A 140,336-nucleotide genomic window follows, 5' to 3' on the forward strand; every position below is an offset into this window, starting at 1 on the left:
TAACCTGGCGAGTGAACTAACTAAGCTCCTTGTGACTTTAATGCAGCTCTCGATCTGCTGGGCCGCATGTTGACCTTTAACCCCATCAAGCGCATCACCGTCGAGGAGGCCCTGGCTCACCCTTACCTGGAGCAGTACTACGATCCTTCAGATGAGGTAAAATACAATCTTTGTTATGTGCAAAATGCACAAAGTGTTAAATTTGTGTGGTAAAGAGTTTTACACAACATACAAGCTACATAAGGAAGCTGGGTTTAGCCATTTTTCTACCGTAAGCTAAGATTTGATTTGATTTGCAGCTATATTGGACTGTGCTGTGAAGCCTCTTAGCAGTGTTTGGATTAAGTATTAAGTTTCCTCTCAGGTTGTGTAACTATAAGAGATTCAGTGCAGTAAACACATGTTCATTGTACTGTAGACTTTATTTTACCTGTGAGATTACTGCTGCTTTGTGTAAGTGTAATAATCGTGGTTATGGTGTGTGGTGTCGCAACAGTGTGAAACTCATGCAAGCCACCACCACACTGCGCTTCTCACTTTGCAAATGCAGAGCAGCGTTTTCACGAAATGACTCGTAACATTCTGCTGCTGTCTGTGCGTGCGTGTGTGTGAAACGTGCAGCCTGTCGCAGAGGAGCCCTTCACTTTCACCATGGAACTGGACGACCTTCCCAAAGAGAGGCTGAAGGAGCTGATCTTTGAGGAAACGGCCCGTTTCCAGGACAACTACCAGCCGCCGGTTCGCTCTTGAGACACAGGTACACAAAAAAGGCTGCTTTCTTTGCACCCAAACTCAAAGCAGCAACACAAGGTTAAAAACACAAAGTATATTATGGAAGAAGACACACACTTTTCCCCACATTAGCTAGATTTAGTACTTTTTCATAACACCTCTACATTAAGTTCTTTTGGAAATCTTTCTTCCTCACCTCATTGGACTACACAGCTACAGCTTGAGCTAGTCTTTCTAGTTTGAAGTCTTTTCTGCATTATTTGAGGCTAAAATCAGTGGGGGTTTTGGTATTGCTTGAGCTAATCTCGCACCATCTTAGTGATGATTACAAACATGCCTTGCATTGAGAAATCCTTTCAGATCAGGCTGAGATAAGCCAAAGAAAATCAGGAAAGTGAGATTTTTCAGATCTAGTCAACAAGCTGTAAGAGCTCTGGATAGATTTAGTTGTGGTGTGCATCCACTAGATGTCAGTGGAGTCAAGTGCTGCTCATGCAGACACTTAGACAAGCCACAGCCTAGAGTGCAAACTTGTTACAGATCTAAAAAACTACAGTAAATGTACAGAAGCAGTTTGCTTCCAGATTGGGGAATTTTGGTATACATTGACAGGACCTCACAAAGTAGTTGCTGATTTGTCGGCTGCACATCCATGATGTGAATCTCCCGTTTGATGAAGATTTAACTTTGAGTACAGTTTGAGGTTTTTGACATTGTGCGTTACAGTATCACCACAAGCCTCAACTATGATATGAGGCAAGAAGGATCTGTGCTTTCATGTAGTTTACCTTAAATTCTTACCCTACCAAATGTCACAGCTGAACTGAAAACTGTTGTTGTTTTTTTGTTTTTTAAGCCTCAGGTTCCTCTTCTTACCAGGAAATTAAAGAGACGCTCTTCTGCATATCCGTCTTGTAAGGCGTGGTTACTTGAGTTACTGTTGCCTTCCAATCAATTTGAAGCAGTCTGGCTATTCTCCTCCGACATCAATAAGGGATATTCACCCAGAAAACTGCCGCTCATTAGACATTTTCTCTCTTTCAGACCATTCTCTGTAAACTTTAGAGATTGTTTTGTGGGAAAATCCCAGTAGCTCAGCCCTTACCTGCTGTCATGTGATTTGATGGGTAGATATTTGTGTTAATAAGCAGATGTACCTAACAACAAAGTGGCCGGTGAGTGCAAGTGTCCACTGAAAAACGTCTTTCCTTGACCGTTTTATTCTACATATTAGGTCACATTTGGTTTCAGCTGCACTACGTCCTGCATGCAATCGGTGGTCAAATGTTACTTGGCAGGATTCTAATAATAGGATTAAATGATGTCATTATTAAAGTCTTCTGTTTCTTTTTCTTTTTTTTCTTTAGTCCTGAGGAGTGACAAAGAAGCGCAGAGGCTCGGAACAACTTGCTAAAAATAAAAGAAAAACGCATCATCAAGAAACCAACAAAAAGATAAAACCAAGAAATACAAGCATTAAATTGCTAATCTTTCCATTTCTACTGCAAAGAGAGAGCTAAGTTTAAATTTGATTTCTGTGCTTGGGTGGGATGGTAGGGTCTGTCGTACTGTTTTAGTTCTTTTTTTCTTTCTTTCTCCATTTTTATGCCTCATCTACAGCAACACGCTGTCCCTTTCCTCCTCATCAAACCTTTTCTTTCATGTCGCTAACCTGTCTGAGCTTCTCCTGTTTCTCCTCTTTGTGTAGCCTCCTCTCATGTATACACACGTACTACTGTATTAACCAACACCATAACTTTCTTGTCATGATCCATGTAAATTACGACCTTGTAAAACTGAGGGCTAAAAGAACGGGGTATGTTAAATCGGGTGTGTATGTACATACAAAAAAAACTTGTTTTTTCTTTTCTTTTTTTAATTGTGCTTGTTGCAGTTTTTGTTTGTACAACATTGTTTAAGGGTTGTTGTTGTTTGTTTGTTTTTTCTGAACACTTGATTTTGAAACAAACCGATGTTTTTACTGGCATGTTGGCAGGATTTCATTTGTTATCGGTCTTTTTCTTATAAAAGTGTATGATGTTCATATGAATGCATGCATTCCTGAAAACTTACCAAAGTGGCCGAGACATGCAAGGGACTTGGCTGGCGAGCAACATGGGAATAATAAAAGAGCAGGCAGACTTTTCCCTCCTCCTTATATGTGGACAGTCGGTTGTATCCAGGAGGCCGTGCATGACTTGGGCTAAAAGCATAAAAATAGTTTCTCTTATTATGTGTTTGTGCAGTCATAGCGTTCATACTAACGCCCATGGTGCTTTGTGCTGGGTCAAAAACGCCCAAATTATCGCCACTCTAGGAGAACTGCACGTAAACCATCAGCCTAACTGAGTTGAAACGTTTTCCTTTATTAAATGTAAAACGGTGGGGTCGCTGAACACGCTCTCAGTCTTATTTTCTGTAACCATTTTGGTGAACATGCATCCTAGAAAATGGGGTCTGGTTTTGTTTGACCCGGGGTGCCTGTCATTGAGGCCTAACTGCGAGCGAAGACTCAAATCTAGCCACCCGTTAATACAGAGTGGGATCTCCTCACCTTAAGCCACCGGGGAGACGAGAGCAAGCTCATTAAAATTCCTACTAGGAAACTAGTAAAACCTGCTTTTGGTTAATGTGAGAGCTGATTGCACGTGGCAATGACTACCTGTTTTTGGGTTTCTGTTTTTTACGACTCCTGTTGAAACCAATTGTCGGCTCAGCGCACAGCCAAGCACCCATCATCGCTCTATGGTTGTGCTGTATATATTATATTTCCAGTTACTCCTTACTGGGTTGTTTTTTGTGTGTGTTTTTTGGGGGGGGGGCTGTGTGTAATTTTCCCAGCTTCCTTTTCTGGTTTCTCCAGAGTGTTTTCCCTTAGCTATGTCCTTGCATCTGTTTGGTGTCTGCTCCCTCCTGTCTTTGCTCTGGATGTGACTGTATTAACCGTTGTTTGGTAGATCACATACCTGAGAACAGTATAGGATGTCCCTCCCCCTCCAGAAACAGACCAACCCATGCACTGGGTCATCCCTCTCATGCAGAGCAGTGATGCTAACAGATGCACCTGCGCCTCGTGTTTTGTGCTTTGTTTTTTTTTGTTTTTTGCAGCAAACATCAGATTTGTGTCGCTCTCTGAAGCCATAGCCAGCACTCTGGGATCAGTGTGAGGCTTTTTGGTGCATGTGGTAATGCTCATTCTGGTTGTTCAGCCACCCGACTCTCACCGTGCTTTTCTCAAAGGGCTGCCTTCCACTCCTTGCTTTTTTTTTTTTTTTCTTTTTTTTTTGGTAAATGTACCCGCCTCTTTTCTGCTTACCCACAGCTGAATTGGTGAACACTGCGCGCCACCGCTGCCGCTTTCCGCCTCCCTTCTCTGGTAGCCATGTGTCCGTCTCACCCACATCATGGACGAGGGAGAAACTCGCTCCAATCACGCGACTCAATCAGCACGTCTGCACTTTGTCTCTCCAGCCTTGCCCCCGTTTTGTTTTCCCTTCCCCGCCCTGTCTAGCATCCTGCTTGTTGAGCTTTAAGTTTAAAGTGTTGCGTGTTTTCAGACTCATGGATGGTCTGCGGTGATTCGTCTATGTACAAGTGTTTGTGTATCTGCTCATCAGTAACGTAAAGCCAAGACTCCTCTCGTCATGTGCGTGTGTGAGAGATGGAACTTGTTTCTTTGCCGCCTGGGCCGTCTCCCTGCAGTTACCTGTAGTTTCAGATCTTTGAGATGACTGTCATGCAGATGTTTTGTTTCATATGTACATTTGGGCTGCCCCTCTTATTTTATTTAGTTTTTTGGTTTTGTTGTTGTTGCTTTGTTTTTCTTTTTTTTGTGGTTCAGCCATCAAATCAAACATCTCACTGGTTAATCATGAGAACAACCCAAGAGGTCCATGTTTTGCTATCCTCCTGACACACACAGACACTCCCCCTCACTCTCTATCTTAGGGGGTGTATCTGTGTGTTTATGAAAAGTTGCACTTAAACACACCATCTACATTCACACAAGTTTAAAGGCCCATCTGTCACAGGGCCTGTTTCCAGATATTGATTTTAAATGGGTCGTCTTATTATTGCTATTGTTGTTATATTGGTGAGATATTGTTTGGGGTAGGTTTTTTTTTGTTTTGTTTTGTTTTGTTCTTTTTAACATAAAAGGGAGTTATAGTTGGGTGTTGTTGTTTGTTTTTGTTTTGTTTTTTTTCTTTTGTTTTTTTGTTTTTGTTTGTTTTTTAATTAGTATGTTTTTAATTTGTATTTTTCTTATTTCTTTTATGGGCGTGATTATTATTGACAGTGTTTTCAGTCAGGAAACTTGGTTTGGTTTGTTTTGTTTGTGTTTTTTTTTCCCTTACAAGATCTTATAAGGAATTATTTTAAAAGAACATATAAGTAGACTGTCAAAGAGATATGAGTTGTTGAGGGTTATAGTCTGTATATTCTATGGGTATTATGAATTAAACGATTAACAAAAACACGTTATATACATACAATTGAATAAAATTTCCTGATACTGTTGAAATTGTGATGTGGTCTCGTTTTCTCTTTTTGTTTTTTTTTATTAGCTAATAAAAACATCAAAAGATACTTTATATTCAAAGGTCAATATTATTTAGTTTTATAGGTTTAATATTGAAATTCATCGCCAATATTGTAACCTTTGAGGAAGCACTTTGACAACAGTGCAAGGCAAGAAGAGATGTCGAACTACAGGGTGGGGGAAAGGTTACCAATGTCCAGTAATGGTTTATAAATAGTGGTCCGTATTTTGTGTGTGTGTGTGTGTGTATAATGTGAAAATTATGGGTTCTACCACAGAACCTTGTGGAACTCCATAATCAAGACTTTTCTTGTGCCATTTCTTGTGGATTTTTATGTGATGAATCCAAGTACACTGCTAATCAGAGTATAGCATCATGTCAGTAGAACCTGTGGGAGATTGATCTGGACATTTAAGTAGCAGAGGGGGGTTGTTAATTGGTTTCGGCTGCTTTGGTGTTAATGAAATTATCAGCAGGTGCAGCAGAGGGGCAACAATGAGACACCCTCTTAAATAGGCACTGTTTTACAGGTAGAGGCCACTGACATTTTTCCCCTCATCTGTTCTGCTTGTTGTTGTTTTTCACTAGTTTTGTTTTTTCATTTGACTTGGGTCACTACAGGTAGCATGAGGCGATACCTGGACCCTACCATGGCATGGGATGGGGATTGCATATCAAAACGTACCATTGCTAGAAGGTTAGAATGTCTCCTAGCACAGTCTCAAGAGAACGGAGGAGATCCCAGGAGACAGACAGTTACTCTGAGAGCTGGACAGGGCTGTAGAAGGTCCTTAACCAATCAGGAGTGAATAAAATTTTGGCAAAATGGACTAGCCTGCCACATCTATTTTTTTTTTTTTTTTTTTTTTTTTCCCCCCCCCCCACTTTGATTTTGGGAGTATCTTTGAATGGAGCTCTGTGTTTTCATTTCCATGTCGATATCAACATATTTTCCCCATTGAGATCTGATGTGTTTTCAAAGTGTTCCTTTAATGTTTTTGAGCAGTGTAAAAGGAGCTGTAACACTGATCTGCCTTTGAGCTTTCACATCCTCCTTCATATCATGTCTCAGCATGACTGTAAGTTTAATATGCACACATGTATGTCTCTATATATCTCTACCACGTGTGACAGCAGGAAAACAGAAAAGTGGCAAACAGTGGGGTGTGATCTGTCTTCTGTGCGATTTGCACGTCAAAACGAGACACCTGTAAATGTAGGAAAATGCTGGAAGCTCTGATTTGCCCTGCAGTGAATGGATTTCTCTGTTCTCATGAAAACCAGGCTTGTTGTAACACATCACTGCAGGCTCGGCCTGTCACACAATTGTTTGTCACATTCCAGCTTTGCCATTCAAGTTGAACAATATGCTGCTGCTTATCCTGCTGACTTTGGACTGTACGTGGCATGTTGTGGTGAGCACTGCTTGCAGATAGATGGTTTTCATATTTCTGGCCTGGTCAAAGCAAAGTTTACCTACTCTACATTCCACATCCCCTTTGTCAAATACAAGATAAGAAACTTGCCATGCTGCCTGCGATGCATTTGTTTCCTAAGTTATCAGCTTGTGTTTAAGCCCAGCAGCACATTACATCTGGAAAAAGCAATAGATGGCTAATTGCACTCATCTGGCAGGTAATTTGTAGTCATATGCTGTTTTAGGATATTCTGTATTATATTAGCAATACTCCAGCTGTGTAGCAGAATAAAAGTAATCATTAGAAAGGTGTTGCAAGACAGAGGTACAGGTATGATATAAACCTGAACAAAAGCATAAAAACAGCATTACCACTGGAAGGGGAGAGGCCAGAGCGAGAGCCCTGTGGGGTTGTGAGCTGGTGCTTCATTAACTGACTTTTACAGCTCTGAGGGTTCAGCTGTACCTGCTAAGAGTAAGACTGAAATTCAGGGGTGGGACTTTTTTCTCTGTCGTACCAGTCTGTCTGGATTTTTTTCTTATCTTCCCACAACAAGCTGCTGGTTCTTCAGAAAAGTTTTTGGGTCTGGCCACTTGTGATTGGAGGGAGAAATCGAGTTGTCATTTTGAGATTGTCTTGCTGAGCAAGTTTTTTTCTTTTGCTGGTGCTTCTGGTCAACCTGAACTGTGAGATCTTGCAGAGACTCTCTCAGGGACTCGCTGAATGTGCATGCAGGAAAGGATGATCAACTTTTTATATTTTTTCCTCCCAGTGTTGGGAGGATACACCCTCACCTCGGTTTACCTGCTAAAGAACCCACAGATTCTCCACAGGAAGAAACGCCCTGCTTTCTACTGCAAAAAGATCGCACACAGAGGAGGTAAGGATCTGCAGTCAATGTGTGGGACTCAAAGAACATGATGTGTGGAAGTGCTCACCGGACTGGGCTTGGCATGCAGTCTCGGTGCCCTGAGGTCTGAGTTTTAATCTGCCTCAAGTCCATCTGTAAAGCAGCTGCATGTCAGTCAGTAATTTAACTGGAGAGAAGCCCAAAACACTGATGCTATTGAATGTTATAGAATGCTTTTGCTTCACTTTCCAACATTTTAAATGCTAATTTCTTTCAGCAGCTGCAGATTTTAGTCCTGTGGGTTAAAGCCTTATGTATGAAGCTTTCCCATGGGGTGCCCCTGATTTTTCTTACTGCTTTAAAGATGAAGTCTTTGAACAAAAGGCCTGTTTTTTATATCTAAATCTTATTTTACTGTGCAGATACTTTTTTCTGTTCTACCACGAAGCTCAAGCTGAAAAGTTAATGTGCAATTCTAACTGATGATGTGATTTGCTGTAATGTTTAGTAGGACCAGTTTAGCAGCTCTCTATCTGAGACATTTTGAGTACTTCGTATTTTCTGACTACTGGCATAATTTCTATGAATTTTAGCATCTGGAGAGAGGATAGAGAGCACCATGGAGGCATTCACACAGTAAGTACCACACTGCCCTCTTTGAAGTGCTGTGAAAGAAGAATGCATCAATTTTTACATGATGGCAGACTTTTTAGACACCACACCCCGACCCTCCCCATTCCCAAAAAAGGTGTATTGCTAAAAATGTGAAAGTGACGCACACACCCCTGACAAACGGTGGAGTCATCATTTTAATTATTCGTATCTTTTCTCTGTTGTCAGTGCGGCGGAGCAGGGCACTGAGATGCTGGAGATGGATTGTCATTTGACACATGATGGCTTTGTGGTGGTATCACATGATGAGAATTTGCTGAGGCAGACTGGCCATGATGTCACAATCTCCTCGCTCAATCTGCAGGTAAGAAGCCGGATCCTGCTGGACTGGGGCAAAGGTCACAAGGCCGTACTGAGACAAGAAGTGGTAATCTTTCAGAGACACCTGCTCTGTTTCTGTTTCATAGATGAGCTTTGTTACATTCATTGTTACACATGAGACTATGTGAGTTTTATCTTGAGCACTACGTCTCAAATATACAATTTTTTGTGGCACAGATTCAACAAGGTGCTGGATACAGTACTCAGGGATTTTAGTTCATGTTGACATGATGACATGAGACAGTTACTGCAGATTTGTTGCCTGTATATAAATGAACCTCCTGTTCCACCACATCCCAAATGTGCTCGATTGGATTGGGATCTAGCGAGGCCATTTGAGTACAGGGAACTCAATTTTTGTTTTCTAGATGTTTGAGCTTTGTGACATGGTGTGCTATCCTGCTGGAATCAGTTATGAAAAGATAGGTACACAGTTCATAAAGGGATGGACATGTCAGCAACAATACACGGGTAAGATATTTTCTTGGCCCCAAAGTGTGCTAAGAAAATGTCTGACACTTGCACAAGATGGGATCATGTTATTTACACCATAATTCTGATCCTAACATTCAAATGGCACAGAAAAACATCAAGATTCACACCAGACAACATTTTTTCCAGTCTTCTATTGTCCAATTTTATTGAACTTGTGCAATATTAGTCTCAGTTTCCTTTTCTTAGCTAACAGAAGTGGTACTTGATGTGGTCTTCTACTGCTAAAGACCACCTGCTTCAAGTTTTGACATGTTTAGAAATGCTGTTCTTCATAATTTGGTTGTTACACGGGGATATTTCACTTATTGTTGCCTCATCTTGAAGCAGCTATGCTATTCTCCTCTGATTTCTGACATTAACAAGGTACTTTTACCTACTTAAACCCCCCCCACCCTGATGCTCAGTTTGAACTTCAACAGGACGTCTTGGCCATGTCCGCATACCTAAATGTAATTGCTGCCATGTGATTGGCCGATTAGATATTTGCATTTATGGGAAGCTGAACAAGTGTGAGTGTATAATACTCTAGAGCAGCGGTCTCCAACCTTTTTTGCGCCACGGACCGGTTTATGCCCGACAATATTTTCACGGACCGGCCTTTAAGGTGTCGCGGATAATAAAACAAAATAAAACTAACGGTACCGAAAAAAGATTTATTCATAACACACGTGAAAAGACCCAGGAAAACCGAGTTAACGATAAAAACGATAACAAAATAACGCTGAAAACCGATAAAAACCCTGAAAACCATACATTTCACATCAGAGCCTCAACTCTCGCGGCCCGGTACCAAACGACTCACAGACCGGTACCGGTCCGAGGCCCGGGGGTTGGGGACCGCTGCTCTAGAGTTCAATTTAGTTTTATTGTAAAATGCAGAATAACTGCTTAAAAGTCAGTTTTCACTTCCAAACAATCTGGTAGTTCCTTAAGCTCACATGAGACTGCCAGATTTGGTTGTAATGCTACTGTGAGCTACGGGGCTTTACATGGGGGTTTACATGTTATTACATGTTTTTCCATCCAGATTTAACAGCACACTTATTTACTGTAGCAACATTACTTACAGAGCTGCATGGAGGCATCTTTTAATTCTTTTAAATTCACCATAATCTTCAAAAAGGGCACGCTGCTTGCATTACTCTTGAGGTTTCCTCGGAAACAAAGCTGTAATTTCTCAGTAAGAGTTTGTTCAAGCATCAGATTACCATCAAGTGAATGTTTGCATCCGGCTTTGTTGCATGTACCAACTCAGCTGGGACAACAATACTAAGAATATCCGATGGCGTACACAAATTCTTTTCACCTTAATCACATCATAGTAAATTCACCTTATATCTCTCTGTTCAACTCTGTTTTAAAACTTTTAGGATTTGCCTTTGTATAAGGAGAGACTGGAGGTAACATTTTATGAAGGTGAGTTCCTCCTGTTATATCTAATTGTTCATTTTTAATGAAAAGACATTTGAAGAAGAAATGCATCTATAACAATAATCATCATCATAATCATAAATCAAACACTGTATGTTGAAAAATGTATAGACAAAACAATCAAACAACTACTGTTTAAAAGTGACAGAATAAAAAAAAATGAGCTTCCCCAATTTCCTCCAGCAGGACATCAGTATTAATACTCTGGATCAGAGTTGGCTAGTGATACTGAATTCATATCCAAGAGAGGGGAGCAAAATTAGAGGGACTCTGAGGAGTAACCTTAAAGCCTGAATCATTAAATAATTGCCAGACTATGAAACTTCTAATTAAAAATAAAATTAATATTACTTTGTATCATATGTGCTACATCCAGCAATTTTCTTGCAATTTATTGTTTAATTCACTGTAAAAGTTATTGCCATAAGGAGAAATACAATTATCTGCAAAGAAATCATAGCTCACACTGTATTTGTTAATTACATAGCCAAATCATAAGCGATCGGTTAGAAACAGCAGGAGGCCAACAATGAAACCTTGTGGAACACCGTTTCTTAGCATCACTATAGCTGACTGCACAGATTATCAGAACACGTGTAGACACAGATGAAACTAATATAAAAGCAAACCTGAAACGCAGGTACTATATTAAAAGAGTGATAAAAGCAGCAGACAGATCCCAGATGAGTAAAGCAGTGTGGTGCACCACAGTCAACTGCCATAACAAGTTAATTTCTTTCTGATATGCTCATGCATCTAATGTGACTTTACTTTTCACCCCTCCTTTTCTTTAGGCCGTTACAGCACTGGCAAGGACAGGAAGTTTGCTCTGCTGGAGGATGTGTTCAAGAAGTTCCCTGAGATGCCGATCAGCATTGAGATCAAAGAGAACAACCACGAGCTCATTAAAAGGGTACACGTTAATCGCCCCGAAAAACCAACACCAAACTTCTACCACAATTTCCTGATATATGAAAAAGCTTCAGCTTTTCAGGATTGAATCAGGCCTCTTTGAGGTGGATACATTGTCTAAATTCCAGTCAAGGTGGACAAATTATGAGTGATTTTCTAACTACAAGGCTAGGGAGCTTTTCCTGTGCAATTCTAAATATGTTGTCCACCTTATAAACAGTGTCCACAGTTTACTGCCCAAGTCTAGCACAGCAGCCTCTGTGATTGCTGTGTCTGCTGCACCACTTGCACTCTTACACCTTCGTGTCATCATGTCCTGAATGCTAATATTTGTTTCCCACTTGATTTTATGTTTTTAGGTGTCTGATCTGGTTAAACGCTACAACAGGGAGGGGATCACTGTGTGGGCTTCCGCAGACTCCACGATCATGAAGCAATGCTGGAAAATGGTACATTAACCAGCTGGAGGAGATGAGTTACCTGTATAGCATTAACACACTTTACTCATTATAACATTTTAATTGCATGCAGGAAATGCATGAAATGAAGCTATATGATGGCGTTACAGGGTTTCCTTAGCTTTTCAGTATGGTTTTCAGCATGATTCATAAACACCGCCTCTGTACCAGTGTTGTCACCCAGCATGTCTGTGTCTCTTTTCTCTCCTTCCACGTAGAACGGCTCCATGCCGTACAGTTTCACTATGAGCCGAGGCCTGCTGCTTCTACTTCTCTTCTACACGGGGCTGCTGCCCTTTGTGCCAATAGGAGAGAGTTTGCTGCAGTTCTACCTAATGCGCATCTTCAACAGGTGTGACTGCAGGAGTGTGTTCAGTGCATGCTGAGTAAACTGTGTCCATTCATGTGCATGCACAGTCCTTTTTCTGTTAAGACGGTGACGCTTCATGTTCTTGCTATCTATGCTCACTGTGTCTGGACTGCCTAACTGAGCCCATTAACATTTTTCCTGGTTCAAAATGAGAATTTGAATGATGATGGTGAATAACAGCTAAGCATGACTGGTTTAAGTATGGTACAGGCTCTGGGTCTGTGTTGCCTTATTTGGGGGAAAAACCAGCAATTTTCCCTTTGGTTTTAAATTCTGACCGTTTACTTTGGGGGGGGGGTTGTAGTTGTGAATGTTTATGTTCTGCTTGTTCAGCTGTGGTTCATACATTTCTGTTAAACACATTCGGATTTATGATTTACTTTTATTTATAAAACTCTGGGAGCACTGAAAGTTTCTCTGTGCAATGACAATTTAATCATGTGGTTGTAAGCCTTTTTCTGCGACCTCTTGGTTTTTATTCTCTCAGATACTTTTATTTCATAAAAGTGTAACTGTGTCTTACTCTGTCTCTGTGTGCGCTGAAGGACATTCATTCCCGATGAAGCTCTCCTGAGGAACAAGCTCGTTGTGTGTTTGATAGAAAAGTAAGAGAAGTATTAAAAAGGACTATGGTAGTTGTTCCTACTCACTTATTTATTGGTCTTGAAATCTAAATTATAAATGCCAAAAATCGACAAAACATTCAGTCCTCACTACACTGAAAGATTGTTTACACTGCTAGCTTAAATCTAGCATTTTAAGCACAGTGTGCAGTTTGTGTTTTATTTTAAATTTGCTTCTTTCATGCTGTCATTGCAGAATAACTATGAGGAAGAGTCTTTTTAGGCACCTCGCTGCCCGTGGAATTCAGGTACGAAATCACATTTCTAAGTGTTTACAGCACTGTGCTTGAAAGAAGAGTTAAAGAAATGCAAAGAAAGCCAGAACTGTGGAATATAAACATATCAGAGTAAAATAAAACGCTAAATACTGAGAGGCAAATGTGAAAAATATCACAAATGTTTGTTTACCTTGTCAAAGGCTCTTTGTCTTATCAGAGTTTTGTTTGCTCATTCTCATTTAGATAGAAACAGTGCAGGGACCACAAGTGTGCTCAGAAACTTTCCTGGAACAGTTTTGCTTCACCTTTTACTTTGCTCTTGTGTCTTCCATGAAAAGATGAACAGGGAATCCCCAAAATATAATTCCTGTTAAAGTCAATGGATTTGATTTTTCTCCTACTAGTCACTGCATGGTCAGCTGCATGATGCTATTCAAACTCAACAGGTTATGATCTAACACCGAAAGCACTTCAGCATGACAAATAGTTGACCTCACACAACCACTATGAGTGTCCTGAATGCATCATCTCTATCCTGATGTGATGAGATCAACCCTGTTGTCAGGACATGACTCCACTCAATAGCTGGAGAAAGTAACACTCTTTAAGCTATGTGATATTTATATTTTGTCCTTGTTGTATTTCAACACTTTTTTAAATAATGCCAAAGTAGCAACCAGGAAATGTTTCTTTCTATATCATCTACATGTTGTTTTTTAGTGTTTTGGGGAGAATTTGTGGGCATGTTAAAATCCAAGTATTTTAATCAGTGATTCAGTAACATGTCCACACGATTTACAGCTTATCAGTCCACTGAATGTCCTAATCAGTCCTACTGATATTCCCTCACTAGACTCTTTAGTAGGTAATTGGTGCCGACTACCAGGTTTGTGTCCTTTTGCCTTCAAAACTGCCTTAATTCTTCATGGCACAGATTCAACAAGGTGCTGAAAACATTCTCCAGATATTTTGGTCCATATTGACATGATGGCATCACACAGTTGCCGCAGATTTGTCAGCTGCACATCAGTAATGTGAATCACCTGTTCCACCACATCCCAAAGGTGCTCTGTTGGATTGAGATCTGTTAACCTTGGAGTCTATTTAAGTACAATGAACTCATTGTCGTGTTAAAGAAACCAGTTTAAGATGAGTTGAGCTTTGTGACTTGGTGTATTATCCTGCTGGAAAGAACTAGTGAACCAAAGGATGGGTACGCTGGTCATAAAGGGATGGACATGGTCAGCAACAATACTTGGGTAGACTGTGGTGTTTATCTGATGGTCAGTTGGTACTAAAATGCCTAAAGTGTGCCAAAAAATATCCCCCTCACCATGACCAAACCGTTGATACAAGGTGGGCTCATTTTCATGATGTTTATACCAAATTCATCATCTAAATCTTGCAAATCTTGCAGAATTCAATATTCATAAGACCAGGTAACGTCTTCTGTTGTCAAATTTTGGTGAGTCTGTGGGAACTGTAGCTTCAGTTTCCTGGTTGTAGCTGACATGAATGGCACCCAGTGTGGTCCTCTGCTTCTGTAGCCCATCTGCTTCAAGGTTCAACATTTTTTATTTGTATTCACAAATGCTCCTCTGCATGCCTTGGTTTTAAGGAATGGTTGAGTTACAGTTACCTTCCTGTCAGCAAAGCAGCCTGGCCACTCTCCTCTGACCAGAGAACTACAGCTCACTGGGTATTTTCTTCCTTGGACCATCCTTTGTAAAGCCTGGATATGGTTCTGTGGGAAAATCCCAGTAGATCAGCAGTTTATTCTTTTTTTTTTTTTTTAAGACTCATACCAGCCGTTTGGCACCAACAGCCACTTTCAAAGTCATTTCAATCACATTTCTTCCCCACTCTGAAGCTCGGTTTGAACTTCTGCAGGTCATTTTGACCACGTCTACAGGCAGCCATTCGACTGGCTGATAAGATATTTGTGTCCACGAGCAGCTGAACAGGTGTCCCTAACAAAATAGCCAGTGAGTCTCGGTGCTCACCTGTTAACCGGCTCGTTCGGCTAATAAGATTAGCTTTGCAACATGCTCCATGAAAATTTTTTCCCTTGTTTTCTCTGTTTCCTAGGATACATATTATTCTAATCAAGATGAATGTGACACTTTTGTTGCCATTGCATTGATTATCAATATCATTTTGTAATGGTTATTTATCTACACTGTAGCCTGAACAACTGTCCCATGGTGCTTCAGATTTTCTGCTGCCATACAAGGAAAAACAAAGCAGTGAAATGTCAGTTTTTAACTGAAGATAACTGTTGCAATTGCAGGTGCATTTATTTGTTTGCAACACAGAAGAAGACATAGAGGCGGCATTAGAAGTAGGAGCCACTGGAGTGATGAGTGACTATCCAACTCTTCTGTCCAGCTACTTCTGCAAAAACAGAAGTCAGGACTGAATCCAAGCACACCATCACATGATGGCAACAATGACACTGATAAAAACGGCTAATGCAACATTTGTTGAAGAATCTTTGGTCTACATAATAATCGCCATGCAGTGGGAACACAACTATCATTAATCTCTTCGGTGCTGACCTTTAATCGCTGCTGACGGAATGACTTGTTTGTCATGGGATCGTCTCTACAGCCTCCACCCACAAACAAACCACGGCATTGATTTGGTCTGCAGCACATCTAACGAGTGAATATTTAACTAGCTGGACTGTATATCTGATTAAATGTGACTTTATTTTGAATGTCTCTAATGTTACTTTCTGCCACTTTTAAGATAGGGCTTGAGAAATAAATGATTATGAATAAATCACTTGCATTTTGGCTTTTATATTCTTTTGGGCCATTAGAAGATTACAAGGTAATTACTGGCAGTACAAACATGAATACAGTACAGTGTGTTACGGAGCAATCTAGGCAGCATAGTGCGAATCTCTTTGACCGATTTTCTTGACCTAAAAGAGACTGTAGAGAGTGTACACATGCTGTAAACCTCACCTGTGTCCTTGTTTTCCCAAGCAACTATGGTCAAAGTCCAGCCACCCGGCCGTGATAATAATCAACCAGTTTGTTGGTGAAACAAAGAGGGTATTTTTCTGTGTAGGTTGGCGACGATCAAGTTAATGGGATATACCTGGATTTATGCAAAAAAATAATAACAGTAGGCACCGAGAGCAAAGTAGCAATAAAATAAGATGTCTTGGTAGTATTGAGACACTTGAGACAATTTCCCATATTTTGACTGGTTCGGGAGGACATGCAAATCAACTCAGTTTTATTTATATAGCATCAAATCACAACGAAAGTTGCCTCAAGGAACTTTACATGTAAGGTAGAGACCCTACAACAATACAGAGAAAGCCGCAACAATCAAGCAACCCAGTATGAGCAAGCACTTGGTGAGAGTGGGAAGGAAAAACTCCCTTTTAACAGGAAAAAACCTCAAAACAGAACCAGACTCAAGGAGGGGCAGTCATCCACCATGGCTGGTTGGAAGTGATGGTAGGGACACGGGACTAAAACACTGTGCACTTTGCACTTTTCTAAACTCTGGTTTTAACCCAGTGCGAACGGTAGGCCTTTTATTATAGTGAGAAGAAGCTTAGCCAGTTTAACGCCATAATCATCAGGGAAAGCTACAAGTCAACAAGTTGCACACTTGAAGAAGAAAATGAAGTTCCAGTATATTCTGAATAATGTGGTGTGAAGTGACACAATATATGTGTTATAATTAAATAAAATTGCTGAACTTTTCAGATGTGGCAAAAGAAAGCTATGCAAATCTATGGATAGATTCAAACTGAAGGCCCCAAAATGCAGAAATCACAGTGAAAGTACATAAAGACTTTCCATATGCATGACTATAAGAACAAACTTCAGTTTCCCTTTATCTTTACTGTATTTGCTTAGCAAGACAGTTTGAAATATTGTTCAATTAGCCTGTACGTGCCTAGTTTATTGTTTGTTTGTTTTTATTTTTAAGTCATCATTGCTGACATGTCCCACTTTCTCCCACACAAATGCCACATATGCCCTACATTTAGTTTGTTGGGATCTGCTCACCCTAGGCCTAGGTCATTGATCAACATTTAATGTTACATGTTGCTGTACCACAAAGCAAGGAAACTGCAGGAATTATAACCAAACGTTTCAAAACTAAACTAGAGATCAGTGTAATAGACCGCCTGCCTGTGTGTCATAAAAATACACACACACACACACACGAAAGGCAAAGGACATGCAAAGGAGCAGTCAAGAAACCACAACAAATAAAACCCTTCCCTCAGGCTCATATTCCAAGAACTCCTGGAAACTGTCACAGTAGCAGGTTAGCATGTTGTTCTTGCTCTTATTGGTCTGATCTCTACAGAAGCACTATGCTCGTTTTTGAAATTATTTTTAATCCCAGTCCGACAGGCCGGAGATAATAACACACTTTCAGCATTTATGAAACGCTACCAAACAGCAATCAAATCGATAGCCATAAAAGGCCCCGGTAAGATGGAATCTGATTGGTTGACCCACATTCTAACGTCACTCGGAGGCTCTGATTGGTCAGCGGGGATTTGTTTTGCACTACCCAGACTTCCTCCTATGCGTGTTTTCATAAACAAATCGCATTTTCCCTCCCGCCGAGGTCGCTGCTTTCGCTCCTTGTCAGCCTGCCAGCTTTGTCGGCGTCCAGCTCCACTTTTAAAGAAGGTCGTTTCGGAACTTTGAGCGCTGGTTCTGGTTCAAAAAACAAAAGAGAGACGCGGGTAAACGGGCTCCGCTTCAACAGCCAGAGCTGTCTGTCCTTTTTTGTGTGTCCGAACCGCCAACGCGTGGTCGATCGTTTCTCACCAAACTGACCGTTTTTCTGCCTTTTACCTGAAGTTTTTCAGCTGCCGGCCACACCAGTCCGCTGTCTAGACTGTGGGGAGCTTCGGTGTTTTTAGGTGAGTGGACGGACACCGAGAAATGTCCTGCAATGCGCATCTGCGCTGCTGCCGCTGCTGTTGTGTGTTGACAGTGCGGAGCTAGCGGGCTAGCTAACACACTAAGCTAGGTCAAAGCAGAGCTAGTGGCCCGATATACTCCTGCAGCTGGCAGATGCACCATCAGTCCGTTTACGTTGACTGGTAGACTGACAGTGCCTGTACAGTCCTTGAATTTGGGTTAACTGCTGCATTTATCTAAGCAAGGGTTATTTGTGCCAACTATTAGAAACCAGGAAGCAAGCTGCCTGGTTAACTAACCTGTTATTTTTGACTAGTCTCAGCTAACAATGCATCCATACCTTGTAAAGTCACCCTCTGCCATCATACATTTAATCATTGAAAAGAAGATGCATGATTGAAGCTGACAAAGAGTCCAACCCAGATAGCTTTCATTCATTAAGGATGAATGACCTTAAAACCTTGATGTTAGATAGCTCAAACTGTTAGTTACAAACTCCAAATTGTTAAATACTAATGCAAAGGCTTGAGGGAGTAAGTCACACCTTTATAGTGCTGACTTTCAATTTTCACTTGGTGTATAATAGTAGGACTTTGGTCATAGATTTTTCTGGACCACATCTGATCAGGTGATTAACAGATTTTCTCTGGGTCCAGCCTCATTGCAGTTTGACAGTGCTCAATTTTAGTTTAGTTTTCTTTGTAGTTATTATAATACTGGGGCTACTTATCAGGGGCCTGGTTGAAGAGATTACAGTAGTAGCACTTTGTGAAGGCAGTTGAAAGTCATGTAGGCATCCTAAGTCTTAATACAAAACACCTCATCAGGCTGGTTGTGTTGACAATGGGCTTTTTATAAGATAGACTTTTACCCCCAACTGAAAAATTCACGTTATTACATTATTATAGCAGCAAAATGAATAGAACAGGAACAAAATAAGTAGATTCAGCATTATAACATAACCTTTATTAATAATACTCTACAACAATAGAGAAAAATGTGCACTGTGCATATAGAAATATATATGGCATGGGACATTGCATAGTGCAGTGGTTAACAGCAAGATGGAATATAGACTATTGCACACAGTCTGACAGAAGATGGAAGGAACGTCCTGCTTTTGGTTTTTAGTTTGGCTTAACTTTAATAACCTTTGTGTCACATTGCGTTAGGGTGAAGCTTTATAGTCTTGTGATGGGGCTAAGGTTAATTCAAATGAGAAAGAAATCATCCTGTTTATGGTTAGTCAGATGGAAGAACTGTGTGCCAAGATCGCTAACCCATCATACAAACAATAATAAAAAAAACCTCGTCTCTCTCTGTGTTTGGTCCTGCTCAGACATGGTGAAGCTGACAAAAGCCAAGACGTTCCAGGCGTATCTGGACTCCTGCCACCGCCGTTACAGCTGTGTGCACTGTCGCGCCCATCTGGCCAATCATGACGATCTTATCTCCAAGGTCTGTATGCCGCTTGTCTTTTTTGTTGATAATCATGTCAGATGCCATGCACATTTGCTTCATGGTTATTTTAGAAAGTTGCATCTGAGACATATCAGAGTTGGGTTTGCAGTCTGTCTCTAATTTATATTTTTCCTCCCTGTCTCCTAGTCTTTCCAAGGCAGCCAGGGCCGAGCCTACCTCTTCAACTCTGTGTAAGTATCAACTATTAAAAAGCAGGTTTTTCCTGTTTTCGGTTTCCAGTCTCACTTCTCCTGTAGACAGAAGAGGGAACTGTTGTTGTTTTTCACATCTCACTTGTATTCACAACAACTTTAAAGCCACTTTGTGCAAAAATGTTATTTTTTCACGCAAATCGTTTTATAAAAAGTCTATTTCTCGGTGAAAACACATTTCTAGTATCGCGCTTGCTTGATCAAACCACACTGAACGGACTTGATTTGCTCTAGTTTGGATTTTGAAGGTGTGTGAGCTCACGTTCTTCCGGGGTTAGTGGGTCAGGAGTACACACTGTTTGCGTCTTAAATATTAACCTACTAGCTCCACTCAGTTTAAATCTTAATTTGTTCAGGTGCAGCCCTTTTTGAATAGTAGGGTTTCATTAACATTTTCTCCTAAAGGAGGTTGTAGCTGTGCAGGAGAGGCTGTCCTTGAGTGATTACTGAAGAGAACAGTTTAATCACAGTGTGTCCATGCTTTTGTCTTCAGGGTCAATGTCGGCTGCGGCCCTGCTGAGGAGAGACTGCTGCTCACGGGACTTCATGCTGTGGCCGACATCTACTGCGAAAACTGTCACACCACGTTGGGCTGGAAATATGTACGTATATGTCCTCCAGCAAATACAGTGCAGGATTATTCATCTTTAAATCACTTAAAGGCTTTTTGTTTTTTAATTCACTGAGACGTCCACACACACTTTTCTGGTGCCATGACGAATTTTATACATATCGCACAAATCAATTGGGACATTTTTGTAAGACGCAGAATGTGCACAAAAACAACAAAGAAATGATGTAATCAAGAACATCTGGACTTTCCAGTGATTGTTATGTGAATGTCACTGTCTGCATTAATGCATGAACTGCAAAAATTGTAAAGAAATACATGAGAAAATGACCCGTTTTCTCTCTTGATTTATTACTTCTGTAAACTTTTCCCTGATGACTTTATGGTCTCTGTCGCTGTTTTAAAGCCTTCATTAAGACAACATGCTGTTCATTTAGTGAATTATTATCTCCATTAGGAGTAAACGGCAAAGTGGGGTATGTTTCGGGGTGTGGCTTCACTCTGATTGACAAACTCTTACTGTTTGTTTGTGCAGTGTTTTCACTTGGGGTTGGGCTTTGCTAAAAGTCACTCTAAGAAGTAGCAAGATGTCAGATTAGTTGTCCACTAACCAGACATCATGTCAGCTACAGCTTTCTTTCATCTGTCATCTAACTTTTTCTCTCTTTCTAACAACTCCTTTCACCTTCCTCCTGCAGGAACAGGCCTTTGAACTGAGTCAGAAGTACAAGGAGGGGAAGTACATCATCGAGCTGTCCCACATGATAAAGGACAACGGTTGGGACTGAGAGGGAAATCTTCGTCTTTCGTCATGACTTTTTCACAAGTTGCGAAAACGGTTCCAGTGTAGCTTCTTCATCCCACGTTCGAGCCATCGCTGTGCCACACTTTCACTTCATACAGCTTTGCCAAGAATAGCATGTGATGCCATATCTTTATCTGTTCTTCGTGTTTTGTTTCCTTTTTTTTCCAGCAAGCACGACAACACATTTGCTGATAATGCTGTCCTAAGTGCTAGTTGTGCAGGAGGACATGGATTGAATGAGTGCGGGGTTTGCGCGTGAGAACTTGGAGATGTAGTCACACGGGGCACCAGTTGGTGTTACATTTTGAGCACGCCTATTAGCGATTAAACCACTGAAACGGCCTCGCCCCGTGGTGGGCAGGCCGGTGCAAGTCAAATTATCTGATCTTAAACACTGGATGCAGGTATTTGGGTTTTCCTTTTGACTTTAAGGTGCATATTTAGATGTAAATGACCCAAACTGAGTGAATTATTTAGGCTTGTTTAATCCAGAGATCCCTTCTTTTTTGATGTGAGGGTATGGGAACGCTTAGAGAAGCGGGATGGGCTTTTTTTTATGAGTTAATGTTTTTAAGATTAGTAAAACTTGTTCATATTTTGCCTAAAAAGCCCACAAACATCTTGTAATTCATAATCTGGGGTAAGTCTTCCGCTTGAAGGTCTACCTTTTAGTGTGCGTTTGGGTGGGAATGTGTATGAGTGCAGTGTTTGCTCATAAGTCTTAAGCTGGATAGTGTTGAGAAGCATTGATCTGGAGTTGATTCACATTTAGATTTTCCACTGCACATTCGGGATATCTTCACTCTTAATGCGGATCCTTCATATGTTTGTGACCTAACACTAAAGCAGCCCTTAGATTTCCTAGATTGTGCTAGAGCAGAGTGTGATTTGGGTAATGTAGCATATTTATGGTGATTTTTTTTTTTTTTAATGTCTGCTTCTTTCATTAAAGTGTTTTTTATTTTAACCTGATATTTCATTAAAATACAGTATGCCAGTAAGACTTTTGTTTGTGCTGTGGTGTTTCATCTTATCTCGCTTCTGATTTTCTCATCAAGCTTATTTCTTCTTTGTGGTCAAATCCAGACAAAACACAGCCTGAGAAAGTTTCTGTTCAAAGTGCTGAGACAACACAAAAGTGTGAGGGCCAAATTCATAAAACAGCTAAAGGTAAAAGTAGCTTTTGATTGTCTGTTTTGGTGGGAAACTAATAAAAAGGAAGAATTAAAGTACTCACTTAGGCATATTCTGTAGGTCACACATCTTGTATCGGTGTCATTTTATATTATTGATGGTAGCGAGAGACAGATCAGTCCTTTTTTTAATCACCAGGGATTAGTTTACACTGAGTAGCTCGTGACTCTTTGATCCATCTCTAGTGCCTCCCTGTGGCTTTAAGAACAAACCTGATTTATTTATCATCTCCATAAGTGGTTCTTTACAAACTTTGGCATAAAAAGTAAGTAAATTTGTGTTTGCTCCATTATTTCTTTGTTGTAACAATGCTCTGCAATAAATCTTATATTGTTTGCAAGCCTGTTTATTGCCCCTTAAATGGTGCCACATTTGTGAGTTGTTCCCATTATAAAACAGTCAAATCTTCTCGTCAAAGCCAAACAGCTTTTTCTGCTATTGAGCTTCTGGTACTGCAGGTGGCTCATTGCTGTTTGATTAGGAGCAACTGTGAGCGGGGACCCTGCTACAGCAGTCAGTTGGTGTCTGCTCCAACCATGGCATGTTTGACTGATCTGGATAGAGCTATGCTATAGGACAACTTCAAGCAGGTGTCCAGTCAAGGTTTGCAAAATGATCTGGCCGATGGCTGTTTACCCAGACAACCTGGAACAGACTGCACACAGCCAATCTAAGGTCTGGTCTGGCACAACCACACTGGCTGACTTCTGACGAATGCTGCTTGAAGAATGGGATGCCATCCCACAGCAGTTTGTGACCAGCATGGGGAGGAGGTGCCAGACTCTTTTGCCAATTAATACTTCTTCCCCCGCTTGTTAAATTAATAAATTGCTAACATGTTTTGTTCCTTCAGACTTCAATCATCCAATCCAATAAATAACACCAAACCAGAGTCAGTAGCAGAATGAGCTGTTTGGCAGAGAAGATTTGGCAGGCTTTTTATTGGTCCAGCTCACATACTCATCTCTGCTGCTTAACCCACAAACAAATGTTGCACCATTTATGGACAGGAGAATAGGTTTTCCAGCAGGCTTATTATCAAAGCAGATCACTTTAAATCTGATTTATTTGCATAAAAACAGGTAGGACTCAGATTGGCCTGCATAGCTTTAAAACTACATTTTTGTAAATAATAAGTCAACAGTTTTCATTACTTTAATTTCATAAATAGTGATATTAAAATGAAAATGCAAATTTAAAAGACTTTAAATAGTTGCACCTACACTGAAAAAAATATGTTGTTGGATTTACTTAATTCAATGGTGGACATTTGTTGCACACAGATGTTTTGCTTTGGCAGCAACTTAAACCATTGAGTTAAATTAACACAATTTATTCATGTTCAATAAACCTGTGCAATTTGTGTTGATAAAATGTGACTTAAACATGTTTTGATGAAGTAATTTGAGCTCTTGGAATATTTTAATCCTTCACAATTTTCTCACGTTATCCCAACACGATTCAATAACTTTTACCCAATACTACTTGGTCACTTAAATACTACATGTTATCTTCAAATTACATTTTGCTATTATATTCTAGTATCAAATACACAATTTTCAAATGGAGGCCTTATAACAGATTGTATTGTTCTCTTCCAAGATGGTTGCTGGCATCCACCAGTAACCTTTCAAAACAACATGTCTAATTTCACTGCAGTAGGTAAAGAATTAAACTGACATTACTCCTCTACTGAATCTATATAAATCAACAGTTAAATAATGTCAGTTCTTCCGTGTTCTCTGGAATCAATCGCAGCAAAGAAATTAGACTGTTTCTTTTGAAAAATGTTGGGAAAGAACAATACAAAACATTCTATTTAAGGCCTCTGACATCAAGATTCAGTTAAACAACAATTATAACTAAACAATTTGAGGTAATGTTAGTTTCCATTAACATTAAATTAGGTTACTGAATTGGCAAACACCTTCCTATTAACACTACCCATTTTACCCCAATAACTAAAGAAATTAGCACTTGCAGGTCAAAAACTTTATTCAAGAGACGCAAAAATAACATTGATACAGTGACTGTCAAAAATTACAGCACTGATCATACTGTGACATCTTGGTTCAAAACAGCACACTTAGAAATATTCAACGTTCTTTACTTCAACTGAATGAAACTGAAAATACCATTTCACACGACCCATATGGGATATTTAGACTGTATAACTGTTCACGCTACATCTCTTCACTAGTAAAAGAAAGAAAAAATACAAAGAGAAATTTAAAAATGCTGCCAAACAGACAGAGAACTTGTACAGAGCAAAAGGAAAAACAAACAACAACAAAAAACAGCTCGTCCTCATGGCAGTTGCAGAGTATATAAAAATGAACCCTGCGATCCGTTCCTGGAATTGAGCTTCAAAAATGCAGCAGAACAAGTGTGAGATTTAAATGTCCTCTCACCTAGAGCTGGTCACCTCACATGCATAACAGTGAGCTTCGTTGCAGGAGCAGTTTTGTCTTAGTTGTGAGCTTTTCTTGAGAGCTGAGTTGCTTCCAACTCCATTACCACCCATTGAATCACCTCAAAAGTGTAGCAGAGTTGTGATGGGTAACTCATGTTGAAGGAATAAAAAAGGTCCAAACAGCATGGCTACTGCAAAGGTCACGTTATCCAGATCTTGAAGAACAACATCAGAAAAGTCATTGCCTGGCGCATCTCTGGAGACAGATGTTCATTGTGGTTTTCTCAATCTGTGCAGTGGCCTCAGTCAAGTCCTGGTTAAACACAAAACATTTCTTTAAGATTCCTTTTTAAACTCATCTCTTTTGAATCTACCAGTTCTAATGTTAGAGTAATTTAAACCAATGCAAGCAACATAGTAAATAGCTATAGCCAAAGAGTGGCCTGCCATGCTGCCATTCATGGTCTAACAGAGTTTCTAAGAGAGGGTGAAAAACATAATAATTTCAAATGCTTTACATTAGTTTTTGTTAGAAAGACACCGGCCCATCAGAAATCCAGGTTATGTCACTCAGAAGATGTTAGAATTTAGACTTTCAGCCCCACAATTTGGTTAGCTGTTGGTCAGTTGGTCTTTTTTTTTTTTTTTTTTTTCTCAAACAAAAGCTAATGTAAATACTGGTGGGATTTTCCTTTGTTCATTAGAATGACAAATTTAAAGTTTTTTCACACTGATGTGACCCCTAATACAGGGGTGGGGGTGGGGCCTCAAGGGCCGGCGGCCGAGTTCACTACCAGGCCTCATGTGAACTTCAAATTATTAAAGAGGACTACTGGTCCTAACCAGTCCAATGAGGATCAAGTGGATAACTAAATGCATTTTTAAAGGTTGCAAATCCACAATCTACTCATAAAACACTCACCATGAACTCCTGCACCAAGATGTTGCAATTGTCTTTCACACAGATGCGGAGCACTTTGATGAGGGACTCCGAGCATTAATGTCATCCTTGACTATTATAACAAAGAAAACAGAGATTTGTGAACTTTTCAGTAGCACAGAAGAAAATGATCCCAGACAAAAACTCTTGACTTTTTAAACCAGTCAACATGCAACACCAGCATCTACAAAGCAATATCAAAAGTTCCTGTTTGACATCAACTTTATGGATATATAGTTTCCAGAACATTTATTTTTAAAAAAAGATAAATTTTTCTCAGTGGTCCAGTAAATGCATGACGAAAATTATGGCATCCTTTTAGTGGAATCATTACTCACAGGTAATAGTTGACTGTTTCAATGGATGTAGCATAAAAATTTTACTGACCTAATGCAATACATATACACTTTGTAGTTAAAGAATTTTAAAGTTCTTACTGTCATAATGGCAGCTACATCCTTTAGCTTTGTGCCCTGTTCCCCCGATCACTTTGCAAACACTTTCAGCAGACTGTCAGAGAGAAACTCAGCTCCGTCAGAAACCTTGACTGTAAAGGCATGGTTGGGATGCACTGGAATGCTGCATTTTATCTGAAATGACATAAAATTATTTTGAAATAACAGCAGGCACTGTGCTTGGTTAATCAGTAATGTTTTGTTGAATAAAAACTGTGTTTCCAGATCTTATGGGATTAAAAAAAATCCAAAGATGTTTGTTTCTGATTTGCAACCCAACAACCCACAAGTTACAACCTCATTTCAGTTCAAGTGTGCATTAATGCGAGTCCAGTAATCACCTTTCTGGCAATACATACAGGTATAAGTTAAACCTATGGCAGATTTTGGATTTCTCAGTTGTATTAATAGGGTGAGTATGCATGCACCTAATAATTATAAAAAACCCATTATAATTAAGTTACAGAAACGAAAATAGAATATACTTTCTTACCATAACACCTTGAACCCACAATCCATCAGCTGACTCCTGGTGAAATGCAGAATAGAGGTCGTCTCTCAATGTGCAGCAAAAAAAAAACAAAAACAAAAGGACAGCAGGTGAGGCCAGGAGGGGTAGGGATGTAAGCTAGCATAATGCCGCTGATGATATTAGCTAAAGCTGTTCAATGTCCAAAATCTCACTAACACCATGGTGCAGTAAATACACAATGTAACTGAAGAGTCAGTTGGCAAATCTATTCACACAGAAAACCAAATTATGTTATGAGTGCCTCGTAATTAGGTTTAATGTGATATTACGGCTCTTGTGCCAAAGACAAATTCAAATGAAAAAGCGCCAATTCTTTGACAACAGATAAAACAGCAAATAAGCTAACGGCTCTTTTTTAGCATGTTACATGGCGACACTCTAGACGTTTAACTACATTTGTCTGAAATATGGTAAATATTAATTCAAAAAATCAAGACATACCAAAAACGTAGAGTTGGCTGCTCGACTTGACTGAGATGGATGCCTTTTTTAAACCACGATCCAAAGCCCGCGAGATGAAATCACGCGTGGTTTCACGAGATTTAACGTTGCTATCTTATTGACTTACTTCACCTGAACATGATATGAACAATTTAATACACCCTTTCTGCATATCATGTAGTTTTTACACTATATAGTTACATTTAACTTTAAAACATGAGGCAATTGTGTTAAATACATGCAAGATGCTTACATAAATCCAAGAGATGGCCAGTCCCTTTTTTTCAGTGTATTAGTGATGCTGATAATAGTTGTGTTGCCTTTATTTACGGCTCAAATTCCTTTGTGTTCAGAAAACGTTCAGATGTGGCTGCATTTTTATGACATAACAGCAGCTTTTTAAGAAAATGTCTTTTTACGCATGTCAGCGGAGCTCTCGCCGTCTGTGTAACAAATCCGACTCTGTGCCAACAGATGGTGCTGGAAGTCAGCCAGCAGGTGGTGCTGTAGTGTAGTTATGTTTAGACACCAGTGCTGTGCAGAGATTTTATCACCTTTAATTCTTACCGCTCTCATTTCAGTGCCATCCGATCAGACCCAGATTTATTTTACAGCATGACAGCGAGTCCAAAAATACAGCCAGAGGCATAAAGCACTGTGTTCAGCTGTGAGGAGGAACAAGTAGCTTCATCCAGCAACAGATGGCTTGGCCTCCACAGAGCCCTGATCTCTGGGATTACATGAAGACACAGAAGACGCGGATACAGTAAATCCACAGCAGAACTGTGGCGAGCTCACAGAGGTGTTTGGAACAACCTGCGCCTGTCTCAAAAAACCAAAAATATACCTCTATGAGAGCTGGTGACATAAAATATCAGCTGGATTTATTCACTAACCTTTGTGCAAGGGGGATTCATAAAGAAACACAATGATACGAAGTATTTCTAAGAGCATCATCACTGTATTTAAGTGCCTTTAACTTCTAACCTTTAAGGCATGTTATAACTCTGCAATAAATCAATTTGTGGACACAACTGGTTTTGTAGTTTAAAAATTTTAAATTTGAATTGTTTTGCTGCAGAATTCAGACATCTATTCCATAAAGGATGTAGAATACCTAAAAATATTTGTAGACATTTACACATGTCTGTGGGCTAATTAAGTGGAGTAATTGCTGCGGTAACACACTGTTTACCTGCACATCTCAAAATAGAATACAAATGAGCAGATGAACTCAATTTAAGACACAAACTGTGTGATTAATGATTGTGTACAAAAGCCCTGATGGACTACACAAATAAGCATTAAAATGAAATCTACTCTATCAGTGAGCTAGCATTGGACCTGCCAGGGAGATCACATTTCCCTAAAGAGAATAAAAATGTAAAGAGGCGGTGATCATATGTTAAACACACACGTGTCACATGAATGGGCTCCAACAGCTAATCCTTTGCTGGAGAGGCTGCTGACAGTCATGTGTGTGCAGTACAATTTCAGCTGCTATGTGTTCACCTTTTCATGCCTGTGAGTGTTTTGTAATTTGATTCATGTGAGAAAAGTGAACAAATTCACGGATCTCCTGAATTTTCAGTTATACTGCATCATACAAGTTTCCATAAAGAAAAGCTGTGCAGTGGGAGGTAAGCCCACATATGAATCCACTCGCCTATCTGGAAATAATACAGGAAATAAAATACATCCTTTGGGAGACTAAATACGTTAAATCTACCTAGCAAAGTCGGGGTGGAGCTGGAAGGTGCTGGATTGACAGCTTTACAAGATGTGCACTACTCCTTTTATTTTTTTTTCTATTTATTTGTTTGTTTTAGCAAATTAACTTACAAACGGTATCTAAAAGGAATTTTAGCTGGTGCTGAATGCTGCTTGAGTCATACATCTCTTTTAGATGAGAAGGAAATCAAAATGTAACACCATGAGTTAAAAATGTTCCACCATTTAAACCGATGAATGTGTTTTTATAAAAAGGTTGAACCAAAAGTGTCAGAAGAGAATTTTAATGCCTTGCTTTTAAGACACTTATGGCTTTCAAGAGAATGAAATTCATGAGGATTTAAACTCAGCTTCAAATATGTGAACATTTACTAGTGATCGACACAGATTCATCTCTGACCCTTCAGTGGAATACAGCAGTAAAATCAGTAAAACAAGCTACTGTGATTAAGCTGATTTGATTTGGCTCAAACTTTATTATTCATCATGGCAAAGTAACAAAATATTTTGCAGAACAATCTCTCTTTAATCACAGCAAACATACATTTAATCAGGATCTGATCAAATTTAAAGATGACTAAAATCAAAGTTTGAGTAAGTCTATATTTTGGGGTGGAAGACCCCTTTAGCTGATATAAGAAACACCCATTTTCATGTTGGTGTCACCTTGAAATGACGACTCCGGGGTGCATCTTTAAGCTTTGCTTAGTTTCTTGAGTAGTTATTTGATATTTGGTCTTCCAAAGAGTTTCTGCTCTTATTTTAAATCCAAATGTCCCTGAAAGGTATTGCCCTGCAGAAAACAGCACACCACAGACATGCCCTGTAGGCTCCTGTGCTGGAGGATGGATGGATGGCGTTAATGGTTAATATGGACTCAGGGTTACTGTGTTTTCTCGCTGTGTCCACATTAAGCTGTTTATTTGTTGTTGTATTTTTAAATTATAGGGTGCAGACGCCGCTTTTGGTGGAGTCTGCTGTTTATTTTAAACCTAATAGTTAATACGCCAGCTTGCAGTGACGACTAGCGTTTCAACCGCAGTCAGTGCAGCTTGCAGCAGCAGCAGCAGAGCGTACCATATTTCATGGACGGGGCAAAAAAACTCATATAGCATGTTGTAGTAATAAATGCATTATGTGACATACAATCAATTTGAAATTCACTTTCAATTGCCTTGAATTTACAAACGATATTTTATTATGTAATATGTTTCAATGTGTATGTATTAATCAGCAGTTGTATTATTGGTTATATTATATTAGTGTCTGTTTGTGTCGAGCACCCCACTCCCTTACCCCCCGGGAAAATCTCTAAATGGAACCTTCCTGGGTGGTTGGCCACGTGACTTTTTCCGTTTCGCCATTTTCCCCTCTTCTACACCGGTCCTTTTGCTGTCCGCTACGTTGTCGCCCCCTCCTAGTGTTCTAAGTTGCCCGGAAGCCCAAGGTGGGATAGGGGAAACCCTGACGAGAAGTCCGTCTGCTCCGTAGCCGTATCGCCCTGAGGAAAAAGTGCGAGAATGTCTTCTGAGGAGAGCCCCGAGTACTCGCCTTTCTTCGCCGTGATGGGTGCCTCTGCGGCCATGGTCTTCAGCGGTAACTACACCAGCTTCTTCATCTTGGCATCCTCGTTTTCGCTGTCATAACGCTAACGGCTGGTTAGCTCGGCCAGGTGTTGAGTTCGTGGGTGATGTTAGAGATCAACCAGCGGCAGGGTTTGAGCGTAGAGAATCCCCGGCGCTTTCTCGACTCGCACACCTGCCAGGGGATGCGTTGCGAAGGAGAGGCGAGGGCAAGGGGGAGGGATTCCATCGACATCAAGCCGCTGTCCTCACCTTGCTCTTGCAGGCTGCCTCCCTCTGCGTGAGCCAGGCTGTAACTATGTGTCCCGGTTGCTGCTGGTTGGTGACGCACACCCATCAACGGAGGTGGCAGCTGACCTGGTCAGGCCATCTGTAATCTGCCATAATGGGGTTATTTCACGGAAACGGGAAGGCCAGAGATCTTGATGGAGGAAACATGGCATCCTCGCTAAAGGTTGCCGAGGTTTTATTGGTTTAAATGAGCTCCTGTGTTACAGGAGGGGAGGCAGCATCGGAGGCCTAAAGATCAACTGGAGAAATTAAAAGGGGGAAACCCACCCATTCATTTGCACCGCCTGTCGTGCAGTGTGGAGCACACCCACCGAAAGGTTCACAGTGTGCTCTTGGTGGGAGACATTTTTTTGGCCAAGTTAAGCCAATCAAGTGATGGTAATTCTTGCTGATGCAAGCGACTGTGTTCGTGACAGACTGGTTTTTGCACTGATGAAACAGCAACATATATTTAACATTAGCCCAGAAATGGCTGTAGCATTCAAACTGTGTTGTTTGGCCCTGGATGTGTGGACGTATTTAAAAAAAAAAAAAAAAAAAAAAAAATCTCACCCACCAAATAGGGTTTTCGGGACTCTGATTTTTAAATTGGGGGGGTTGTTATATCCAAAAATAGCAGGAGAAAGGATACACCCCTGTTATGTATAGTAACACTCTCTTTACCTTAACTGTATGCAAACAAATCCTGCTTATGTTCATAATCACCCCACCAAAAGGATCATTTTAAGCATGATCAGCCTGTTTTAATTCCTGATGTAAGCATTGAATTTTACATTGACATTCAGAAGGCAACAACATGAATGTGGACTGGTGAAGTCGTGGCCAACACCTAATCTAAATTAGTTTACAGACTTCCTCACACATTGAGGTGTGCCTGCTGCTTAAGTTGTGCATGCCTGTGTGACCTTTGCTCTCTTTTAGGCTTTCACGTTTTCTGCAGGCTGCGTAAAGACAACTTGGAGCAGTATGGGGAAAATTATTAATTAAATAATATTTCTTATAAATATTAGCTCTTCAACCTTTGCTTTTTGGCCTGCTTTTAATCACAACTCGGTTTAATGAGCCTGACATCAAGTTTAATATTAGCTCTTTCTCAGTGACCCTTAAAATATTTAAAAGTGTTTTGGGAGGAAAAAATAACCTTGGGTGTCCTCTAACTTCAGCACAAACTGTGCATTGGTTGCACTTCAGTAACCCATCATTTTACACACCACAGGCATTTAGGAGCCCCTTCATACAGCTTCATTATTTGAGTTTGATTACTGTCACACTCAGTAAAATGCCAACTTGAGATGTATGATTGTTCTTTGTTTATCCAGTCCACGATTTATAGACACGAAGCCCCGGTGTTACTTTTAAGAAAATGGTTCACCTGTGTAGCTGAACACCCTCGTCATATCCAACACATCTCACTGCAAAAGGCGTGTGGATATTACAGAGAGGTCCATTGCCTGTAAATGTGACTGCACAGCCAAGCAAGTGGGAAGTGAGGAAAGCTGTGTGCTATTGTACCATTATTATTTATTCATCCACCCCACTGAGCGAGTCGTCTTTGCAGACATGCCGTGTTCACAGCTGCTCACTGCTCGCAGCCAGCAAAGTCACATGTAATGATGAGGAATTGCCCAGCACCGATCTGCGCACTCCAGGTGTTGAAGAACAGCGCCTGAATGCACTGGATTAAAAACATTTGAAATGTGAACGCCACCGCTCTGTGGCAGAACCTCTGCCGCCTTCTGATCAGAGGGGCTGACCTGCAAGTCACCCACTCTGTATTTAATAATAATGTTCATGCAGCTGTTTAAGTGCATGTGATGGGATTGTAAAAATCATACTGAGCACAGAATAAATATACGCATAAATCCCCTTTAGTTTAAAGATACAACCTATTAAAATACAGAACAGCTCTGTCAATAGTTACAGCCCATTTATCACCTCTCAATCATCACAAGTAAGCATAATTTTTAGATGATGCTGCTCACTTTTCTGGTCTTCATTTGCACTGTGCAAATGAACGTTTACTGTGTTCACAGTAATATTTTGGTGTGTGCAGCATTCATGGCAGTGTGACGAGCCGAGCGGGCATCAGTGAAATGCGAGGTGACAGCAGAGCGGAGGGCAAAATTGCTGGACGAGCGCCCATCGGTGGCATTATTAGTCATGAACAGAGTCATAACGTAGTGAAGTGGGCGGTGTTGTGTTGCGTAGCGAGACTTCACAGTCTAACAACTTATAACATTTTCCATGCAGTTTTTCTGAGATGGTTTGTGAGGAAAGCTAAAAAGTAGGTGAAATGCAAGAGAGAACTGTCAGTCGAATTTCTCATCCTCTCTGCAACGTGCCTCAGAAGATAAAGCTCAGAGCTTTGCTTCATTAACGCAGATTTATCGTCTCTCTTTCTCAGCGTTAGGAGCAGCGTATGGGACGGCAAAGAGCGGCACAGGCATCGCTGCCATGTCTGTGATGCGGCCAGAGCTCATCATGAAGTCTATCATTCCTGTAGTCATGGCAGGTATCATTGCCATCTACGGGCTGGTGGTGGCTGTGCTGATAGCGAACAACATATCTGAGAGAGTCTCTCTTTACAAGTAAGCTAAACTTCTCATACATAAGGATCTTTGTTTGTTTGTCATATAGTGATGCTACAGTAAAATAACAATCTGAATTTCATTGTCTGTGTCTAACGTGTCATTCAAGTCCTTAACATGCCACTTTCTGTGAAGACTTGTTGAGCAATTTGATGTAGTCCAGTTATTAATAATGCATAGAAAGATTGCAGATTTGAAACTGGGCTTGTTCTTTTCAGAATTCAGCGCTTTTATTCAGACCTTTGGTTAGAATTGCTAAAAAGCAGCAAATACAACAACAAAAACATGTAGAGTGAAACTGCTCATCTCTGCACCCTCTTTCATATTTTTTCATGCAAGTTTAAAAGGAGGAACAAGAGAGAGGAGTGAACATAGTTTCAGTGCACAACTTGATGCTACATATAAAACTCACTGAGTATTTCTAACCTATGGACAAAAAAGATGTTTCAGTTCAATTCTATAGCACCAAATCACAAAACAGTCGCCTCAAGGCCCTTTATATTCTAAGGTGAAGACCCTACAATAATACAGAGAAAACCCCAACAATCAAACTGCCACGAGCAAGCACTTGGCAACAGAGGGAAGGGGAAAAACTCCCTTTTAACAGAAGAAACCTGTGGCAGAACCAGGCTGTGAATGCTCCTAACTTCACAAAACAAGTATTTTCTACTGCTTCTCTTCAACAGGAGTTTCCTGCATCTCGGTGCCGGTCTGAGCGTTGGCCTGAGCGGCCTGGCGGCCGGGTTCGCCATCGGCATCGTGGGTGACGCCGGCGTGAGAGGGACCGCTCAGCAGCCTCGGCTGTTCGTGGGCATGATCCTGATCCTGATCTTTGCCGAGGTGCTGGGTCTTTACGGGCTCATTGTGGCCCTCATCCTATCTACAAAATAAGTGTCTCCATCATGCCACCATCTCATTCATTCCACATCAGAGCAGCAAGAACAAATAGGAGATTTTCACCTACTTCCATTACAGCCGGTGGGTCTGACAGGACGGGATGGCGACAGAAACACATTGGCGTTCGACTTTGATAGCTCTGTCCTCAGATAGGTTTCTATCCATATTGTTTAAAGCCATCCAGTTGTGTCAGGTCTTGTGCGTACAGAACGGGCATGAACATGTACTGTGTGTTGTGGGATGATGTGTGGACAGTCTGCCTGATTTATTGTCTGATCTTAAACTGTACAGTGATCCAGAGCCCCCCTGCCCCCCAGTAAATGTAGTAACCAGTCTGTGCTGTGAGTGTGAGTATCAACATTTACCCCCCTCTGCCCATTCCCCTCCTTTGGTTTATTTATGTATTCATTTATTTATTTATTTGTTTCTTTGTTTTTTGTTGTGGTTTATATTGTCAACCTCTGTTTAAGACTGCTGAAGATATCGTGAACACCAGTATTTTATTTTTTCATGTTCTTTTCTGGGACCATTTTTGAAACTTTTTTTTTTCACTATTTATGGACAGTTATGAAGATTTTGAAGCTATCTAAATGGAGTACTGTTTATTGAATACCCTATATACATAAAAAATATATAAATTATCTGTGTATAGTTAGATTAATTGCACTGTGGGTAATTGTTATAAGTGCTTGGAATTCCTCTGGATGTAGTGTGAATATTAATGGAGGATGTCCACATGTTCATATGGAGTTGACTGTGCGTGTGCGTGAATGATCTGAGTACATAATGTATGCAAGTGGATTTATGTTTAATATGACGTCCTCAGACACTTGTATCGTTTACCTGTAGTGCTGCTGTCTTGATTTGTTTGTTTTATTTTGTTGAAGGTGAGCGCTCACTGTTCAGCCATGCCTGTCAGATTTCCAAATAAAACTCAACCTCCTCCAGAATCTCACTGTCCAGTATTTATTTTTAAAGTGTATCTGTTAATGAAATGTCCAAACACTGCAAAAGGAAAGCAGACAGCGGATACCTAAACATTTAAATGCAATCTAAAACTGGCCAATATGTTGGGTATTTTTACCCCAAACAGTTTCAGCTACACGTTCTTATATTGATAAAAGTAGTTATTTACTTTTGGTCTTTAGAAAGAATGTCTGTCTGGTCCGTAACATTACCTGGTCTCATGAGTCTTGACATTCAGGTGGTAATATCAGAATTTGGCATAAATAACATGAATGCATGGATCTATCCTGCATTGTATCAACAATTCAGGCTGCTGCTAATGGTGTAATGATGTGGGCGATATTTTATTGGCACACTTCAGGCCTTTGGTAATAACTGAGCATCATGTAAAACACCTACCTGAGCACTGCTGAGACTCCAGCAGGATGTTATGTCACTAAGCTCAAATAATCTCAAACTGTTTTGTTTTTTTTGTGGGGGTTTTTTTTTGTGGTTTTTTACGTGATACTGAAATAATTATATTCAAATGAACTCCACAGTCACCTCAATCATATAGAGCACTTTTGGGAGGTGGTGGAATAGAAGATTCACAACAAATCTGCAAACAACTCTGTGATATTGCCAAGTCAATATGGGATATATGGAGGACTGTTGACAAAATCTATGCCATGAACAATTAAGTCTGTTCTGCAGGTGACAGGGGGTTTCTAATAAAGTGTCCAGTGAGTCAGCCGGACACTTTATTAGTCCAGTGGATTTGCTAAGCAGCTGAGATGAGGCCCAACATTAAATAAATAAGGATTATGTTCAACTTCTATCATGCAAAGCTAATTTAATGAAGTCCGAGAATAAATAGTGATCCTATTGACTGTATCAATACCAGCACTGATATTGGTATTGATCAATACTAGCAGATTAGATCAATAGTTTGTTTCTATCCTCTAAGTTCAGTATGTAGCACATGTCTCAAGCATGCACCATGAAAAATGTCAGAACCTTTTTGTATTGACTGTCACATCTATTTAATTTATAACCTATAAAGTCCATTAACAGAGGCTGACCCAGAGTCCTTTAAGCGGGCACATTTACACTCAGAGTCTCCAAAAAACCCAGTTTCAAAATATGTGAAAACCTGAAATGTGTGTTTTGTTGTGTCAAATAAGTAAATAAGTTGTAGAAAGTTAAAAACTTGTGATTTATTGTTCAAAATGTGCAAATCAGTGATAATTCATCCAATAAATCATGACACAATGCATTCGCCTTCAGCTGGCTTTATGGGCGTTATTGGTATCGGCAATAAGGGCCTTCTATTTACTTGGTGTCGGATCGATACCAAAATTTGCAGTATTTTACCACGTTAATGCCCTAAATGTTCTCCACTGCGGTGGATAGCTGTTTTTACGGCTGAGTATAATGACTCCAGTCACTCCTGGCTGCTGAGATGATGACAGGAGTCTGTCATGTGTGCAGAAAACTTCCTGCGCCGCAGCTCCTCCTCAGCCTGCCTGTTATTGTTTACGGTCGCACTCATGAAAAGTAGGTCATGGAAAACAGAAGCCCGGCGCGCTGTCTTGTCTGAACTAGCTTGTAATACGAGACACTCAAGGGGCGACGTCTTTGCGGGTTTAGCGGTTTTTATGTAGAAACTGAATGTGACCAACAGTCAGGTAATAAGAACGTCTCGCTTTTATTTTTCAGCAATGGTAGAAGCGTTAGCTAACGAAAGCTAACTAGCTAGCCTAAACAGGTTTGACCGATTTCTTGATGCATGTCATCAGATAAATTGCGACCTTATGTGCCTTAGATGTATTTCCCGTGTTGCAATGTAAATACGTATCGATAATAACCAGTAAAGTGCTTCTGACCTTGTTATTACCAGCTAACATGTTCATACATGCGCGGCTCTGCTGGCTAGCCACGTAGCTAGCTTTAGCTGTTTGTGTTAGTTAGTTTAAAAAAATTGCTATTTGTGAAAAATAGTCTCCTACATAAACAAGGGGGTAATAATTTTTACTTGTGATATAATTTATTTGTGGACAAAGTTAGCCTATGCTAATGGTGATGTGTGTAAGCGTTAGCCGATACAGAGGGGATGTTTCAGTGGGATACGGCTAATGCTGCTCTGAAAATGCTTTCTGAAATGTCTTAAATAACATATATTAAACATGAGATTCGAGGTCGGGTTGCAGGATTAATTTAAAATATAGTACTACAAATGCGTGGTGTAGGAAATGTTGCCATACAGACAAGCCAGGATATATGAATAATACACATTATACGTCACACGGGGTCTGCAGACAGATGCACGCCTCTGTCGTTCAGTACTAAAAGCAGCTCAGTTAATGTGAGTTCTTGTTTTTTTGTTTTTTTCAAGATAATCATATTGCATTGTTGTCTTTCAGCAGCTGGACTGATGCTGTTCTTCCAACATCTGGACTAAACCTCAGCAGACTGGCAGGTTCTTCCTACAGTGAGACTCTGCTGCCATGTCCAGGAGAAGCAGGAACAGTCGTGCATGGAGATATGTGTGGGGAGGCATACGGAGGGATGCTGATGCCCGGGCCCTTGTGTTGGCTTCTGAGAGTGAAGAATGGAACTATGATCGCCTTGAGGTTAGGGCTGGGCGATATGGCCTAAAATCCATATTACGGTATAATTTGAAACATGTGTGGTAACGATATATATCGCGATATATTCTTTTCTTCTGTATAACGTATTTTGTACACTATGAGGCACACTTAAAATCCTTTAATTTTCTCAAAAATCGACAGTGCGCCTTTTGTATGAATTCTGGTTGCGCTTACTGACCTCGAAACGATTTTATGTGGTACATGGCGCAGAAATCTGTCAAAAATGTTTTAGTACGACTTTGGTAGGCTTGATGGATTGCTGGAGCATTACGGCTACCTTGCGGAGTAATCTGGCTCCAAAACTCCATCTTCTTCAGGTCCCAAAGTCAAACGAACACTGCAACATCACTGAGAGTTAAAAACTGTCTAAATTCTTTAATAATCTTTAATAAAATGATCAGTGTTGCTGCTTTACCAGGTGTAACAATTAAGTTTAACATCCAGGCATCCATGAAAACTTAAAATTTATTAAATTCAACTGAGTTAGAAGTTAGCAGGAAGTTAGCTCGCTAGTTTCCACCTAAACATGATATGCCATGTTCTGACTGAGAGATTTCTGAAAAAATTAAGATGTACAGCTCTGCTATCACTTCCAACATAAATGAAGACCGAAAACTAAACAGCAGTGACGTTTGTAGGGTTACTGAAGTTGAGCTAGCTGGTATATAATGATATGCTACGTGATTGCTAGCAAAACAGCTATGTTAGCATAACATTAGCACAGTGAAGCTGAAGGACTAACTTTTTTCCGCTCGATAAAAGTTAACATGAGGGTTTCTGCTGGTTAGGGACAAATGCAATTGCATGGCAGGATGCTATAAACGGACCAAACTTCAGTCAGGAGAACAACTGAGATAATCCATCCACAAGGTTAGTCATTAATATACTGCAACAACATGGGAATAGAGCAGCTGCGAGAGAATTCAGCATTAATGAATCAATGGTACGGAAAGTGCTTCATCTCTTTGCTATTACTATCACCCAGCATAATTTGCAGATGATGTTGTTTGCAGCCGCTGCAATGCTTTCGACCAAAACAGGTGCAGCTTGATGACACCATCAACATGCGCTATCACGGTAGAGCGGTATAGTCAAAATCTCTACCGTTGGCCAAATTTATATAGTTTCTACCGTATACCGTTTATACCGCCCACCCCTACTCTAGATGTTTCTATGCTGAAAGGATATTGATGGAAAGCATTGTTTGCCTCCTCCAATGCAGCATCCCCATTTAGCATTTTTTCGTAGGCTGACAGTGAAGTCTGTGCATAAATAACACTGCAGACAGTTCATTTTGCTCTTTTTATTTCTTCATTGTTGCTCCAAAGTACGCAAGTGATTCAGACTCTGAGGGAGACTTTTCAGCAGTGATGGTCCCACCGGTCCCCAGCGCAGTACCCGTCACCGGAGAGTCCTACTGTGGTTGTGATTCCCAGGCAGAGACCAGCTACAACCCTCGTCTGCGAGGCTTTCTCCAGGTTAAAGACTGCCACTGTGGAGAGGATGACCAAGGTACATGACAGCTGGGGCAGGACACAGTACATCATCTTTTTTTATGCTCATTATTATTTAATAAATGACTCGTTATGTTTCAGATTTTGATTGGGTTTGGGATGCCAACAGCCGATCAACGGCAACATTACTGAGCTGCGAAAATCGCAAAGTGAACTTCCACTCTGAATACAGCTGTGGTACAGCTGCAATCCGCGGCTCCAAGGAGCTTGCAGACGGGCAGCACTTCTGGGAAATTAAGATGACGTCCCCAGTGTATGGAACAGACATGGTAAAGCTCGACTTCGTATTTTCCTTACAGTCACCAAAAATTGTCCTAGAAGCAGAAGAAATGTTTATTTGTGCCTAAATGTTTATTTCTGCGCAGATGGTTGGTATCGGTACATCTGATGTCAATCTGGACAAATACAGACATACCTTCTGCAGCCTGCTGGGAAAAGATGCAGACAGCTGGGGGCTTTCTTACACTGGTAACTTAAACACAAGTGCCCCTGATATAACGGTAGTTGCTCAAAAGGGTTTTTATATTTTAGACATCATTGGTTTTGTTCATTTTCCAGGGTTGTTGCATCATAAAGGAGACAAAATGAACTTCTCCTCACGTTTTGGTCAAGGTTCCATCATTGGAGTTCATTTGGACACGTGGCACGGCACACTTACATTCTTCAAAAATCGAAAGTGCATAGGTTTGTGGAAAATTTTCTACTGATTAGATTACATAAATACTAATTTATTTCTGATTTGTCCCTGGTCACACAGGTCTACAAAATGAGCAGCAAACGGCTTGGAACCACAAACATCCTTGCAATTGCTTTATTTGATAGCAGATTGCTTCCTTTGCCTGTAGTTTGCACAGACGATGCAGATTTATCTGCAAAAACTCACCAACTACTTTCCAAGAGGTAGTGAAAGTGTGAAAAGTTGAAAATGCTAGAAACCAAAGCAATTATAAGGAGGTTTTTGGTGACCAATCTTTGCAGCCAGTTTCACCTAGCAACTGGTGGCAACCTCCAGCAACCACTATAAGTTCATAAGCCTTTTTCCATTTTAACTGCAGGTTCCCAGTGTGTTGTGGACCAGCTTGTAAGCCTGTGTGACTCAGCCCTAATAGGTCAACTGTATGCAAAGGCGAAAGAGTTTTTATAATCATAAGAAACAGATGCTGTTTAGTGGAGACCTTGTAATATCTTACAAGAATGTGAACTGCAGTGTGCTCCTGAAACTCAATAATACAGGTTTCTCGCCTGTCTTGATCCAGGAGTTGCTGCTACAGAGCTGCAGAATAAGAAGTTTTATCCAATGGCGTGCTCCACAGCGGCAAAGAGCAGCATGAAGGTCATCAGATCCTGCTCTGCACCCACCTCCCTGCTGTACCTGTGCTGTGCTCGTCTTCGCCAGCTGGTGCCAGACTGTATAGACATCCTAGATGTGTTGCCCCTACCACCTGGCCTGCGTCATTTGCTCCACAACAAACTGGGTTGGGTGCTCAGTCTTAACTGCGGCACAATGGAAGAAACCCCAGATGGGGCTGAGCAGTCCTCACGTTTGCCTGTCCCCGCCTTGGCAGGACCGTCCTCCTCTGAGAGCGACTCAGAGGGTTGTTCGTCCGATCCGGAGGCCTGTCAGAGGAAGAGATGCCGCTGGACATGACTGGGCGACTCGCATCATACCTCCCTGGCAGACATTAGTGTCCTTTGGCATCTGATGTAGTGTTACTGAACTGCCTCAAGCTTTCTTTATTAGTGTCGTCTGGAGAAAGTAACGAGGGCGGTCGAGCGGAGGGAACTAAACGTCGGTGGAAAACTGTGATCTTCTCTCATGCCATTCTTCATGCTCATCACATGTCGAGTATTAAAGCCAGCTTCAGTAAAAGGTGAAAATATACCATGTTATTTTGTTATGGGTGGATGTGGTGGTCATCAATATGGGGAGGGTTAAAAAAAACAGATACTGTATAGAAATTTTCTGTATTTTCATCCCGTATCCTGCATTTAATGTCTGTTTTTCTCATTTTAAATGTTGTCAGTGAGTTATCAGAGGACTTTGTTACTTGTTTCAATGGCATCTGCAAGTTTCTCCTATGTTGCTCAGAATCAGCTGATATTCTATATTTTGTAACTACTGTTCGCTCCTTAAATGCTAAAAGTTAACAGTAAATGAACCTGAGTGCACTTTGCAGCTTTTAGCCTTAAAAAAAAGCGATAACGTTTGAGCAAAGCATGCACCTCTCACGACACATCAGATAATCGTCATTTCTTGAAAAATATCTGTTATATGCTACATTCACGGAGACATCATCCATCTAGCTTCCAGCTTTTTTTTTCCTTCTAAAAAGCTGTGTGCATTATTTAGTGTAGCCTTTTAATGCTGATATTTTAACTTTTTCATTGCTGTTACTTTTTATGTTTTAAAAGTCAAAGTTTCTTTCTTTCTAGATCCATCATCAAGCTATTATTTTGGTATGTCTGTTTAAAAAAAAGTCTTTGTCAAAGCAGCTTTTCTGGCCCCGAATTAAGTTCAAGCTCTGTGTTTTAAATCCACTCAGTGCAGTGGATGAGCAGAAAATAGGAAATATGAAATTGTGTACAGAAAGATATCCATCCTCCTGCTGTGTAATCGGCTCCCACACTATGTGTTTAATATGAATACGGTTCACTTTGTCCAAATATGGGTTTATATGGCTAAAGGTGTCATCATTGTGACAGACTCAGTGCTACTACTGCTACAATGACCATTGAGACTGAGACCATGCACAGTGAGGTCGAGGAGTCTGTGAAAAGGATTGTTTTGGCTCTGTTCACCACCACAGTCGATCTGAAGTGAAGCAGTCAAGCTGTGACTGAAGTGTAGACGTATCAAGAGACTTAATATCCTTTTTTTCTCTCATTTTCAATGGCGATCGTGGCTCAAGAGTTGGCAGTTCGTCTTGTAATTGGAAGGTTGCCGGTTCGAGCTCCGACAGTCTCGGTCGTTGTGTCCTTGGGCGAGACACTTCACCCGTTGCCTACTGGTGGTGGTCAGAGGGCCCGGTGGCGCCAGTGTCTGGCAGCCTCGCCTCAGTCAGTGCGCCCCAGGGTGGCTGTGGCTACAATGTAGCTGGCATCACCAGTGTGTGAATGGGTGGATGACTGAATGTGTAAATCGCTTTGGGGTCCTTAGGGACTAGTAAAGCGCTATACAAATACAGGCCATTTACCATTTAAAAGTAACACGGATGGGCCTGAGATGTCTTCGCCTACATCTTATTTTCCACTCAGGCAGTGGACGGAGCAACATCACCTAAACTGCATCACTGCCCAAAAACCTGACTGTAGCCATGTTTTGATTGATTCATCGATTATTGGGACATTATACCTTTTAGAAAAGGTTATGTTTCAATAATCTCCTGGGACCATAAATGGTAAAAAAAAAAAAAAGATGGACATAGCGTCACCAAGAATTTCTGCTGTTGCCGTCTTGGCATTTTGGTATCCAGTGCAATGAGAAGGAGGTGGAGTTGACTATAAAAGCGCATGTGAGCATGTCCACCTTTCTTACACATGCAGTGCTTAACAAATTTACCAGACCACCAGTCATAAAAAAGTCAACCATAATATTCAACCACTAAAGCTTAAATAACTGTAATTTGGCATATTGTTAAAAATTAATTATGTGCTTTGCTATTTTTTTCTGATTTTTTAAAAATAAAACAGTAAATATTCTAAAAAAATCCAATCATTAGGATTTTGGTAATCCTGAGTACTGATAATTTAGGGCAGCTGTGGCGTAAACCTTTCACTGGGAGGTGATCTGAGAAATTTGCTAAGCACTGTGGAAGGAGTCAAATTTACAAAATAGATTTAATGCTCTTTAGAACATTAAATCTATTGCAGCAAAGTGTTTACAGATCTCTCAGCAGGGGGCGCATTTCCCCAGAGATTACTATGGGACCAGAAGTCTTTTAGGAACCACAGGTATCGCCCCCTGGTGGCTTCTGTTCAGACCTGAGACACTTAGTCCATCTTTTATACTGTTGATGGCTGGGACGTACCATAAAAGAGTAAACATGCATGCTGCAGCTGTGTTTTGCAGCTTGCCCTAATATATACAAACACTTTTGTATATAAATGTTTTTCAGTATAGAGAAGCTGAGAGTACTTGATGAGTATTTGAGTGTTCATGAATGACAGCCTGGGGTACGGTGAGACATGTGGGTCAGATATGTAAATAGATTCTCTGTAGTCGCAAACCATAATAATGAAACATTAGTGTTTTGCCCAGAGGTCAGACACCCGTTTCTGATGTCCTCAAAGTTCCTGGTTTCAGTACAGTGATACAAATACCTAAGGTACTATGCAACACAAGCATTCTCTGAGGCAGTGGGTGAGGTTAGGGAGTCATTATGGAGCAGCAGGGATAGTACCAGAGGACCATGCTCATCACTCACGAGCCACAGATCATCTAGTTGAGTCTTTCAGCCGCCTCGTCCTCCATATAGAGTAATGTAACCACCAGGAAGTTAATTGTGGTCCAGCAGATGAATTTGTCTTCACATCGATGCATCAAAGCACTTTTTTCTTACTGTTTTACTGTAAATTCTAAGTGTTTCTTCTATACTGTGTCATATTATTAATACTGTATGTGAGGGCCTTCACTTGCCTTTCTCTGTATCAGCATGATTTTCAGCTGAAAATAAAATGAATGCTAAATATGCAGCATGGGCTCCATTCGTTCATTTAGTAGCAGCAAATTCGTTTTTTGCTGGCCAATTGGGCGCTTGTTAAAGAGGTCGGGTTTTTGTTGTGAATGTTTCTGCAGCTGACAGCGACTCGTTGCTGTTTGTGTCTCATTTCTCACAGCACACTCATCTTCCCCATCCTCCTGTGTTCTTTAGTAATGACGATAAGTCCTTTGTTTACTGTCTGGTGTTAATCTGCACTCACAGACACTTTGTTAGGTACACCTTAGTGGTCCCAAGTTTGGCCCTCTGTTGCCTGCAGAACTACTTAGTTCATTGTGGCGTAGATTCAACATTTAACATCCTAAAGGTGCTCTGTGGTGACTGGAGAAATCTCAGCAGACGAGCATTTTCTGAAATGTTCAAAGCTCCCCCCTCTGACACTAAGAACCAAAGTTCAGAGTCGCTTAAATCACCTTTGTTGATGCTCACTTTAAACTTGAGCAGGTCTCTGTCTACATGCCTAAATGCATTTGCATTTCAGAATATTGATTATTGATTATTATAAATGCACATTAAAGAAAGCTTAACAATTAATATTACATATAGTTGAAAAGAAGTTTCTTTTCTTTTGGGGGGTTTAATTTTGAAAATGACTCACAAAATATGTTTTCGCCTGTCATTCATTTCAACTGCCTGTAAGTTTTCTTTGCGTTTGGTTTAAGGAAAAGGACATACAGCAAGCAAAATTGGACTAAGACAGACGGGCTAGTGGCTCTTGTGGTCCTCCATAGAGGGGGACTAAACGGTGAATTATTGAGATAAGAAGGAAGGAATATCGATATTTATAACAAATAAATTAATACATAAAGTTATTTAAATGAAACGGATTTGTTTGGAAACTGAGTAAACACACTGCATCTTAAAAACACATTAATTGGTGGTTTTGCTTTTAAAATACTTTGTATTTACTGTGTTCGTGTGTGATTGCCTGGCATACGTTTTATTGGCTAATCTAAGCTCTCTTATAAAATGATAATTTTTCATTTCTTAATTTTTTTTTAAATTATTTTTTATGAAGACGGAACTTCTCCTTACACGGAACAAAAGCACGCTGGCTGTTCCCACGGACCATTTTATGCTCGGACCAAGAGCGCGTCGGAAGCTCTGCACCTTGCTTGCGGAGGTCAAGTAGCGGCAGTTCTCTTCTGGGGAGTTTTCAGGTATTTAATGTAGATATTTAATGATTTTAAACACTTTCGATAGTAGCTCACTGCTATGGGTAACAAATGTTTGGAACGACTTATAACTGGTGTTATTTAGCACGGAGCCGGGAACACCGGCTAACAGGATGCTCTCCATTTGATTGCATTTTTATTTAGTTACTCTAACAGGTCAAAGACATAATTCAAGATCAGCTATGACATGATTTATTTTTATTTTTCAGGATAATCGCTGACCCGTGTCTATCGTAGCTGTGAGGAAGACACCGCAGTTATGGTGAAGAAAAAGAGACTTCGCCTCATCGCGGAGATGGCTCGGAAGATTCGGGCGTACAGAGAGCTCAAGTCCCGGCCCCGGGAGTCCCAGAAGTACGCCTTGGACTACGAGACAATGAAACGGCCCTTCACGGGGAAGATGCTGCCGGTGTTAGCATGGCAGGACGTCCGCAGGGAGAGCCGCCTCTTCTCCTTGCTGGCCGGGATGAGGCTGTTCGGAGTGGGCCGACTCTTCACCCGCAAATCCTGGCTGGAGGACCACTCCGAGCCCAGCTACTGGCAGATCACCAAGGTCAAGGTGGACTACACATCCGAGGTGAGAGCATGGAGCCTGCACACTGTTATGCTAGATAAAAGGGAGATTCCTGTTACTAAAGGAATGGAAACTATTCCTTGTGTTTTGTAGAACATGGATCACGGCAAAGCGTGGGGCATCCTCACTTATAAAGGTAAGATTAGTTTTATCTATTAATAATAATAATAATATCACTGTTTATGGTCATTGTAGCCTGTGTTGTCTTATTTGTTTTTACTGTAACAGCCATTTTTAATCAGTATTTTATGAATACCCGTGTTGCCTGAAATGTGTGATTTGGTAAATATTCTTCAAACAAACTATCGTTTGCAGGGAAAAAGGAGAGCGAGGTCAAAGAGATGGACAAGGTGATGTACCATGACTGGCGCCTGATTCCCAAACACATGGAGCAGCAGTTTAAGGACTTTGAGCCTCTGCCCGAGCCGCCCGTCCGATACGTCGCCTACCCTCCCCTGCTCCGCGCAATGCTGCTGGCACAACAGAAGAAAGCAGGAGGCAGCAGAGCGGCAGAGGAGCCCGTCCTGCCTTTAAAGAGGGATGTTCTACTTAACAAAGACTATTTCCACACGCAGGAACAAGAGCGACAGAGGAAAGAGGGGACTGCGGTGTAATGGCCTCACTTGAATGTTTACCGATCCTGGATATTTTTGGACTAGATCATTGTTGACAAATGCTTCTCAATATCTGGCTGAATCTTCCACTCAGAATACTTCTCTGTGGGTCTGATGCAGGCCCTTGTGCGTGTGTGTGTTATTGTTGTATGCTGAATATTAAATTTGAGATGAAATGTAGCCCCTTTTAAGTTATTTCTGTTGTTTCTATGTGCAGGTAATTACAGCTGCATCACATCACAGTCCACTGCAAACTTGTAACTTTGACTTGGATATATTCTGGTTAAGATCTGAGAACTTAAAAAAAAAAAGCCCAGCTGCTTTATCAGAGTATAAAAGTAAACAGTAGCCTTTAGTCATTTTCTTGTATAATAATACAATTAAAATGACTGAAGGGGACATGTGCATGATGTTGCAGTTCATACAGTGTTTTTCAACATTTGACCCCAAAGCTGCATGTGCTACCAAGCTAACCTACATAGTCACTTCGCAAATTATGTTAAACATGGAGTCACTGGTAGTTTTTAGTATACTGCTGCCATTCTGCTGGTTTATTGCATTTCCTATGATTTGTGTTTTAAGAAGGCAAACCTTTGCCAGGATATTAAAAGTACATTTTAATGAAAAGGATCTTAATCCAGTGTAGAGTGTCGTACCACTGGTCAGATTCAGACATAAATAATAAATGAAGGCATCTGTTCATCAACTATCTCAACAACTATTCATCTGATCTGCTTAAAACTGTGCATATCTATTGCTGGGGACCAAAGTGAGAACAATGTGGAGATTGGGGTCAGTACAGCTCCTGGGTGTGAAAAGTCACATCAGTGTCTTACATGAGTATAATGGCCAGCTGGCGGCACACTCCTCTAGTTAGAAAAACAATTTCAACAAAGAAAGTTGAAATGCTGAGATACCTAATTTAAAATTTCAAGATAATCTGAAAATTTGAATCATAATTGTGCAACACAATTTTTCCATAAGCTACCCATCTGTCATCACACCTGTTTGCAAAACACCTTAAAGAGCCGTAAAAATGCACAGCTTAAAAAAATAGGTGATATTAAGGTGGTGTCCATCTTCCATATACAGTCTGTGTTTCTCCCCGTTATTGGGTAAATAGGTGAAGCCTGTCAATCAGGCAGCAAGCTGACCCCCACCCCAGCCTGTTGCCTCACCATGGGCAACTCCATCAATGTGTGTTGCTGTTCTGTTTAATTACATTTTATATACAAATGAGGACAGAAATATTAGTCCCCCTATTAAATTTCATTTACAAAAAGAAAGAAAAAAGTATCTCCCAAATAATGTTAAACTATACAAATTTTTTAACACAGATTTTCTAAACATCACAGTCTTATTTTGGATGCTTATATTATTCTATTTTGCACACAGAAACAAAATTATTTTGCAAAAAGGCCAAAAAAGGTAATTTTTTTTAAATTAAAATGATAACAACACACCATTATGAATTACTGCTCCATACATAATTCATTTCTTTTTACATATCTCAAACATATTATTCATAACCCTGTTATCATCATATTTTCACTTCAGAATATTGCAAAAAAAAATAAATTATAGGTTAGCTTTCCCCAAATGTTTCTTCCTTTATCTTTGCCCATGGATCGTTTGTGCGTCTGCATTTATGTTGGAATGAATGTCTGACTGTGTGGTCGATTATGTGTCTCTTTGTTTGAACATGTATATTTATCATGTGGTTTTTAAAACTGTGAAGCACTCTGTAACTTTGTGTTTTTAATAGTGTTGTACAAACAAAGTTAACATTTCCAGTTTAAGAACAACAGACGTCGTTCACAGAAAATAACATTATAGGAAAGCACAACCTTTGCATACACAGATACTGACAAAGTGCTTGTTTCTACTTCAATGCAGAACAACTGAATTTCGTGTGAAGCGCAAACTGGCAAACACAAAATTAACGTGGACTACTGCACATATGGTGTAGTAAAGCGATGGCTTTGATGTCTTTTTGTTTCGTGCTAATACTGTGGACTATCACTCTTCAGAAATTAATGTAAGATGCAGTGATGTGTAGTAAAAAACATTAACCACACCATAATCATTCAACAACTATCTTATTGTACAATTTGGCCATTTACAACACCTGTGACATAAACAGACAGAAGATTTTGTGCTGTCAGGACATCTTGTAGTTGTAGCTTGTAGACATCAGCTGGGTGATGCAGCCTGATGGAAACGTTTTCCACATGCCTGACAAGAAACAGGATGATGAGATATAAACAAATATTTTGATTTTCCACCTCACTCTGTACTGCATTTATTTGCATGTTGCTGTAGAGCTTTAGCTGGGGATGCTATACATGAACCCCTTAGGGATTTTTTCATATAGATTATGTCAGCTCAAAATGTATATGCTAATACTGAATTTAGTTCCATTTGACACATTTTTATGTTTATGTTAATGTCAGCATGTATCTGTTGTGTTTGGCACCACATATAAAACACCAGGACACAACCACAAAGTAATGAACACATAATTTACCTGCACAAGCATAAATGCTAAGAATGACGTCAGCTGCTTGTTTAGGTTAAACTCTACAAAGATCCACAGCAGAAGTCTAAACCAGTCATGATGCTGCTGGTTCAGTATTAACATGAATGAAAGAATCAATTTGTGGAATCACCACTTTAAATGTCAGAAATAATTTATATTTGTGATTTGATTTTTGAATTAATTTACTTATTTTCCTTTTTTAAACAAGGGTAAAAAAAAAGGTTTTCTGAATCTGAAAATGTTTTATTCATTCATTCATTCATTCTTCTTCTTATTGCCCATTAAATTATCTAATAATGAATTGTTATATTAATTTCTATATAAATAATGTAAATGAATGTACTAATATGCATTTTATTGCACAATTAAAGATTAAATCCCTAAATGCTTTGATGTTCTTGATGTGCCTGACTATCCTTGTCCTCCACACTTTTTACACTCAAACTCTTATCGCATTCACAAAGTTACAATAAAGAAGTCATTTGATGTAAAACCAACATTTAACAACTCAAAACTCACCTTTTAAAATTGCTTTTGGTTAATTTTTGCCTGTTTTATGACTTGTTATCCTATGTGCAGCACTTGTGATTCTCTGTCTAGAAAGGTGCTATATAAATAAAATTTTACTTACTTACTTATTTGTATTTATTCTACATCTCACTCTGGCAAAATTGATAGTATGGATAACAACTTTGGCACTGGTATCATCAGGGCTGGGAGCAGAACATGTGAACTGCCTGTCAGTTTATAAAGGAATGTAGCTACAGTTATAAAAGCGCACAAATATTTGTCTTAGACTGCAAATGCCAAACAGGAGAGACTCTCTGTGCATGATCAATGAACTTGTCACACACAAGAACAGCTCATGGTGAGCACACAATACCCTCAAACACATTACCATTCTGTTTGTTTGGCAAGGGCTGTGGCCCTTTTCAAGCAGGGCCATGCTTTCAAACCAGCTGCACAAACTGATGATGTATTTCGTTTTTAACAGACAGGAGGGATACTTCCCATAGTCTGACCCGTGCATGCCCATCTGTTCAGTGTCATCCTGGACTGCTGCAGCAACACTAAACTACTTTGAACTGATTAATTACATTGAGCTTGCACTGCAATGCCTTATTAGATTTTTGCTACCAAACTGCATGAATTACTGCAACTTATATTTAGAGTATATCAGTAGAATTCAGCTAACAGTATACTATGAAGGGATACTTTTTAACAGTGGAAAGCAAAAATCACATCATTTCGTTGTCATTAAAAGTATTCAGATTAAGCACAGCGATGTTGCAGTCATGATATGCTGCTCTCCCCTCCATAAGCTACCTTCATTGGTTGAAAGTATCGGCACTTGGTATCAGATGGAGCAAATTTTGGGAGCGGCATACCATTGGTCGTTTGCGCCACATGATTTGCAGTTTCAGCCGCTCCTCGTGAGCCCGCGTTTAAGCTACGTGCACGCGCATCCTTCTTTCCTCCTCTTTATCGTACCCGACATTGATCCCCGTCCGCTGACGACAATGATCTGCTTATTTCTGTCCATATTTGCTCAGATCTTTCAGTCAGGTTGGTAATAAACGTGCTTGTATCTGCTCCTCTGTCACTCACGGGCCTCCAGTCTGACTTTCACAGGATCATTTTCTCCCAGGAAACCCTCCGGACAGATGCCTCGGCTAGCTGCAGGCAGCGGCACAGTTAACCGGTACAGCAGTGGTGTTGTGTTGCCTTTACTAACTTTAGTTTGACAGAAGAAACTCGGACTGACTAGTGGTTAGTTTTTCTGTGACCGTGGGTGATACTGCAGTGTGGCCAGCTTGTTAACTAATCTATGCTGAGAGCCGCGTGGTCCATGTGTCCTCCTCAGCGTGAGAAAAGTTGATTCATCATCCTATTAATAGCGCGTGTGTGCGCTGATTGGCTGCTGCAGGAAGAGCTTTGCAATGGGGCCGAGAAAGAGGGGACAGCCAGACCGGTCCGAGCTCGAGGATTTGGTGGCTAAACACGCGAGAATCGAAGAATTTTGTGAGGAACACCCAGAAAGTTGTAAGCGCGAGGTTTGTGGCACGAGCAGCTGAGCGTTAGGGGCGTTAGGTTTGATCCTCCACAGGCCTCCACGGTGTGGGAAATGTAGTGTGGATGAGTGACGAAACGTCTCTCCCACTGACAACGCTACGCGCAGATGAACAGAATCAACCTTTTGGCATTTACTTATCTGGATGATTGAGCATGCATCAAGACGTAGTGTGGTTAAAACAGCAAATGCACCTAGTGCTTTCAGACGTGTGCACTTTTGCTTGCGAAGTTTTAAAAGGGGCTTTCTGTGCTTATTTTCAACTCTGTATTTCTATTGTTGGGCTCTGCACGATTAACAGTTCCAAATATTCATTGTAGACGTTTTACTGATCTGGGTGTAGCCATTCAGTTCATCCCTGTGGAAACAAGAGGTTTAAACCAGGGGTGCCAAACATAAGGCTCCAGGGACCAGAATCACCCGGCAATAAATAAACATAAATTTGGGGCTCTTAACTGTATTTAAGACCTCCCCCACAAACCCCCCCAGAAATATTTCTGGTTTTTTGTTTCCACAGTAAAATAAGTGGTAGCACTTTATAATAATGTCCCACTATTAAGCATTAGTAAAGTTTAATTCATCATTTATATCTTTACTCCTCTTTAGCATGTGTTTTATAAATACAGATGTTTATTCAGCTGTTACTGTTTCACCTTGTATTACTATCACTGCTAACAATAATCATAATCATGGTCATAATAATAAAATGTCTGTATTTAAAAATTGCATACTGAGGAGGAGTAATGCTTTGTAAATGATGAGTTCAGCACTTGCTAATACCTTAATAATGCCAATCTGTGTAACATCATTATATAGTGCTACCAAATAAATGCACAAAATACTGTATTTACTGTGAATTAACAAAAAGTTTCCTCCTTATATTTACAGGACAGTTCGGCCAACAAGCTATGAGAACCTTTTCCGTAATTTTACACATTAACTTCTTCCAGTTTAAGCCCAAAGAGTTGTGCTGACAGCTTTCTTTCATTAACTACAACAGTGAGAAAACTGGGCTGTACTGTTGCCATCACACTTCCTTTTCTTATATTGAGAGATCTCTGGGACAAATGTGGCCCACGCTGATGTCATTCTTTGATATTTTGACCGGCTTTGATGTGAGCAGCCAACACTGTAACGGTACATATGTGACATAAAATAAGGAAATGCACAACAGGCCCCCTTTAATGTGTCTATGCGCAGAGTGCAGTGGCTACAAGCAGAATAATTGTAATTGTATTGCTCATTTAAGCTCAAGTGTAAGCAAGTTTTATTCAACTCTAGGCTGGACTGGGGTGAATGAACGCACCTTCGTTGCCGTAAAACCAGATGGCGTGCAGCGGAGACTGGTGGGCGAAATCGTGCGTCGTTTTGAGAAGAAAGGCTTCAAACTGGTGGGGCTGAAACTTGTGCAGGTATGCCTGGAGCAGCTGCGTGTTTCCAAAATATTTTGATCTGTGACCCATGAACCACGGTATTATCCATTAATCTGTCGTGTGTGTGTGTTTGTATACCAGGCCTCAGAGGAGCTTCTTAGGGAACACTACTGGGACCTGAGGAGCAGGCCCTTCTTCGGTGGACTCGTAACCTACATGAGCTCGGGACCAGTTGTTGCGATGGTGAGACTCCTCGACGTGATGCGCACATTGTTCCACGCTGAGGTTTTCGCAGTAGCTTGTGGGGTCACTCAGATTACAGATGTGCTGTAGTGTACCTCTCTGTGCTCCTCCAGGTGTGGCAGGGCTTGGATGTGGTCAAGACTGCACGGAAGATGTTGGGAGAGACCAACCCTGCAGACTCGCTGCCTGGAACCATCCGGGGAGATTTGAGTGTGGAGGTGGGCAGGTGAGCGATTTCACTCTACTTAAAGGAGAATTAGATTTTTATGCCATGCATTTTTATTTATTTCAATTCAAGCTGAATGTCTCAATTGATTTGTATCATTGTGATGGTACACAGAGGCAAAAACTGTCACTGACAGTTTGCTGATATTAATTGCAGAGTTCAAATGATTAGTTAATCAATATACATGGTAATTATTGAAATTTTAAGCTTTCATGCTTTTTTTGGAGCTAACAATCTTAGAAACATGTTCTGCATGGCCTCTAGTAAGTCTGTGAGGAACCTTTGAGTCTTTTTTGATCAAGATAGGTGCTGCCATTCACATTTTAAACATGCTGTCTCAGAGTGATATTCAAAAACTACTTGTTACAGCTAGACTGTTGTAATTTCTTACCATCAGGATGTCCTAAAAGCTCCCTGAAAAGCCTGCAGTTGATCCCGAATGTGGCATTGAGAGCACTGGCAGAGACTAGAAAGCCTCTATATAGCCTTTCATTTTACATGAGTCCTTAATTACACCTTCCTCTGTCTCTTTCTCCCTCTGTTGTTGGGACTGCTGTCCCTCCTCCTGCACTTCTGCACTGCTGGTGCTAGCAACAACAGCCTCCTGTGACTGCGAGAGCTTGTTATTAGTTGTTGCTGGTACTACTGTTGACTGTGCAGCTGCAGCAGCTGCCCCGACAGCTAACATGTCAAAGGACCTTATTATCCTAAGGGTGCCAGTAGAGCTGGGCGATATAAGATTTTTTCATATCACGATATGTTTTTTTCATTTCAGGCGATAACGATATCTATCACGATATAAGCCAAATAACTATATTTGTAAGATTTAAATGTGCCGTTGCTCACAAGTAAAATGTGAAATAATCAGCAGCTTGTTTTTATTTAAATATTTATTTCCCATAATAAGTTCAACAGGGTAGATGTACTTAAGGAACATGAGACTTTTTCAGATAAATAAAGGCAAATATTGCAAACTACACAAAAGGCAGCCGCTAAAGCGTTTAAGTTTCAAAATAGAACAAACGAAACAGACTAAATTGTCAATTCCACTTAGAAACAAAATATTAATTCTAAAAATAAATCTTAGTTTGTTTTACAGAAGAACAGACAAAACTGACTAACTTTTGTCAATATCAAATAAACTGAGAACTAAAAGGAAATTCTCAATCTCTCCTTTTCTAGTCCACACGTAAATGCAAAAACTGAGTTTTCAAAAATATCCACCCTGGCCGGAGTTTTTAAAAATCTTCGTTTTCAGTGACCAAAAACGCCGTTTACGTGTGGACGAAAGGTGCAAACGCATAGAAAAATCTGTGTTTTCAAAAATACCCGGGTACGTGTGGACGTAGCCTGAGCATGCACCAGTTTATTGTATTTCCAGACTTGCTTTCGGCACAATTTACAGTGCACGCTACTCTGTTTTTTGTCAGACTTGAAATAGCCGAAATACCTTCACACTACGGAACTTCTATGGCTCTTCCGTTCGACAATCTCTCCGGCATTGGAACCATCATCTGTTTTCTCTTTGGTCACGCTCGGTTGATTTTTCTAGTCGGCACACTCATTTCCTCCATTACCCGGGCGGTACGGTGGCTGGCTGCTTCCCAAACAAATACACATGTGCGGCTTGGCACTTGTGCTGTACGTAACAAGTCACGTGACGTGACGCTGCGGCTGTGATTGGTTCGGCTCTGCGCTACTTAATTTGGATTGGCTGTTCTTTTTTTTTTTTTTTTAAGAGGACAAGAGCGGCGAGGTCTATCGCAATAGTTTAATTTTTCTATCGAGAAAAAGTTATATCGCGATACATATCGTTATCGTTCTATCGCCCAGCTCTAGGTGCCAGTATACCTTCCTCATTGGTGGCTTGCTTACTGACACAACATCATCACACGGTCACTTCTATTCATGCTCAGAAAGATAGTCGCCACTCAGACAATGCCGACGCATAAGCGCTGATATAACATCAGGCTTTAAGCCTTCCTTTTTGTTAAAATTATAGTTCACGCTGGATCAGGTGACCCTGAATCCTCCCTTGTTATAGGCTCAGACTTCTGCAGGACTTCCCATAATGCACTGAGAACTTCTTCTCCACTCACCTCTTTTCACTACTGCATGTCCAGTGTTGGGAAGGTTACTTTTAAAATGTATTCCATTACAGAATACAGAACACATGCCCCAAAATGTATTCTGTAACGTATTCCGTTACGTTACTCAATGACAGTAACGTATTCTGAATACTTTGGATTACTTAATATATTATCATGCTTTTTACAACAACGTGAATGTACTATTGCTGTGTGATTTATTACTATTACTGAAGGTCCGCGACTCCGAACTGTAGTAAAGGGACCTCTGACTAATACGGCGGGGTCCCTGTCGGCTCGTAGCCGAAAAATAGCTTTACTTTGTTGTGTGGGTCAACTTTTCTGGCGAGAGACAGAGACAGGCGTTGAAAGACTGCTCCAACGGAACTTATTGTTTTCGGAGGAAAACACGAACACTGTGTAGAGTCGAGTCTTAATAGCTTACTTACAACTGGGCTCGTCAGGCACTCTTCTTGGCTGAAGTGGTTATTATTATATTTACATGCTTCCAGCTCCCGTTTTTCCTCGATGACAACTCGTACCTTTCCACTCCCCTTTTTCTCCCTCCTCGCACTCACAGACCCATAATGTGTATGGCAGTCCATTCTCCCTGCAGCACGGACTACACTGCCCATGATGCTACATTCTTTAGAGCTATGTGTGACAAAGTGGAGAAGCAGTTGTAATTCTCTCCATTTGTCCCAGATGTGTTTACCTTTTTTTTTTGCACATTGTACACGTTATTCTGTTTCTATGTATTTGCTATGATTTGCTATTTGTCAAGTAACATTGCTTCACTCACTATCCCGGGTTTGTTTGTGTAAGCGTTTTGTTGCCGGCAAATCAAACATTCTGCAAATTAAGACAAATACTAAGTTATGTTTCTTTATACTTTATTATGTTACAGATTAAGTCATTTGTTCATACTTACTCTGTTTGTCTTTTCAGTCATCATGAGTGTCAGGTGTGGGGAAACGCCCGCTTGGCATTTCCTCATTTTAAAGTCCTGATCATGTCACACATGACATCATCAGGTCAAACCATGTGGAGGGGTTTCTTTTTCCAGAGAGATGCTTCCTTTTGTTTGTGTTAATGTTTAAAGGGATTTGTTGAATGTTTTTCCTTTTGTTAATACTGCCATTTAGTTGTGTAAATGTGCATATTAGAAGTGTGTAGAGGTTTTGTGTTTTTAGATAACCTGAGTAGAGTTTTAGATCCCTCAGTTGAGTGAGTGGTACTGGCTGGGCAATTGGAGGGAAATTGAGGGCCCTATTTAAAGCCAGTCTCTACCAGATGCAGGAGAGAGGAGAGGTGAGCTGTGTCACCAGAGCCATGGTATGTTGAGTTTTGTTAAATGAATTGATTTGGGGAAAGTTTTGTTAAGTTATACATTAAATTAAGTTCACTGCAAATAAATTGCTCACCTTGGAAACCCAAAATGTCTGCATAGTCTGCTTCCCTACCACCTTCCTTGACGTTCGAGTGTGACTACTTCACACTATGCTTGTAGCATTCTGCCTGTTAGCTTAGCACAACAACAACAACAACAACGAAAAGGCGCTCTCTCACCCAGGAAACACACAGTCGCAGAGAGAGAGAGAGCATCACCCTGTAACCATGGCAACCGTAACCCTGCCGCCTGGAACAACAGAACGTAGCTGTCAAACAAAACCCAAACAGTCCTGACCCGCGACAAAATGAAACAGGAAAGTACCGCAGTGTAATCCATTTATTTCAACAAAGTAACTGTATTCTGAATACCACATTTTTAAACGGTAACTGTAACGGAATACAGTTACTCATATTTTGTATTTTAAATACGTAACGGCGGTACATGTATTCCGTTACTCCCCAACACTGTGCATGTCATAGTTTTGTCGTCCCTCTCACAAAGCTCCTGTTTTGTCCTTGTTTCCCTGTGCGCTCCGTTTCCCTTTTCTCTCGTTTTCATAAGGGAACATGTGATTGTTGGGCCTTTGCTTTGCAAAATAAAATGACCTGTTGTTGTCAATTGGTCCTATATAAATAAAGCTGAATTGAATTACTGTAAACATCTTAAATCAGACTTTTTGAGATGTCATCAACTTCAAAAAGTCTTTATTTGGAAAAATAAAGTCAATGATGAGGACAAACAGGTGAATTGTCCCTCAGACCCCTGCTTATTATTAATGAATGACTCAGTTTGTGTTTGGGGCAGATGGTATTTCGAGTCTCAGTGTTCTTTAAATGTTTGTTGGCAGAAACGTGATCCACGGCAGCGACTCTGTGGAGAGCGCGCAGAAGGAAATCTCTCTGTGGTTTCGTCAGAGCGAGCTTCACCGCTGGGAGAGCAGCAGCAGCCGCTGGCTCTACAACTGACTTTCTGCACGAACACTGTCCGATCGTAAACGTTTTTTTGTTTTTATCATATAAGGTGGATCACGTCATACCTCAGATGAACTGTTTGGCTTTAGTAGTTTGTAGATACTTGAAAGCTCATCTCTGCCGTCCTGTATTTCATCTTTTTCATACATTATTTTATATCTTAAGGGAGGTGAGACGACACTACCAAGCAAAATGCACTAAGTGAGCAATAACCTGGCTTCTGCTTTCTTTCCAGCTTTTGCTTGTTTTTTCAGTCCACAATATTAAAAAGTAAAACTCAGAACGAGTTTGAGAGGCACTGATGTAAGCAGTTCATGTATGGTACAAACATGTAATGTTTATATGAAGCGTGTCCCATAGATGAATGTTTTTTTATATTTTATTTTGGCACTTCTAACTAAACGGGAGCAGTTTACCAACACATTGTCTTTGCCTTGCACACATGTTCAGCTTCTTGTACTTTCCAAGTACAAAGATCATGTAAAAGTACTTGAATGTAAACTTTCCAGCTCCCCAAATGCATATAGCCTGTTAAAGTGATGCTGCACTAAATAATGTTTACCTGATTGGTCACGTTTATGCTTTTATTGGCTGTTAAGAAGCTTTATTTTACCACTGTCCAAAAAAAAAAAGAATAAACCTAACATACTTTTTAAAATGTTCTTCTTGTTGTGAAGTGAGACACACACACACAGACGACACAAACCCGGGTTAATTGTTCTGAGCACACATATGTTTAATATTTAATACACAGAGATGGAGATCAATGCGAGAATTTCCATACTGAACAAAGAGGATGGGTTTCAGTGGAGATTTACACAACTCCCTGTACATACGATGACAACACGCCACTGTTCACCGTCCCATCAACAGCCAGGCAGAGAAATGAGAGAGATGAGATCTGGACTGAACCCTCGACACAGTGGAACTCCTTTTGTATGTGGACACAATCTGACCTTAGAGCCCCATCAGGACTCTTATGGAGGCGACTCATTGTGACATGTGAAGCAACATGTTTTAATCAGCAGCTGGGAGAACCCAGGCTTCTGCAGGGGGTTGGAAATTAAGTAATTTGACTTCCTATTTGTTCCGTGTATGCTCATCCTGACTTGAACGCCACACTTTTGTGTGAACTTTGACCTTAAACCGAGGCCTCAGCTTTCTGCTTCCTCGCACACCGTCTAAGAATATGTAGATGCATAAAGCAGAGTCCCTGATTGTTAATGGTCTGCCAGATGGCCGTTGGTAGGACTGATGTCTACATGCCGGTGTTGCCTTTCCTGCTGCTGCTGTTCTTTTTCCTTATTTTTGTGCATTTTGGGGCTTTGCTTTAAAATGAGGTGGAGTTTTCACTGATGATTAACTAAATGGAGGAAGATGAGGAATAACTCTGGGGCAGATGCAGGACAATTGAGGTAAATATAGGAAGAGATACAGTGTGCTTACAGGGTGAATATAAGGTTGATACAGAGAAGGGAGGTAGTTATGAGGCTGGGTTACAAAGCTCATGAATCATTACAATGCCCTGCGTGGGACAGAAACAGGATGGCAGGCAGGTTTCTAGGTTTTAAGGTCTGGGACAGGAGGGGGTATAATAGTTACAAGGGACGATACACGGCTTTAATGGTCGTTTTAGAGCCAAAGGGGGGACTTTTACATGACCGGGGGAAAATTACAAGGTTTGGGTGGCTGAAAGCTTCTGGGCAGGAGAAGAGATCTCGTTAAGGAGATGGGTGGATGCGTGAGGTGTTAAAGCAGATCTCAGGTGTCACTCGGGTACATAAGACACCTGCCAGACGATGATGTGGCTCCGCTCAGCTTTGCACAAAGTAGGTTTGTTCTGCGAAGCCCCACCACCACCATTTTCTCCTTCCTCCGTCTCATCATCCTCTCCATCGCCTGAGAAGAAAGAAAAAACAAAGCAGAGCCATGAAAACATGAAAGCAAACTTTGTGCTCAAATAGTTACAAGCATTTTGTGTACTTTTTGAAACTGTTTCATTCATCATAATTTGATGTGATACTATTGTACTTTTCATGAGTCTAAATACACTCACGTTGCTCTTTCAGACAGCTAATCAGCTTTGCTGTTCAAGCAAAAACAAAGACCGTCTGCTGTTATTTACACTTAACCAACTTACCTGGATGCTGTGGTAAAGAAGCAGGCATGAGAAAGTACATAACTATGCTGGTGACATGGATTATAAAAGGCATGTCCTATTCCAGTAGGTTTCTTTAACCTTTAATTAACTAATTACTCATTACTTGCTAATGAACCATCCAAGTCCAAGACCATTACAGGACCAAACGGAAAAAGTTCCAACTTCTCAAATTAAAAAACCATGGCTGCTAGGGGTGAGTGGTTCAATCCAGGTATCAGAAACACAAGTACCAATGCTTTTATTGGTATTGGACCGATACTAGTGCCACAGGATCGATAATTTAGTTTGTGAAAATGGAAAAAAACATAAAACGTGTGTTTTGTTGTGTTAATTATTACTGTGGAAAGTAAAAACCACAGTGATTTATTAGCCCTCTCCTACATAAGCTGGCTTTAAAAGTTGTACCTTTATTAGTGTTGGGTACTTACCTTACAATATAAAGTGCCTTGAGGAAACTGTTGTTGTGATTTGGTGCTAAGTAAATAAAACTGAATTGAACTGAATAAGTTAAAAGTATGAATATCGGTATTAGTATCGGCAATACTGTATTTACTCGATATCAGATCGATACCAAAATATGCAGTATCGGATATACGCACTGGTTTCAGGACAGGTTTGAATGCTCACCTATGCGGAAGTCGATGTAACCCTCGCCTCCACTCAGCACCAACACGTTCTGAACACTCTGCGCCTCCGTCTCTGTGGGAGCGGTGGAGCCCTGTCCTTCTGATGGACTGTCCAACACACTGCCATTTAGGGTAGCCAGGACATTGCCTGTCACCAAAAGAAAAAGAAAAACAGGAAAGAAAGATGTTACTGAAAATGACATTTACGTATTGAAAGTGTCACTGATGACACCTTCACAAAGTAACAAAACACAATCTTTCTTTAACGTCAGATTAATATATCAGAAAGGTTTGGAAAGAAGCAGAGCTTAGATAATAAATAGTCACTAACATTTTGGGAGCGATGGAACAGTATTATCACAGATTTGTGATGTCTACATATGTGTCTTTTAACATTTAAGGCAAGACGTGTAAATTTAAACATGCCTATTAGTGCACAGTCCATTTAAAATTCAGAATTAAAGGGAGCAGAGATTCAGGCAGAGATTCAGGCCTACCCGGCACAGAGACGAAGAACTTGACAGCATCACGGTGTCCATGGAAACAGAGTTGGGCCTGTGCCATTGAGCAGTAGGGGATGAAGCTGCCGCTGCTCTTCTCAGAGCCATCGTCGCCGTACACATGGATCACCCCGCCAGAAGATGTAGGTGACACCTTATTGGCTGATAGAGAGAGCGTAAAGGGTAAGAGTACACGAGTAACACGTGTTTGTGAACAAATCACATTCGGTAGCATGACATCATCAAATAAAAATTAATTTTCCACAGATCAACTGAAAACAAAGGATTTTTGAAAAAAAAATCTCAGCTCGCTAAAAGACGCCCGCTGCATGCAATGGATTTGTTACGCATAAAAATAAACAAATCATAGACATGCAAAACAAATCCCAAGTAAAAAGCTGCTTTTAAAGTTCAGCAAACTGTGAAATCCTTGCACACAGTGTACTCTGTGACCTTCAGCTAAACTGTTGCACTGCTCAAAGAGCTGGACACGTACCCAGAACAAGCACATAGCAGACAAAGTTTAACAGCAAGTGACATGTTGTATCAGGAGACACGGAGGCTCGACTGGGTGAAAAGGAGGTTAGGAGCGCTCCCACTTACCCCTCAAACCCAGGAGCTGTCCTCGGTGAAGGACCACCGCTACGGGAGGCGGAGGAGAGTGGAGGGAGAGCGGGAGAAAGAGCACAGCAACAGTAACAGTTACGACGGAGAGTTTGTGAAAGGGGTGAAACCACAGAGGGAAGCAAAGAAAAACAGAAGGTGGAGAAAGTTGGGGAGCTGATGGGGAGAAGAAGAAGGAAACTAAAGAGACTGATAGAGAGTGCTGCGGTAGCGGAGAGTGTTTGTGTGGACAAATGAGCCAAATTCGGCCACCTAATGAATTTCCTTTACGGAGGACATTTGACAAGATTGGGTTCATGTTAAGTTTACTGTAGTCCTACCTGCTGAGCTTCAGATTCAGCACACATTCAGTTTGTTTGTCTTCGTTCACTGTCATCTAAATTTCATTTACACTCTTTTTTCCTCTGTCTTTTGCGTAACCTCTGTGCTGCTCCAGTCCTGCCTGTTTATTACAAAAAGAACTAGCTGAGACCAGAAACTGCATTTCCTCTAGGAGCCACTTACCACCAATCGTAGCAGCATGATTGAAAAGGACACAGATTGTGGAGCGCATGCAAGTCAGACTTTAGGAATTCTGCTACTTAAAATCATCATCTCACGAGGCTGTCCTTAACTTAAAACTTGCAAAATCAATTTCATTATAAAGTAAATAAAGTATATTTTGATGATTATGATCATGGTGTTATGTGTGATTGATTGGGAAGTGTCCCTTTCTAATGGATTATTGAACTCATGTCTGTGTGGTTCAGATCATTGCAGAGGTTTTGGTGAGTTAAAGTCCTAGTGTTTAATTATCCAGTATGGGTGTCTGTGTTACACCATGGGGAAGCTGATAAATTAGGACTCCATCACTTCAACCTCATCAGGTTAAAAAAAAAAAAAAAAAAAAAAAACTTTAAAAGTTGAATTTTAAAAATGCAGTTTAAAAGCAGTGGGTGAGGTCACAGTGACTACATAAATATTTGATACTGCTTATAGCTGAGGGTGGAGCTGGTTTGCATGGAGATGCCTAACAAGTGCATTAAACATCTGCTTTGATAGCTTGGGCAGGGTTTCTTTGTAGTGAGTGTGGTTATTACCTCCCTTTGTGTTTATAATGGCTTGCTCCATGAGTAATATAAGTCAAGTTGTGCCCATTTGGTCAGTTTATAAGTTCTTCTTTTATTTTGTAAAGTGCTGTTGTGTTTTTGATTTACCTTTTAACATTTTGGAGGGTAAAATAAAGCCAACTTTATGAACTGTACACCTGTATCTGTATCCTTTGGGAGCCTGGTCCCGTGCATCAAATGTAACAAACATTTGCTGACAGGTTATCCAGATATTCTGCTGTGTAAACCACCTAAAACTTCAAGTATTTATGACAAATAATCACCTTTGATCCTTTAGGCACCAAAAAATAAAGAAAAAAGACTCATACTCTCTGTCAGTGGGATGGAGATGATGACACCGTTTCCAGTCCCGACCCAAAGACGATTTCCACCAATCAGAAGCGCTGTGATTCGCACAAAAGAGAATCCCAGCTTGCCGGTACCTACAAGACACAACCAGAGTGAGTGGGATGCTGCACAGATCGCATGCAACTCCAAAAGTGAAACGTCACACTTCACAAAATAAACTAAGATAAACTCACCCAGCATCTTGCTGACGTATGGCTCTATGTCTACATCCTGGAGGTGCTGGTGCGTGTGCGCATGATAGAGACGCAAGGTTGAATCCAGTCGGATCGACACCCAGACTCCATCACCGATCCAGGCTAGCTGCCGTACCTGACTCTCCCTCCGAGGGTGGGCATCGAAGGACTTCTGCCAAACAGAAAGGATTTAGTGGTGTTTATTATATTATTACAACTAAAAACAACACGTTTGCAGCACTGAAGCTGCAGACGTTTCTTCAGCACAGCGATGCGACAGCGGGCTCGTGCCTCACCTCTATCTGCATGCTCTTTGGCTGAATGACGTGGATCTTGTTCTTGTAGCCGCACCACACTTTATCGTGGACGACGGCCATGCAGCGGATGGAGTGATGAGGTCGGCCGAGGTCCATGAGGTGGTAGTTGGACAAATCCCACTGGCCATCTGATGACAGAAACACACACATTAGCTAAATGTGTTTCTGTGAGTTTTTGCACATCTCTGCTTCATTAAATGAGGTAAATAAAGGTACTGTCCCTGTAACTGTCCTCTGGAAACACTTTGAATCACAGCCTGTTAGACAACTGATGAATCTCAGACAAGAGATTTCTCAAGACCTGAGCTGCCGAGCTAACCTAGCTAACAATAATACTGTGGGTTGAGGCTATTTATTTATATAAAATCAATATATGGAAGAATTAATACAAAGGTAAATAAACATACATATAAATGAAATCATCCCTACATTCCTTTCTAATGTGCATTTTTGTGCCTTTTGTGTCATATTACTGGAGTCATTTATCGACTGCTTTCTCTATCTTTGATTTTGACTGTGCACGCACATTGAACTGGTGGCAACGCTCCAATTCCACCTGCAACCATAACTTCCCCTAACAGACTAACGTCTGGTGTCTCTGTTAAAGTTCGATTACCCTCCGATCTGTGGAATATCGCGAGTGTCCCATCGGCGAGGGCAACCAGCACGCGGCCTTTCACATGCCTGCAATTACAAGGATGGAGATCACTGGACAAACTGAAACTCATAAAAATAAAATCCTCGACTCTGCTTAAAACTATATATAAAAATAAGAGATGCATTGATGTCTTTTTCTTCTTCTTACACCAGACTGAGCACTGAGTCTTTAAGTTTGATGGAGTGGAGACACTTCTTCCAGTTTCCCACAGCTGAGTGGACATAAAGCCTGGAAGGAAAAACAGAATCAGGTTACTCCCGAGCTCACAGAAACTATAAGATGCACAAGATTTATGTGTGTTTTAGCTGGAAGGCACAAGGATAAGGATAAAGTAACTGTAAAGCTGTTATGTTTATCAAAAAGCATCCATCAAATGTTGATTTAAGCTTTAACTTACTCTAGTTGACTCTAATGACTCTAATGACTCAGGGTTAAAAATGCTGAAAAACGCCATAAACTGCTGTGATAGTGGACACTGTGAGGCTTCAGCAGACGTTGTGAGTGACTCACCAGCCATTCTGGGCCCCGAGCCACATGGTGGGGGCCACGCTGGTGTAGTTTTTGGTCTCATCACCTCCATCCTCTGACTCTGGAGGGTGTGATGTTTCCTCCTTGGACTGGCCTGAGCTCCTGTGTGGAAAATTCAGAGTTTCAGGTTCCAAACAGGGAAGTTGATCCACTTTTGATGGCATGCTTACAGTAACTGTTTCCTTCCCTTGTCTGATAACGTGCTATTTAATTTATCCTAGACAATCCTGAGGACTTGTCAGACTTTGACCTCCTACCTATCAGAGGCATCTGCTGGACGAGGCTGAGGATCAGTGAAGACGTGCTCAGTAAACGGTCCCGGAGGTCCAGATCTCATTTCTGTGTTGCTGGCCGTTGACTCGGGAACTTCTGTGGCCTCCGTGGCTTCCTCGGCTGATTGGGCTGGGTGAATCTTCCCATTCATCGGTGGAGCAATGGGAGCTAAAGCAAAATGACACTATGACATCCACACCTCTCACTTTCCTTAAAAGTACATGAGTGAAGGAGTATCTATCATGCGCCCACCTTGTCCTTTGTCCATAATTGGCGTATCTGTGCGAGAGGAACAGTTGCTACGTGCAACGCTGCAGTTGGTGGCGCAGCCGACTAGAGTGATGCCGGCCAACATGCCCTCCACGCTGCCGGTGTCCTCTCCTCCCCCTGCTCCACCTTCACCTGGATCCAACACGATCTCTCCGGCTGGATAGTCGTTCTCGCTGGCAGCTGTGCACAGGCACACACCCACAGACAGACACACAGACGCACTTTAACATATGAAAATGCAAGAAACCCAACATTTACCGCAAAGCAACAAGAAGTTGAAGGCAGTCACATGTTCGAACATCTAACAAAGCAGCACTTCCACTCTCACCTGGCACGCTGGAGATGCAGAGTACATGGGCATTGCAGACATTGAACTGGTCAACCAGTGAGCCGGGCTGGTTGGCATCGATGATGACCACCTTGCTGGCAGAGTGGGTGCTGGTGAGGATCCACACTCGACTGCTCATTGTGTCTGTTTCCTGGAGCTCCTTTGACTGAGGGAGCAAAGGAAAGAGGAGACAAAGATGACAAAGAGAAAGAGCACAGATGTCTTTAAATGATCACTGCTCCCTGATTATTGTGGAAAACGTGACGAGGAAATCTCACAGAAGTGAGATGTGGATAATGTGGACCTGCTGTTGTTAAACTACGTCTCAATACCTGACAACAAAAATGGCATCTTAGACACTTTCCTTCTCTACTCTGCACATTAGATAAACATGGAAAACCCAGCAGAAAATATCACTTCATTGCCGACCAGCTGCGTTACACATTTTCCTAGAGTAGCAACATGAAACAACAAGCTCTGGTTTAACTCTCGTAAAGACGACATGTGACGACCGCCCCTGGACCCTTAATGATAATTAGAACAGATTTGGATTCTTCAAATACAGCAGAGATGAAATATGATAGAAATCACTCAGTTACACCAAGTAGGTGTTCAAAGGGGGAAAGTCCTCTCCACCCCGAAGAGGAGGTGTGGCTTGTTTCCAAACAGCAGCACATGTGCCCATTGTCTCAGTGCTCTAAGAAGCCCTTAGGACAGGGATGTGAGTCGCATACACCACCCTTTTTTTAACTTATTGTAAAAAACACAAATATTTCTATAGCATGCGGTGAAAAAATAGGAACTTTTCTGTCATTTAACTGTTTTTGTATTACTTAAGTACTTATGGTCTCAGGTCTGTATCAGTAGAAAAAGATGTAAAACAGTTAAAAGACCCAAGTTAAATAGTTTTCCACATTTTCCAAAGCTGAGCAGTGGGCCAGATCTGAGGCTTTGAGATGCTTTTATTTCTTTTTGTTTCATAATCGATGGGTCAGTAAAGGAAGCACCGAAGCACCATTCATTAGTATTTGGATAACTCCGCCTGCTCCTACAATGGCTCCTGGACAGATCTTCACTTAATCCTTCTAAGCAGAATTAAATTTGCACACAGCCATGACTCGTGTATGCTATCTAGAATCGTTTTGAGCCGTTAAATGCATCTAAAGATTTTTTTTTAGACAAGAAGACAGGAAACGTGGCGAAAGACATCCAGTAAATGGCCTCACTGCACATTTGCACCCTTGTCTACTCGGTGAGTGAAACCAGCACCAGCAGAAGTATTTTTAGACATACTCTAATCGACTGAGGATAATTCTTGCACATATTAACTTATAGTGTTCTGCGTTAGCCAACATGAATGCCTGTTTTGAAAGCGAGCTGTAATCACCTTCCTCTTCTCGGGAGACGTGTGGTTCTTCTTCTTATCAGCTCCGTCCTCCTCAGCGTGCAGAGGGTCGGTGCTGCACGCTGGTGCTTTCTCTGATGTCTCCTGGCTGCTGACTCTCCATCCTGTCAAATCCACTCCTGCTGCACACCACAGCTACACACATGTGCACACACAGACACACAGGCATAATAAATACATATATACATATTATATTAATATATGTGTTTTCTAAAAGCAAGCAGATGCCTGCAATAGTGACCTTTTTAAAAATGATTTGGAGGCTTAATGTGGCTCCCGGTGCAAGAGTCATAATTTGGGTCTTATAATGTCGCCTTCAGATAGAATAATTATTTATAGCTAAATAACAGAGTTTAGCACAGAGACATTCAGCTCAAGTGCTTTATGATGACTCTGTGAGTGTGGGCTGATCATATTTGATTAGCAGTGACTGAACACCAGCTGTCACCAGATCCTCATGAAAATGTCGCTTGCAGTGAGATAGCAGAAAAGAAACACAAACAAATGTTTTCAGGGCAAAATAATCTGTATAGTCATGTGACTTTGGGTCATGAGCCAGGCTTTTGAGTGATGTGGAGTTCATGATGTGTTCTTTTGAGTCTTAGATGTCTATTATGTACAATATTATTTCCTAGTTCTGTTATATTCTTTCTTAGTTCTCGGTTCTTCCTTAGATGATGTCTGTTTAATGCTCATATGTCCTATTCTGAGTGTCAGTGTTTATGTTTCCTGTTTAGTTTTGCTAGTCTCTCATCTCCTTAGTTAGATTCTGTTCACCTGTGTTTTATTTCCCCCCGGCTGTTTCCGCTCTCTCTTTTACCTCGTGTGTATTTAAGTCCTCAGTTTTCCTCAGCTCTTTGTCGTGTCCTCCACCATAGCTGTGTGTCTCTCTGCCTTCTGTTCAACTCAAATACTTACCTAGTTTCTGAAGTTTTTTGTTATTCCTCTGAATGATCAGCATTAAAAGTTGATTTTAAGTTCACATTATGTCTCTGGAGTCCACTTTCTGCTTTTGCACAGCTAGACTTTGACATTTGAAGTTTTTTTCCCCCCAGTATTGATCATTACAAACGGTTAATTACGGGATACAACATGTCTCGAGATCTCCTTTACTGAAAAGTCTATTCTTGGTTTGTGTGACCTGTGTGCTTCATGGGCAAGTCACTAGAAAATAACTTTCCCCAAGAATGCCATCAACCTCCAGCAACCAACAATCATTGTTCCTTTACAAATGGTTGCCAGATGGTCACAGAGCAGTCTCAGGGCCCGTGTGACTGGGGTCTTATTCACCATGGTTGCCATATGTCCGAAATGGCAGGCAAGTTAATGTCACATGGTTAGTGGTAATAATTCTACAAAACCTAAACAAAAAGACATTTAACGACAGATCTGAGGTGTTTTTGTTTTTTCACAGAAAACCCTCATCCCTCCTGATTTTCTCCCACCTTCCTGTTGGGATCCTTCTCCACCAGAGGGCGACAGTAAACTGGGACGGGGACATTCTTCATGCGGTTATCCTCTTTCTCGTTGGTTGTCTAAAAGCACAGGTGGGAATTTGTCAGCAGAAAAGCAAAAGCAGTGAATTATCATCTGGTCTCCAGTTTTACTGGACACTGAAGAAAATGAAAACATTCCCAGTATGTGAATGTGCTGTAAACAGCACATACACAGCAAGCATTAAAGGAAAACTCCACTGCTTCTCTCCTATCTGCAACCCTGTAAAGCCTGAACCATGAAATAATTGCCAGACAATTTACATTTTTTAAAAATGGGAGGTTTTTTTTAACCTATAGAATTTTTTTTAAAAGATATGAAATATCAGTTTGCATACATGACTTTTAAGTTGTATAAATCTTGCTACATCTGGCATTTTTGTGCAATTTATTTCTCAAAGTTTGTTAAAAAAAATCACAATGATGATGTAGATGTCTAAAAAATCTAATGTATAAAATAAAACACTTGGCATTACAGGGGGCTAACACAATCTCAACTCCTTTTTCAGTTCCCTGTTTTTCCCAGGATGCCGCAGGGCTGTCCCCAGAGAGCGTGTGCATTATGCATGAGGTGAGACACATAATTTTAGGGTAAAAGCATTTTACCACTTAGTTAAAGCACCTTTATAAGGAGGTGAAATGACTGGCACAGTAAATATACACAGGTGCAAAACAGTGCAGCTCTCTAACCGAAGTATAATCTTTACACGGCTGCTAACATTTGTAGCTCTACTTGAAAAATCGTAATATATTGATAGAATTCTGTTAGCAAAAGGAGTAAAATGAGACATCTAAACATCTCGGGTTGACAAAACTCTGCCTAATGACTTGGTGACTGTGAGTATTTTTCCAAGTGGATTTTTCCTTTAAGATATTGAGATAATGCACAGGAGTAACATCCATATGTTAAGTAGGGCAGGTTGAGACAGACAGAGGTTAGAGGTTAAAAGGTTGCAACACCACTAGCAGAGGGAGAGGAGATCAGATGGAATAAACTCCACAGGAAGGCCTTCATCAAAGAGCAAGGTGTGTTACACATGTATGTTTTCGAAATACAGCCTTTTCTGATTTGCATCATGCTGAAAAACAAAACTATTCATGCATTTCCAGAGGAACAGTGAATGTACTGTACAGTGGCAACCTTTTCCTCACAGAATAGTCTTTTTGTTAAAAGCCTTCACTTGAAGTGCTCAAAATAAAAGTCTTCCTTAAGCATCTGCACGTCTTTCCTCTGCTATTAGCTGTCCGCTGCTGTCTAGGGGTCAGAGCTTTGGTTGGAAGGTTAAAAGGGAGAGGGAGCCATAAAGGCGCATGCTGGCACTCTGTCGGTCTCACTTGCCTGCTGCCTCTTCAGCGGGCTGTCCTGAGCGCTGTCCGTCTGACCACCAGTCTGTGGGAGACCAGAGTTAGAGCCACCTGCCTACCAGCACCTTCTGCACTCTGGCCTTCAAGCTGCACAGAGCCAACCTTAAAGTCCGCTGGCCGAAATTGAAAGCACGCTTCCATGCTGCGAGCTTAAAATCAAACACTGAGGGTTGTCGGCTCGTCTCCGTGCTGATCAGTTTTAAAATCAGCAAACCTCATAAAAGCCAGAACCCAGAATAAACGGATTCCTCTAACAATTATGTATATCCTGATACTCTCACTGGCCACTTTATTAGGTGCACCTGTTTCCACATGGCGGGATCTTTGTACATTTATGCATTTAGACAGACGAGCTGATCTGAGTGTTTCACAAATTGATGATCTACTGGGATTTTCCCACACAACCAACTCTAAGGTTTACAGAGTGTGGCCCTAAAAAGAGGAAATATCCAGTGATCAGATATTTTTCCATCATGTCAGTAAACAGGAAGTTTGTTAGCTAGTTCAGAGTCAGTCATGCTGTCCAGCATGTCAAGCAAATGCTCACTAAAGTACCAAATGCGTTTAAACCACAGCTGAAAATATTTCCAACCGTCTCGTTTACTTCTGTTGGGTAACTTTAAACAGCTCTGCATGCATTAGCAGACAAACTTCAAAAAGACCACATGTTCTCACTGGCTTTTGCGTACTTTTATTTCCTGTTTATACAAATGCCCCGCAGGGCCAACTAGTGATAATTTCACTTTGAAGCTTGGGTAAGCAAATTTAAAATCACTGAATGAAATCTTCTCTCACTGACAGTGTGCTGCAGAATAATGCTCAATGCCCTCAACTTTCACATATAAGAATTAGCATTAAAAAAAGAGGCATGTATAGTTTTAAATAAGATCCAGTAGCTGTTCAAAGGTTCAGAAATGACTTCATAGACTGTCTTGATGCATGCTCAGTCATCAGTCATCCAGGTAAGGATCCCAGAAAGTTGATTCTGTTCACACATCCAAGTGACAAAACGTTTCTCCGACTAAAGACGCTGCGTCCAGATGAACAGAATCAAACTTCTGGGACTTTGAATATTGGTTTTACTGAACTTTTAGTAGCAAACGTAATTGAGAACTACTAAGAAATTCATTCAAACCCAAGTAATTGGCACTCTCATTTAATATGGAGATAATGTGGAACCTGGAGTTTTTCACAACTTTACAAAAGATTTTTAAAAATTATTTTGAACGCACTTAAGTATTCACCCTCTTGCCAGTCAATGCTTTGTTAAAATCTTATGTTTCTCCTCATGTGTGTTTTCTTGTTCGCACAGGCAGCACTCTGGGTACCTGTTTGAATCGAGATGGCACGCTCCAGCCGCAGGTCTGCATGATGCCGTCATCACGGCGCACGTGCTCACGAACCTGCCGGTACTGTTCACGGCGTTGCTCTCGGCGGGCCAACATCGCCGAGTCACTGAGGAGAGACGCAACACCGTTACTGGCCAGTCTGGAAGAAGCGGGAGGCAGGGAAGGGAAGAGAAGAAAAAAGCGAAGCGTTAGCAGCCTGGCCAGCCAGCAGCAGGAGACAAAGAGAAGAGAGATGAAGAAGAGAAGGCAAGTAAAAGCAAGTGCAATAACTACCGCCAAGCAATCTTCTAAAATGACTAAAAGTAACGTGCAGTTTAGTGTTTTAAGACATAAAAGAAGAAAATTGGAGGCCTCTGTGTCTGTGTGATTGGGAGGTTGGTGTTTTTGTGGCTTTTGTGTCTTTACCAGACAAACATTTGTGGTCAAAAAACTGCGTTTAAGGGGAAATAAAAGAGGTCTGAGTGGCCACAAGCGAGCGAGCAGCGAGCTGTTTAGCAGATAAGTGTGGGGGTTTAGAGTGATGCGTGATGTGGGGAAGTTCAGCCGCCGCTCACTCTTCAGGGAAGAACTCCAGGGTACGGTTGGAGGTGGAGATCTGACACATGGTGTGGCTGCGTCTCTGAGGGAAACCGGCCGGTGAGGGAGATTTGTAATGGATGTTGACGTTGCAGAACGGCCGCTTGACGGGCGGCGGGCTGGATGATGAGCTGAAGAGACGTGCGAAGCTAGAAGATGGACAGAAAGAGAAATTTGCTTAGGATATTTCTTTTTCTTTTATATCACTATAGAAAGCTGATTAAAAGCAGAATCTCACAATTGCCAGATGGTAGACTTCTTCTTCTCTTGGATGGGAGGATTCTCACGGGATGCTCTGAGGGGGAAAGAGAGATGAAATTAAAATAATAAGACTACTTATAAAAGTTATTTATAGTACTATAATATAACACTTTTAACATTATAAATAGGGCACATGAAGTGAAAACAACTGGAAAGTATAAGAAAATGACAAAAATTGAATAAAAACAGTTAAAAATGCCGTAAAAAATATGATGCCACTCAGAAAAACCACCTCAGAACAACAAGATACTGACACAGAATATGGGTTCACATTTAAGGAAAACTCTGTGTTGACTTTAAGCCCAGAAGCATTTCACTTCCTGTTCTCTCAAGTCTACCTGATCATCTCTGTCCACCGTACGGCCTCCTGCAGCTCCATCAGTCTCTCTTTGTACTGGTTTCTCTCCATCAGCACCCGGGCCATCTCCATCCGGGTAAATCGCCGCCGCTGGGTCATTGTCATGTCGCCGTCTTGCATCGGCGATGAAAACTGGTCACATGAAAGAACAGAGACCTGGTGTTAATTTGGAAATCCCTCTCTACATCAGCCTAAAACTAGCCTGTGGCATATGCATGCACTGGCCACTTTATTAGGTACACCCAATCAACTGGTTGTTAACACAAATATCTATTCAACCAATCGCGTTGCTGTATTTGAGAAAGCGGTGATCTACTGGGATTTTCTCACATGATCATCTCCAAGTTTTACAGAGAATGGTCCAAAAAAGAGAAGGTGATAGGAACAGTACTTCAAAAAGTGCTTGTATATATGGGTGAATGAGGATTGTTGTACAGAGTACTCGAGTACAGCAGAAAAGCCTACGTGTGCTACTATTGGAAAAACTTTGACTGGTCCACTGTGTCAATTTGTCCTGAAACATTTGGATGGTGGGGTTAGAATTTGGTGTAAACAACATGAAAGCATGGATCCATCCTGGGTAACGCTGGTGCTGGTGGTGCAGCCGACAAATCTGCAGCAACTGTGTGATGTTGTCACTTCAATATGGAGCAAAATCTCTAAGGAATGTTTCCAGCACTTTGGTGAATCTGTGCCACAAAGTAATGAGACAGATCTGAGAGGATAAGATGTCCAAACCAATACTAGACATTTCAGTCTGAAAGCTAACTGAAGACTTTCTATTCTGCTTCTCATATTTGTATAGAGACATGAACGCATCAGTAGTTCAGCCTGAGGCAGGCACAGTTCTACTCACATCATCACCAACTTCATCCTTGGAGTCCCGAGAAGCCCCCAGAGCCTCTGCTCGCAACCTGCAGCCAACAAACAAAAACACAGATTACATACTCCTCCAAAGCAACTACTAAACAATAACATTTGAACTCAATAAAGTGCTAAAGATGCTTATTAGCTAACAGAAATAGAACAGTTAGATGTCGGCATGTCTCATTAAGATCATTTTAATCATTTATGTTGCTGCGGGTTGATTTGATTGTTTTACTGATGATCTTAAAGGTGGGTGTCATGTGAAAAAACCTATTAAAGTCTAAATTACACAAAAGCAAGCACAGCATCCTGCGTCTGTGCAAGGACTCAAACATTCGTTGCTATTTTTTACCTCTTGAGTTCTTCTTCGAGTTCCTTGATTCTGGCATCCACCTTGTTCTTTGACTGTCTCACCGCCTCCAGCTCCTCCCTCAGTACCTCCCTCTCCCCCGACAGCTCGTCCACTTTGGCAATAAGGTCATTTTTGACAATATTTAGAGCATTTCTGCCAAGCAAAGGACAGAAAGGGGATATAGTGGGAAACTACCAGCTGCAATTTCACATTCACATGTAGGGTTTTGGTCTAAGAACATGTTGTATAAGAAAACAGGAGGTAACCATGATCAAGTGTCTCAATACTAAAAACAAATCTTTCAGCGTTTCCTTTGAATGAAATGCAGAAAGGGTGTGACGTTAGCATCATCAGGCGCATATTAGGCTTCACCGAGTCTCTTACTTGGTCTGTAAGAGCTGTTTGTTCTCTGCCAGCATGTTCTCCCACTCCTTGCTCATCCCTGAAACAATCACATTCACATCACTGTTACTCCCCCACAACAAAAATCATAATTTATTTATAAGCCGATCTATTCAATCGACTGATTGATGAGAAAACCATTTATGTGTTAACGCTGCTTTCAAGGCAAACCAAAGTAAGTGTGGGACAAAGGATGAGTTTTCATATAAGAGGTTTAATAAGTTATTAATGATTGAAGTTCTACTATTCACAACAAGGAGAAGTCAAGCTAACAAAGGACTTATCTGTAAAATGTTGGAAACATACTGAGAAATCTTAAAAATAACTCATTGCTCTTATCATTTATGTCTTGAATGTAGACAGAGTAAAGTAGGTTATTTTCACCTTAAACACAAAATCCAAACTAGTTGCAAAATTTTTAAAATTCAGGGTTCATCTTTTAATGATTATAGTATTAGCGTTATCATGCATAAACATGTCATCGTGTTGAAAATTCAATTCTATTTATCGACGTTATTGCCCAAACTGAACTGAAACCCCCCCCCCCCCAAAAAAAACCCAAACATGGAAGCAAAAGCAAAAGCAAAGCTCACATCGACTCAGAGAAACTCTGAGACATGAGAACGCATCAAAAACAAGCAAAACAAAAACGCCAATGGGTCTTTATAGGTGTTACATTTAGTGGATTATATTATACGCTGGATTAAAAGTGTAAGTTTATGTTGTGGTGTGTGATGTCACTGCAGGGATGGAAAAATAACTCCTCAGTATCAGGATGTCATGTTTTAACACTTCTGACAGCAAATTTAAAATGAGCTCAAATTAATTAAAGAATTTCATCCTGAAGAAATAAAAAGAAAGTTTTCACATCATTCGATGCAGACCTGTGAAAAAACTAAGCAGACCCCATGATTCAGTAGAAAAACCTTTAACAGCAATAACTTGAATTAATTGGTTTCTGTATGACAGTCTGGCCTACTCTTTTTTACAATGTTGCTTCAGGTCATCGAAATTTGTGAGCATTTGTTTATGCACAGCTCTCTTATGGTCCCACCACAGCATTTCAGTCAAAACCTTGAGTCTGGACTGGACTGGTTCATTGCAACACCTTCATTCTTTACTTTTTCAGCCATTCTGTTATAGATTTGCTGCTGCGCTTGGAATCACTGTGCCATGACCCAGTTTGAGCCGTCTGACAGATGCTTCACACTTGACTGTAGAATATTTTGGTTGACTCAATGACTTTAAGGTGTCCAGGCTGAGAAACAAGCCCAAAACATCACCCCTCCACCACCGTGCTTGACAGCTGGTATGAGTTGTTGGTGCTGTGCAATATGAGAAAGTATCTCCATACTTGTTCAGTCTTTTTCTAATTGTACTGTCATTATCAGTAACATTTAACATGCCTATAGACGCCTATAGAATTTCCTGAGACATTCACTCATGGGAAGATTGGCATCTGTCTTGAATGTTTTCATCTTTCTCACTGTAGAATTAAGTTGTTTGGAAATGACCTTTTAACCTTTCCCAGATTGTTGGGCATCAACATTTACTCCTCGAAGATCATCGCTGATGTCTTTCCTCCTTAGCGTTCCTCCAGACCAGCAAACTGCCAAAACCTCTGCTTTGATGGAGGTGCTCACATTCGCCGATGATCAGTTAGTCAAGTGCATTTGCTTGGCAGCTACTGACCCTCTTAATTCCCACTGAATCACAGGGTGATTGAATCACATAGTTCTTGAACTGCACACAGTCATATGAAAACTTTCTTTATCACATGACCGCTTTTGAGCTCATGCATTTCTTAATTTGTTATCATTGCCTGACTCTCTTTTGTTATTATATCTTCCACTATATATACATTTAGTATTTGTTTGAATAAGAGCTCTGCAACATCTCTTTAACACTGGATTATTTTAATGTTCTATAATGTCCGAAAGATTTACTGCAATTACCGAAGGATGATAACATTTCAGGCATATGAGGAATAAAAAAAATGACAGAAAATATAAATAAGAAGCCACATAACATAAACAAACAGAGGGATGTGAAAGCTAAAGCAAATGTGAGCGCAGGCATGGGGCGCCTTACCTAAGAAATCATCAGGGACTGGAAGCAAAACAAGGAGAGAAGAAAAGGAGACGAGAGAAAAGAGGAAAGGGTGAAGATTAGAGATGGAAAAAAGAAAAGGAAGAACGGGAAGAGAGGAGAGAAGACGCTGATAAGCATTTATTGATTTGGTTTTTAGGCATGGCTACAGAACCAAAGGACAATCTGACCTTTATATCATCAAATCTATTAGAAAGACCCACTGAAAGGACCCACCACTGAAATCCTCACTGAAAATTAAACAGGGATGGCTTCTAGTAATAAAATATTATAAAAATAAAATATTAACTGCTACTTCACCGCTACCTCAAAGGACTGGAACTAAACCACTGCACTGCTTGCTAATTGACACTTGTCATCTACTAGCATAGCATCACAATAACTCCAAAGTTACTTTGTTATCAATTATATCCACTGATTAGCATCTACTTTTAAAAGTGGATTTTGGAAAGTAGAGAGGAGTTGAGAGAGTTAAGAGAAAACAATACCAACCAACGTGTGTTCAGATACACACCTGAGAACTCGCCTATGGGTGTCACCGGCAGAAGCACATAAAAGGGGAAAAAAGGAAATGGGTGAGAGGTTAACAGATGGACAAGGAGACGGGGTCAGAGTGCGCTTCCTGCTTCTGTAACATAAAACTCAGGGATAGTGAGTCAATACTGATACACAAAATCTCCCAGAATCTCCCAGTGTGAATAAGCCCAAAACGGGGTGTGTGCGATAGTGGGCATCTAAACTGAGTAATGTGAACATAAGTGACAAAAACATCTGTTCAAATCTGCTCCATTTACTGTTCCTCTGCCCCTAAAACTGCTGTAAAAACAAGAGCAAAGTATAACAAAGACAAACAATGAAAGAAAAAGTGCATGGATGTGTGAGATTGTGTGTTTTTTAGGATGACTGTGTGGTGATGCAGACGTGCGCTGCAGCGCCCCATGCAAGACAAAGAATGTAAAGTTAGTGCAGCGGCAGATTCGCACAGCCTCGCATGGAGCTCGGAGCCTGCAGTGCAAAGAAAATACAAATGCTGGCTCTGTGTAACACGCGCACACAGCACATGCATCTGCCCTTATTTTCTCTATTTAGAGTGCAATAACATGGCATATTGGCCTGTTAGCTTATAGTAAAAGTCACCCTGGGAGGACGAGGTAAAGATGGCGCTTTTATTTGTTTTCAAGTATCTCCTCTGAAGTAAATCATGTGCTGCTGACCAGCATTGCACTTTCATGGGAAAATGATTTATCTTTCAGGCTTTGGGGCTCTTGGATTAGGGTGTCAATAATGAATACATCAAAACATACTGAAACCAGAATCCTGTTCTTACCCAGCAGCTCAGCACCTGCATCCACATCCCCAATGATGTCCGACTTGGCGTCTTTGATCTCGTGGTAGAGAGAGTCTGTGTTGATGCCGAAGGCCTCGTTAACTATGCCCTGGGAGGGGCTGAAACACATGAAAACACATTTATTTTTCATATATTTATTTATTTAATAAATATATAATATAATGCTGTTGACACGCAGGACTAATCCATCAAAGCTCTGACCACCTAAAGGATTTCTAGACCTGTTTCTGTCTTTGTTTTGACAGGAAAACATGGATGTTGATATCCTTTTACACTGTGTGCTTAAAGCAGCTACACTGTTGCTTGTACCTGTTTCCTCCTCCATAAATACGGGGGTCCAGACACATATCCAGCTCTGGTGTAGAATCGATGAGCTCCTGAAACTCCGACCACTCGTCGCTGCTTCCCATACCTGGAAGAGCAGAGTACCGAGTGTGGCTGTCTGAACGTTTTGTGAGCAACTCTGCAATCTACTGACATTTTATGCAGCGTAACTTCAAACCTCTGAAGTGAGGACACGCTCAGTGACATCCTCTTACCGATGCTGACATTCCTGGTTTCCTGGGAAACCTGCACCTCCATATTCCGGCTGAGACGCTTAGCGCTTTTCCTGCGGTTTCCAGGCCGCGTGACGTCAAAGTCGTGCCCGTGGAAGCTCTCGTTGATGGGGGTGACTGTGGCGGACGGGACAGAGGAGGTGGGTGTGTTGGACTTACTTCCTGTGCTGCTGGGTGTGGCCGCCACCGAGTCCGACTCTGATCCGTCCTCCTTGGTGAGACACAAATGACATTATATGAGCATCGTGCAATGAAAGAAGGCCGGGGATGTCTCTTACTTTGCTCACTGATTGTAAAGTTGGGAATTTTCTGCTGTTTTATTTTGGGAATGGGTTTAAACATTTATCTTAGATAACAAATAGGTAAAGTGACGGGGCTAAATATGTAAGGCAAAACACATTAGACTCTTGTGGATAAAAAAAATTATGCTGAGTCATTTAAATTGTATTGAGTATATTAAAATTCTAAATTGTGTGTTTCAGACTGAGTTCAAGGAAATGGGGTTTCCTTGGATAACATATGAAGCACTGTATGCTGTCAGTTTATATGAACATTAATAAACATGAGCTTAAACTTTGCGTAAAAGCGTAAACTAAAACACGACACAAAAAGCAGCTTCACAACGCCACAGTAAAATAAGGACACAAGAAAAAACTGCATGAAGCCAAAAACAAACATCTAACGGCGGTCCCTGCTTGCTTGGGTCAACATATCGTTTATACCTAACTAATTAGATTAAAAAACAACAACTGAGATTTCCAATGCAAAATTAATTTCCTCAAAAGTGACACAAGCAGGCGTGGGAGGGGAGGTGGTCCGTGTGGGTGTGGCCGGCAGCAGTAATGCCAGCCTCTCCCCCTTTCCACTCCCCAGGCTGCTGTTATGGCCGAGGGAGGAGGACAGGGCCATTTTCTGTCCCACCTGGTAGGCAGAGCTGAAGGTAGAGTGGCCGAGCTCGCTGACCTGCCAGATGTCTTTCCCGGGAATCATCCTAGCCCCCCCGAGTCCCCCACGTACCATGCCATCAGGGTACAGGCTCAACGATGGTGGGCGCTCTGCTTTGCTGCTGGAGGAGGAGACACAGAGGTGGTGGAGATTAGGTGAGACTGCCTCTTGGTTATTTCAGTGTATCATATTCAGTGCCCTTCCCCCCCGGGGTGCTGGAGCTCACTCTGGCAGGCATATAATGCAAAGCAAAACCAGTTTTTTAAGTCTGTGCCTGGGTTAAACTATAGCCCAAGAATGTCAAACTCACTTTACACCGTGGCCACATGCAATTCACTTTGATCATACTATTGAAAACTCAACCCTTTGTCAATTTAAAGCCTTTTTACTGCACCTTTAAAAATCCAGAGATATCTTAAATATAGGAAAAAGAAGTGCACTTCAACAGTTCAATTCAGTTTTTCTACAGGATGAAATGCTAAAATGCCTAAACATAAATGCTTTTCTATCATTAACATTGAAAAAAACAAAAAACTAGTGCTGTCAGCGTTAATCTCTTTAAAATGGCGTTAACGCCATGACTGCATTAACGCGGCAAATCTCCGTTAACGAGTTACCGCGGATCGCCCCGTGCATGGGGCTGGACAGCGTCAACGCATTAACAAGCTAACCGCGCTAACACGTTTCTGTCTTTTAATAGCTTAACTCTTACTTGTCTGCTTTAGAATAGTATGAATGGCATTTGGGGAGGTCTTTATCAGTAGGAAAAGCCCTACAAAAAGCTCTATGAATGTATAGTTAGTCCAAAATCTTTCCCCCCTCCACAGTTTGTATCCAATGGGCCAGACTGGAGTTTTTGTTGGGCCGATTCTGGCCCCGGTATCTTATGTTTGACACCCCCGCTATAGACAGTCACTCACACTCTCATTCATGACTCTTTGTTGCTGTCTCTGTACAATAAAGGTGAAGCTGTCAGTTAGCTTAGCTTAGAGTGCTATTTTGTTTCAGTCCACAGGCAAAAAGATCCACCAACTGTTTTAGCTAGCAGCAGAGGCTCCACATCATGACCTCCAAAAACTGCTAAAACAACAGACTGATGGTTTAACACTTGGCTTTTTTATAGATTTAACCCCGTACATGTAAACTAATGAGTTTTAGATGTGCTATGGCTTTGTTGCTGCCTTTGGAAATGTCCAGACTAGCTGCACCATGTGTTTGTGTGAAGCTACACTAACCTTTGGTTTAAACATCACAATTACTGCCCAGACATGACAGCATTGATCTCACTAATCCCAACAAAAAGCATCCAAAGAAAAAACAACCTCAGATCCTGATGTTTAAAATTATATATAACAAAGCAAAAGACAAGCAGGACAGGCAGACAGACAGACGGGGGACAAACTGACTGGCAGAAACACATGAGGGAGAAAGAGGAGAAGGTAGGGGGAGATATCGGGAAAATATGCTTAACATGACCCTTGATCCATTCCTTAGTCCTTAATTTAAGATTGAAGTACAACATCACTGATGCATCCAACATAATAAATAGATGTTTAAAGCATCGGTAACTAGCAAATTAAGTGCATTAGGGAATACTTTCATCCATAAAGTGTGGAAGCGCAGCAAATATAAGGGGAGGGATATTTTTAATTCAGACTCGAGGGAAGCGGAGCGAGGCAGTCGAGGAATCATGTTGGATTTACCTTTTCCTCCATGTGTGTCGTTGACTGTGCAAACAGCAGCACAGAGAGCAAGCCAGCAAGACAGACAAGACAGACACTGATTAGAGAAGGACAGGAGACAGGAACATGCCATGACGCATAACACCGCACAAACAAACACGCACTTTTACACATTTAGTTAAACTACAGTTTGTTTCGTTTTTTCTGCACATCTTCACTGTCTTGTCTTTAAAACTGCTTCGGATAATCAAATGTTCACTTTATTAATTCTGAACACCCCAGCAGGACTCCCATAACCACCTATAACACTGTCCTCATGCATTCTCCAGTAATAAGCACAGTTGATGAAGACTTGCAGGATTGAGATGCATTTCATTAGACGCTGTAGCCGAATTGACTTTAGAGATACACGATACACAGTGGCATGGAAAGCTTTGAGCACGACTGGTCAAAAGTTCTGTAACTGCATTACTTAGTGAGGAAAAAATGAGCTGAGGTGAAGATGAAATATTCTCTTTAACGTTTAAAATCTGGTGTTTTAACTTTTTGGTGTTTAACTTTTTCTAGTGTCTCAGTTTTTTGGGGCTCTGGCTTGTTCACAGTCATGGTTAAGAAAGGCCAGCGGAAGCAAAGTCCTGTCCCAGCAGCTTAATGGCAGCAAGACGATTAAAGTAATTGATGTCCAAAAAGGAGGAAAAGTCAACAAAAATACAGCAAACTCAATCAGAGCCTCGGAGAAATGGCAGCTAGTGACAATACTGGAGGTTTTGTTTAGTTCAGAAAGAAAAAGAAAACTTTCTGGAACAATTACAAATCAAACCCTTCTCTCACTTCAACCCTTCAACAAGATTTAGGAGACTCTGGAGCACAGATATAATCATCACAGGGAAGTTATTGAAGGGAAATCTTTCCTGCATACTTAACACAAAGTTGCATCAAAACTTTGCAAATGCCAAAAAAGGAAAGGGGGAAAAAAGGGTGCAGATTATCACCATGAGACCATCTCTGCAACTGTTCGGGGTTGAATCAATAATGTTTTGGATTCATTTTGCAGCCACTGACATTGGACATCCACTCGTAGAAGGACAAATGGATTCAATTAAAAACCTGCAAATATATCACTGTTTAAAAAAAAAAGAAGAAAAACCGCAAGCTGAAGGTTTTGCTACGACTTTTATGGTCATCTGTAACCTAAACATAGTCGGTCACAGTCTTTCGGTAGACTTCAAGAGAACCTGCATGCAAGAATCTCACAGTTTGACACCTTTTACAGGAAAAATAGGCTAAAAAATCGAAACTAAAACTAAAAGATAGGTACTGCTGAAAGCATGCTCATCATTTACTCAATTGATTATTTACAGTATCAGAAGTCTGGAGCAAACTTCTTGCATGCCTTTCACTGTGGGTATTTTATGAGTTAGTGGACATATTGCTAAAAGTGACTAATCTGGAGCCTAGGTAGGCAGCTACACCAGATGTCCCGCTCCTCTTCTAGCTGTCGAGCCCATGGGATTGGCCCTGGCTCAACACAACAAGCTGGCACATTAAAGTCAAACTTCCTTCGTTTTTCTAATTATTTTCCACAGAGGTTTATAATGACTGTTGTGTCTGTTTGCACATCGCCTCTCCTCTCTGTTAGCGGGACACGGCAGCTGTTCAGTGTGGCTGATGACAAACGGCGCCGGCTTCAACACAAGAAATGTGCTGCAACACGAAAAGCCTGATAGATCTGTGCAAAACATGATAGTTCAGATCCACAGAAACAGACAATTACACACACACAGAATATAAATGAAAGAAAAAACAAAACACTCACGATCGTCCACAGCCGGTGCCTTCTGATTGGCTGTTACTCCCCGCCTGCTGCATTTTGGACCGCTCTATGTGCTCGACGTACGTCTGGATCATCTGTGATCCAAGAAATCAAGAACAAAAAATCGTTTTGAGAACAACCGGAGAGCAGGGCAATATCTATCTTTCTTACACTATATTTTACACTATTTATTTATTTATTGTACTTTTGCTTATAGTATCTTGTGGTGTTATGTAACTGAATGTTGTGCATTATGAATGTAAAAGCCCAGCAAGGAATAAGAGTTAAAAATTAGCAATAGCTATAAATGTCAGTTTCATGCTCCATATTGGTAGCATGCTATAGTGCTAATGCTAAGTATTCAGTCAACCTTCCAGACTGTTGAATTCAGGTGTTCCAATCACTTCCATGTTCACAGGTGTATAAAAATCAAGCACCCAGGCATGCAGGCTGCTTCTACAAATATTTGTGAAAGAATCTGTCGTTCTCACGGGCTCAGTAAAATCCAGCGTGGTACTGTGATAGGATGCCACCTGTTCACACATGAAATTTCCTCACTACTAAATATTCCACAGTCAGCTGTTAGTGGTATTATAACAAAGTGGAAGCGATTGGGAATGACAGGAACTGAGAGCAGGGTCAGCCGATGCAGAGGCGGATAGTGTGCAGAGGTCGCCAACTTTCTGCAGATTCAATCGTTAAAGAACTCCAGACTTCATGTGGCCTTCAGATTAGCTCAGAGCAATGTGTGGAGAGTTTAACAGTTCCATGAAAACAGCTGCATCCAAGCCGAAGTGACGAATCACGCTTCACTGTCTGACAATTCAATGGATGAGTCTTGGTTTGGTGGTTGCCAGGACAACGGTACTTGTCTGACTGCACTGTACCAAGCGTAAACCTTGGTGGAGTGAGGATAAAGGTGTGGGGATGTTTTTCAGGAGTTGGGCTCAGGCCCTTAGTTCCAGTGAAACGAACTCTTAATGCTTCAGCATACCAAGACATTTTGGCCAACTTCATGCTAACGACTTTAAGGGAACAGTTTTGGGTCCCAGATGGTCCAACATGACTGTGCACCATTGCACAAAGCAAGCTCCATAAAGTTGTAGATGAGGAAGTTAGGTGTGGAAGAACTCAACTAGGATGCACAGAGTCCTGACCTCAACTCAACAGAAAATCTTTGGGATGAATTAGAGCGGAGATTGTGAGCCAGACCTCGTCAGTGTCTGAACTCACAAATGTGCTTCGGGAACAATGGTCAAAAATTCCCATAAACACTCCTAAACTTGTGGAAGTCTTCTTCCCAGAAGAGGTGAACCTGTTATAGCTGCAAAGGGTGGGCCAACATCATATTAAACCCTATTGATTAAGAACAGGATGTTACTCAAGTTCAAATGCGTGCGAAGACAGATGAGCAAATACTTTGGGCAATATAGTGTATGTTGAACCACATCGTCCTCTTTAAATAAATACATTGACAATATAAAAGATTAGAGTTATTTCATGATTGACCTATAATCTACTACACACTGTGTTTTGTGAATTAATGGATAACCAGACTGATGGGGGTCAAAAGTGCTTTGAATACTTCACATATATCACACATATTTAGATACTCTGAGTTGTAGAAAACAAAAAAACACCATTCTGCTTCTTTTACTGAAACATCGCTCATGATGGCTGTATCATTCAAGCTTAGTATCATGAATATTTGAAATGACTGTGAGCATGTTTGGTGGATTATGCCGATATGGGGCCTAATGTGTAATAAATCCTAGCTAGAAATCAAAAAGAAAAGAGTAGGTGTTCAGCAGAATATCTAACTCTTGTGATTTCACAGGAGGGCCCAAGGTTTGCTCACCTCAGTGTGGCGCTGATGCAGAGCGTTGTACTCTTTCTTCATGTCTGACTCTCGCTCTTCCAGCCGAGTGACTGTGAAGCAGACGGACACAACATCAACTTCAGCAGCAACAAGAACAAAAGTACATTTAAACAGCAGTGACGTCCAGCTCACTTTATAACCTTTCACCAATTAAATGGACATGAAGTATCATTTTGGATTGCATAGTAGGAGTGCAAAGTTATGAAATTGAAATGATTGCAAATTTATGTTTGCCTGCTTGTATTTAAATTGCTGCACTATTTAATATAGTAATCATTGGGGGAGAAACAAAGAAACATTAAGGGTACAGTGGATCCCCGCAAACATACAAATAAATAAATCCCAAAGCTAACTGGATGCCTGTATTTATAATGTACAGCAAAGAAAATCAGTGTTTCATTTCAAAATCAACCAAAGTCTAAAAATACATCCTGAGCGTGTCTACTTCTCTTTCTGCCTTCCCTTCAAAACTACAGTGCTGTCCTCCTTCTTACACACACACACACACACACACACACACACACACACACACACACACACACACACACACACACACACACACAGCTGTTAAACACTATTTCCAGTGTTTTGAATGAGCCTCAGCAGCCACATGTACAGCATATTCTATTAGACAGGACAGTGTAGTGTAGACAGGAAGGCAGTGGAGAAAAGCGGGAGCACGATGACCTTCAGAGGACAGCCTGGGGCGGACTCAAACCCAGGACCCTGCAGTAAGCAGTACAACCTTCGGTATAAGGGTCACCCTTTGAGCCAGGTGTCCTACATGCACTGCATATAACATGACATCTATGCACTCACTCTGGTCAGAATAGTTCTTTGCCTTCAGCTCCAGCTGTTTCCCCTGTAGCTCCAAAAACTCCACCTGTATCTGCAGGTCCTTCTTCTCGGCCTCCAGCGAATCCTCAAATTCAATAAATTTCTGATAAAAGGCAAACAAGAGAAAAAAATAGACTGAGAAATTAATTTACAGACTCTAAAAGCGAAAGGTCACATAAAATTTGCATTTTTGTTATAATTCATATGAAGGGAAACAGCATATCATTTTACTTCATATTGTCTATGAATTACATAATTGTTCATATCAGCTTCAGAGCAGTGTGTTTTCAGGATACATCGGGGCTTTTGTGCACATGTCAAAAAATGAAAACTGAACTCACTTTACATGTGGTTATATGTGCCAGTAGTATCTGTGTATTATGGTAAAAGTATTTCACAGTTTGTCTGTAATAGATTTATCTCACAATACAGGCAGAAACACAGAGCTGCCTACTCCCCCCGCCATGCTGCCTGTTCCATTTTTTTAAATAAAGCTGCTCACAATGACGTCCTTTTTTCCGCAAGTCCACAAAGTCTTAATACGGTAATCCTCTGACTGCAGACAGACCTTGGAAACACCAACGTGCAGCAGATACACGCCACACAAAATAGCAAGCACTGCAACACAACAGCACTCTGAAAATACAACCAGTGCTGATGCTGTACCTAAAGCATTAATTGCAGGGAATGAACAACACTTGTCATTGACACATGTAGAAATATCTCCACGGCTACAGGGAAAAGGTCACTAAAGAATTTAACCAAGTTTAATGAGTTACCGAAAATGTGGCAAAACACACCCTGACCCATGCAGCACAGTAAACAACACTAATGCTGTGGTCTCCTTGCAGCTTTAGCAGAAGGAGAATGTGAAATTCTTGGAGAAATTGCAGAGTGATTGCTGCAGCATTCTTGTAGCTGCTGCAGTTTTTGCACTGTACTCATGGTGCAGGAAGAGCGAACCTCCAGCCTTGTCACTGCTGAACATCCACAGCATTAACATACTATAGATTCAATGATAAACGACCGAGTTTACGCATCAAAACACTGTCTTTGTGACACACTAGATGTCTTTGTTTTTCGCTGAAACAAAACACAGCAATATCTTTCGTCCTGCCCCCCTCAGACTGGGAAGGTGCCCTTCAAGTCCATCCCTCTATCCCCCATGCCTTTATCTGCACGAGGCTCCTAAACCCGTGCAAGTAAAGGCACATCGCTTTCCATTAAAATGCAGTGTTAGTGAGGCACAGCTTGCAGTGTGCACTGGTGTAACTACAGAAGCAAGAAAAACACGGTGCATTCTCATAAATAACTTTAAACTGTGCGAACAGCACTCAGACAGGTAACGTGACACAGCGTAGGAATGAACGTTTGCGCGGTCCAGTCGGAATAATTCTCATTAAGCAATCCTGCGATGTGTGACAAGTGAAACTAAGGAGCTTTCCTGACAAACTGACTCTAAGTGTGACTGCAGTGTGGTCACACGCTCAACTGTGACCACACTGATATCTGAGGAGTTATATCTGAGTGATATCTGAGGAGGGTGTGAAGTCACAACAGCATTAGGAGGAGCAGAGGAAAATCTGAAATCTTTGAAATTATTATAAAATCTAGAGGTTAAGATAACATGTGGAGCATAGCTCGTTAATCCTTTGTATGTAAATCACATTAAGAGAGATGGGGAAAAGATGGCTGGAGACAAACACAGGATGTTTTAGCAGGAGATGCTACAAAATGGTTAAATTTGTGCTTGTGGGTATCTCGGTCGAACGCTTCATGAGTAAAAAGATGCGGCTGTTGTCTTTGTTTACCATTAGCTCTAATAACTTTGTAATGTGAGCTGCCTTTTCTGCTTGTTGTTGTCCATGTCTTGCAGGAGGAGGCATTATTGTTTTCCTCAGACTCTGTTTGCTTCTTTTTCCTCTTATTATCCTTAGACTCTTTCCGATCTGGCCTGGGCTGCCTCGCCTCTGCCGTAGCTTCATAAAACCCTCAGTCTGTTTCTTTCTCTCTGCTTTTGTTATTCTCACTCTCTCTCTGCTTCTCATGAGCACAAATCAGATTACAGTCCCAGACTCCCCCAGTGAGCTCTGTGTGCTATTGATTTCCTGTGACTTCTACCCATTTGCACATCATCCCATCCCCCTCTGCACCCCAGTGATGGAGAAAACTGTCTGTTTATTTGTCATCTAAGGTCATCAAACAAGTACAAGTTTGTGCAAAAGTGTGGGCAGCCCTGCACAAAACTTCAAATCTTAAATATGCAATGTCTTCGAGACAGCTTGTGCCAGAAGTGCAAAGAGAGATTTGCATGTGCGTGACAAAAATCTAGGCAAGAAAAGAGTCCCTGCTGACGACAAAGAGAAGATCTGAGTTCTATACAGTGTTTTGGGGGTTTTTGGCACACATATAAATAGCATGTAAAGGCATGCATTGTTGTTACAGTTTTCCTTTTCAGTTTCTGCAGAGGCACGACTGATGGCTCAGCACCTACTTTAACCTGCAGCACATGTTCATTTTCAAGTACTGGCCCTACAAAATCTCATTTTCACAATAAGCATTTTCAGTCTGTAATGATATTAAACCGAAGCTTAAATACAAGGCAGCTTAAAGTGAAAACAAACTAGATAACTAACAGAGGGGACGGCGCTGGGGAGAGCAGATGACAAAGTGGGCTAAAAGCTGAGCTAAGCTGACACCAGCAAGGCTGCCAGTGATACTCTGAGGCCTCTTTGGATGGGAGGAGGATTAAAGTTGCTTTATGATGTCTGCCTGCAGGATCTCACTGCTGTTATGACACCACTCAGGTAAAAACAGAGGAGATAAAAGTGGCTGCAGGTGGAGTTCAGTCTGTAATTTAATAGCCCCGTATTGAAACACACTTTTTGTTGTTTGTGTTCCTGTTCTTTCACTGTTTTCGAGTGCAAACGCCCACACAGAGAGTCACGCTGACTGTGCCTTTATCTTCATGCATGTCCTGCTAACATGTCCTCCCTCACTTTGTGTTTGCATACTGTGTTTGTGTTATATTTGCATATACTTCTGCTGTGTTGTGTTAAAGTTTAAGGAAGGAGCACTTAAAATTCCATGTGTGATGATGGTGGTAGCAGCACTGTTAATGGTTAGCTGGAGTACTGGCAGGAAAAAAGTGATAATAAAAATCTGTAATAGTGACAAAGCTATTAACTTTAACTTTAAAGTTAAACAGCAATATTTGGAAAACTTGTAGTAACAGAATTAATCGATGTTAGATTTTAACTTCATTTCATAAAGAATCTGATGTTGATAAACAGACAACGAGGGTAAAACTGTAAGATGTCTTTTGTTTCAATGCATGTGCTTAACTTCAAAGGTCAGAAGGGGGGCACAGGGTGGCACTGCCCACCCCCAGAAATATGATTGTCTCAGACAGTTCTTACAGTACAGATGCGAGCTGGAGTATAATGAGTGATGGTGTATTACTTGTAGCACATTTACTCAAGTATGTTACTGAAGTTTTCCTGGTTTCTATTTCCACTTCACTATATTTTCAGTACAGTTATTATCCTTGTACTCCATACCATTTAATTTACTCTAATTTAGCAGATTTTAAAATTTAAATCTATGGATCTAAAAATCTATATTATTATTATTATTAACATTATTCATAAAACTCCCCGTAGCAACATGATTAACATGATTAAAATTGTCTCCAGTCGTAAGATTAAAGTGATAAAGACATAAATGGACCAATAACTATGATCCGGTAATGCAATGCTTAGGATTCTGCCATAAACCCATATTTGGATGCAGGATTACAACTTTTACTCACCTAAAGTATCTAAATACTTATTTAACATGTTGCAAAAACATTGTTTTAAACCAAAACAATGGTTTACCTTTATAATAACACCATCTGCATGTGGACTCCTAATTGATAATTATGATAATTGTGCCTAGTGTTTTCAACATTGCTGTGCACTCCTGCCTTGGTCTGCCCATCCCTGGGCCCCCTGATTTCAGAAATCCCGGAAACGTCCCTGTTGTTTACCTGGTTGACCCTCTTTAAAAGAAAAAGAAACTTCCAGTGGTGTCTCTATACTGATTTAAATATCCCTAAGTAATGTAAGCAGTGTGTTTACGAGTGACTGCAGTGCATTGACACTAATAATACGTTTAGCAATCCCTGTCACGGGCCTAAACATGAGTCACATGTGCCTACAGAACAGGACGGCTGGAAGTGATGATAATGACGGGCCTGCGGTGGCCGGTGGTGCTGTGTGGGGAGCTCTTTTAACGCACCTCCTCCGCCTGCTTGCGCAGCGCTTTCTCCCTCTCATACTGGGTGATGAGCTGCTCGTTGTCCTCCTTCAGCAGCTCCAGCTCCACCTCGTGCTCCTGGTTCTCCGTCAGCACCGCGTCGAGGTTTTCCAGGACGTTTACCACAAGCGGCATCAGCTCCTTCACCACCTCCTCATCGTAGCTGTGTATCAGCCGCTCGAACTCCCGGTAGATGCTGTTTGCCAGGCCCGACACCCGCTCCGACATCACGGAGCCGGAGCCGTAGTCGTCCTGGTAGACCACCTCGTCTATCTGCAGCTCCATCATCTTGGCAGCTGTGGTCCAGATGAAGCTGCGCCTCCTCTCAACAGTTTTTCAGGCCCTCCTAAAAGGCGAGGGTGTCACCGCTTTTGAATGCGCTCAGCACGGGGGAAGGGGCACATTCAATCACAGTCTGCCTTCAAAAAGGAGAACAGTCATGCCATTTTGCAGCAGGTTTACAGAACGGAGGCAGACTGTTGTGTGCGCATAACCTTGATTCCCCTGCTGAAAATATCGGTTCTAATAAACTGATATGAATAGACCCCCTCCTCCTCCTCCTCCTCCTCCCGCTCCTCCAGCCAGTTACGGGCTATCTCCTCCAGTCGCGGCCCTGTTATCCCTGTCCTCCGGCAGAAAGCATCAGATCCTGGGCGCTGTGGATGGGCACTGGGCCAGCCTGTAGATCGTCCATGCCGAGAAGCGAAACGCCTTCGTCGATGGTATTGCACCTGCCTCTCAGCAGCCGCAGCCATGGACCCCAGCCATTGCTGGCAGGGAAAATAAATAATTAATAAATAGGTAAATAAATATTCTAGTTAGTCTTCCCGATAATCGCCGATGGCCGATCCCCCACTATAGTCTCGTTTTATCCATATCTTTTCCTCTTCCGGCAGGCCGCCGATGCTGCTGGCCAGACTCGGGCGTTTTTTGGTGATGTCTCCCTGTGGGAGAGGCTCTCTGTGCTGCTCAGATGGAGGAGCCAGCTGACCGACTCTGGCTGACGTCACACCGTCTGCATAGAGCAAGCAGAGGCAGTGCGTCAAGTCAGCGAGGCAAAACCGGAAGTTGGCTGCAAAATTTCACAATAAGCTGCATAGGTTAGAGCAGAGTGCTAGCATATAATGGGCAGGTTTTTGACAGGGCTTCCACACAAACGCAAAGCAGAAGATGAAGCAAATATGTTTCCAAACTAACTTCCTTCCAAGCCAAATACTAGAAAATATGATGAGGCATATCTTATCTTGCTTTTGGCTTCACCTGCACAAGTGCCAAGGTAGGTCTCCCCAACAGAATTAGTCCCCCCTGCGTCGGGAGCACGCGCTGGGCTGTCCAAATCACGTACAAACAGTATCCCACATTCTTGATTTTTAGTTCACAAATACTTCTTATAAACTACTCCTGACCAATGACTACAGTCATTGCTGCTGACATTTTGGAGATCTTAGCTCTTTATACAGTAAAGTTACAGTGGGACACAAATAATATCAGGCTGATCCTGCCACAAATCACGGACAAACAGTATACCACAGTTGTTTATGTTTTTGAACCCATTTTGCACAGAGAGACATGAAACATGTTACTTTGTGTCTCTGTGCAGGCCAGGGCCAATTATATGCCGCAGCCTAAAGGCAGCTGAGTTGCAGAGGCCAGAGTGATCACCTGGCTTTGTGGCATAGCTGGCTCTGGCCTTGGACTGTGTGTTTTTACTTCACAGGCAAATTGGACACTGGACTGTTTTATCTTTTACTTTTTGATCATTGTGTTAATAAATTACCTTTTAGAATTTTATTGACTGTCATCTTTTTACCTATGGCTGCGACATTGGTCAGACCTAGAATCTTTTTGTGTGTGTACAACTGTGGCAAAAGTGTTCCCTCAATGGCAGTGGCCTTCTGCAGCAGCTCAAAACAGCTGGAGGAGCTCGAGGAACGAGCCAATAGGATGAGCCGAAAGCGGGCAACATATGACAGACGCTCACATCCTATGTCAGTACCTCACTGGATCCGAGCTCATCTCAGGGAGCTGATCGGTCTGTATGAAATGATGAATAACTGTGAGTTATTGTGCCAAGACCTGCAGTTCCTCTAATGGCCACTTGAGTCTGTCTCTCCATAGACTCTCATGTTAAAATGTGCAACTGTAAAGCAGAAATAAACACGTTTACAGCTTGACACAGGGACCTTTTTGGTTTTGTGTGACTACTTTTCTCCTTCCCAAAACCTCTACCCTGTTTATATTTTATATACAAGTGAATTTATAATGTCAGTGCCTTTCCCAAGAGTCTTGGGGATCATCAAGATGTTTTTGGTAAATGTGAGAGGGCCTTTGGGACCTTGGTTTTCTCCTTGAACTCTCCCATGGATGCCATTTTTGCCCAGTCTCTACCTGATTGTTGAATCATGAACACTGACCTGCAGTTCTTTAGATGTTGTTCTGGTTCTTTTGTGGCCTCCTGGATGAGTCATTGCTGCACTCTTGGAGTAATTTTAGTAGGCTGGACACTCCTGGGAAGGTTCTAACCCTTTAATATGATCTATGGTTTCATAATTGGATCAATACAAACACAACTGGATTGATACTTTGTTTCTATCCTCAAAGTTCAGCATGTATCCCATTGTCCATCCATCCATACATTTATTCTGCAATTGCACAATGACAGACCGCCAGTCTGTCGCAGGACTACAGATTACACCGAGACACAGCCAATCTAATCCCACTATATCCCACCGAACTGTGCATTTTTAAAAGCTTGTTTTTATTAAAAATATTTTCATTCCAAGTCTTTATAGCCTATAACAAACTTACACAACAGAAGCTGACCCAAACTCCTTTAAAGACAGCACATTTACATTTCAGGTCTCTAAAAATCCACAGTATCAATACACAAGAAAACTGTGTTAACTAGTATATTACTGTGGGTTGTTAATCTTACAACATTGTTGTGTTGGTGTTCATGAAAATGTGTTCTGAACTTGGCAAATGTACGATGATTCAGCTCATAAATAATAACACACTGCTCTCCCCTACATAAGCTCCCTTTATAGGTTAAAAGTATCGGTATCTGCAATACTGCTCTTAATTTACTCGATAACGAAATTTGCAGGATGCACAGCACTGCTGCTGATAAGTAGCAAAATAACTGAATATGTCAGGAAATAGTTCACTAGATATATAAATAAGTAATTAAAATATACATTTACTTAGTTTAAAATGCTCTGTATTTCTATTTTTAAATAATTAATTACACATTTTTAATTAATTCTAGTTTTATTCCAGACCCCAATATACTGAGGGTGGGCTTGCACTTTGGGGTCCCCCAGTTGCTGCCCTATGTATTTGCATAATGATCTTAACTGCTTTCATAGAGAAACACCTTTAAAAAAGCCTTATAATTTAACTTATAACTTTCTTACAAGTGTGGTGTGTATTCTCAACATAGGAATGTACCGCATTAGGATTTAATGCCGCATTTGACCTCCGACCTTTTGTTCTGACTTGTCATACAGACTATAGTGAGGGTCAAAAAGATGATAATGTTATTTAGAGCTATGTTCCTTACTGCTTTTGGCAACATTTAGGAGATTATATACCAATATATGTGGATTCTAATATCACATATCCTGTCGTCCTGTATCTCTGTGAGGTCAGAGGTCAAATTTACAAATAAATACCTCTTATCTGTGACCTACTCCTACATAAAGTTTGTGTAATCAGAGTAAAACATCTGCCATATTTTAATACAATGGTTGCTACTAAAATGTTTGATTTTGAATAGAAGACAAGCACACATGTTCAGTCTAGGCTGAAAATGTACACATTTGTGTGACAATGAAAACATGCAATATTCACAATATAATTTTTTTTAGGACTTTATTAATGAATTAAAAAAATCAATTTGGAATGCCCAATAAGATTGCAGGGCTCGCAAAATCGCCCGTCGGGTTATCATAAAGCCCGACGGGCGATTTTGCGAGCTCGATTTTGGTCGCCCGACCGAAGATATCGCTAGCTCCGGGACGTCGGGCTAGCGATTTTGCGAGCCCTGAGTTGTGTATTAGTTGACAAAAATAAAACCCCAATAATCTGACAATTCCCTCTGAGCAAGCACTCGGCGACAGTGGGGAGGAAAAACTTTCTGCAAGCTGCACTACATGAGAGACATCTTCATTAGGAGGCAAGATAAAGATCACTATTTTACATGTTTATAGTGAAATAAATTTATATTAAAAAATACTTGTATGTGCATGAATATGTTAAGAAGCATATTTGATTGTTTGTTCTACTTTTTAAAATTTATTTATACTGTAAAACTGTTCATTTTCATTTGTTGCCTCAAGGCAACACTGCGCAGTTAGCCCAATTTTTTTCAGGCAATATAATGCATTTGGATATGTGTGTAGAGATGTGTTTGTGTGCATTTATATGATCATAGTCAATGTTTTTTACTTTAGAATCTACTCATAATTACAGGACATGGATGTAAAAACTTTTTATGCAAGGAAACCAAAGGAATGTGCACTTTCTGTCCTCAGAAAGTGAGGACAGTGAGTTTTCAGGGAGTGACAGTGAAGTAGAGGAGTGGATCCCTGAATGAGGTTTGAGGGACACTTAGGAGCTCAGGGGTCAGGGGTCAGTTGGTAAAGTAACTGTGTCTGTGTGTGTGTTAGTGCCCACATACCAAGCAGGTCTGGCCAGGATCTGGTATCAAGCCGGGACTTTGAGTAATCTGGGAGAGTAGAAAAGCGCTACATAAAAATCAGTCCATTCACTGTCTGAACAGAGTTTCAGCATGTTACTTTTGCACTGTTTTGCATGTTCTGGCACATGTTGTTATTGCATGGCTTGATTAAGGTACACATTATGCTGACATCTGGGGCCAGAGCTGAAACCGTTCTGGGCCAGCACAGGGCCAGAAGTGTGTCTACAACTGGCCCGTGGCTGCACACCACCTACAGATGGCCCACATACCGCAATGAATAACGGCCCTTTGGTGGCCCAGATCATGTTTGCCAGAGGTAATCTACACATGGGCCAGCACAGGACGACCAGGGTGTCTGAAACTGGCCTTGTGCTGGCCCATGTGTGGGCCACCTCTGGCAAACCAGGTCTGGGCCACCAAAGGGCCGTCATTCTTTGCGGTATGTGGGCCATGTGTAAGCACATTGTGTGGGCCTGATCCCTGCCATACCAATATTGCTGTGTGGGTGTCAGTGTGTGTGGTCATGTATTACTTATTGTTGTGGGGACACAAATTTGTTTACACACTCATATTATGAGGTCTCGCCTACTTTATGGGGACAAATTGCAAGGTAAATCATTCAATTTTAGGGTGAAGGCTTGAGTCAGGGTTAGGGTAAGGTTCAGGCAGGGACTTGTGATGGGTAGAGTCAGGATAAGTCTCCAGGAAATTAATGTAAGTTAATGTAATGTCCCCAAAATTTTTTGTGCGTGTGCGTGTGCGAACCCTACAGCTCGACCCACAGAGGAAAAGAAGCTTCTGATGAAAGGTTCACTTTCTAATATGGTTACAGCATGCTCTTTGTAGACCCTAATAATGAGCTCGTAAACATATCTGTGGTCTAATGCCATGAATGTCAGTATTACATCTGGGTCTTTCCACTTCTCTATGAGAGAATTGTACATCATATTACTGAGGAATATCACATGTACAGCGGGGATTGGAATCCTTTTGATTCGAGGCCAGACTTTACTGAACAACTGTTTGGCGATAGTATCAGCTTTTTCAGAAGAGCAGGGTGAGTCTGCATTTTCGACAATCTGCTTCACCAAGTCCTCAATACACATTTCCACAGAAGACTTGTATTTTTGAACCTCTCCAGCTGCCCTAAGGGCAGGATTCTGCAACGATTTGATCAAGTGATTTTTAATTGTATGAACCGTCACCCTGCGCATTAAGGGGTTCCTGTCATTCAGTAACTTTAACAAAGGTTTTTCTTTGCAAAGTGTTTGGAGCTCTTGGTAAATGGCCTTATCGAGACCTTTTAATTTTTTTTCATCTACATACAGGTCTTTGATGTTGACATCAGACACCACATTGTCAAAGAGCAGCTTGTGTAGTTTAGCTGAAGGTTTGTAGCGGGACGTTTTTTCAGCATGTGAGAGTACACCATGAATAAGTGCGCTCACGTGCTCATTTTTGCCAGCATCATAAGTAACTCCAGATGATGATTTTTCTCCCGGTATTGGAAATATAATATCTTTAAATTCGTTCAAAAGTGTCTGGGAGATATTGTCAGTTTCTGGTAGCTGGTCTTCATCATCCTCTGTTTTTCCACACCATGCGAAAAACCTTGTAAGTAGGTTTCGCTTCTTTCGAAACAGGTGGTCTTTGAATATCGAAATCACCACTTGTTGGTACGGCGAAGGTACAGCCAACGCAATGATAACAAGGTTAGGTGTAATACCCAGTACCTTTGTAATGTCTTTGAAAATTGCCTTTGCAAGACTTTTGATCCTCTTTTTTTATATTTAGAGTTTCTTCTTTAAGTTGCGCCCACAGAGCTATGAAGAGACCCTGCTGAATCTCATCGGATGGCGACACATTGGCCTCTCTTGAGGCATGTGTGATTACTGCCTTTATGAGCTCTTTAACAAGCAACTGTTCCCCTGACAGTGGAGCTTCCACTGTCACATCATTACAAGGTGCAGAGGGCTCAGCCTCGCACACGTCACACTCCTTTGTGGAGTCCTTGGTGGGCTCAGGCACTGGTGCATCTTTTGGCCCCTCATGATTCAGTTGCTGGGTGCATGAATTGTGGCAACATGCACAGTGCTCTGATTTCTCCCCCAAGTTGACACCCGGCCCTTGGCCGAAACCACCCTCACAGTCCTTGATCATTGCCATGAGTTCCGTTAAGCAGATGTGAATCACCGATGATGTAATGCTGCCAAGTGAACGCATGGTGTTTTCATGTGGGCACCCTGTTTTCAGTGCACCCTACTGTTCGTCTGTCATAGTAATAAAGAAGTCCCTAATTTTGTCTTTTATATTATCCCTGGAAGAATTCATGTTTATATTTTCAGGCGTTTTCTGCAAACTATTGTGTTTGGCTGTGAAACACTAATGCTTCTTACTAAACTGAACGGGTAACTAACAGTTTCACTCAGTAGGTGGCAGCAAACTACAAACAATGGTTGCATTTTACACTCATCCGTTTTCATTAGAGGCAGAACCCAGAAGCACATCCAGGTTTAGGTCTACTGCTTGGTGCTACACGAAGGCTCAACAGACCAAAACTTACATACATTTGGATAAATCCAAGTAAGAAGAAACCATGTCAGTGAACATCCATAACCAGACATGGATTAGCCTACATCTAAACCTACTGATATGTTCACTGACTTTTTCTCTTAGTCTGGAAATGGACTTAATCAACCCATTACTCAATTGAATTGATTATCATGACCCTCACTAATATCCACTTAATAAGTTAAAAGTGATGTGCAAAACCCATCAGCCAAAGTAGTATAAATATTTTAACTTTTAGCAAACCCAGCAGGTTATTTAAGTGATTTCACATCATATTTTCAAACGGCTTGTCCATTGTTAATATATCCCACATAAGAGAAGAGCAGTCATGGAGTTGTTGCTCCTCATGATTTCTAACTAGTCAAGCTATTTAATATTTTTGTCCAGCCAGTCACTCAGAACCCATTTTTGTCATGTTTGAGTCACTTATAGCCACCACCTTCAGCTCAGGAGGACGCTAACAAGTCGAATGACCTGATAGATGTTTGCTGAACATGGTGGTTAACATCAGCACCTACATTAAAACCAACACAAAGACCCTGTTTTGTGTGGGCTGCTCGATACCATGAAGGAAGACCTCTGAACATCTCAGTTTTTATACATCTTAATACATTCTCAATCATCCAGGTAAGTAAATCTCCAAAAGTTGATTCTGTTCATCTGGACGTAGCGTTTTCAGTGGGAGAAAGTTTTCGTCACTTAAACAAGTGACTGCTTCGGTCTCAGCTGACTGCAGCTTTCCCCAGTCTTATACAGTACATTTGCAAAATGACTGAAACCAGCTCACTGAAGGAATAATGGGCTGGGAGGTCAGTTCCTTAATCTTAATTATGCAAATTCTCATGACCACTGATCAAAGACCACTGATCAATGGCCATGAGTACCATTCTCAGAGAGTTGGGGAATGGCTGCAATCACAGCTTTGTAAGATGGCGAAAGATGTACCCTTAGGCCCCCTCCTCGATTCAGAGATGACCTCCTTGACTCCGCTTAAACCAGCGTTCCTCCCTATCCAGGATGTTACATCCTCATCATTGAAACAGTGTCCACTGCCCTGTAGGTGTAAATAGACTGCAGAGTCCTGGCCTGATGAGGTAACTCTTCTATTTATAAGATTGAGGAAACCTGCAGTCAGCTGAGACTGAAGAAGTCACTTGTATGAGTGACGAAACGTTTCTCCCACTGAAAATGATACGTCCAGATGAACAGAATCAACTTTTGGACAGTTTTTATACACAAACACACAAGCAAACAGTGTTTTATGTGCTGTCATCTGTACCGTTGCTTCAAATAGAAATGTTTAAAAATTCTATACAGATTCTGTGGCTGCGAAGCAAAAATAAACTCCCTCCGGGCAGAAGTGGCCATTTTTGTATGTGGGGAGAAAAAAAGAAGCGGCTTCCAGAGAGTGCTGCCCGAGGACAAATTCAGACAAAAGCACCACTGTCAGTGATTCAAAATGGGACAGACAACACTGGATTGTATGTCAGATTTACACAAATCCTCATAAGCATCAACGGGAGAGACGAATTCCAGTTTAACAAAATGTACATGTTTAAATTAATCACCCCTGAGTGTTTCTCAGTTTTTAGTAGATGATGAATGCAGACACAGTAAACAAACTCTTACTGCAAAACAACCATTTTATTGCAATACACAGGATTTCTTTCTTCTGCTGCGCTCGCTGCCTACCAGGCACATCGACACGGAGGAGACAGGCTGGCACCAGAACACCACAGGTCTGCCCCGAGATGAGTGTGAAAATGTGATTATCATCGAGCCCACCTGGACTTCAGGTAGGCCGCACGCTTGTCCAGAGTTCACTTTGTCTTCAAGCCGTTTTAATTTAAAACATAAACTGAGGCCTACCCCAAGCTAAAAGAAGGCAGATTATGTTCTCAGATAAAGCAAGCAATGAGGGCGAAGCAGAGAAAGTACCTGCACAATACATTCACATAAATCAAAATGGAATTTCTTTGAGGACACAGAAACATCTGGGGAGTAAACAGCTGTTTCAATTCCTAATCACAGATTGTGCTCTGTTGTACACGTTTTTAGTAAGGCATAATTAACAAAAAGGCTAGAGAGATGAAAGGATGCCAAGCTTATATCAGGCCTCAGTCACATGGATTGTTTCTTAAATTCTGAAATTAAGTGGTCATCCAATAAAGATCTGGCACTTCATAAATTAAACTGATGAGAGGCTGTGTTCACCCCAGAAAGCTCCCAAAAATTTGGGCAAATGTCTGCTGTGAAGTTTTTAGCCAAACCAAATTGCAGGTCAGTTTTAAATCTGAAAATTGTGCAAGTATGCCAAACTCTAAACCGTTCTTGAGATGCAGAAAAATTACACACAAAAATTAGATGATTGTGCCTCCAGACAAATTACTCTTACAAATGCTTGTAACACAAACGATGAAAACAGTAACTGCAAAGTTGAAACCAAACTGTGTTACAGTTAAAGTGATAAGGTGACAGCTAACCATTCAGCTGACTCATTGGTGATTGTAATGATTGCAGGTTTCATTATAGAAGAATATCAAGGAGAAGACAGATGGCAGGAAGTCAAAAACGAGGGATGAAAGTGCAAGATGTTGAGGACAACTTAGGAGCCCAGGCGTCAGGTGTGAACAACAACAATAACTGGGCTGTATTTAGGTGTACAGATCACATTCCATCAAAAGAGCAGTGTAGGAATGAGAGAAGATTAACAGGGGAGCACACAAAGAGGTTTATGGACACAAATTCGGAGAGGTGGCACGCTCAGCTGATCAGTAGAACACCACACTAGATTTTCCTCCAGGAGGGTTGAGGACCCTGTTGTGGGAGCGAGGCTTGGGTCCCAGGTGAGGCTCGTGGTTCTTCGGTGAAGTGTCATCAGGAAATGAGGAAGGTGTGGGTTCAGGCTCCGAGGGTGCCGAGACAGCAGCGGCAATGGCAGCGGGTGGCTCTTCCTTAGCTGGTGCATCGGCTGGGGGTGCAATTTCTTCTTTCGCCTCAGGCTGGCTGGCTTTGGCTTCAGGAGCTTGAGGAACTGAAACAAACACACTGACATGTGATATCAAATTGGACACAGCCACCGTGACCCGACCCCCTGGTTTTTGCACTGTATGTGTTGTGTGTAGTGTGATGGACACCACCATGTTGATTTTTTGGATTCAGAAGTGATGATCATTAGACGAGAGCATGGAGTACCAAATTATAATCTAAAGCCAGAAAGCTTGAGTTCATGTAAGACACCACAAGCCCTGCCGTTTTCAAGTGTAGTTCACTAACTAACAGAGGAGGGGGAAATCACATATTTGTTACATTTGAGATCTAAGTGAAACTAGTAAGCTTTTAAAAAAAAAAAAAAAAAAAAAAAAAAAAAAAAAAAAGAATTGCAGAGATTGAGGATAGTTTATTGAGACTATCACATATTTTTATTGTTTGCATGAAGCTATATGCAGTTAAGCAGTGGAAATGCACAGATGAGAGCATAAATAGACTCAATTTATTTTTCTCTCTCATTAACTGAAGACTGATTAAAAGTTTAGGGTGTAAAACTTAGAAAACGGTACAATATGATTAAATCTGATCTGTCTGAACAGCAAGGCTTAGCAGAGGTAGTTTAATAGTATAATGCAAAGAAATTATACACAAAGAACATGTACAGTACTCACCTGGTGATTCAGGTTCAGGTCCCACACTTAGGTTGTCCTGTATTAAAAAAAACAAAACAGTAAAGATAAGGAAGAAAGAAAAAAAACCCACAGGTGTTCTTGTTTCACTGCACACAGTTAAAATTGAAATTAATAATGTTAATGGGTTAATGTCAAATGGACATGAGAACAGGACAAGAAAGTGCAATTATTATACATGACTGCATACATTTCTTTAGTTTTAAAGGTCATAATGGTTATGTTTGCCACATTTTTTTTTTACTTTTGCAAATAATCTGAATGACCCTCAGTACCTACAACTCAAAGGTTACCAATATCAGGACCTTTGTTGAGTCATTAAACAATGTGCTAAAGCTAGAGGTGGCTTCAGGCTTTCGTGCTGACTTAAACACACCTTTGCTGATTAGTAATCACAGACATCTACAATAACAGGCTGACATCAGCCAGGTTTGCAGTCACTATCTATGCAAATTAGAGATCATCTCTGAGGTTACCGTACCACCGGTCTCACTGGAGGCACAGACAGGTAGGTGTTAGGGTGGGGCTCAGTTAGTGTGTATTTATTAGAGATTATTATTGAAGTGCTGCCTGTCGCAAACCTATGTATTCCTCACTAAAGAGACTTTTTTTTTTGCACAGGCTTGGAATAAAAATGTTCTGCAACTCATAAAATACAAGTCAAAAAGTACCTTTGGCTTATTTGGGTGGCTTCGGCTTGGACTTTGGGCAGGTCCCGTGCCTGCAGGCCCAAATATGTTGCTGGTTGGTCCACCTGGTGGCATGGGTCTCTGTGGTTGAGCAGCAGGCTCAGATTCACCAAATATTCCACTACTCTTTCCACCTATAAAAGATTAACCAACATACCATATAGTGACACGATCTTCAGCAATGGTAAAAAAATAAAATGCAATTTCTGTGTCCATTTCATAAAGAGTCACTCTTCTGTACCAGATGTAGCACATACCCAGTTTAGTTTTGCATACTGTGTGCACTTGCTAAATGGCAAGAATGTTCTGACCATTTCAGAGAAAAATATTTATGACCATCAGGGCAATCAAGTACCCTGAACTGTAAATAAACCCAGCTATACCAGAGTAATATGAGCAGGTGTATTATGTGCAGGCACAGAGAACAGCCAACATGTTTACAGTGGAAATTTAACATTGTAGTAATAGTTTTCACACTCTGAACATGGATTTGCAGAGACAGAAAAGCCAAAGCATCAGCCACCAGCAGGTTAATCTCACCTGGAGGATTGGAGCGTTTCGGTGCACTCTGGGCTTCCTCTGGTGGAGCAAAAACTTTGGAGGCCATCTTATTGGGTCTTTTTGATGCTGCAGAGTCCTCTTCATAGCCACCAAACAGATTGCTGGAGCCACCTCCAGGAGGCTGCAACACCCTACAGATTAACATACAAGTTAAATCTTTAAATAAACAGAATGCGGATTCATGTTTACAGTCTACTGTTACTGTCATGTCTTACATTCAAAGACTTGTAGGAAACGTTAAGTGACCGGGCTATAAATATGTTAGCTGGGCCAACTGAGCTAAATAACAGGTTACTTGATTATAGACTCGGGAATGGCGCCATATACGCATGGAAACCATTGTCTGCTATAGATTATATCAGACAGACGCTTTACTTTCTTTCGTTATTGAAAGTTTGATCATTCTACTTGGGGGAGCTGATCCGGAAACTGGTGCTTTCGAGATTTAAAAAAAAAAAAAAAAAAAAAAGCACCCGAACCTCTTGCTATAAGGAAAGTGTGACCATAACGCCTCTGTTGGCGGATACAAAGAAGAGCCTTCCGAGGAGCATTTCACACTTCCGCAGGCGCAGTAGACAACGCCTGAATGGCTAGCTCGAAAGCTATCATGACTAACAAGTTTGCTAACTCAAACCACTGCAGCTCCACTTAAGCGTCCACCCAGACATTTAAGCTTTCTGGGAGCACTGCGTGTTCGAGATATGCTTAAAGAAATTAGTGGAAGGAAAAAAAAAAACCTACGAAGTTCTGACAGGCAACGTTATACTAAATTCTGGGCTGCTAACTGTCCGAGCTCCTGGCTGCAGTCGGAATAAAACGTTACTGGCGGCTCTTATTCGCACATAACCAAGCCGCGCAGCTGTTGTCTTTACCTTGAACTCGGTTTCGAACCACTATCCAACCCTTGAAACATGTTAGTCGAAGTCATGGTGGCTCTGTTTTGACCCTTCAAGTTTCCGAAGACAACTTCTTCGTCAGTTTGCCAACTGGACGACGAGCGAGTTCCCCCCTCTGCCTGCGCGTGCCCGGCTCAACTCCGTAGTGAAGAATTTCGAGCCCACCCAACTATGACACAGAGGATTATAACTGGTCCTCTGCCAAGCTGAGGTGCGCTCGTTTCACTGCACCCAGACTCCCATTACGAGTGAAAGACTTTGGAGAAGCAACTGTGCATTGTTCCCGGAACAGCACTGAGGCTATAGTTTTCTTATTTAAATATGATTTACACGGCTGTTTAATTATGGCAATAGGTTATACACATCTTCTACAAAAGCAGGAAAGTTTCGCCTTGTGAGTCTCAAAAACGCTTTAAACAGTAGTAGACATGGACTAATTTCCACGTGTGCGCTTGTTTTATTCTTAAACAGATAAGTCTGAGATGATGATATCAACTCAAAACGTAGTGCTCAACACAGTTAGTGTTTTGTTTCAGTTCTTCTTAGACATGTGGGGTTTTTTTATACTCCAATACAAATTCAAGCGCATCCTCTGAGTTCCGCCTACTGAATTGTTCGTCAAAATGTCAATCATTTTTTGGGCGGAACTTGTCTTACAGGACCAGAAATGTTAATTGCAGTGATAAACTATTGTTAAAACAAACAAAAAAAATTAATAGCTAAAAAAAAGGTTAGATTATATATCACCCAGAGTCGCTTAAAATGTTTAGTGTACTAGTCGGTAAACTTGGCGAGGCGTGACAGGAAGAGAATGACAATTGGTCTTTCGTTGTTAACTCTTCCACTAACAGTTGGCGGAGGTTTCTGTCAATCAAACTTTAACCGCCGACCTCGTGTTTTTTTAGCCAATCACAGTCTTTGTTTTTGTATAGTAATGGGCGTGTCTGCGCGCGCTGACAACGGGGCAGCTGGAGCTGTCATCGGTAGCAAGCTGGAGGTCTACAGTCAGCTAGCAATGCTAAATTGTGTCTCGTTTGGGAATACTACCAGCAATCTTCTGCTTTAGGTAAGCTCAGTAATATTTACCAATTCAACAACCTGTTTTGGACTCTGTACAAAATAGCCGTTATGCTAGGAGCAGTTTTATAACGTAAAATCTTGTTTGACTTGTTATACTGTTAATGTTAGCTAGCCAACAACAGCAGCCATGCTGGACATAGTAGCGGGCTATCCACGGAAGAAATATTTGACTACATTTAATATATTTTGCTACATCTACTTACTAGCAACTGCTTGTAAACACCTCAAATTATTACACCACCGCACTTCCAAATACACGTGAAGCTTCCGATATAATATTATACTCGTGATGAGACTATTACAGCTGCTAAGTAGTTTTTAATGTAACACTGCTGTGGGACGCGAGTAATGTCATTTAGTGAAGTAAAAAGAGAACCGCGGTGTCAACTCAGATTGCACTGAAAGAAAATGATAAAACAGAATAAGTACAGCTATAGCTGTCCATCACTTGAAGTTTAAAGATCTTATTAAGCTCAATTGAAACATTAAATAGCTGAATCAATTATCTAAGGCTTTCATAAATTATTAATTCGTCTCAATTTGTGCCAGAATTGCCTGATAATCAGCTGTATGCTGACACGAACTGAGAGATTTAAATGCTGTGTGGCAAAAGAAGACATTCGTGATGTTTCCCCATACTAAAGCTGCCCAGGTCTGATTTTTTTTTTTTTTGTCGTCCTTAAGCACTGGACATCCCCTCTCCTGATTATTCAGCAAGCATAAAATTAAGTTGTGGGAAAACAGTAGAGCACATAGGATAAGAAACTCTGCAGTGTTTACACATTTTAACACAAGTGCAGCACCCCTTCTACTCCTTCAGCTCCTTCTACTCAACGTGTACTTAAAGCCACGTCCTGATTTTCCTCACGTGCCATCGTGTGTATTTATGAGGGGCTGTAGTATTGCTGGCAATTAATAACATTATCATGGCAAAGGTTTGAGCATAAAATGATTTCTTTTGCAGGCACAATTTCTGCTTATGATGACGTAGTGTGAAGCGAAGTCCACTCACAGCCTAATAAAACTATACCTGCTTATATCAATTCAAATGAGCTCAACCGACACGGGCTTTTTGTAAATTATTATCCATCAAAATGCAGTTAAATATCTCGTATTTGCGGCTGGTTTTGTGTCATTTATGTCTCGTTGCATGGAAAGCATTGAGTAATGTTGTTGCTGATAGAAGAGACAGTTGAACTGCGCAGAGAGTTCAGCTCAGTCGAATCAGGAGCAAGGAGAGGGCATAAAAGCGGAGCGATCGCTCTCGGCTTTATTATGCTCAATTTGACCACTAATTGCCAGTCTAACCGCTCGGACCCATGGTGAAGAGAAAGAAGACATCGTCTACTACAGAGGAGCACCAAAATGGGTAAAATTAGGTTTGAAATAAACACTTTATTTAGAGGTCGAAGGCACCGAGGGGGTTTTCGTTGTCGTTTCTGCAGGGCGCTAAACTGAAAAGCGGTCGCTTTTGAATTCAGTTTAAATTAAATCGTCATTATTGGCCATTAGAGCGGAAAGCTACTCGGAAAAGCATCGCTGCCAGTCTTCTAACTGCTTCAGTTGTTAAATCTAATTTATCTCAAGGCATGAAATGCATATATTTGGTGTTGTTTTGACGGGACTGAAGAGGGGATTTGAAACAAACAGCGGCGGCCATGTTGAGAGACAGTGAACGTCGTCTTTAGAAGTTAATTTTGCACATCGCTTTGCTCCTAATGTGACGAATTTTGTGTAATTGTGTTGTGGCAGCATGACACCGGGCTCCAGGGAGGGGATCGGTGTCGATGGGAGGAGGAATCCGTCCAGAAAGCCCGACGGTTGCGACGAAGAAGAGAACGGAGAGCAGGCGAGCGAGGAGCGCAGTACAAAGGGAGAGGACGGAGTGGAAATTCTTAATCCATCAACCACGGGTCTCGGCTCCGGTTCAGCCCCGGTCCTTCCTGCTTCTGCTCCGAACCGAACCGGACCAGGCTCGACCCAGCTTCCCCAAATATCAGCTGAGCCCGGCCCTCCGGGCCCCGACCAGCATCATTTTCTCCGATCAAGCGTTCGACCTCCGAGCAAACGGATACGGAAGGATTCAATCGGCTCCTCCATCAATGGACATGGCGGGGCAAAATCGAAAGGTAAGTGAGTGACCAGCTCGGGAAAGAGTGTGTACAGGTGGGATCAGGAGAGATTGGGGGCTGCGCTGTCAGTTTTAGTTTTCTCTGTCGGTGCTTGCAGTGTGCTTGTCTGTGATGCCGTTGTGTTGCCGTGTATCCCCTGTGGGCCACTTGCTGGGTTGTACTCTGGGTACATTTTTTGGCTGCTCCAGCCCATGTTGCAACACCATCCTGTACACCACTTATGCGGGGAAAAAAGAAGCAAAAATCAGGAGAGGCCAGAAGTTAGATTTTAATTAAGATGTCACTTGATTGTTTTTGCAGTTTCTTGGAAACTGGCAGCAATAACAATAAAGGCACGGTGTTGTTATCAGCAGGAGGAATAAATCACAGGCTTAAAATGGACCTGATATCAGGACAGGAAAGGGACATTACTGAACAGGGTTGCTTACAGTTCTTTTGTCTTTTTTCTTATTATTTTCTTTTGGGACTATATAGGAAATTGGACTAGAATGGTGTTGCAGTTTTCAGCCAATCATTTCATTGACCCACAGATTTAGCCTAGGCTACCTTTGTTTTGTTTTTTTTATCACCCCCCTTTTACAACAAATACCAGTAAAGCAGAGATTGTAATTTATTTGCCATTATTCAGTTTTGGTTTTGCAAATAATCTGAATGAGCCTCTGTAGTAACTCAGAGGGTGACTGATATCAGGAACTTTCTAAACAATGAATCAAAGCTAGAGATGACTTAAGGCTTTCAGGATGACTTTTAAACACAATGAAGGATTCCCCTGTAGGCTACCAATCACTAATAGTATTGTATTTGCTAAGTGTGAGCTGGTTGGTGTCAGTTTATCTATGCAGACGAGGCATTACCTCCTGGGTTTCCACACTACCTGTCCCTCTGGAGGCACAGACAGCTTTGGGTGGGGCTGAGACTTAGTAAGGTGGTGGTGGTTTTTGAGTTTGTTAATGAGGCTATGCCACCCAGTAATCTGTGTGTTCCTCATTGAAAAGTGGAATTTATTTGGAAAAATATTTCAGTACATTATACATCTGTGATTTTAATTTGTACATTTTTCCTTTTAAACTTGCTTTGTCCACAAAACAGCAGCCATTGATCAGATCAGAAACAATATTATTTACTTGTGTATCCTTTGACAGGTATGACTGGTGGATTTTTGTTGTTTGAAACAGAAAAGCTCTGATTGTCTCAGAAACTATATTTAGATTGAGCACAAACGTTTGACTGTCTGACTAAGAAAGCCTCACTTATTTTTATGTGATGCTATATCGGTGCACTTCTATTTTGAAGGCGACACATCTAGGTTATTGTCTGTGAGCCAGTCACATGCTTGTGTTTGCAAATTAACACCCATTTGGGCTAAAAAACAAAACAAAAAAAAAACAACACTTTTTTTTCTTTATTTTTTTTTTATAATGTAGCACAGTACTGCAACAGCAACTCTCTGGGTGCTCCTGCTAATGTCTCCTGGTGTTGTGCACAATGCTGGGCCAGAAAACTTGGCCAGTGGAGCCCACCATGAGTTGGTTTTGGAACTGTGTAATGTAGACCTGACCATAGGGACTGATTGCTTTTCCTGTCTCCTTGCCAGAGCTTAACCACAGAGAGGGAAGCTCTGCAGGTTCTGTGCGCTGTAATGGCAGTGGGTGGCTTTGTGTGCATGTATTTTAACATCTCGCAAATCACACACCTCAGATCAACCTTTTTTCGTTATGACATACAAAACAGCCAGGGTGGTGAGCTGATATTTAAGTTGTGCCTTTCCTCTGAATGTTTCTGTGTTAAAACAGGGGCAGAGAATGGCTCCTCTTCCCAGGGTGTGGTGGGACAGACCGGGCCTGTGGTCAGCTCCACGGGGGGAGTATCCAAGACCTCCAAGGGCCAAGGGTCTACAGAGAAGGAAGAACAAGCTGGTAACCAGAAAAGAGCCCGTCGGCAGTGGGAATCCTGGAGCGCCGAGGACAAAAACAGCTTTTTTGAGGGTCTTTATGAGGTAAAGCTTGCAACAACCTTTTACCAAGTTAAAAGTTTACCATGTGTAGATCTTTTGACGTCGTAGATTCACGGCTGCCCTCCTTTGTTCCCAGCACGGGAAGGATTTTGAGGCCATCCAGAACAACATTGCAATGAAGTACAAGAAGAGAGGCAAGCCAGCAAATATGGTGAAGAACAAGGAACAGGTCCGCCACTTTTACTACCGAACTTGGCACAAGATCTCCAAACACATCGACTTCGCTAACGGTGAGTTGCTTTTTTTCTCTCTCTCTTAATTCACCTTGGAATTTTTGATCCCCAAATATGAAGTTTGTACACTGTAATGACTTTATCGAATGACGCCTCATAAAAATGTGTACAACTCATACAACAAGGTGATGTCTTAGGCTGATCTTAATTGGTTTATTTTAGGTTTGTGTTTAGTTGTTTCAGTTATGCTACTTACTGCAGACACTGTGAATGAGAAGTAAAGAAGAGATGCTGTTAAACAGCCACATATATTATTATTTTTTCCTACAACAGAACTCACACTGACATTTTTGTTTTTTAGCAAGCAAAACATATGTTAAAGAAGTTCACCAGATAAGCTGGAGCTCTTTTCCCCTACAAAAAGCACCCAGTGTTACTCTCATGTTATCTTTATGTAGCACGCACAGGCCTCCACCAGTGTTGTGACTTGTGCTTCCTTTCCTTCTCAGTGTACTCCAGGGTGTTAAAGAAATCTTCCCAAGAACTGTACGGCCTCATCTGCTACGCCGAGCTTCGCAAAAAAGTTGGAGGATGTAAGTGAGGGCTGTGAAAGTGCTTGGATGCAATGTAGACTGCGTGTGTTTTGCTGTTTGTTCTGCTGGTTGTGGACACAGGGGATGTGATTAAACTCCAGATGATCCCTGTGGCTCGGGGCAGTTGCCCCTGAGGAGCATGTCTTAACTAGCTGTCTTGTGTTTTGTCTTTGACAGTGATGGATGATAAGAATGTGGCAAAGCTGAACGAACTCATCCAGCAAGGGTAAGTCTGTGGCAGAAGCTTTGGCTAGTGGGTTTACGTACACATCTGGGATTGTGATACTTTAAACTGATGCACTAGATCACATTTGGAAAGATACAGATTAGCACTTTGCTAGTATGAAAAACAAATCTGAGGGCTGAGTTGACAGTATGTAGTCAGATGCTTTCTCTGTGGCACGGCAAGGTTTAGAGCTTACAACATATATGAATAAAGATTCTTCTGTTCCACCAGGGCCACCACCGTGCGCTCTAAGGGGAGGAACCTGCGGATCAAAGCTCCAATGTGCCGAGCGTTGAAGAAACTTTGTGATCCAGATGGTGAGTATGAGCCTGCAGAAACCCAGCACACGCGTTACAGAACAAGCACTGAAAACCTCACTGATGGTGAGACTGGGGGGTTCACGGGGGCGGGGCTTTTTTACAAAAACCATGGCATCAAGTGGGCTGGTGGTGTTTCCATGGTAACTTTGGGTGCAAAGTGAGGAGGATGAAGGAGATGACTGTTCTGACCAGCTGTCATCAACCCCTCTGCTCAATAACACCCACTCATCACACTTACTGAAAATATTTGCTTTCATCAAGGGTAGAAAAAGACTGTCTCTTGTCATTGTTGTATGTAAATCTGTGAATGGATCCCACTGAGATTGATGGCTGCCTTTTCATTTTGTCGTGGTTGATTAAGTGAGAGAGCATAGTTGAGTTTATAGGTTTTGGGCTTTTCTTATAGTGGCTGAATCTGTAATTTTGTGTCCTGCAGGAGTGAGTGATGAAGAGGACCAGAAGCCGGTGCGTCTGCCCTTGAAGGTGGCAGTGGAGCTCCAGCCACGCAGTAACCATTCCTGGGCCCGAGTTCAGAGTCTTGCCCACAACCCTCGCCTCAGGTCTGACATGGATAAGAACCACAATATATTTTCAAAAGCATAACATCCAAGAGTCGGAGAGATGTCATACCTTCATTAATTCATTTTCTATTATTATTTTATTTATTTATTTTATTAGTTCAAGCCATGGTGATGCAACAAAGCCTGAGCTAATTTAAGAACCTCTTCTTGGCTTCAGACTGCTTATTTCAGTTTGATGGTTTGCATGTTTTCCACCGTTTTCTGGGTCAGCTCTTGAGAAATGAAAGTAATAAAATTTCTGTTTTTTGTTTTTGTTTTTTTTGTGCAAATTAAATATGTGTGTATATGGTTTTTTTTTTTAAGCTAACTCGTGAAATTTGAAAAGTGTAAACACCCTCAGACATGATGCTGTTCAAAGTTTAAACTCTATTTCTTTCATTTTTAATTTTTGTTCTCAGTTCAGTTTTCAGTTAGTGTTCAGACTGGGTTTGCTTCTTTTGAGGTTCAGTTTCGTTTTTACTGGTTTCAGTGTTAGGGTTTTTTTTTTTTTTTTTTTTTTTTTTTTAAATTATTATGATAATAAGGGTTATTTATCATGGGTAGGTTGAAGAAGGGTAAAGACTTTGTGAAAATGGCTGAATTACAGCAATGTCAGTATGCATTTGTTTGCAAACGTGACAAAACAAATATAGTAAAACTATACATTAATGAACATTTCTGTTTCATTTTAGTTATTTTTGGAGCACGTAGTTGGCGTTTTGATTTTTCCCACACAGGATTATTTCGGTTTTAGAAAACTCTATTAAATTTGATCCACAGTAGTCTAAGTGTAAAATGTAGAAGTAGTTTATGTCAGACGTATTCGACCTGGTAATGTTGTATTTTGCAAAGTTGACATCAAATGTTTTTTCTGTTTTCTCAGGATGGTGGTGGAGCTCCACAGGAAAGTTTCCAGCCTCATAGAGTATCTGAAACAGAAGTGGGCTTATCATGACCAGCGGATTGTATCCTTTTTTTAAAAAAAACATTACAGTGCAATATGTATGCAAAACTCTTCAGAGTGTTTTTCATTCCTAGTGTACATATTAGAAATGTACTGCTCTAACATGCTGCTTTCTGGGGCATATACCAGCTTGTGTCGAATATAAACTGGTCCTTAACGTTGAAAACTCAGCTTAAGAGTCTCATGGAGAGAGAGGCTCTAGAAGGCAACCAGACCAGCACAGCCTCTCCCAGCATAACTCAGAAGGAAGAACTTTTTCTTTTTCCAGCTGAGAGCTGCACATTGACTACACTGCCTGGGGTGGCACGTGTGGTTCACTCCAAAGCCTCCTGCACTGTCCATTGGATCGAGAGTGGCAAGAGCCGGCCTAATGCCAAGGAGTTGCCAGCTGCCCAGATCCTGGGCATCCATGCAGCTCCACAACCTCGAACTGGCAGCAAATCTGGGCGGGGAAGCGCTGCTGTTGCTGGTGCTTCACTGACTATAACGGGTGATGCTCGTCGAACTGAAACCCCCAACCCTGATCCATCAGCAGACAGTTCTGCAAAGGTAGAGGAGAAGAGACTTCAGTCCCCTTGTGTCCCAGTTTCCTCTCAGCAGACTGTCAGAGAAGAGGGAGATGGGATGGGATCTTCTGATCCAGGAAAGGCCTGCACTGGCGTTGAGGTCAGTGGTGGTTTAGCCATGACCAGAAGCACGGACAGGTCATGTAGTGGTGCCGATGGCTCCGCTGAGCAGTACAAAGAGGAGCAGAGCACCAGCGCGTCTTCCTCGGAGGCAAATCAGCCTCCTTCAGTCAAACCTTCAGTGACTGGCTCAGACGAAGCCGTGTCGCAAGCTTCCCCACCAGCGACCAAAGAACGGGTCGTTGAGCAAATCAGAGAGGAAGGCTGGAGCGCCCGTGACGCAGAGAACGTCACCCTGGCCGAGCTGTACCTGATGTTTGGGAAGCCAGGCAAGCTGCAGCTGGAGTACGAGTGGCAGCCGGTCACAGCTCCACCCAGCAACTCAGAAGAGGGACAAGCCTCAGTGCAGCCAAAGCCCGACAGGACAAATCGAGTTTTGCGCTGCTTACTCAAGCTGGTTTCCACTGAAGTCAACCCCAAACCTCTGGTAAGTTTTCCCTTTTCTGTCTTCCAAGATTGTGGCCTGGTGTGTTGTTTAAATTACAAGTTGAAAAGATGAAAAATGTGTAATTATCAGTGGCATTAAGGCTTAAAATTAAACATTTTTAAGATGCAGCAGTGTGAAGAGTTTATATTCCGTACAAAGCCAGCTGATGAAAAACATGTTACTAGTTATGTACTATGAACACCACAGGTTTTTTTTTTTTTTTTTTTTTTTTTTTTTTTGTCTTTTTCAATGAAAGTGCTATTTCGAGATAGGAGCATATCATGTGCCTTTTCCTTCAGGCTCCAGAGCTGTGCTCCACAGCCACATCACCCCTCAAGACCTATCAGGAGGAGCAAAACCAGGTCCTCACACCTCCGGCGAAGGGTCCTGTTGCAGGCGCCCGTAGCCCTAGCTGTGGGCGGCCGCAGGCGTCTTTGCGCATGCCCAAGTTACAGCTGCCAAGTGCTGGAGGTATTTATGTCTCTCTCCTGCTGGCTTTTGTGATAAAGTCTTTTCTGTACTTACAGTGCTGTAGTTATTAAACAGCGAGAAGTAATTATGCAGCACCGATGCTTCCTCTTTAGAAGTTGTCTTCAAATAGCTGCCTTTCCTGATGTGGCACCACATCTGTTTCAATCCTGTTCAGGTGGGCGCAACCTTCCCCGCTCTCTGCTGGGTTCTACTGCAGTTGGCGAATCAGAAAGCAGCGTGTTCGCAGTACCCACCACGCTGCCACCCAACAGCTCACGGCACAACCGAATGTTCTCCCCTAACAAAGAGGCAGAGCTAGCCTTCAGACAGCAGCTCGACTCGATCAGTGTAAGCCAGAATAATGCATCATTTTTTGTTTATGCCAACTGTACAAAGACATAATTCATGTATTAACGAGCATTAATATGTGCTTTTTTCTTTTCTTTTTCTCACAGATGCAGTCAGATCTTTTCCTTTCTAGACAGCGAAAACCTCGGAACAGACAACTTCGCAAACCACTTGTAGTTCAGGTGAGAGCAAGATCATTATCCATTCATCAGTTCTGGGCTTGGTTGGGTGGAAGGCGGGTTTTCCTAAGTGTGTTTTTGTTTGGCCACTTCTTTCTCGTTCACAGCGAACACTGCTGCCCAGAACTACAGGAGACACTCCTCAACACGTCTGCTCCTTCTCCATCCTCTCCAACTCCTCTGCCACAGGTACTCCTCAGATGGCAGGACAGAACGATAGAATATGTCGTCAGCTGAGGCTGGAAATGTTTAGGGCGTAGTTTTACAGTATGCATTAATGAAATCACAGCTAAAAACGATTTCTCTTTCTCAGCAAGACCCTCTGGTAATTGTCTGCTCTCTCACTTCCTGTTTCTTCCTTCAGGAACTGGATCTTTCCGGCCGATCCATCCCCGACTAGCTCCTTCCTCTCGCTCTGTCCAAACTAAAACAACCCCAGCAACATCCAGCTCTGCGGGGGCCAGCCAGCTCTCTAGTATGGACTTCTTCTGTTATCTACTACATTTTTCTGTTTTATTGAAATATTGATAAACTCTACACCAAATATACTGCAAAAAAATTACATATTGTTGTTTTTATGGGGTCAACAACTTTGCTTTTATAAGCACCCAGTTTCACACCTTGGCTCAGGCGATTAGAGGATCATCAGGGGTCCTTTTGTCCCTCTGTGGGGGGATACTCCCACTAGGTTTAAATCTGGGACTCCCCACCATTTGACCTTAGAACTGAAGAAGCTTCTCGGATGAGAGGTGAAACGTCTTCAAGTAACTTAAAGAAGTCCAGATGCTTTTCTTTGTAAGCTCCTTTGACTACGATGACCTGGATGACTGAGAACCTTCACAGACATATTTTATAAAATTGCTTAAAAACATATTTAAGGTCCAAGTTGTATTTGTGTAAGATTCCTGTGTCAAAATCTAGAACTCTGAGAAGGTCAGTGACAGACAGTATTTCTGTGCAGACGACAGAAGCAAAAACATTTTTCCAGAAGACCTTGGACCATCCTTTTTTTTTTTTTTTTTTCTTCCTGCTCTGCTCTTCACATGCTGTTGCTGTTGATGCTTATCAGGAGCGATATGACAAATCTCTCGTTTGCCTGAACTGTTAATACTTTCAGGTGCCATTGACCTGGCAGCTAAGTCTGCAGGCATCATCCCAGGCAGTCCCTGTCGGGAGGTGGATTCTTCCACTGTGGATAACAGCGCTCTTCTCGCCACCACTCCCATTGCTGATGCTGAGCCAGACTCTCAACTCCACCAGCAAAATGTTCCAGAGGTCAGAGACAGACACACACACACACACACACACACACACACACACACACACACACACGGACTAGAACCCTCCTTCATTTGATGTCTCCTCCTTGCCTGTGGCATTAGAATAAATGCTATTGCCCATTACCATCTTGGTGTTACATTTAAAACTGTCAGTTTTTGATTTATCTTACTTTAATGAAAGTTATTGCTCACTCTAATGATTTTCTGTTTATCTGTGCGGTGTAGGCCAGGTTTTGCATAATGTTTTTCTTTTTACTGTGCATCTGTCGTACAAGACTTCACAAATGATTTAGTAATTTTTATAGATTTTCTTTGTAGACATTATTCTTGCATACAGTTGTCATATTCATGATCACCTGTTTATTTGTCTGTTACGGTTTAAAAACAAGCTGCTCCAAACAGTTTGCCCTGATGGGATTAATAAAGCTATTTGTATCGCCATCAGGGCGTTTCCTTGCTCACAGTGGACCTTTGTGAGGGAACACTTGGCTTAGTTAAAGGCAGTGAGTCTGCGTAACCTCATTTGTTTTCCAATCGTAGCTGATCACCATTTGGTAAAGAAAATTGTCAGCTATGCTTGAATAAATGGTTTAAAAAAATGTGATGTGCTAAGTTAAATCGCTCTTTCCATAGAATGGCGTACCACCTCCGTCTCCTGGAGTCACCGGCGGGGGAGACTCACTCCTCTCTCCCCCAAGCGTTGCCTCGCTCCTTGATATCTCACTCCCAGGCCCTCCTGAAGAGGCTCTAACCCCCGGAGAACCTCAAACGCAGATCAGCGACTCCATCATCGAGCTTGCCATCAACTCCACACATTACGGTGCGTGCACGTGCAGACGTCTTACCCGAGCCATATTGACAAGAAACTGCTAAATAAAGCTTGATGATGTTTGTTTAGTGAAATGGAAAGTGAGAGTAGGTTAGAAAGGTTTTGTAATTACCACTGAGGTCAGCTTTGTGGCTCCACAGCATTAATTCCTCTGCAGGTTGTGGAAAAGAGTGCACGTTGACATCCAAGCAGCTAAACATCTGAGCCTGCTGAGTTTAATCGCTGATGTCTCATTTCTGTTTGCCTGCTGCACTGCAGGTGAGGAGGCTGCTCTCTCTCCAGCCAAGCTGGGCAACAGCGACGGCTCCAAACTGCTGGCCTCGTCTCCCTCGCTCAGCCCATCCAGAGGCTGGATCCCTTCACCCAGCCACGACCCTCAGTGGTACCCCAGCGACTCGTCTGACTCCACACTGGGATGCCTCCTTTGTAAGAGTTTTTTTGCTTCCTTTCTCAAGAGTGTGTCAGAAGTTACATTTTAGGCCAAGAAGAACAGAATATTAAGTGGATGTATTTTTATCATTACTTCCCACTAAAAATGCTGCATACAGCAGCACGTGCAGTCAACATTTACAAAGATTTGTTTGTAAAATCCCCAATATTACTAACACAGCTGTATGATGAAAGGCCATTTACTCAGTCTTTTGCTCTTATTTTCCTTGCAGCCAGCATGGTCTCTCCTGATAAGGGCAGACGGACCACCCTAACCCCCACTGGCCCCTCCAGTGGCACAGCTCTACTCGGTCCTAGCCTCCTGGACTGCAATTCTCATGATTCCTTTCAATCCCGTGGCCTTCCTGATGTGGCAGAGGTAAGTAAATGCTTGTTGATTAAATGAAAGAAAGTTGTGACTGAGAAGCAACACTTGCCACAAACACAACACAGTCTGAATCTCAGCAACCAACATGTTATATGTTATTAATTAGTCTCTAAAATGTAAATGTAAAAACATCACTTCCCATTTTAAAAATAACCTGCATTTATATCCACTCTGAAAATGTGGTTCTTATCCCCTTTTGGATCTGTCCTGCTGTGCAAGTGGACTCTGACCCAGAGCCGGTTGTGTTAGGGACCACATGGTACCTTTTGGATAGATCAGCTTCTGGGCTGATCCACCAAATTTTAGGTGATTTTTAATGAAAAACTTGTTGAGTCACACCCTGAGATTCAGACACCATACCTTTTGAAATGCTGACAGCATTTAATATCTGAATCTCAGTCTGTGAACACGTTTCCATTTTTAGTGCTCTCTCTCGCTCTCTTGCGTGCTTTGATAGCGACTTTATGAAGAAATGAATCGGGAGTGTCAGTTAGCTGGTTCAGGTGTGGCAGGAGGGGATGAGGCAGAGAGAAGCTCTAAGTTTGTTAAAGAAAACCTGCCAGTGAGCAGGTTTAGTTCAGATTGTGTTAAGTGATTCATCTCAGGGTTAACAAACGCAGACTTGTTAGCTTAAACCTGTTTCCTGGGATGGGGCCCAAACCTGCCTGGGAGGTGAATAGAGCCCGGTGACTGTTGCCTCCTGTGTTTGGACTAACACATCTGCTTTTTCAGTAAATAATTTAATTTCATTGACAGATATTGATGTGATGAACTTTCCCCCCCTGCACTCTTGACCTAAAGCATGAAACTGTTCGAGGGATGTCTGGAAAAATCTTGTTTTTTGGGTTTTTTTCTCCTTCTTGGATTTGCCCTTGTTGTCAGTCTGAAAGCTCTTTGGTGTTGCTTGCAGATGGATTCTCAGCTTGCTTGTATGATGAGTGAGAGCAGCATAGACTACATCGCTCGCTTCAATGATCTGGCTCAGGAGCTCGCCGTAACTGAGCCCTCCATTCCACCTCCCTGAGGAAGACTCCACCAAGCCATGGTCATCTGTACCTCTAATCTACAGCCAGTTCCAGGCATTTCCACAGTTCCAGGAGAGAGAGACACAAACTTCTGGGCCCACACTTGGAAGCAGTGACTACTGCTAGAAATTCAAAACCGATTTGCAGCCAGCAGCTGCAAATTACCCCAACTTTTACCACGTCTGGTTCTCACACCTGTCGATAAGCAGGCCGGTCCTAAAAAGAGACCAAGGCAGAACTTTGCTCATGTTGTTGGTGACAAGAGGTACTGTAAGTGAGGAGAGGAGAGGTTTCCTCTCTGTCTTCTCCCTGTTTGGAGAAAGAAGACTGGGGAGAAAGGCCAACCCCATCCCCCCTCAAAGCCATCCATGGCCTGTTTGTAAAAGTGCAATAATAGGTGGTCAACCGTGACCATTGTTCAAAAGCGAGTTGCGTTGGTTTCACTGAACTGTTCTCTAAGGAACAATTCCCTTTAAATACAAACACTTTAGATAAAACAAATGAGTTTACAAAGATACAACCTCATGTACAGGAAAATACTATGCCATATCCGAACAAAATATCTGATCTTTCATGTCTCTTCCTGCTCTCGGTGTGTGAGTGCATGAATGTATCTGTGTGTGCGTGTGTATTAAAGGCTGTAAGGCTGACCGCTCAAAATGTGCAGTTCAGATCATCAGCTGGTGGCAAACAGCCACTGGACTGTGATTTTTATTAAAAGTAATGTCGGTGAGAAAGAGATACTTGGCATAGTTCAGTAGCAAAAGTGGAACAAAACAAAGTGATGTGTAGAAGTTCATTTTTCCTGTTGGCCTCCTTTTTTCTTTTCTTTTTGTTCCTCATCTCTTATGAGTTCAGGTGTTACAGATTGTGTCGTAGTCACACGTGTTTGGAATCGGGTTCTTCATTTCTCAAACCCACATTTAAAAAAAAACAAACAAAAAAAACAAACAAATAAAAAATGGCAGCTTGTTGGTTGACTCCACTTGGGTAGCTCCACAGATGCTGAAAATGTTATTGGAATTATTTTATTGTTGCATTCATTTCTCATTAGTTTTGTGTGCAGAGATGCAAGTTCAAATATTGGATTTTGTTGCATAAACAAGAATACCTTTTTAGATATTTAAGCCCTCTTCACACGTGTGGTATTTGGAGACTGAATCAGAATGTTTTAAAGAGTCTGTGCTGACAGTGCTTATAGCCACAAACAGCATAATGTGCGTAATGTACTGTTCTTCATGGTTGTTGCGTCTGAATGAAAGCCTTGAGGAACGTTCACATTAAAACGTTTCCTTTGACTCGGCGCTTTCCCAGCTCCTCATTCGCAAGCTGCAATAGGGAGAATTTCCCTCCTGTATTGTAGATGTGAGCGTGAATTGCACAGGAAGGTTTTAATGAAGGGAGATGAACAACTCAAAAAGATGCGCGTGAGCGGCAGCACTCTGATGCGTGCCTGTCTGTTAACATACATTCAGGCTTGCGCTGTTTTAAAAGGTGACCTATCCAGACCTGAAGCTGCCAGATCAACAGCAAGGAGGGCGTGTCTTTGTTTACTTTTGCTGTCGTTTTCAGTAACGCTGACACAACAGGTGGGCGCTCTCTTGCCGACGCCATCGATTACAAGGAAATCTAACAATGTTGCTCATTTACTTTCCTTAGTTCTGTTGCTTTCTTGCCGTCCTAATTAGTTCAAACAAATGAGCTGGCTGCAGCCACACATTCATTTTGTTTGACAAACTAGAATTATGAATGTCCTGGCTACTATTGAGTTCCCAGTAGAAATACACTCCATAAGAGCGAGCGGTTAATTTAATGAAACACTAAAGCCATAGTTGACTCCATTTATTTTAATTTTTGTTTTTTATTATATGCCCCCAAATTACTTTCCTCTTGACTAGTGGATGCTAACAAAACACTATGACTAAAGAGTGGCTCTTGCATGTTACAGAAGCAGACATCGTTTCTCTGAATTTTTCATGCAGTACAGACTCATTGCCTTCACATTTAATTTGATCAACCAGCATCATCTCTATGCAGCTGTGTGAACCCGTTTGGTGTAAACTGTTAGACCTCTTTGTCATTCCACAAACGAGATTGTAAGACGATCTAACAAATGTAAGCGCTCCTGTGGTGTTAGTTTGTGAACATTTGGAAACGCTTGATCTTGTCACACTAGATGATTCTTAATAAGGAATCCTATTGAAGGATGTATTTGTACAAATGGAAATTCCAGTATTCACTGCGCTTTTGTAACATAATGTAAATCAATATTTGGACTATTTATTGTTAATATTTCTGAGACAAGTGTTTTTTCTGTTTTAATTTAAGGTGACATCCAAGAAAGGAGGAAAAAAAAAATACTGTTTTCAGTTTGTAAAAGGTGTTTTATTCTGTGCATAAAGATAGTTATAAAAACCTGCCTGTTTTCTTGTATTCACTGTGTTTGGGGGATACACAGCAGTTCATATGCAAGCTTGTACAAAGTTCGGTCTTTGGCCTTGGGCTTGTTTCTGACAGGTTTGTCAGCTTCTCCAGAGATGGATGAGTGGTTTATCCGCACAGACTCCACACTGAATTCCTCGCTGCTCCCAATAAAAGTACAATCATGCTCCAATCCAGACGACACTTTAAAGTGACAAAGAATATTAGCCGGAAACAAAAACTCGACTGCACGTACGTGTGCTGAAGTGACTCATTTTCAGTGATGTGCTCTGCATACTGCATGGAAAATATGACCCAGAAACAGGTCGGGTGCTGCACCATTTTTCAATGAGAAATTGTTGGCAAACGTTGACTTTGTAACCACAGTAGATATTTTAAAGGAGAGTAAGTGACACAGTTGTGGGTAGACATTCTGCCAAAACATCAGACATGATTCCTTTACCACAGTTTGGTTTATTTAAGCTGTTCTGTTTGCATCAGGAGTCCCAAATTATGGAGTTCAAATTAAACCATCTCTTCTCACCAGCCTGCAAAATGTGATACTGCAGGCTTTTGCCAACAATTTTTGTTGTTTTTGGGTGGGAAGGGTAAAAGTTTCTCAGACATGACAGACAATATCAACATGTAAATTAGACATTAAACAATGAATAGTACAAAAACCCACTCCAGCTCTGTCCCAGATGTTATAAAACAGATCTCCTCATTTCCTCCAAAGTCTTGCTTATTTCAGGTCCTAGACCTCACCAGCTCGAACATCACTCATCCTTAGGTTTTTGCTCCTTGCGAGCGCGCGAGGACATGAGCTTGAAGAAAAGTGCAGGCCAGAGTGTGCGGAGGTATACTGCAGCAGTGGGCAGAGGGCCGGCCAAAACCACGTCTTTACTTTGCTGACGAACAGCCTTTAGGACTTCCCACGCCACGTCCCTGGGGTCCCAGCCCGTAGCTGTAGTTCTGTCCAATACTGAGCGGTAGTTGCAAAGACAAGAGACATGTTGCATCATTGATACAAGAGAGTACAGATTACTTCAATTAATTCAAATTACTTTTATTTATATAGTACCAAATCACAACAGCAGTTGCCTTGAGGTGCTTTTTAATGTAAGGTAAGAAAGACCCTACAATAACTTATAAATTACTCTGGTTATGTTGCTTCTTACTTTTATTATTTAGTTATAAAAATCCATTTGGCTTGTAGTCTTTTCCTTACGTAGTCAAAAAAAAAATCAGTAAGAAAACACAAAATCCCAGCTGGCATCAAAGATCCACACACATTCCAACACCACCTTAATAACTCTGAGATTTATCACCTGTTACCAGCTGACTCTTAAAAATGCTGCTTTTGCTACTGTTACTCTTTTGTTCCATCCTCTCACTGCCTCACCTCCATACTTGGATCCATCTCCTGTGACAGCGTTGATCGACAGGTTGGTTCGGATGTACCCGGGGCTGATCACAGTCACTGGGATCCCGTAGCGCTCCATCTCTGCCCGCAAGCAGTCGAAGTAGGCCTGGGTGGCGTGCTTGGACGCAGCATCTGACCAGCATGAGACAAATCAGAGTCTTGCTTTAGTTACCCTCCTCCTGCTGGCAAACTCATGTTGTGTTTGTTTGCATTAATCAAAGACGACTTACAGGCTGACCGGTAAGGAATGGCTATCTTCCCCTGGACGCTGCTAATCACTACAATATGGCCGCTGCGCCGGCGAACCATGGAAGGCAGGAGAGCTGTGGAGAGAGGAAAGAAATGAAAGAGAGAGGGCTGACTCATATTCATGATAATCTTCACCTAAATCTCTACATAAATGACTTATTAACTTCACATTTAGCTCGGCTCTTTCAACCACAAGCCAAAATAAATGAAAACATCCCGTACGCTGAAACCAACAAGATTAAACAAACCTTGTGTAAGAGCAACGGGCCCGAAGTAATTTGTCTCCATAACATCCCGCTGAACTGAAATGTGAGTCTCTAGTATATTGCCACGGTAACTGATTCCAGCATTATTAATGAGGATGTCCACTTGTCCGTAACATTTCAGGATCTCTTCTGCAGCTCTCTCCACCGTGTCCGTTTTAGCCAGGTCGAAGACAACAGTACAGGGAGTGTGAATCTGGTGGATAACCAAAGCGAAACAAAACGACTCTTTACAAATGGATCCTTAGAGGCTAAGCTATAGTTCAGACAGACCAGACTTTATTGTGTTACTCCTTTGTGTGTATATACATACCAGTTTCTGTGTGTTTGCTGAACTCGCTGTTAGTTCTTGGACCACCTGCTGCAGGCGAGCTGCGTCACGTCCACACAGCACAAGCCGTGCACCTGCAGCGTGGAAGACCCGCGCACACTCTACAATGCAGAATTCTCGTTGTAGATTAGTGAGCATAAAACAGGGGTGGGTGCAGAGAGCCACACCACTAAGCTGAACTCAAATCTGCTCAGTATCTCTTTAATTCTTACCAGGAGCACTTTATAAAACTGAAATAAGCATAGAAGAAAACTGCTAACATTTTTATCATGATATAATAAACATTCCCCAAAACAATTGTGCACAAAATGTCCATATTTTTGCAAAATTTAAAAGACTTAACTTTATTTTAAAATAAGTGCTATTGCTATTTTTAATTATTTTTTCTTGCTCAGCTACAGGAATCTAGTCCGTCTTGAGTTTCTACAAGTGCATCCAGTGAATCAACAGTGCAACAAACTGAAGTTAACGGTTTTAGTTACAACACCAACAGCATGGTTCACTGACTTGCACAACACCTTCTGCTGTACGATTCAGCGAAAAAAAAGAAGCAATTTCACTCCTGGCTTCATTTCAGTCACTTTATCTTGCATCTGCTTTAAAAGTCCCACATTTTTCCCTGTCAGATTTTGACAGGTGTAAGTTGTTTACAAACAAACAAACCTTGGTAGTCCCTTTTACTGAGCCTGTGGCTGCTAAACTCTTTTCGTTGTCCCATGTAAAAAATTCATTAACAGGGCTGGGTCATCACAACTGTCATCCACAGCCACCAAGCACTCTTTGATAAACTCCTCAGAAGATGGCTTGTTTGAAATCACAAAGCTGGTCTTGCCTGCTCCATCCCTGGATGTGTGAGGCTTAGTGAAAAGTCCTGTTGCTTTTCGAAGATTTGCTAGCAACAGTCCAGCTCTTTTCTCTCTCTGTTTAGTCTCACAAAGGGGATTCAATCTGTAATCCATAAACAGAGCAATCTGCTCTCCACAAACTAAACACATGGCTTTACCTCTGACTTCAGTAATTAAATATTTAGAAGTCTACGTCCTGTTAAAAACTCTACACTCCGTATCAATCTTTCCTGTTTTTAAAGGTCAGCTGACATCTTTCGGGGCTAGAAACTCTCAGAAACAAAAGATCAGGCACACTTACAGAGGAGATGCATTCGCTCACAAACATGTGTTTGTAAAGTAAAAAAATAGCATTCATGTTCAAAATAGAAGTGACAAATTTGTAATGTGGTTTCCTACAAAAATCAGGAATCCACTCTCTGACCAGGAATTTATCAAAGAGTGTTTGGTGTCTGAAATGGGACAAAATGATTCATGTATACGTATATATGTTTAAATCCTAATTTCCCATTGATCGCACGCAGACTGGTCCGAGACAACCAACGGGCAGTACAATGTCCAAATCTGATAAAGAACTACAACTACATGTTGGCATCTGCACAACAACACTGAAGAATGAGATTGCACATTATCTAAATAAAAGCCTACTAGCACTAAAGCAGTATGGTTTAGAGAGTTTGCACATGTAAGCTGAAATGAATGAATGGAGGCTGACCTTTCCCGAGTCCAGAGCTGGCCCCAGTTATGACCACTACAGCACCTTGGACTGAAGCCCCTTTTCTGAGACGTACAAGTATCCGGTACAACAATACGACTCCCAACCCGGTTAAAACCACCGGTAGCATTCCTCCTCCCATCACACGCTCCATTACTTGGCAATCACCAGCTACCTGCAGGTAAAAAATTAACAGTAAATACCTTATAAGAAATTACTTACTGTACCTTTAAAGTCCATCTGAATGCAACTACCAACATGACAATAATAAACACACATACAGCCAAAAAGGGGGGAAATTAAATTGTAATTCATTGTAATAAGAACAGTAGGAGTTATGGATCTTCCTTTATCTTCTTAACCACTTAAGCCCCACCTGCTAGCAACAACCAATAACTTGATATCACCAGACTTCGGACAATCTTATTAAGCAAATGTTAACTAAATACATGCATCACTTAGCACATTAATATTCGCATGGTTAAAAAGTACAGTTCAGTATGCCAGGTGAACACCTTGCACATGCACCCACTGGGTTTAGCACTAGCTTGTTCTGCGCAGGCAGTGTCAAAATAACGGCTACTGAGGCTAAAGCTAACAACAGCTAGCATCTCTAGCAAATACTACCAAGTGTTGGTTTGTAGTTCTGTTTTTTACAGGTCTCACCTGAGCCGAGCTGCTGAGCAGAGCAGCAGTAGTGTGTCAATGTGTCTCCTCTTCTTTTAGCTGATCTTCTTCCTTCTGTTTTGTCTTTATTGACGGTTAGAAAAACAGCTTTTGGTCGCTTTAGCGCCACCGTCTGATCTGGAGTGTGCACTTAACAAAATGCGCTCTTTCAAATGATTAACAAATAAGGAAATAAGCTATTATTTCTCGTAAAGCTCATAATTTGATAATTTGCTATATTAATGCTTTACATTTATATTTAGAGGTCTTTTTAAACCACTAGTGCCTATTTAATCAGCTGCTATCTTCTTCATTGCTACATGATCCATTAGAAGTGTGCTCTACATCTCATTTCAGTTTTTCTTTTTAATTATTTAAAAATTCTTAGTTTTAGTTTACTTTCTTTTTATTATTTATTACAAAATGTAGGGTATTTGTCAGGGTCATATTCTTCAGAAGTTCAGAATGGAAATTGCATTACAAACACAGGAAGTTGACTCAGAGTCATGCATCCTGACTGTGAATAAATACAGCTGAGGTCAGAAGTTTACAGGGACTCACTATGGACTTTAATTTCATGATCTCTTTGAATTGTCCTGGGTGAAATGATTGTACAGCACACATTTTTAATTTCTTTAAAATGAACAAAAATTAGGTAAACAAGTTTGAACTGGTTTTGAACTTTCTCTAATCCAAGGTTACACGAGGTCAAACGTATGTACCTCTAAGGCTGTTGCAAGTTAAAATTTGTGCTTTATAAATATAATTATAAACGATTTTAATGTAACGTTTTTTTCAAGGGATGATTATACAGCGTACATCTTTAATGACTTTTAAAAAAAGACTTCTTTATTTTGGATTTTCTCTAATCCACACAGGGTCAAAAGTATATATAGGCCCAAATATATACATACACCCCCAGTAATATTTGGTTAAATGTCCTTTAGTAAGTTGCACTTCAACCAGATGCTTTTTGTAGCTATTGATGCTACCACCCTGGTTAACACTGTTACTAAGTTTTAAAGACTCAACATTACTGCCCTGAGCTTACCTCTTGTCATTGTGGCCAAACAGGTCAATCTTTGCTTCGTCTGACCATAACACTCCGATTTATAAATCAAATCAAGGTACGGTTTATCATCTCATGTGACTTCTGATGTAGTTGTGAGTTCCGGCCACATTTGAGACCTATCGAACACATTTCCCAAGGATACCAAGAATACACCGTTGTGTGGATTGTGATCTGGACTTTCAGAATCAGAATAGTTTATTGATCCCTTGGGGCAATTGTGTAGAAAGCATTATTTTTGCAAGAATTAGTTTCCAACCTGTGTGGTGTTGTAAACAGGGACTATAACTGTTTTTTTTTTTTTTAAATCATGTCTAATAGGATTCTTTTTTTGTTCTAGTTGTTGATGCATCTTTAATTAAATCTTTCCCTGCAGGTCTTCTATGGGTGGAGCCTCTAACCTGTTTGTGAGTCAGTTTTCAGTCCAAGCACAAAGTGTTTTATGTGCTGTCGTCTAAAATATTATAAAATTGCCTAAAATAGAAGTGTTTAAAACAGATCCTGTGCAGCTGCAAAGCAAAAATAAAAAACTCCCTCCAGGCAGAAGCGGCCATTTTCGTATGTGGGGAAAACCCCCACAAAAACAGAGGGGACAGGCTGGCACCAGAACACCATGGATGTGCCCCGAGATGAGTGTGAAAATGTGATTATCAACAAGCCCACCTGGGCTTCAGGTAGGCCGCACGCTTGTCCAGAGTTCACTTTGTCTTCAAGCTTTTTAATTTAAAACATAAACTGAGACCTACCCCAAGCTAAAAGAAGGCAGATTATGTTCTCAGATAAAGCAAGCAATGAGGGCGAAGCAGAGAAAGTACCTGCACAATACATTCACATAAATCAAAATGGAATTTCTTTGAGGACAAACATCTGGGGAGTAAACAGCTGTTTCAATACCTAATCACAGATGATGAGGACGAAGTTGAAGTCCTGCTGGAAACAGCAAAAGAAAAGGTGGTACGTCAGGAATTTCACAACAGCCAAGTTATTGAAACGCCACAAAGAGGAAAAAAATAAGATGCAGCAATTTTACGAGGAAAACACTAAAGAACTGGAAGACAAAGCCAATGCTGCAGACAGAAAGTTAGAAGAGGTCATGGAAATGTACACAGCAAATTCAAAAGTGTTAAATGTTTTGGTGTTAATAGTCTTCTTGCAAAAGTAGAGTTAATTTTACTCTAAGCAGAGTCACATTCTTTTAATGTAACTCTGAGGTGTAAAATGATAGTAGTTAAAATCGAGTGTTAAAAATGAGTGTTTCTCTGTCAAATCTGGAGGTGTTACAATGGAAACATTAACTCTTGACCTCTTCACTCTGAACTCCTACAGGGGCTATGACACTAATAGAGTAAATTCACAGACTCCGCCCCCAGCACGGCTCCAATCGAAGCTGAAGTGAAGCCGTTTCAGAACATTTTGCTCTACATATTTGAGTTGTTTGCCATGCTTGGTAAGTCATTTTTTCAAAGATTGTTTTGCGGGCAAATACCACAGCCTTGAAAAAAGCTTGCATGTGAATTTTCAGTCAAACTTTTGGTCAAATACACCTAAAACAATGTCTAGAATGTGAAATGTTGGTATAATGGTGCTACTTGAAGCCTGAAAACGATCGCCCATAAAAAAAAAGAGAAAAAAAAAAAAACACGAGCAAACAGCAGTAGCTGATGTCCTGACTCGATTCTACGTTAGCATAGATCCCTCCAGAGTTTTGTGCACACGGTTTAGGTAAAAATTAAAAAGGTTGAGGTTTTACATTTAGTTCAGTATTACCTGTTGCCTGTGTCTTTGTCTTTTGGGAAAATACTTTACACAAGTAATGGCTCAAAGAGGATTCCTTTTTTTTTTTTTTTTTTTTTTTTTTACTGTGCTGCAATTGTTTACTGGATTATTTGTGCCATTAATTAGTGTCAACTAATTTTTATTCGATCTCCGCACAGGATATGCTTGTGAAGATGGAATATGGGGGAGAGCAGAAGTGCGTTGAAGTTCCACAAAGGGATGAATGAAGGACATGCATATTGTATTGAAGAAATAAGTGATGAGAATGCTGTTATTTGCATTTACCAGCTCACCTATGTCAGACCTTTTGATAAACAAAATTCTAATGAAAGTGAGAACATGTATACTGTTACATCTTTCAGAAAATGTTTTGAAATTGTGGTGCGCAGTTCAGAATAAATGTTTTTCAAAAACCATTGCATCTTTTTAGTAAATGTTTATTTCCAAAAGAAATTTCTAGAAGTTCAGAACAGTAAAATTCCCGCTTTTTAGAATGAATTAGAAGATAACTCTTACGTAGTTAAACTAAAATACTCTTTGAGAGTTAATATATAAACTCTTAACACCAAGTGTTAAATTATCAACTCCAGACAGATTTGGTGTTTAACACTAAATCGGAGTTAACGTACCAACTCTCCAAAAAGAGTTAAATTAACACTCTCTGGTGTGGACCCATATAGACACTTTAATAGTGTTGAAATCAAATCCGACAGTGTTAATTTGGACATGCTGGATTTGCTGTGTATGATTCCAAAATAGAAAAGCTTGAGAGAACAGTAAAAAATAGTAGAGGTGTGGCCGTCAATGCGGTTAATTAATTTATTATTAACAATAATATAAAATTATGTACAAAAGGAATTACTAGCGTAAAAAAAAGTGGTTTTATTCATATATGTTTATTAGGGGTGCAACGATACACAAAATTCATGGTTCGGTTCGGTTCGATACTTTGGTGTCACGGTTCGATATTTTTTCGATACAAAAAAAATGTTCATGCCTTTTTAATTTGTCATTTATTAAAATTATAAATATATATTTTAACTCAAAAGTACAGTTTTTAAATTTAACCCTAACCCTTGTGCGTGTTTTTTATTTTGACAGCGAATGCGCACCTGCGGACCACTTATGTGCAGCCCTGGTTATTTAGCTCGTCATATTGCAGCCACAGAAATTATTTTGTCCATGAAACCATAAAGCTGCACTTTCTTTTTGCCTTATAGTCTGATTTGTCATAACTTTTCCGTTTTGTGGTAAGCTTTTCTTTGTCTGTCACTTCTTCACCCTGACCTGTCTTATTTGGCTCAGCAGAACTGAAATATATATCCTGCTGCTTTTACACATGCACTCACATAAGCTCAGCGATTCTCTGCGCGATCAACCTCTCACATGTTTAAGCTTGCTGCGGGAGATTTCACTTGTCATGTTTGCATAGTAAGCTAACAATTAATAAGACGATGTCAGAGGAATTGGTGCACAAATTATCATCACTCACAGATCAGTGCTGTCGCTCTCTATACACAGTTTGCGCGATTGCAAAGTGAAAGCAAAAAAACAAGCGCAAATTCAAACGCGATTTCAATATGTCACATATTGACAGTGGCTCATCGATGCCAATGACATAATTACCCAGCTACATTTCTGAAAGAATGCAAAAGCATTGACATATATTTTTCCTTCCTACAATAGCCCGACGGGCAGGGAAGAGATAGATTTTGGTAGCCCGACTGAAAAAATCGCTAGCTCCAGGACGTCGGGCTAGCGATATTGCAAGCCCTGTATCTGATTGAGGAATCACTCATCTTTGGAAAAGAGTTTATTACAGAGAAATGTCTCTTTCTAAAATAAAAGCTATACTATCCGCTTCTTCTGGGCTATATTCTCAGCAGCATAAGGAGAATCATGTGCTAACAGCTGTCTAAATGACTCGGCTAAAGTTAGTTAGTTGTTTTTGTCTTTGCACTAGGATGATGTCGGCGTAAATGTGCAGTCATATTCGTTGTGTTCCCACTAGTGCTTTCAGGTTCATCTCGTTGAAATGACCTTAACGCCACAACACGGCAAATCTCTGTTAACGAGCTACCGCCGATCGCCCCGTGCATGGGGCTAGACGGCCAACACGTTAACGAGCTAACTGCGCTAACACACTAGTTCCCACCCATGTAATTGAGCATTGCATGGCACATCCAACATACTGTTTTACTTTAGTCCATGACTCGCTTACCTTCAGGGTCATACGTCACATGAAAACCAAAATAATTCCAAACGCCAGATCTGAATGAGGGTGGGGGAGGTCCATGTTGCAAGGAGAGCTTAACTTCTGTCTCGCTAGCTTGCCCTGCGCTCTTCCTTCTGACTATGCTGTCTGTGTTGAGCGCTCAGTGGATCTGCGCTCGACAGTGCAGCCTAGGCGGAGTAGTCGAACGCAGATTCACTGAGCGCTCAACACAGACAGCATCGTCAGAAGGAAAGTTGATAAAATAAATTACAAATGTTGTATTGTTCGATACATATGCGTACCGAACCGAAAGCACTGTATCGAACGGTTCAATATCGATACAAATATCGTTGCACCCCTAATGTTTATATATAAATATATGCGGTGGCCCCTAGAGACAAAACACGTACAAACTTCAAAACACATTTCTAGCATGAACTGAACTTCCAAAGCAGAGCTACTAGATCACTTAAATTACACAATTGAAAGCATGTGTGTATTGTTTGTGTATTTATACACACGCACTCATATATATATTCAAATAATTTAAAAAAAAAGTTCATTTACCTGTTCCACACACCAAATCCGGTCTTTGGTACTTGCTGGCTTGTGTAGCCACTAGGTAACAAAAGCTCAACACTGCGCCTAGCATCCTGGAGCACTTCTGTTGTCTTTTGTACGTGTTTTGAGGTTTTACGTGCTTCGGAGTTTTTACGTGTTTTGGAGTTTGTACGTGCTTCAGGGTTTGTACGTGCTTCAGAGTTCATACGTGATTTGAAGTTTGTATGTGCTTTGTCTGTAGGGGCCACCGTAAATATACTTTTTATTCACTTCACATAAAATGTAATAAAAAAATCATATAATACAAAAATCAACTATTCACATTTCAACTTTTAACTATTTAAATTTTCAGCTTTTTCCTTTTACAAATTTAAAGTGAAACAACACAAAACACTGCAAACCACAAAACAATTAAATATAAATTAAAATATGAAAACAAAAAGAAGATGCATATTCTGCTGTCTTTCTGTGGTTTTCCTGCTCTGTGCTTAAGGGCCTTTTTTAGGTCTTCATTTTTCTTTTTCAAAGAATCAACTTCATCTTCGACCATAGCCTTCATTTTCTTTTCCAAGGCCAGAGCTCTAATATTACTCTGGCATTTCTGTTTGATCTCCATATTCTGGGCCTTTTGGTCGTGTATTACTTTGCCCATTTGATCTTTCTCATCTGCTAAATCTTTCACAGTTTTACCCATTAATTCGTTTTGGTCCTGTAGCTTTGTATTGTGTGTCAAAAGACCCTCAATCCAACACTGCGAGGATTGATGTTGTTCCTCGCGTTCTTTAACCGCATTGACGGCCACACCTCTACTATTTTTTACTGTTCTCTCAAGCTTTTCTATTTTGGAATCATACATTTCCATGACCTCTTCTAACTTTCTGTCTGCAGCATTGGCTTTGTCTTCCAGTTTTTTAGTGTTTTCCTCGTAAAATTGCTGCATCTAGATTCTAGGCTGATGGTGACTCCTGAATTTCCTCCACTTCCTCCTCATCCTTGAAATACTCCTGATGGATGTCCACAGCATTGTTCAGTCTGATGGCATCCTCCATGACCTGGACAACATGATACCATTAGAATGACATCATAGAATGAGGGGTGTGACCAGAGCCAGAAATGCACTCATTGATCCTTTTGTTGATTTATTGCTATCATCATACACTACTAATCAACTAATCGAAGTGCAAGTGTCACAGTCTGTTATTTATTCTCCCTCCATGCAAGGCAACATCCAGGGGTGGTTCTGTGGGTTCAGCATGGCTGCCAGCCATGCTGAACCATCTGGTTCACTGGTGCTTAGGGCCTTTTTTAGGTCTTCATTTTTCTTTTTCAAAGAATCAACTTCATCTTCGACCATAGCCTTCATTTTCTTTTCCAAGGCCAGAGCTCTAATATTACTCTGGCATTTCTGTTTGATCTCCATATTCTGGGCCTTTTGGTCGTGTATTACTTTGCCCATTTGATCTTTCTCGTCTGTTAAATCTTTCACAGTTTTACCCATTAATTCGTTTTGGTCCTGTAGCTTTGTATTGTGTGTCAAAAGACCCTCAATCCAACACTACGAGGATTGATGTTGTTCCTCGCATTCTTTAAAGCAACAAAACAACCCGAAGAGCCGGCTCTTTTTAGTGAGCCCAACCAAAAGAGCCGGATCTCTAAAAAGAGCCGGAAATCCCATCACTATTAGGGTGGGTTAGGTTAGGGGAATGGAAACTCCTCCCTGCACAAGGAGGGCAGGAGTAGGTGCACGCTCCGCACCATGACCCTTCCTGAGACCCGCCATCCCATCTACCGTATCCGGCAATCCCCAGGTCCGAATTGAGGTAAGTACCGTCCTTTTCTTTTTCAGGTTCAGGTAAGTACCAAATTATGTTTAATTTTTACCAAAGTTGTGTTTTATTTGTCCTGTTTTTTTAGGTTTCTAACTGTGTTTTAATAAAATTTGTCTTTGCTCAATGAATTTAGTCTCTGTGTCGTTTTTAATTACAATTTTTAGGCTTTTAAACTGTTTTTATCCATAAATTATCCAATTTTTAGGTTATAAATTTATGATATTCCAATTTTTAGGCTTGAATTTTTAGGCCAGTAAATCAATATGTAAATGAAAAAAACATCAAAAGAAATCCCCCCCCCCCCAAAAAATAACAAACTAAAACAACAAACAAAAACACTTTTTAGTGCTGACGCATGGCTGTGGCTACGTTTCGGCTGGGCTGTGCCTTCTTCAGGCTGTGCACATGCGTCGCTGGCTAAATTAAAATGAAGAGACTCTTCTCTGCCCCTCCTTTTATAGTGTGCTGTGTCTCCTCCCACTCTTGGGATTTCTGTTTTATTGGTTTTTTTTGTTCAGTATCTTTAATGTTTGTGTCACGGATTGCCGGGGCAAGCCGTGTGGAATTGTAGAAAGGGACCAAAAGGCGGCAGCTCTGGTGGAGGTGAGTGTTTATTCACAGAGGTGGGTAAGTACAAACAAAGGTGGCGACAAAACATGAAACTGGAAACCTAAACTGGGTAAACTAATAAGACAAACCAGAAACGAGGAAATACATACGGGAAGACGCAGGGAGACCGAGGGGAAACAACACAGACGAACCAGCGATTACTAAGACAGAAAATACAACTTAAATACACTCAGAACACAGGGAGATTACACACAGGTGGGAGACACAGCTGGGAGTGATTAACATGACGAGACCAGGGAGGCAAACTGAAAACATTCACATAAGACGCAGACCTTCACAATAAAACAGGAACACACGGGGGGAACAGGGTAAACACCAATTAGAGAACAGAACCAAAATCGCGAAGAGAAAACACAAAACGCTGGGTCAAAAGGACCCAGGATCATGACAGTACCCCCCCCCCCTCAAAGGCTGGCTCCAGACAGCCCAACAAGAAACAAAACAGCCAGAAAAAACAGAAAACAACCCGACCAGGGCGGGCGGCGGGGGCCCAGGAAGGAGGGCTCGAAGCAAAACAAAACCGGAGCACCAGGGGCCTGTTCTTCGTACGTCGCTTACTACATCCAAGATCAAATGACACATCCAAGACCAAACCATCGCGCTAACCGTGAGCTCACTAATCCGGTTCCCCGAACACACCTGCTGTTGACGATTAGTACAGCTGGACGCAGTAATGTGACATCACTGGGTGTCGTAAAAGGGGCTACGCATCGATAGTAGAAACATTGATCGGCAACCCGCTGATTGGTCGGCGAAAATGTCGAAGGGGCGTGCACGGTATTTTCCGGCAGCAGAGCAAGAACTCATGAGTGAGGGATTCCAGGAGTTTCAGAGTTTAATTAAAACGCAAGAGAACACTGCAAAGGCTGCAAAAGCAAGGAGAGAGGGCTGGCAGAAAGTTGCTGACAAATCAAACTCGTAGGTAATTTAATAATAATAATAATAATGGATTGGGTTTATATAGCGCTTTCCAAGGCACCCAAAGCGCTGTACGATACCACTATTCATTCACTCCCACATTCACACACTGGTGGAGGCAGCTACGGTTGTAGCCAGGCTGCCATATCGCGCCATCGGCCCCTCTGGCCAACACCAGTAGGCGGTAGGGTAGATCTATCATATGACACTATATTATCCAATATCATATGGCATTATATTATATTATAATATGTTATATTATATCCCCTTTCACATTAGAGCCACAACAGGACCCACAAGAACATGGGAACAAGTAAAAGTGGAATACAGGAGTATTCTACAGAATGGTAATATTTATCTCTTAGATTGCTTTTCGTCTCTTGGCAAGGTAATACTGGCCTGTAATACTCTGTTAGTTTGTTCATAACAGCAACCAAGAAAAGGGCAGAGGAAAAAAAGACAGGTGGTGGTCCTGCACCCCCTCGTCAACAAGTTGGTTAAGTAAATAATACCCTCACGGGAATATCGATATCTCTCAATGAGCACACTGTCGCGCTGAGCTAAAGGATCCTGTCTATCCCGCAATATACGCTGAATTCTGAGGACTCTCCTTATCAATCTTGCACCTTCCGCAATGGGTTGGTCGCGTATACGGACAGGACATGGCTGCGACAGGCTTCCCAAATCCACCTTCGCTTTTATAGCCGTGGTCTCTCATCTTGATTACACGAAGTAATTTACAATTACTACTCTGAAATATGAATTACATCTGTAATAATCACATACATGTAATAGAATGTTAATGGTACATTTCCCTTTTTTAGGAAATGACCTGTATGTATCTGTGTGACATCAATAAAAGGATCAAGTGCTGCATTATCTTTAGTTACATTGATGTTATTTATTTATGGTGAAACAGTGGTGGAATATCGCTGTTGCTTTCGTATAAATGAAGCGGACATACCTGCGTGGCCGCGATCTAATCCTGTTTACATAAAGTAAACCTGCTCACGAGCAGGTTTACGCTTACGGCTCTGTTGCTATGACAGCAAGTCCCGGATGAGCTTCGGGGAACCGAACGATCCAGGATCACGCGAAATCGTCAACAATCTAATCCAGCTAACTTACTTAGCGAGGTACGAAGAACAGGCCCCAGAAGGCCAAAAGACAAAAACAAAAAACGAGCCCAAAACCAAAAGAAACGAAGCACACCAGAACACAGGAAAAAACAGAGTCCAAAACAGAATTCAGGGGGCCGACAGCACAGGAGTCCAAAACAGTTCAGGGGGCCGACAGCACAGGAGTCCAAACAGTTCAGGGGGCCGACCGTGCGGACGGCAACGGCGGCGACGTGGACACAGTTCGGGGGGCCGACCGTGCGGACGGCAACGGCGGCGACGTGGACACAGTTCGGGGGGCTGGCCGTGCGGAAGGCAACGGCGGCCACTCAGGCGAAGAGGGTCCGGGGGCCGGCCGTGCGGAAGGCAACGGCGGCGACGAGGGAGACGACGGAGCAGTTCAGGGGGCCGACCGCGCGGAAGGCAACGGCGGTGACTCAGGCGATGGCGATCCGGACCAGGCGAAGCACAGGCAGAGGCCGGACCAGGCGAAGCACAGGCTGAAGCCGGACCAGGCGAGGCTGAAGGCTCTGAGGCTGGACCAGGCGAGGCTGAAGGCCCTGGAGCTGCAGCTGCAGCAGGCGAGGATGATGATGGAGCTACAGCAGGCGGCTGGACGGGCTGAACGGGCCCCTCGGACCCTCCAGCGGAGGCAGGAGGCCGGAACGGGCCCCTCGGACCCTCCAGCGGAGACAGGAGACGAAGGCCGGAGCGGTCCCTCGGACCCTCCAGCGGAGACAGGAGACGAAGGCCGGAGCGGTCTCTCGGACCCCCCGGCGGAGACTAGAGATGAAGGCCGGAGCGGTCCTACGGACCCTCCAGCAGAAGTCACCACTAAGCCAGCAGTCATGGAGTCCTCTGGCAAACACGAAGGCAACTGGCGATGCACTGAGCACTGGCTCTGCCCAGGCAACGCTGACATGGTGCAGTTCTCAGGTGGCGGCATAAACTTCAGGGGTCCAGAATCAGCCGGGGACTGAGACCTAGCCTCTGGGGAAGCCCTGGAGCGGCAAACTGTGCCAATGGCGGCTGAACCATGAAAAGCACCTTGAGGTGAAATTAGACTTTCTCCCTGCATGGAGTGAATGAGTGAAACCGGTGATACTGGAGCCAGAGCTACGGGTAGCGGGGGCACTGGAGCTACTGGGGCCTGCGCTACAGGCGGCACTGGAGCTACTGGGGCCTGCGCTACAGGCGGCACTGGAGGCTGAACTGAGGGGGACACTGGAGGCTGAACTGAGGGGGACACTGGAGGCTGAACTGAGGGGGACACTGGAGGCTGAACTGAGGGGGACACTGGAGGCTGAACTGAGGGGGACACTGGAGGCTGAACTGAGGGGGACACTGGAGGCTGTACTGAGGGGGACACTGGAGGCTGTACTGAGGGGGACACTGGAGACTGAACTGAAGGGGGCACTGGAGACTGAACTGAAGGGGGCACTGGAGACTGAACTGAAGGGGGCACTGGAGACTGAACTGAAGGAGGCACAGGAGACTGAACTGAAGGAGGCACAGGAGACTGAGCTGAGAGGAGCACTAGCTGCGGGGGAGCTAACTGAGCTGAGAATGGCTGCGGGGGAGCTAACCGAGCTGAGAGTGGCTGCGGGGGAGCTAACCGAGCTGAGAGTGGCTGCGGGGGAGCTAACCGAGCTGAGAGTGGCTGTGGGGGAGCTAACCGAGCTGAGAGTGGCTGCGGGGGAGCTAACTGAGCTGCCGGTAGCTGCACAGGCGATAAGCAGCTCGCGTTGACATCCGCCACACAAAATGCAGCCCCTGAATGAACAGTCATGCAGTCCGGAAATGAAAAAGAGTCCTCACTCACCACAGCCGGCGATTTAGAAGTCCGAACGTCCGGCTGTGGGGTGGCGCGCTTGCGGCGCGATGGGCGTTTCCTCCCCGCAGACGGCTCCGACGGGCCGGGCAAGATCACATCCGGCGAGTTGGGCAGCGAGGCAGGAGCGGCTGAGAGAAGGTGGGGTGTGTGCCGGAGAAAAGCCTGCACGGTCGGAGGAAGTGAAGTTAGAAGCCATGGCAGGCCGGAAAAGAGCCGTTGTAGCCGACTTTCCACGGCGCGGCGAAGCTCCTCTGGAGGGTCCTCAAGCCACAGCCCGAGGAGAATCTCCACGTTATATGTAACGTCGTCCCGGAGCTCCTCGGACGGATTTACTGCCGCTGGGTCCATGGTGGCTGGTTCGTACTGTCACGGATTGCCGGGGCAAGCCGTGTGGAATTGTAGAAAGGGACCAAAAGGCGGCAGCTCTGGTGCAGGTGAGTGTTTATTCACAGAGGTGGGTAAGTACAAACAAAGGTGGCGACAAAACATGAAACTGGAAACCTAAACTGGGTAAACTAATAAGACAAACCAGAAATGAGGAAATACATACGGGAAGACGCAGGGAGACCGAGGGGAAACAACACAGACGAACCAGCGATTACTAAGACAGAAAATACAACTTAAATACACTCAGAACACAGGGAGATTACACACAGGTGGGAGACACAGCTGGGAGTGATTAACATGACGAGACCAGGGAGGCAAACTGAAAACACTCACATAAGACGCAGACCTTCACAATAAAACAGGAACACACGGGGGGAACAGGGTAAACACCAATTAGAGAACAGAACCAAAATCGCGAAGAGAAAACACAAAACGCTGGGTCCTTTTGACCCAGGATCATGACAGTTTGTCCTGTGTTAGCTTAGGCTTTTTTTGTTTTTATTATTTTTCTGGCACCCCCTTCTGTACTGTCTTTTCCATTATCCATCCTTATTTTTCTATTGTTATGGCACCCCCTTCTTATTTGTCCTTTCCGTTAATTTTTTCGTGATTTTGTTCCTTTCCTGTGATTGTCCTATTCGTCCTGCTCTGTCCTTGTTATGAGATCCTCCGTGACCTATGTTGCGTTTTATTGTGTTGTCAAGTGGAATTTGTGCACACTTTCCCGAGGTTTCTTCCCATCATCTGGCACCTGGGAGTTTTTCCTTGTCTTCCTAGAGAGCCAGCTTGGCCTGGGTCAGGAGCTCTATCACAGCAAAACAACAACAAAAAGACTTTTATGAAAGAACGACTTGAATTTTGTGTTATTTAAAAACACGTATTTAATTATTATTCAGTGTTGTGTGTTATAGCAAACTGCCAGCCTTAAACCTGAAAAAAACTCACGATTTTATAGAACTAGACAATGCATTTCCTGAAGAAAATTTCAATGTAATGATTATTTATTAATACGTTTTGTATTCAGTATTTAGTTTTATAAAGTAAATGCTGACCACACAAGTTTCCTTCTGGATTAAAGTTTTAAAAAATATCTGTAAAGTGTTATGAAATATAAAAATGTTTTTGTTGAGAATATGTCCACACAAAATAATTAAATAGGGCATTTTCTGTTATTTAACAGAGGTTTTCTGTTTTATAATTACACTGCAGTTTGGACGACGAGTTTCTGGAACGTTTTTGTCCTTTGAAAAGGCATTTCCACATGCAGGTCACTTCAGAGAAAAAGAAAAGGTGGAATTTAGGGATAAATTCCTCAACTTGAAAAAGAAATACGTAGACGGTGTGGAAGGCATCCCCTTTGTTGGAACAACGAAGGAGTTTCTTGAAAAACAGCTGAACTGTCTACGTACCAGATGCAAGGATCTAGATGCAGCTTTACTAGATAAAACACGGGAGCTGGAATCATTTAAAAAGCAGTACAATGATATGGTAAAGTCTTCCGAATACGCTTTATTCAAACAAAAACAGGAGCTCATTGGACCAGTGAACCAGATGATCAGAAAGGCTGGCAATGAAGAAAAAGAGATAGGTCATCTAAAATCTAGAGTGAAAGACGTTCAACTCCAGCTTAAATTAGAAAAACAGAAAGGACAAAAGCTCGCACCGTTGGTCCATAGAGGCGTGATGGGGAGATGTTATGGGGAGACTCCGTCTCAGATCTTTCCACAGATTAAACCTCGTCCACCTCCAGTGCAAACTAAATTTATTTTACACTCATCCGTTTTCATTAGAGGCAGAACCCAGAAGCACATCCAGGTTTAGGTCTACTGCTTGGTGCTACACAGAAACAGGCTGAACAGACTGAAACTCACATGAATTTGGACGAATCGAAGTAAGAATGTCACTTCTGCTCAATTGAATTGATTATCATTACCCTCACTAATAGCCACTTAATAAGTTAAGAGCAATGTGCCAAAGTAGTATAAATATTTTAACTTTTGGCAAATCCAGCAGGTTAATTAAGTGATTTCATGTGTTCAAACGGCTTGTCAGTTTTTAAATATATCCCATGTGCGCATACTTAAGCTTTAAAAAAAAATACAGTCCAATGACCTGATAGATGTTTGCTGAACATTGTGGTTTACATCAGCACTTAAATTAATGTGGATGACGGCAGCGGGACGGCTGCGGAACCTGACGGCAGCGGGACGGCTGCGGAACCTGACGGCAGCGGGACGGCTGCGGAACCTGACGGCAGCGGGACGGCTGCGGAACCTGACGGCAGCGGGACGGCTGCGGAACCTGACGGCAGCGACGCTGCAGGCGGTGATGCAAATGGTGATGATGTGAATGCCGTAGGCGGTGGCGTGAATGCTGGTGATGTAGGAGTCACAGGGGATGTTTCAGCAGATGGTAGCTGAACAAACTTCCCCGGACCGCCAGCAGATGTGAGGATGTGCTGGCTGGGTCCTCCAGGACCCTCAGCTAATGAGGCGTGGTGCTGGGCGGGCTCCTCGGACCCTCCAGCAGACGTGGCTTGAGGCTGGACGGGCTCCTCGGGCCCTCCAGCAGACGAGACATGAGGCCGGCTGGGTTCCCCCGAACCCCCAGCAGACGAGACATGAGGCCGGCTGGGTTCCCCCGAACCCCCAGCAGACGAGACATGAGGCCGGCTGGGTTCACCCGAACCCCCAGCAGACGAGACATGAGGCCGGCTGGGTTCACCCGAACCCCCAGCAGACGAGACTTGAGGCTGGACGGGCTCCTCAGGCCCTCCAGCTGGAGCAGATGCAGGGCCAGAGGCAATAGGGACCCCTGACTGAGGGTGGAGATGAGAGGCTGATTTAGCAGAAGACAAAGCTAACGATTCCTGCACTAGCTGCGCTACTGACTGGGCCATGGACCGTAATAAAGTCTGCAAAAAATCTGATTGAGGTAGCGACTGAGCCATGGATAACTGAACTTGAGGTGGTAGTGGTGGTGGTGGAGTTGGTGACTGGGCTGCTGATCAGCTAACTGAGCTGCTGGTGGCTGCTGATCAGCTAACTGAGCTGCTGGTGGCTGCTGATCAGCTAACTGAGCTGCTGGTGGCTGCTGATCAGCTAACTGAGCTGCTGGTGGCTGCTGATCAGCTAACTGAGCTGCTGGTGGCTGCTGATCAGCTAACTGAGCTGAAGGTGTGGAAATGAAAACTGCACCAGTCCGTACTACAGGAGAGAATAGAAGTGTGGTTGGATGATGATGATGATGATGGTGAGGGTTGCATTTCTTCTTTAAAGGTGGATCGAACGACTTGGCAATGAACCTTGGTAAAACATACTGCTGACGTCGAGAGCACCAAGTGGCAAGGGCCTCCAGGAGAGCAGCAGAATCCTCCTTCCCTGGGCCGCCCATGCCAAACAGTTTAAAACAAAAACTGGCCCTCAGAGCTGTTACTATTGTTTTTAATCCGTTAATGTCCAGAAAGGTTATGGTGAAGGTAGGGGATGACAAGAAGTTGTCTAGAAACACTACCTCTGGAAGCCTCCTGTAGTCATCCACAGCGTGAATTATGCGCCAGCAATAATCCCACAGCTGTGCGAGGTACTTTCCCTCTGAGGCAAAAGGTGAGTCCGCTGGATCCATCTTGTGGTCGCGTCGTTCTGTCAAGGCTCTGTGTGCGGGCAGGCGGAGAGGAGGATCCAAACGCAGGACTCGAACATAGATTTGAGAATCAAAACCACAGCTTTATTGCTGGCCAGAAAACAAAACATAAACCAAACATGAAAACACAAGCTGGAACACACAGGCACGGTCTGAGGGTGAACAGACATTAACGACACGACACTGACATAAAGACACACTGGGTTTAAATACACTGAGGGAGTCATCAAGGAATTAGAGACAGAAGGGGGACACAGCTGGGAGAAATAAGACCTAACGAGACAGGGAGAGCGAAGCCGGAATACTGACATCAGACAGGAACAAGAACCTTCAAAGTAAAACAGGAAACAAAACACACTTTACTAAGACACAGACTAGACAGAGACAGACTAGACGCTGACCAAAGTCTACTAAATAATAATCATAATCACAACAGTATCAGATCATAATATAAAAAAAACACCAAGATAACAGAAACACCAAGTACCAGAGAAACATAAAGGAAAATCCATGATGCAAAAGTACCAAAACATAATGAACTCAAAATACTGGGTCCAACGGACCCAGAACCGTGACATCTGTACAGAGCCAGCTATGCGCTATTAGGGGTGCATTCCATCTGTGCTTTAAAAGAAAGAAGAAAACAAAACCTGAAATTAACAAAAGAAAAAATAAATTCAAAGGGCTTAAAGTGTTTCTTACAATGCTGGTTTTTTGTCTCCAAACAATCCTCAAACCAGTGGGGCTCTAAGGCTGTATCCCAATTTAGGGTCTGCAGCCTTAAAGGCCACATTTTAAGGCCGATTACGTCACAGCGACGCGACGAAGGCTGTCACTAGTCGTGTCCACATTCATGGGCTGCATCCTCCTGTGGACCTGTCCTTCTCAGTCTATGTGGGCTGGCCTTCAGATTTGCGTCAATGCGGTCTCTGTGGAGTTTAATAAACTCAGCTGTCTGCTCCTTCCCATCTAAAATATAACAGGACACTGGTGTAAATTCTCGACCATCTCACACTTCTGTTTAATTGGTTTTCTGTTTGACGTTTTTTCAGCTGTGTGAAAACCAAGGAGGAAAAAGTTTTTTTAAATCTAATCTAATAACTTTAATCTAATAACTTATATATTACGTTTAACCTGAGCAGCGAAAGACCGCGGTGATCTGAAAATGATGTGCCGGGAGTTTGCCGTTCTCGACGGCTTCAGTGACCCTCGAGCTCCCGGCTAGCGGTCAAGCTGGTGAATAGAAT

General features: G+C 41.8%; 11 protein-coding genes across 16 annotated transcripts in view; 8 read left to right on the plus strand and 3 right to left on the minus strand.

Annotated features, from left to right (window-relative positions):
- The window catches only part of mapk3 (mitogen-activated protein kinase 3), a 12,192-nt gene extending 8,491 nt beyond the window's left edge, over positions 1-3,701 (plus strand). The window contains exons 7-9 of the mRNA XM_085351510.1: positions 47-156; positions 622-757; positions 2,100-3,701. Coding sequence (XP_085207636.1) covers positions 47-156; positions 622-750 — 239 coding nt within the window. The 3' untranslated portion in view covers positions 751-757; positions 2,100-3,701. The remainder of the gene's footprint in view (positions 1-46; positions 157-621; positions 758-2,099) is intronic.
- Positions 3,702-7,414: 3,713 nt separating this feature from the next.
- On the plus strand, positions 7,415-15,460 carry gdpd3a (glycerophosphodiester phosphodiesterase domain containing 3a). The gene is made up of 10 exons (XM_085352273.1): positions 7,415-7,571; positions 8,135-8,177; positions 8,382-8,517; positions 10,400-10,445; positions 11,255-11,373; positions 11,732-11,821; positions 12,049-12,182; positions 12,746-12,805; positions 13,020-13,071; positions 15,332-15,460. Exons 1-10 carry the CDS (start codon positions 7,415-7,417, stop codon positions 15,458-15,460), a joined length of 966 nt encoding a protein of 321 aa, XP_085208399.1.
- A 2,142-nt stretch (positions 15,461-17,602) lies between these two features.
- On the plus strand, positions 17,603-21,995 carry ypel3 (yippee-like 3). The gene is made up of 5 exons (XM_085352274.1): positions 17,603-17,953; positions 19,294-19,412; positions 19,563-19,606; positions 20,121-20,229; positions 20,897-21,995. The coding sequence occupies exons 2-5, from the start codon at positions 19,296-19,298 to the stop codon at positions 20,984-20,986; spliced, it is 360 nt and encodes a 119-aa protein (XP_085208400.1). The 5' UTR covers positions 17,603-17,953; positions 19,294-19,295; the 3' UTR covers positions 20,987-21,995.
- An 8,090-nt stretch (positions 21,996-30,085) lies between these two features.
- Positions 30,086-34,621, plus strand: atp6v0ca (ATPase H+ transporting V0 subunit ca). Its single transcript, XM_085352275.1, has 3 exons — positions 30,086-30,305; positions 32,988-33,171; positions 33,858-34,621. Exons 1-3 carry the CDS (start codon positions 30,230-30,232, stop codon positions 34,060-34,062), a joined length of 465 nt encoding a protein of 154 aa, XP_085208401.1. The 5' UTR covers positions 30,086-30,229; the 3' UTR covers positions 34,063-34,621.
- A 1,890-nt stretch (positions 34,622-36,511) lies between these two features.
- On the plus strand, positions 36,512-41,463 carry spsb3a (splA/ryanodine receptor domain and SOCS box containing 3a). Of its 3 annotated transcripts, none has more exons than XM_085352278.1 (7): positions 36,512-36,570; positions 37,437-37,646; positions 38,993-39,176; positions 39,260-39,447; positions 39,544-39,646; positions 39,737-39,862; positions 40,435-41,463. In XM_085352278.1, exons 2-7 carry the CDS (start codon positions 37,521-37,523, stop codon positions 40,824-40,826), a joined length of 1,119 nt encoding a protein of 372 aa, XP_085208404.1. In that variant the 5' UTR covers positions 36,512-36,570; positions 37,437-37,520; the 3' UTR covers positions 40,827-41,463. The 3 variants fall into 3 exon arrangements, with proteins under 3 accessions (XP_085208404.1, XP_085208402.1, XP_085208403.1); XM_085352276.1 differs by having other exon boundaries at positions 36,551-36,701; XM_085352277.1 differs by having other exon boundaries at positions 36,551-36,701; positions 37,440-37,646.
- Positions 41,464-44,988: 3,525 nt separating this feature from the next.
- On the plus strand, positions 44,989-46,423 carry mrps34 (mitochondrial ribosomal protein S34). Its single transcript, XM_085352279.1, has 4 exons — positions 44,989-45,056; positions 45,281-45,648; positions 45,739-45,781; positions 45,961-46,423. The coding sequence occupies exons 2-4, from the start codon at positions 45,331-45,333 to the stop codon at positions 46,257-46,259; spliced, it is 660 nt and encodes a 219-aa protein (XP_085208405.1). The 5' UTR covers positions 44,989-45,056; positions 45,281-45,330; the 3' UTR covers positions 46,260-46,423.
- Positions 46,424-50,738: 4,315 nt separating this feature from the next.
- On the plus strand, positions 50,739-57,415 carry nme3 (NME/NM23 nucleoside diphosphate kinase 3). Of its 2 annotated transcripts, none has more exons than XM_085352283.1 (5): positions 50,739-50,841; positions 52,151-52,281; positions 52,384-52,485; positions 52,599-52,703; positions 57,039-57,415. In XM_085352283.1, exons 1-5 carry the CDS (start codon positions 50,739-50,741, stop codon positions 57,183-57,185), a joined length of 588 nt encoding a protein of 195 aa, XP_085208409.1. In that variant the 3' UTR covers positions 57,186-57,415. The 2 variants fall into 2 exon arrangements, with proteins under 2 accessions (XP_085208409.1, XP_085208410.1); XM_085352284.1 differs by having other exon boundaries at positions 50,739-50,820; positions 52,599-52,711.
- Positions 57,416-58,930: 1,515 nt separating this feature from the next.
- On the minus strand, positions 58,931-89,262 carry mapk8ip3 (mitogen-activated protein kinase 8 interacting protein 3). 3 transcript variants are annotated; one of them, XM_085352281.1, is made up of 34 exons: positions 88,957-89,262; positions 84,658-84,778; positions 83,818-83,888; positions 81,963-82,054; positions 80,168-80,191; positions 78,441-78,582; positions 77,502-77,730; positions 77,272-77,374; positions 76,942-77,060; positions 76,129-76,140; positions 75,597-75,614; positions 73,488-73,545; positions 73,104-73,256; positions 72,741-72,798; positions 71,865-72,016; positions 71,504-71,560; positions 71,244-71,414; positions 70,669-70,828; positions 69,315-69,365; positions 67,928-68,017; positions 66,465-66,617; positions 65,078-65,243; positions 64,732-64,929; positions 64,464-64,647; positions 64,189-64,308; positions 63,826-63,906; positions 63,637-63,704; positions 63,000-63,148; positions 62,704-62,875; positions 62,491-62,604; positions 61,053-61,091; positions 60,447-60,611; positions 59,951-60,097; positions 58,931-59,061 (listed from the first exon to the last, which is right to left on the minus strand). In XM_085352281.1, exons 1-34 carry the CDS (start codon positions 89,260-89,262, stop codon positions 58,931-58,933), a joined length of 4,074 nt encoding a protein of 1,357 aa, XP_085208407.1. The 3 variants fall into 3 exon arrangements, with proteins under 3 accessions (XP_085208407.1, XP_085208406.1, XP_085208408.1); XM_085352280.1 differs by having other exon boundaries at positions 78,441-78,585; XM_085352282.1 differs by lacking the exons at positions 69,315-69,365; positions 80,168-80,191 and adding an exon at positions 69,474-69,482 and having other exon boundaries at positions 67,928-68,005; positions 70,660-70,795; positions 71,865-71,997; positions 72,716-72,798; positions 78,426-78,582.
- An 8,620-nt stretch (positions 89,263-97,882) lies between these two features.
- jpt2 (Jupiter microtubule associated homolog 2) lies at positions 97,883-102,179 on the minus strand. The gene is made up of 5 exons (XM_085352285.1): positions 102,050-102,179; positions 101,157-101,308; positions 100,599-100,750; positions 99,910-99,946; positions 97,883-99,281 (listed from the first exon to the last, which is right to left on the minus strand). Exons 1-5 carry the CDS (start codon positions 102,103-102,105, stop codon positions 99,019-99,021), a joined length of 660 nt encoding a protein of 219 aa, XP_085208411.1. The 5' UTR covers positions 102,106-102,179; the 3' UTR covers positions 97,883-99,018.
- A 2,209-nt stretch (positions 102,180-104,388) lies between these two features.
- On the plus strand, positions 104,389-117,126 carry cramp1 (cramped chromatin regulator 1). Its single transcript, XM_085352286.1, has 20 exons — positions 104,389-104,522; positions 104,906-105,282; positions 107,079-107,281; positions 107,376-107,529; positions 107,982-108,065; positions 108,243-108,291; positions 108,523-108,608; positions 109,048-109,171; positions 110,055-110,136; positions 110,307-111,248; positions 111,548-111,719; positions 111,895-112,067; positions 112,175-112,249; positions 112,354-112,435; positions 112,611-112,721; positions 113,364-113,521; positions 114,160-114,346; positions 114,614-114,781; positions 115,018-115,163; positions 116,083-117,126. Exons 1-20 carry the CDS (start codon positions 104,473-104,475, stop codon positions 116,194-116,196), a joined length of 3,537 nt encoding a protein of 1,178 aa, XP_085208412.1. The 5' UTR covers positions 104,389-104,472; the 3' UTR covers positions 116,197-117,126.
- Positions 117,127-118,590: 1,464 nt separating this feature from the next.
- Positions 118,591-123,181, minus strand: dhrs7b (dehydrogenase/reductase (SDR family) member 7B). The gene is made up of 7 exons (XM_085352287.1): positions 123,111-123,181; positions 122,445-122,619; positions 120,867-120,985; positions 120,539-120,749; positions 120,272-120,364; positions 120,021-120,173; positions 118,591-119,600 (listed from the first exon to the last, which is right to left on the minus strand). Exons 2-7 carry the CDS (start codon positions 122,596-122,598, stop codon positions 119,395-119,397), a joined length of 936 nt encoding a protein of 311 aa, XP_085208413.1. The 5' UTR covers positions 122,599-122,619; positions 123,111-123,181; the 3' UTR covers positions 118,591-119,394.
- Between the last annotated feature and the right edge of the window lie 17,155 nt (positions 123,182-140,336).

Source organism: Diplotaxodon limnothrissa, linkage group LG4 (genome assembly GCF_057381915.1).
Source record: "Diplotaxodon limnothrissa isolate DT_005_m linkage group LG4, D_limnothrissa_male_GT1.1, whole genome shotgun sequence".
Classification (NCBI taxonomy): Eukaryota; Metazoa; Chordata; class Actinopteri; order Cichliformes; family Cichlidae; genus Diplotaxodon; species Diplotaxodon limnothrissa.

Bases quoted from the DNA above. Each gene is read 5' to 3' on its own strand.
- gdpd3a (XM_085352273.1), top strand. From the start codon at position 7,415: ATGTGCATGCAGGAAAGGATGATCAACTTTTTATATTTTTTCCTCCCA. The intron at 12,183-12,745 runs GTGTGACTGCAG...TGTGCGCTGAAG, and splicing joins CTAATGCGCATCTTCAACAG to GACATTCATTCCCGATGAAG. The intron at 13,072-15,331 runs GTACGAAATCAC...TTGCAATTGCAG, and splicing joins TCGCTGCCCGTGGAATTCAG to GTGCATTTATTTGTTTGCAA.
- ypel3 (XM_085352274.1), top strand. From the start codon at position 19,296: ATGGTGAAGCTGACAAAAGCCAAGACGTTCCAGGCGTATCTGGACTCC. The intron at 19,413-19,562 runs GTCTGTATGCCG...CCTGTCTCCTAG, and splicing joins ATGACGATCTTATCTCCAAG to TCTTTCCAAGGCAGCCAGGG. The intron at 20,230-20,896 runs GTACGTATATGT...TTCCTCCTGCAG, and splicing joins CCACGTTGGGCTGGAAATAT to GAACAGGCCTTTGAACTGAG.
- atp6v0ca (XM_085352275.1), top strand. From the start codon at position 30,230: ATGTCTTCTGAGGAGAGCCCCGAGTACTCGCCTTTCTTCGCCGTGATG. The intron at 30,306-32,987 runs GTAACTACACCA...TCTCTTTCTCAG, and splicing joins TGCGGCCATGGTCTTCAGCG to CGTTAGGAGCAGCGTATGGG. The intron at 33,172-33,857 runs GTAAGCTAAACT...TCTCTTCAACAG, and splicing joins GAGAGAGTCTCTCTTTACAA to GAGTTTCCTGCATCTCGGTG.
- spsb3a (XM_085352278.1), top strand. From the start codon at position 37,521: ATGTCCAGGAGAAGCAGGAACAGTCGTGCATGGAGATATGTGTGGGGA. The intron at 37,647-38,992 runs GTTAGGGCTGGG...GTTGCTCCAAAG, and splicing joins GGAACTATGATCGCCTTGAG to TACGCAAGTGATTCAGACTC. The intron at 39,448-39,543 runs GTAAAGCTCGAC...ATTTCTGCGCAG, and splicing joins CAGTGTATGGAACAGACATG to ATGGTTGGTATCGGTACATC.
- mrps34 (XM_085352279.1), top strand. From the start codon at position 45,331: ATGGTGAAGAAAAAGAGACTTCGCCTCATCGCGGAGATGGCTCGGAAG. The intron at 45,649-45,738 runs GTGAGAGCATGG...TGTGTTTTGTAG, and splicing joins AGGTGGACTACACATCCGAG to AACATGGATCACGGCAAAGC. The intron at 45,782-45,960 runs GTAAGATTAGTT...TATCGTTTGCAG, and splicing joins GGGCATCCTCACTTATAAAG to GGAAAAAGGAGAGCGAGGTC.
- nme3 (XM_085352283.1), top strand. From the start codon at position 50,739: ATGGGGCCGAGAAAGAGGGGACAGCCAGACCGGTCCGAGCTCGAGGAT. The intron at 52,282-52,383 runs GTATGCCTGGAG...TTTGTATACCAG, and splicing joins TGGGGCTGAAACTTGTGCAG to GCCTCAGAGGAGCTTCTTAG. The intron at 52,704-57,038 runs GTGGGCAGGTGA...GTTTGTTGGCAG, and splicing joins GGGGAGATTTGAGTGTGGAG to AAACGTGATCCACGGCAGCG.
- mapk8ip3 (XM_085352280.1), bottom strand. From the start codon at position 89,262: ATGATGGAGCTGCAGATAGACGAGGTGGTCTACCAGGACGACTACGGC. The intron at 83,889-84,657 runs GTGAGTGCATAG...TCTGCTTCACAG, and splicing joins AAAGAACTATTCTGACCAGA to TCACTCGGCTGGAAGAGCGA. The intron at 61,092-62,490 runs GTATGAGTCTTT...CGCCTCCCGTAG, and splicing joins CTCCATCCCACTGACAGAGA to CGGTGGTCCTTCACCGAGGA.
- jpt2 (XM_085352285.1), bottom strand. From the start codon at position 102,105: ATGACTTCGACTAACATGTTTCAAGGGTTGGATAGTGGTTCGAAACCG. The intron at 101,309-102,049 runs GTAAAGACAACA...GTTAATCTGTAG, and splicing joins GGTTCGAAACCGAGTTCAAG to GGTGTTGCAGCCTCCTGGAG. The intron at 100,751-101,156 runs GTGAGATTAACC...AATCTTTTATAG, and splicing joins GAAACGCTCCAATCCTCCAG to GTGGAAAGAGTAGTGGAATA.
- cramp1 (XM_085352286.1), top strand. From the start codon at position 104,473: ATGGTGAAGAGAAAGAAGACATCGTCTACTACAGAGGAGCACCAAAAT. The intron at 108,066-108,242 runs GTAAGTGAGGGC...TGTCTTTGACAG, and splicing joins TCGCAAAAAAGTTGGAGGAT to TGATGGATGATAAGAATGTG. The intron at 114,782-115,017 runs GTAAGAGTTTTT...TTTTCCTTGCAG, and splicing joins CACACTGGGATGCCTCCTTT to CCAGCATGGTCTCTCCTGAT.
- dhrs7b (XM_085352287.1), bottom strand. From the start codon at position 122,598: ATGGAGCGTGTGATGGGAGGAGGAATGCTACCGGTGGTTTTAACCGGG. The intron at 120,174-120,271 runs GTAAGTCGTCTT...CATGCTGGTCAG, and splicing joins CATTCCTTACCGGTCAGCCT to ATGCTGCGTCCAAGCACGCC. The intron at 119,601-120,020 runs GTGAGGCAGTGA...ACTACCGCTCAG, and splicing joins AGATGGATCCAAGTATGGAG to TATTGGACAGAACTACAGCT.